This window comes from Salmo trutta, chromosome 33 (assembly GCF_901001165.1).
Source record: "Salmo trutta chromosome 33, fSalTru1.1, whole genome shotgun sequence".
Classification (NCBI taxonomy): domain Eukaryota; kingdom Metazoa; phylum Chordata; class Actinopteri; order Salmoniformes; family Salmonidae; genus Salmo; species Salmo trutta.
In genome coordinates, this window is record NC_042989.1 from 15095079 (window position 1) to 15216992 (window position 121914).

The window sequence follows — 121914 nt, forward strand, 5'->3', positions numbered from 1 at the left end:
AAAGTAAAAACAAGCATGAACAATCTTTATAAAGAACAAAAAGTACAGCTAATGGGATATTTTCCAGATCGGTTTGGGGGAGTAAATTGACTGCGGTCCCCTCCCTGACTGTGCAATGGGTGGTTTTTCTTTTACCTTTATTTAACTAGGCAAGTCAGTTAAGAACAAATTCTTATTTTCAATGACAGCCTAGAAACAGTGGGTTAACTGCCTTGTTCAGAACGACAGATTTGTACCTTGTCAGGTCAGGGATTTGAACTTGCAACCTTTCGGTTACTAGCCTAACACTCTCACCACTAGACTACCCTGCCGCCCCATGGTTCAGCCAGTACCTGTAGGGCTGAATCACCTAGGGTTAGTAATCTCAGATGGATCTAATGGGGCTCAGCGGGGCTAAGCCCGGTCAACGCCTGGGAGTGGACCTCCATTAAAGTCCCACAGCCAGGTGCCCTCAGCCCCATCAGGCCTGCACTGTGGGGAAATCCCACCCCAGCATAGCTCTTATCCTCCAGAGTGGGAGGATCGAGGATCCCTATGGTCATCTGAAGGCCCCTGTGGACCCAGAACATCTAGTCCCTCCACTTCTCTCCACTCTCCCTGCCAACTGAAGGAATGGGGTTACTTTATTTTCTTTTGTTTCCTCTCTCCAAGCATGCTTGTCTGCATTTCATCAGTTTGTGTTATTGTGTGATACACTTGATTGACTCATCAAGCTGAAAGGTTTCGGAGATAGGATTGATCCCAAACAGGTCAAATGTTCTGGAAGAGCCAGTGCATAAGGAGGAAATCATTCACAAATAATTCACGGAGCTGCTCTTCCTGCTGGGGAAGGCCTGCCCGGTCCAAGACCTCTCCATCACGGATGACAACTCCACGGTGTCCCCCTCCCAGAGTTCAAAGAACCTTGACGTGACCCTGGACAACACCCTGTCATTCTTTTCAAACATCAAAGCAGTAACTCGCTCCTGCAGGTTCATGCTCTACAACAGTGGTCACCAACCGGTCAATTGCAATCGACTGGTCGATCTCCAAAGCACTTGTAGTCGATTACCAAACATTTCTGTAAAAAAACAACAACGATAAAGTCTTGCGTTCCTTTTTGATTTTTTTTGGAGCTGTTGGCGGTAGGTGCACTTCATTTAGCAGCCCTAGCGCCGGGAAGGCAAAGTGTTCTCATTTTGAACCATTTCATGTGTCTGAAGGTGGAACTCTTCATATCCGGCAGGCACAGAGAGCAAATCTAGTGCACCTATAGGCCGAACGCTGGCCAATCAGATAGCTCAGATCACTGTGTCTGCACAGTTTCCTCGAGCATTGGCTGTAGAAAGAAGCCTCGAGCAAACAGCAAAGTTGATACTGTGAGATTTCAAAACTTTTAAAACCATGACCAGAGAAACACTCAATCAGTACAGCAAAGAGCTGCTATTTTTATAAATAAGGTCATGTTTAAGTTGCTATTCAGCACTGTCAACACTTTTATGAGCCATAAAATGTGTGTTCTCCCTACTTCCACTCACGGTGCAACCAGCACTGCAGCTACAATGAATGAGTATAGCAAAGTATTTTGATAAACTTGAGTTGTTAATATTGGCAGCTTGTGTTATTTTAAAAGCAAGGAATATTTCACTTTCTCTGGTCATAAGAGTAACAACATGAATTGGCGCATGTGGCAGAAATAATGCAGGGTGACTTGGGTTTCGCCATCAACTGGAAGACTGTGTCCCCTTTTATCAGCGGAGGGAGAGAGAGTGGAGGGTCGGTGAGTCGAGTGAGAGGCAGCCTCACTGCTGCTCTCTCCCTCCCTCCCTCCCCTCAGACTGACCATCAGATGCAGTCCATCAGTCCAGTACAATCAAATCAAAAGCAAATTATTATGTTAAACTGTGCCTCACAAGTAATACAACAAATTATCTATTACCACTGCGATCATATATGTACAATTTGAAATATAATTTCAACATGAATTGGCTGACATAATTTCTAAATGGTCTGAGAAGAACAACATTGGCAGGGCAATTCAAGCATAGCCAATATGCAGTGATAATGTTTTGGGCATCTAGCCTACTGAACAAACCTCATTGCCACAGAACTATTTTTAATAGGTTAATGTTGCATAGGATTATGTTTTTTAAGTCATGTTTTTTTTTTATCTGAGCAGTAGATCTCGGCTTGCTTTTGGACTCAGAAAGTGATCTTGACTCAGAAAAGGTTGGTGACCACTGTTCTACAACATCTGTAAATTACGACCCTTCCTCACACAGGAAGCCGCTCAGGTCCTAATCCAGGCACGTCTCCTCTCCTGTCTGGACTACTGCAACTCTCTGTTGGCTGGGCTCCCTGCTTGTGCCATCAAACCCTGCAATTTATCCAGAACACCGCAGCCCGCCTTGTGTTCAACCTTCCCAAGTTCTACCATGTCACCCCGCTCCTCTGCACACTACACTGGCTTCTAGTCGAAGCTCGCATCCAATACAAGACCATGGTGCTTGCCTACGGAGCAGCAAGGGGATCTGCCCCTCCCTAATTTCAGGCTATGCTCAAACCCTACACCCCAACCCGAGCACTCCTTCTGCCACCTCTGATCTCTTGGCCGTCCCACCTCTACGGGGGTCAGCTCCCGTTCAGCCCAGTCAAAGCTCTTCTCTGTCCTGGCAATGGAGGAACCAGCTTCCCCCTGAAGCTAGGACAGCAGAGTCCCTGCCCATCTTCCGAAAACGTCTGAAACCCTACCTCTTCAAAGAGTATCTTGAGTGAATCCCACAGCCCTCTGAGTATGTCCCAAAAACACAGCTTACTGCACCGATTAGCTGCAGATGTGCATAACCACTTCGCATGGAGATTTATGTCTGAGGCAAGACATTCATTATCTAACAGTGCAATAAACTTTACGTACAAAGCCACAAGACACTGGATGCATACAAGGCAATATGTAATAACTGGGCAAAAGTCAACGGCACGCCAACAGAAACCACTTGGTCGACTAATGTATGACTACAGGGGAAACTAAAGTAAATACAGCGTGAGAAACAACGGCGGCCATTTGCATTAGGTTCTCTCGCCAGCGTATCCTGTTTAGACCACTGTTCAGTCTCAGCCTAATCCCCTCACTAGGAGTACATTTCTCAGGACGCTTACGTGACCCCGGCCAGAGAACCAGAGAGATCCAGAGCAGATTTAAGGCTTTAAGATTAATTATTGCCAATTTCTCTGCCCTGCAGTCTTAAAAATATGTGTCTTAAAGACTTAACTGTTACTGAAGGGCCGTGGGGTAAGGTGTAGCAGCAACGCTTGTTTAACAATTACCCAGTCAACAAGGATTTTTCACCCATGGAGTTTTTAATGTGAGGTAGTCTACATCATTTTATTATTATCACACCACCATCTTAGTCTGAGGGTTTCTTAATATGTGGAATATTTCAGAAGAAGAAGTTGCAAGTAATATTCAGGTGAATATTCAGGTGAAAATGTAGCAAGACACTTCCTATTCCACTGTCCATGGCATGCACATTTTGTCACTCCATATGGTAGTCCTATAATGTAGCCTATTTCAAAACCATTTTAGAAGACCTGTGAAAAAGAAAAGCTGAAAGCTTCCTTGAACCCCAGATGATCGTTTCCATAGGAACACAGTAAACAGATAAGCTGAGGAAAGGAAACAGATAGTTTATCCATTGGCAATGAAAGACATTGAGATTGAGGAGGAAATAGAAAGGCGTAATGGACACGCAATTATGCTGTTATTAGCTATGTGATGGGTCTAATGTGAGGATGAAGTGTATTCATGCAGCTCCGCGCACATCAGTCAAAAAAGACATATTGAATGGCCAATTTAGACTATGTGGTGTGGTGTGTTGACCAGATGCAGTCAAAACAAAATAATGCGCTCATGCTTTAAAAACAGACCGCACTAAAAGGTTTGGCATTAAAAATGTATCTGAATAATTAGTTGCAGGGTAGCAATGTTGTATTACATATTTCAGACAAATTACAGGTCGAAATGCAAATTAAATAATAATGGAAAGTTTCAACTCATTATTATAGTCTGAAACAAATTGCGCACAATGTGTTTCTCTTCGAGAGAGGGGAGGGGGTTTATCTTAGGTGTTTGAAACAGCGGAATGGGGTGGGGGTGGAGGGGGTAGGAGGAGGCATGAAGGCTAAATAGGGCGGACACATAAAAACGGCAAGGGGCAATAGATGCATGATCAGTTGGAGAGTACGCCTGTCCTCGCAGTGTTCCGCCCTCATGAACTTCTGGAGATACGAACCCCGCTGCAAACATACGCTGCTTCATACCGCTTCGGTCTCCGGCCATCGTCTCGCCTCTTGTTTTTTTAGAGGGGTCGTTAAGGAATTAATGATCCGAAAGCACCACCGTACTTCTCCATAAATTAATTCGGCGTTTTCAGTACATGCTTTACACCTGGACTTCCATTGCGTGTGGAGAGCTCGCACTTTCTTTTGTCATATTTACTTTTCTCGAGGATACTACCTGTACCCCTACTGATGGTAAGCCCCGCTCAACTTTTTATCTGTAGCATGTTCGAATGCGATTAAATTGACATAACAATATATCCTAGAACATTTCGGTCAACTCTATCCAAGTACCGTACAGAATTAGGCTACAAAATTGCAGAAGGCTCAGACGGGCTACATTTAAAAACACATTTAAAGCCATTTAAATGATTGAAATAACATAATTGAGAATGTTAGCCTATCAACAAAGTATCATGTTCGTGATACTGAACATTAAATGTATCCCATTGCATTTAATCGGATTACTGAAGCTACTTCATGAAAAGAATTTGATCCGAAGTGAAATACATTGATTAAGGTATACCCTGACGCACGCCAGGACAATGGTGAAAGTGTTTCACAGAAAACAACTAATGAGGTCATTTTCTGTTAAAGAATGTTACGAATACGTACTTTTGGAGTTTTTAACTGTTGGAACTTGCATAAATAGATTATGATGTTATTTCTTGTGGTTGTTGACAAATTGGCTCTGGGTTAGACACCTGCACGAACAGTATTGTGCGCGTATTTCCTATTTGGTAACCGTTTGGTATGGCTACCCGCATGTTTTCATCAAAACATTTATCTCCAGGTTGTTACTGATTTGTCAGATTTTGGACTGAGTCTATATGTAGGCCTATAGTCGAAGCCTACTTTCATTGATTAGACACCCCTGGACAAAGAGACACTGGTCTTCCATGCGTAAATTTAGCTACGCTCCTCAGTTCAATTAGGCTATTTTAGATTTCTCAAATGCCAAAGCTTATTTCAAATAAAACAAATATTATAATCATTTCGATACCCAATAGTTATTTAAGAACAAATGCCTGGATTTAAAACGTAATGGAAACGTGTTATAAGAAGAAATAACGAAGCAATGTAGGACCATTGTTTATCTATACCGCTACTACAAACACATGGCTTACACACACACATTTATCAATGTCTATGTAGCCTATCGAATTTAGACGTTTTTGTAGAAAATCTCATTAATACAATGAGGGACAGTAGGTTTACCGTAAATATTTACAGGACTACAGACTCAAGCTGGCCTCTTCGACGCATGTAACGTACCTTCGCACTGCTCAATCTGCATCCACTTACACTAGCTAATTCCACATTTTTCAATCATTACATTACTCATTTGTTTGAATTAATGAATTGATGACTAATGACTCCACCAGAATTCCACAGTTTACAGCAAGTCATTTTAATTGAGGATTTGGGCATGGAGCTGACAGTAAGAGTAAACGTATCTGTTCTTAATTTTGAGAAGTTGGCCTCCTTGCTAAGTACAAACAGACCGATGCTTAGGCCTATAGCTTAGAAAGAAGAATAACAAACAACAAAAGGGAAAAAAGGGATGAATAAAAAATGTGATCGTTAGCGGTTATAGATTTATCATTCAACGATGAACTATGAACCTGCCTTGGCACAAGCGTCAATAACTTCGCTGACACATCAAACTGTTGCTTGGCTCTAAAGATATGGCCATTCACTTTTATTATAACTTCAATGGAGAGGAACACAAAATAATGTTTAATGAACTGATAAGAATGTTAAAATATAAAATACTAAATTGACAGATAATAGATCAACTGATAATTATTGACTGTGATTGGAGACATAACTGGAAACATCCATTTGTTGTCTTAGAACTGTCTTCAAAACCATGTTGCTGCTGTTCTTGTACACTACTTATTGTCAGAAATGAGTAGAGCTATCATGCTTTACTTTCAGCCAAGTATATGCCTACCCATTGAGTGTACCGTGCTTTTTAAAATGAATTTTAAAAAATCCACTGTACAAAAAAGAAACATGGAATATGAATATGAATGTGAACTTAATGCCCCCATCCCTGTCAAATTCCTCAGGAAACACATCTAAAGGGCCATGTGCATAGTCTGATCACATTATTTCTGGTTAGAGGGAGAGAGAGAAAAAGAGAGAGGGGAGAGGAGTCAAATAAAGGCCTAGGGAGGAGGACTATGCCAGACCAGAGGAAGCAAACTGCCCAGGCCTAATTGCACCCTGGGCTACAATACATTCATTGCAAAATATGGCGCTGTCTCTTGTTCGGTTCAAAACTCGCACTTGGGATTTTACGCTTTCTCCCGAACTGTCCCTCTCCCCTACTTTAGGCCTGCCTCACAGCTGATAAGCTGAATAACCCAACACAATAAAAGTGTTCAAACATATTGTTATTTATCCTTTAGACACCCTCTTATACAGTGGTTATTACAATATAAGAGCAGAACGAGGAAGAAATGTGATGAGCATCATTGTATCATTGCTGGTTACATCCCTACATGCTCTTTAGAACAGCTAGCACAGTCATTTTATTTGACATGTGACTCATTTAGCAGGCGCTCTTACCCAGAGCGACTTACATGAGCAATTAGGGTTAAGTGTCTTGCTCAAGGGCACATCAACAGATGTTTCACTTAGTCGGCTCAGGGATTGGAACCAGCAACCTTTCAGTTACTGGTCCAACGCCTTTAACTGCTAGGCTACCTGCCGTAGGTTGTCAACATACTTGGGGAATACATCGACTTAATAAGTGGCTCTGTAAGAAGTTCTGTAGTCGCTGTTTTGTTTTTAGCGGTCTGAATCGCTGTAATCATGGGAGAGGCCCTCTCGGCACAATGAGCGTTTGTTGTCAGAGATGCACACACACGTTATCCCTCCACCCCATAGGTAATAGAGCTGATCATTTTCAGAACCCTACTGCCTCTTCGCCATGGTTCTCACGGACTGGCAGACACACACACACACACACACGCACGCACGCACGCACGCACGCACGCACGCACACACACACACACACACACACACACACACACACACACCAGTCAGCACTCACACAACACAGGACCTTGTGTCACGACCAAGAACACAAGGTCGCACAAAGGTCAATGTCTAATTTTGTTACAAAAAAAAGTTACAAGATTTCCTTGATTACATGTACAGTGAGCCATGGACGGAAAAAGATAAACACTGAGATATGAACCCAGACACACACACACACAGTGAGTGTGCACATAATGTTATTGTTAATGTGCATCTTTGCTGTTGTAACACTTGGTCCAGTTCCAATGGAATGGGCTCCAAACTGATGACGAAATGCTCACGGAGTCGCTCTCACCCGTTGAGTTGAAGTGTCTGCTCTATGGTACTGTTGTTTGCCCAGGCCCTATTTTACAAACACTCGTTCATTTTAGTAGTGTGATTCAGTAATGTGTGTTTAAGCAAGAGATTTCTTAGGGCCAAGTCCCTCTTGTTGTGATGTCATAGATCCACAGAATGGGCGTAAACCATCTACAGGACAGAACACTGTGTATAGAGGGATTGGAGAGAATTGTCTCAGTTCTAGAACTGCCTCGCCGTGACAATCTGGAGTGAATTGTATTGGAGAACACGATTCTTGTTGTTAATATACTACAGTCGCAAATTGGTGTGAAGTCTGGCTGGTCTGGAAAAACAAGGTTCTATTCAATTCAATAGATCGGTATCATCCCCGAAGGGCTACTCTTGTGCAGCGTAAAAATACATGTACATACCGGTACATAAAAACATTCACACAGCAAATAATGCTTTTGATCAGGTTGGAAAACAAACCGCCAGGTACAACAGACTCATGTCACACAGGTTTGAGACTACAGTATACAAATGCAGTAATCTTCTTCAAGGCACTAAAGATAAAGATAGTGTGTAAGTACGTATAGTATGTCTAACTTACACTATAGCAGGCAGGACAGGAGGACAGCATATAGAAAAGCATTAGTACTTGTCTGAGTCCATAGTGGTTGGCCTTGGGCCTATTGATGCCGGTCTGGTCAAAGAGCAGAGCAGCAGACTTGTCATCAGCGGCTCCACATATCTCAGGACAACTGAGGGAAGGAGGGTGGGAGGACCGAGGGGGGTCTCCTTTTGATGGGTGCTCACACAGGTCAGGGGGGTTGCTCTTTAAGTTTCTTGAAAAAGCGGTTTGGGCCTCCTTTGTTGAGGCCATTGGGATGCAGATTAATTCACAACTAATCAATACAGAGCTATCATGAACCATCTAATAGCTGACCTTAATGAGGAGGGAGGACAAGAGAGGGTCCATCTACTCTGTCTGCCTGTCTGTCTGTTCTGCATAGACATGGCAGTGTTAATGTAAGTGTATGCTCTCTACAATGACTTGGTCCTACTACCTCAAAAAAAAGCAAGACAATATTGTTTTTCAATTGACAGACAAATTGCTTATGAAGTGTAGATGGGTGTTCTGGCTTGATCTCTTTAAAAATATGTCTGCTAAAGTCTGAAGCTTATGGAGTAGAACATTTCAAAATCATATTGTTAAGTGAAATATTTTTGCTGTTTCATTTTCTGTCCCATTTAATGTGTGGTGCCTGAAAAGGCATCAAACTTCTGAGAACTGCTCTTAGTCGGTTTCCCTGCTCTGACTTGCCGGTTACAGAAAAGAGAACATTAGTGTAACCTTTTACCCCATGTGTCTGTGTGAAAATCCTTACAGAGAGACTGGGTTACACACACATACACACACACACACACACACACACACACACACACACACACACACACACACACACACACACACACACACACACACACACACACACACACACACACACACACACACACATACACATACATACACACAAACATGCTAAGTCAAAGCCAGAAGTACTTTCCTCTACACTGGCTAGACTACAATGACTACAATGTCCCTTTTCTCTTCTGCGAATTTCAGGAACAGGGTCACTCCAACGCTCTCAAGCAGCCCCCCAGCACCACGTAACATTTCCTTGAGGAACGCGTCCATTGCTGGCTCCCAACAAACATGGACTGTTTTCCCATGCTTTATTTTCTGTCGGTAAGTGGACCACGCTTATTCAATTCATGCCATGTGACACCATTGCCACAGCTTTCTGCATTTCTCCCTTTCTTTTTCTCAGAACATTGATTTGAGGTTGGTCATATTTTAATATTAAATAACTCGATGGCACCAGTGAAAAGGAAAAGCGTCTAATCTCACTTTTACAGAGAAAATGTTGGTGGAATGTGTGGTACATGGTCCTTTGATTGACTCCTTGGTTGGGTCAGACTTATGAGGGACTCGGCTACTTAACGAGTTAAGACTTTGCTTTGACCCCAGGGCTGTTTCTCCTATGTGTCTAATCATAGTGGAAGAGAGAGAGAGAGAGAGAGAGAGAGAGAGAGAGAGAGAGAGAGAGAGAGAGAGAGAGAGAGAGAGAGAGAGAGAGAGAGAGAGAGAGAGAGAGAGAGAGAGAGAGAGAGAGAGAGTAAAAAGAATGGCCCCCCAGATTCCATTCAAAAAGCTGTGTTTTTAAACCAGCTGTTTACTCTTGGAGGATGTCGCCAGAGATAAACTGCATAGGGAAGATATCTGATCGGAGGCCATTTTACTGTAAACAAGCCAGACAGGACAATTATAACCAATTAGAGGACATTTACAGTGAGAACATTAGTGAAGGGTCCTACAGGGTGGAGGTTATGTTAGAAAAAGAAGGAGATTTAGGAAGGGTAGACAAATGTTGAATGTCATTTTATAACAGTCCATCTCTTTCTTTCTATTCCCTCTCTCTCACACACTCCATGTCCTCTTTTAAACTCCCTCCCTCTACCAACCACTTGTTTATTTTTATTCTGTCTTTGCCTTCCCAGAGACATCATGATTCCTGGTAATCGAATGCTGATGGTCATTTTATTATGCCAAGTCCTGCTGGGAGAGAGCAACCATGCTAGTCTGATACCTGAGGAAGGGAAGAAGAAAGCCCCGGGCCTGCAGAGTCGGACGGCTGGTCAGAGCCATGAACTGCTGCGGGACTTTGAGGCCACGCTGCTGCACATGTTTGGGCTGCAGAGGCGACCGCGGCCCAGCCGCTCGGCCACCGTGCCACGCTACCTACTGGACCTCTACCGACTGCAGTCGGGTGAGGCCGAGGAGGCCGGTGCCCATGACGCCGCCTTTGAGTACCCCGAGAGGTCGGCTAGCCGCGCCAACACCGTGAGGGGCTTCCACCACGAAGGTAAAGAGAGAGCGAGTGGGTACATGTCTGTCTGTCTGTACAGAGGACCACATTGGTAATAACTGTTGCGCAATTCCTTCATGCCTTATCCTCTGGGCCCAGGCCTATGCCCCAAGCCTAATCAATATATTGATCAGAAAGAGAGATATGTATGGATTTTGAGTACATGTAGATATCCAGAGGTGATATAACCTTTCCTCTGATAAGTATGGGAAAGGTGCATATTTCATGGAGTGTACAGTTACAGTGCATGTCTATGACGCATGGCCCATTATAGAATCCATGTACAGAGCTCGGTATAGAACATCTACTGTAAGTCAAGGTAATTGGCCAACCAGCACCTGAAACAGCAAATGGTTTGGAATGAAGCACTGCCTTCCCTAAAAAATAATCTTGAACCATTTTTATTTTCTGGACATCAACAATCCATCCCCATTCAATAACATTCCAATAGTGATGGCAGCAACACATATCTCCCAGAACGTATTTTATTAGCCTGGGTGTGGACCCGTAAGCAAAGAATCCCCATCTCTCATCGGAAAAAAATGATGGGAAAATCCTACATTTTCTACACCACTTAAACATAAATGTAAGACATCCCCTCCCACCTTCAACATAAACTATGAAATCTAAGGATGTGGTCACAAAATGGTGGCCAAAGAGGGGGCAAGAATTCAGTCAGACAAGTTCCCCTATTCCTGAGAGAATCTGCGGTCTGACAAAGCCAGCCGTGTGTTTGATTAGCAGCTCAAGGAAAAGCATACCTTCATATTATTGAGTTACACTTCTCACCCCACCCAGCACAAGGGCTTAAAAAAAGCCTTTGACCAGCAGTAGTGTGCCTCTCTCTCATGTCTCCACCAGTTAAGATGGAGCTAGGGCCCTTTAAGAGGGACCTTCCTCCACATGCAATTATCTTTAATGCTACTCTGTAGCCTTCTAAATAAAGTCCCTCCTGCCAACAATGTGGGCACTGGGAGTAGAGCAGACAGAATGGAGAACTTTGGAGAGCTGGAGTGCAAACTCTAACTTATCGTTAAAACGATAAGCTTAAAATCATAAAATTCCACGTCAATTCACAACACAGAATAATGGTTATATCTACCACAACTATATACCCTTGAAATCGCATCGACTACAGCATGTTTGTTTCTCTGTAAGGGTACACTACTGCTTTTTAAATGCAGACACAAAATCCTCTCTGGAGATAGTTTTGAAGCGCCACTTGTCTGTAAAGGAATGCCGCTTCACTAGGCGACCGGAACTGTCAATCAAATAATCTCGAGCTGCCTGCACGCTGACCACTCTCTCCTAAAAAAGTACTTTAAAGTTGATTAAATACCGTGACTTACCAAGACATTTAGTAGAAAGAGAAAACATCTTGCTAGTAATCGACTCCAGCATTTTTGGAACGGGGAGACTGATTAGTTTCCGTGCTTCCGAGAACAAACACTCACATTTTTCATAGCTAGCTAGCAAAGGACAAAGACAAAGGTGAGGGGCACAATATAGGCAGGTTGGCCACCAGGCAGACAGAGTCAAAACCGTGCGCTAGGTCTATCTATCACCAATAAAAGCTACAGTTGAAGTCGGAAGTTTACATACACCTTAGCCAAATACATTTAAACTCAGTTTTTCACAATTCCTGACATTTAATCGTAGTAAAAAGTCCCTGTCTTAGGTCAGTTAGGATCACCACTTTATTTTAAGAATGTGAAATGTCAGAATAATAGGAGAAAGAATAATTTGTTTCAGCTTTTATTTCGTTCTTCAGATTCCCATTGGGTCAAAAGTTTACATACACTCAATTAGTATTTGGTAGAATTGCCTTTAAATTGTTTAACTTGGGTCAAACGTTTTGGGTAGCCTTCCACAAGCTTCCCACAATAAGATGGGTGAATTGTGGCCCATTCCTCCTGACAGAGCTGGTGTAACTGAGTCAGGTTTGTAGGCCTCTTTGCTCGCACACGCTTTTTCAGTTCTGCCCACACATTTTCTATTGGATTGAGGTCAGGGCTTTGTGATGGCCACTCCAATACCTTGACTTTGTTGTCCTTAAGCCTTTTTGTCACAACTTTGGAAGTATGCTTGGGGTCATTGTCCATTTGGAAGACCCATTTGTGACCAAGCTTTAACTTCCTGACCGATGTCTTGAGATGTTGCTTCAATATATCCATATCATTTTCCTCCCTCATGATGCCACCTATTTTGTGAAGTGCACCAGTCCCTCCTGCAGCAAAGCACCCCCACAACATGATGCTGCCACCCTCGTGCTTCACAGTTGGGATGGTGTTCTTCGGCTTGCAAGCCTCCCACTTTTTCCTCCAAACATAACAATGGTCATTATGGCCAAACAGTTCTATTTTCGTTTCATCAGACCAGAGGACATTTCTCCAAAAAGTACGATCTTTGTCCCCATGTGCAGTTGCAAACCGTAGTCTAGCTTTTTTATGGCGGTTTTGGAGCAGTGGCTTCTTCCTTGCTGAGCGGCCTTTCAGGTTATGTCGATATAGGACTCGTTTTACTGTGGATATAGATGCATTTGTATGTGTTTCCTCCAGCATCTTCACAAGGTCCTTTGCTGTTGTTCTGGGATTGATTTGCACTTTTCGCACCAAAGTACGTTCATCTCTAGGCGACAGAACACGTCTCCTTCCTGAGCAGAATGACGGCTGCGTGGTTCCATGGTGTTTATACTTGCGTACTATTGTTTGTGCAGATGAACGTGGTACCTTCAGGCGTTTGGAAATTGCTCCCAAGGATGAACCAGACTTGTGGAGGTCTACAATTTTTTTCTGAGGTCTTGGCTGATTTCTTTTGATTTCCCCATGATGTCAAGCAAAGACGCACTGAGTTTGAAGGTAGGCCTTGAAATACATCCACAGGTACACCTCCAATTGACTCAAATTATGTCAATTAGCCTATCAGAAGCTTCTAAAGCCACGACATCATTTTCTATAATTTTCCAAGCTGTTTAAAGGCACAGTCAACTTAGTGTATGTAAACTTCTGACCCACTGGAATTGTGATACAGTGAATTCTAAGTCAAATAATCTGTCTGTAAACAATTGTTAGAAAAATGACTTGTGTCATGCACAAAGTAGATGTCCTAACCGACTTGCCAAAACTATAGTTTGTTAACAAGAAATTTGTGGAGTGGTTGAAAAACAAGTTTTAATGACTCCAACCTAAGTGTATGTAAACTTCTGACTTCAACTGTATATCTTGCAGTGAAATACTATATTTTGACATTTCTTGGCTTGCAACTTTAGTAAAGCAGGGCCTATCATCAATGAATAGGCTAGGATATTCTACACACCACAGACTGGAGACTGAACACATTCTCGCATCATTAGCGAAGGGAAAGAGAAGGTGAGCCAGCTGCACTGTGATTGAAATTCTCTTAAAGTTAAAGATCCTAATTTCAATTTAAACGTTTTAACATTTAAACGTTCACAACATTGAAACGTTCACGCTCCTTGGTTATCCATAGTTTGTGTAAGAGAGATATGTTACCATGGGTGCTAAGTGTATACTGACAACTATACAAAATGTAAGCGTAATATGGATAGCCCAGTCAGAAAGAACAGTTTTAAAATAGGCTTCATGTAAAACTGAGGGAAAGAGAGGTAAACATGTAGGCTATTTATGTGCACCAAGGACCTTCCCATAACATATGTGGATAAAGTATGTGCTCTAAATCAGATATTTGTCTTGTGTAATCCAGAGATCAAACACAGTGTGACAGTAGTCTAGTGTAGTGGATGGACGAGCAGGCAGAGCTGAAGGGCTGAAGAAGAACATGTCTGCCCTCAGGGGAGTAGGGATTAGTCAGCCTTAATGGGGCCTGTCTAACAGACTGTCTAACACGGCACAGCACAGCACCAAGGCCACTCAGGCACAAGGAGGCTCAGCCGCCTGTCTATGATGCAATGTGTATGTGTGTGTGTGTGTGTGTGTGTGTGTGTGTGTGCTATCTTGAAGATCTGTTTCTACTGCTCTCTTTGGGTGTTTTGTTTCCCGCTGTCAAACTATGCTAATAACATGCTTGGAGACTTTTTTTGGGCGGGATAAATAAGATGAAACTAAGTTGTTTATTTTAAATTCCATTATGTACCGCTTCAATTTATTCCATTTTTTTATGATCACTACAAGGTAATAAGTTACAGCTGAAGTCGGAAGTTTACATACACCTTAGCCAAATACATTTAAACTCGGTTTTTCACAATTCCTGACATTTAATCCTAGTAAATATTCCCTGTCTTAGGTCAGTTAGGATCACCACTTTATTTTAAGAATGTGAAATGTCAGAATAATAGTAGAGAGAAGGATTTATTTCAGCTTTTATTTCTTTCATCACATTCCCAGTGGGTCAGAAGTTTACATACACTCAATTAGTATTTGGTAGCATTGCCTTTAAATTGTTTAACTTGGGTCAAACGTTTTGGGTAGCCTTCCACAAGCTTCCCACAATAAGTTGGGTGAATTTTGGCCCATTCCTCCAGACAGAGCTTGTATAACGGAGTCAGGTTGGTAGGCCTCCTTGCTCGCACACACTTTTTCAGGTCTGCCCACACATTTTCTATGGGATTGAGGTCAGGGCTTTGTGATGGTCACTCCAATACCTTGACTTTGTTGTCCTTAAGCCATTTTGCCACAACTTTGGAAGTATACTTGGGGTCATTGTCTAATTGGAAGACCCATTTGCGGCCAAGCTTTAACTTCCTGACTGATGTCTTGAGATGTTGCTTCAATATATCCACATAATTCTCCTTCCTCATGATGCCATCTATTTTGTGAAGTGCACCAGTTCCTCCTGCAGCAAAGCACCCCCACAACAGGATGCTGCCGCCCCCGTGCTTCACAGTTGGGATGATGTCCTTGGACTTGCAAGCCTCCCCCTTTTTCCTCCAAACATAACGATGGTCATTATGGCCAAACATTTCTATTTTTATTTAATCAGACCAGAGGGCATTTCTCCAAAAAGTACGATCTTTGTCCCCATGTGCAGATGCAAACCGTAGTCTGGCTTTTTTATGGCGGTTTTTAAGGCGGTTTTTCTAGAATTTTCAAAGCTGTTTAAAGGCACAGTCAACTTAGTGTATGTAAACTTCTGACCCACTGGAATTGTGATACAGTGAATTCTAAGTCAAATAATCTGTCTGTAAACAATTGTTAGAAAAATGACTTGTGTCATGCACAAAGTAGATGTCCTAACCAACTTGCCAAAACTATAGTTTGTTAACAAGAAATTTGTGGAGTGGTTGTAAACGAGTTTTAATGACTCCAACCTAAGTGTATGTAAACTTCCGACTTCAACTGTACTTAGTCAAGGCACCAAGTTCAAGTTTACAATGATAGAGCAATGGAATGAAAACTTGTGAAAAGCGAAACATGTTAGTTACACGTTGGGAGAAACTGTACAGGGAAAAATGCAAAGACACCTCTTGAGGTTAAAGATGCAATTACCCATGGAATACTGCAGGAATTCAAACTATGGTAAAAAAAAGTGTTTTTCAGGCCTCCACTTAGTCTTAGCTGCCCCACCACCAAAGGATTGTCTGTGGGAATCCGTAATGATTATTCATTATGAAAATGATAAATGTCCCCAGTTAACAAACTGCAGAGCCAATCAAAAAACACAGCAGGTTTTAATAATGCAAACCACCTGGGTAAGATTAAGGCCTCGGTGTGAAATAACAGGGCCAGATTGAGCAGAAAAATAGTAGACACAACATTCCTTTCCCAACAATGGTGATCTTGCCAGAAATCTGCAGACTGTGCATGGAATAGCTACCCTCTACTATGTTTATACTGTAGCTGCTGTACGTTAATCACCACCCTCTAAGTAATGCATGTTTCAGGAAAGCGCACAGAGAAAGGCATTGTGGGAAGTCCTGGAAGGTCGTTATGGATAGATAAGGATGTATAGACAATGTATATTTGTACGCTCAGTCCCTGGAGGCTATGCTAAGCGAACATGGACATTATTTTGTGTCAATTAAAGCATGTTACACTGACAATTGACAGAAAGGGAACTGATTTAAACAACCGATGGTGTAATCGTTTTGGAGGGAACAAGTGAATAGTAACAAGAGAGAAGGGAAGGGAAATGCAGTATTTTCATTTTTTACCATATTTGTCATGCAAGGTCCTTCCTTTGAGAGTTCACAGAGGTCAACAGTTTTTTCCTATTGAACTGGATTCTGAAGTGAAGCAATCACTTCACTCAGTTCATCAAGGATGAACTCTTAAATCAAACCTATAGATGCTTTCATCAGAGTCAAGATGGCAGCTCGTACAGACTCCCTTGATAAAAGTGCTGACATTGACTCTGTCCGGTTTTCTTTCTCAGAGCACATGGAGCGGGTTCATCTGGGCGATCTTCAGACGAAGAATGGCGAGGCCGCCCCACTGCGCTTCCTCTTCAATCTCAGCAGCATCCCAGAGGAAGAGCTGCTCTCGTCGGCCGAGCTGCGTCTGTTCCGGCAGGAGATCGACGAGGCCATTTCGGGGAGCGGGGGGGACAAGGAGGGGCTCCACCGGATAAACGTGTACGAGGTTCTGAAGCCCCCACGGGCCGGGCAGCTAATCACGCGGCTCTTGGACACGCGGCTGGTTCGCCATAACGCCTCGCGCTGGGAGAGCTTCGACGTGAGCCCCGCCGTGCTGCGTTGGACACGGGAGCGCTTGCCCAACCTCGGGCTGGCTGTGGAGGTCCAGCACCTCAACCAGACACCGCGCCACCAGGGCCGCCACGTGCGCATCAGCCGCTCACTGCACCAGGGTCCTGGGGAGGACTGGGAGCAGCTACGCCCCCTGCTGGTCACCTTCGGCCACGACGGCAAGGGCCACCCGTTGACGCGCCGGGCCAAGCGCAGCCCAAAGCAGCGGGGGCGTAAGCGCAACCGCAACTGCCGCCGTCATGCGCTGTATGTGGACTTCAGTGATGTGGGCTGGAATGACTGGATAGTGGCGCCCCCAGGGTACCAGGCATACTACTGCCATGGGGAGTGCCCCTTCCCCCTGGCAGACCACCTGAACTCTACCAACCACGCCATCGTGCAGACGTTGGTGAACTCGGTGAACACCAACATTCCCAAGGCCTGCTGCGTGCCCACGGAGCTCAGTGCCATCTCCATGCTCTACCTGGATGAACACGACAAGGTAGTCCTAAAAAACTACCAAGAAATGGTAGTGGAAGGGTGCGGTTGCCGCTAACACTGGGGCAACTATGGGCAACTTTAGGCAGGCAGCACAGACGCTAAGAAAAGACCCCACTTTACTCCCAAAAATGTTCACTTGGACCTTTATTTATAACTTTTATGTTGCGATGTATGTTTGTCTAATTTTTTGGTTTCCTTGACAATATGATCATATATTTTGACAAAATATATATATATATATTTATATCTACATATAAAAAATAAAAGTGAGTCCTTATTTTAAACATAAATAAAAAGCTGTACAACTTTTCATAATGTATATTAGATTGTATAAGGTTTTTTAAAATGAGAAAATAGTATAAAAAAAAATAAAAAATAAAAATAAAGTTTATTTACTGGTAATATTTATTGCTTTTATATTATATACATTTAAAAGAAACAATTCAAACATAAATTGTCTTCCAATATTACATTTGAGCAGATCACAAGAAGCACAAATTGTGTACTTAAACAGAGCACTGTGTGAAATTATCACAGCACTGATTTGTTATGAATCAATCGAAGTAATCAGAAATGTGCATTGATTTTATTTCACCTCTTTACATTGATCTTTAAACCAATGATTTTATTAGTTAAGTCCCTTGAGTAAGAATTAGATTTTTTATGTATAACTGTAAAAATCGATCAGATAATATGGGTTGTGAAAAATGAAAAGTTGACAGCAAAGGTCCATGACTGTTTTATATGAGTTTGTATTTAACACGTTTGGGTCTGATACTTTTGAAAATGTACTCAAGTAATTGTTACAATTCATTATAACAGAGGAAACCTTCTGATGCTCTGTCTCTCCCAAATAAAATAATGTTCGGTTTCATATCTGGCATTATCCAACTTGGATTGATTCACACTTGAGTAAAGGACTGTTTTGTAAGATGAAGATCACCTTTTGCCATTTATAAGCATAAAGAATAATGCAACAATTAGAGACCAAATAGACCTAGGCATGGGATACTTGGGGATAGGCTACACTATGCTCAAATTTCACTTTTATGTCAATTAGTTTAACATGTGGGGTGGTTAGACACTCGCTAATTCAATTGCCATCTGGGCGGATAGTTGAAATTGATTGTTGGAGACAGTTGAGAAGTGATCCAATTGTTTCCGACGGTTTAGCATTGGGGGCACAACTGTGGACGATGCGTCATACACTGACACATGGCGATACCCGTTCTCGGAAGAATCAAAGGTTAGACCGTCTGTCTCCATCCTTTGTCTTCGACGGCTCATGCCGACAGAATAAAGACGCCTGTCTCCAACTTGTGCCCCATTAGACAATGCACTTCTACATCACTTATTTACAATCGGATGACTGCACCAAATTATGTGATAACGTTTGGAGAGGGGAGTCTTTTGAACTTTTCAGGACATTACACTGTACGTAGCATTCCCCCCATGTCCCTGCATGAGCTTAGTATAGGCTAGGTGACATGTCGTAAGATAAATACATTTGGCATTATTGGAAAAAGTATATTTTTTCAGCTTACCTTGGAAATGTTTTAGGCCTGCGTGCTTGGAAAGAGTAGAAGGCATACTTTTCTTCCCCCAATGCACAACAGACTCAGAAAAAGCAATGTCTCCAATCCGCACCAAAATGCATCACCACGGGAGTCACATAAACCCAAACAAGCCTTTTTGCCATGGTTGAGGTCAGCCGGTTGTTTCTGAAGGGTTTGACCTAAAAAATCTATAATGATTTTCAATTAACCTCCCAATTACTAAAGTAACTCAAATTAATGTGCCAATATTTTTGGTTTACTCAATTAGTATTTTAAATCATAGGTTGGCGGGTGGAATTATGTGGTAGACTTGTCTATATTCCAATGGAATGTGTGTGGCATGGTTTTGTAGGTGTTATTTAGTCTTTCCATCTTAGACCATGATTTCTGCTCACATCAGAGAAGTTTACCACAGTCAACCTCAGGCTCTCAGACAGCTGTTGGGCTTGCCTTTGATGCCAGCATATCAGGTGTAGCCTCGTCAAAAAGAGAGGCTGAAAATAAAATAATTTAATTTTGAAGTGGCTGAAGGCAGAGGGGAGTTCTTCATTTTAGCAGCTTGACAGCGCAGTTACACACATTTCAACTGATCTCCTGAGTTTAGATAACATCAGCAACTTATGGTAATTGTCTGCCTGGTCATTATCCCACCTACACTGTTAAAATGAAGTGCTTTGTAACACCAAAACTTGTGGCAACTGAGCTGCCACCAACTTGAAGGAGATGAAACCTGAACTGCTGGAGTATTGAAACACATCATCCTGAGATGTTTCGAAACATTACATGGTGTGTTGTAACACCACAAAATCAAGTGTTGTGTAACACCTTGCTAGGGACTGGGAGCACTAACAGAAAAGATTGAAAACATTATTTCGGTTATTCAAGTCCTGTTTAGTGCAGAATTAGATACCTTCTCTTTTGGTGTTGTTTTTTCTCTATAAAGCTTCGAAACACCATTATGATATTTTGAATCCTGTTTAGTGCAGAATTAGATCCCTTTTTCTTAAGTGTCGTAATGTATAACATTGTTTTATGTATTTTATAAGTGGACATTTTATATCATTTTGCCAGGCATTGTCAGACAGTTTTCAAACCACCAGCACTAACTGGCAGGTGTACTGTAAAAATGTAAGATTCTACCCTTACCTCTTCCATTAACAACCATGACAGTCTGTGGGAATTGTGTGCTGTCCTCATTGAATGTCAATTTGTCTGACGGTTTTGATATCCATTTATCATGATCCATTACACGTCATGGCACAACAAGCTTAATACTAATACATAAATATAATTTCCTGTCTTCAAACATGCATATACTGTGTGAAAAAATCATAAAGTCCAATTTTTGGGAATTACCCACAATCTTCTAAAAACAGAGTCACTTGGAAAGATAGGAAATGAAAGACTTCCAATAAGTTCAATCATTACATTTTCTCTCTTTGGTTATCCTCATGAAAGATACTTACATTTTGAGCAACATATTCAGTTGGATTTATTCTTACATTATTTTGGTCAAATTGAAAATATTTTAAGCAACTTGCATACATTTATTTTAAAGATATTTTGAAACTTTATTGAGACAGTTCTGAAATGACAGAAGGGATAAAGATAGGTGGGAGAAACAGATTGAAGAGTTGGAGAGGGGAATTGAACCCCGGTCTTCGGTGGGGAGAGGGGGGATTAAGCCAGGTGACTTATTGCTAGACCCCAGGCTCTGCACTACTTGCATTCAAGTATATGTTGTTGTTGTTTTGTCAATTTCAATTCAACCCATAATCATTTCATCCAGTGTGGCTGTGTGGTTGAGCGGGTAAAATTCCAACGAAATGTACCATCTTACTGCCCCCTGTTTCCAATCTGTCTAAATAAAGAGTTGAAAAAATGAAGGTGGAATACCACAACAAATATTCTCCATAGTCCCTTATCATCAATCAATATTTAGGCTATAAACCATTTGCATTTATAAACCATTGATTGTATGAGAAACACTGTTTTTGTGTTTTGATGCTGCCTTTTACATGCACTGAAACCCCAAAAAGGGTTTTCACAACACTCTCTTAAAAACACAGATATTCAGGTTGAAGAACCACTTTGGGTGTTTCAGAGTACTTAATTTCTCTTTTAAAACACATTCTGTGTATTAAAACGCTTACATTGGGTTTCACATGAGGTTGGTGTCACCTTAATTGGGGAGGACAGGCTCGTGGTAATGGCTGAAGCGGAATCAGTGGAATGGTATCAAATACATCAAACACATCCATGTGTTAGATTCCATTCCATTTGCTCCATTCCAGCCATTATTATGAGCCTTCCTCCCCTCAGCAATCTCCTGTGTTGGGTTTACATCCATACACCAGAGCTCAGCTTTTCAACGTTTCATGACACCATCATGGTTTTTTAAGACTTTCTATTTCTACAGTGTATAGCCTACCTTCCACAAAGACTACGCATGTTTATTAAAATGCCTGGAAAGCAACGCATTATGTAATGAACCAATAGTCAACAACCTACTATTAACTTCAAGGCCAATGTAGGATCTTCAAAGTCTGAACTGGGGAGGGGCGGCGGTATTCAAACGGCATATTGGGAAACTATTTTAAGATTACTCATCAGTTGTAATGGTTGTGCATACATTCTAATGCAGACAATATATTTCTTTTGACTTTTTCTGGATTTGCTAAATGAATATTTATTTTAGAGAACAGATTCCTTTGGGGTGCTTTGTCATGCATTCTGATGTGATGCAAGAGGCCATTCTCACACAATTGCAGGTGAGTCATTACACGCCGAGTCTGTTGACAAGGGACAACACATTTCCTGGGTGACCTCTTTTTTTTCGGACCTTCTGCAGTAAAAGTTTAGCGTTTATAGACGATAAACTGTCCTTCAAGAACATGGAAAGATGATCTCACTTTGCTTGGCCTTACTGGGTGCTCCATGTCCTTATCATTCCAATCTCTTCCTCAAAGTTCATGTAGATAATTGCGTCTCTATAAATCAGAGATCCGCAGGTTAGACATTGAGACAACACATAGGCCTATCAGTCTTGCTTTCCTAGAAGACACGGTTTATATTGCTGACAAGCCCTCCGCAGTAGCCTCACTTTTTAAATAGCTATAACAGGTAGGCTACTAGGCTAATGGGAATACGTTGTAGTATTCTTAAGGCCCTACACATGACCTAACAAAAAAATATTATCATCACTGAAATGTATCAGGGCAGCAGGCCACCAAGGCAGACATTCCTATTCTGAACCCTGGGCTATAGCTACAGCTTTCTGTTTAGTTTCTATTGCTTTGAGGCAGTAAACACTACATTTAACAGCTGATAAAGAGAAAGGCTAGCCTTTTGTTTGTCGACCGAATACATGTAGGGCCCACCAATGTTCTTATGGACAGAGAGCTTATGGACAAAGCTCTCTCTCTTTCTTTCCTTCTCTCTTCTTCTCTCTCCCCTTAATATTACCAGATTTCAATGGCAGCCCTTGGGCACCTGGCCTCGCTGGACTTAAGTCCTTCGATTGGTTTGAAAGCGGTCGTTTCAGATAAAAGGGGGGTGCGTCCCTACGCTAGAATGAGATCTTAAAAGCCCCTGTTAGAACGGGGCGTTGCCCTGTCGCCCGGCTCCAACCTGTTCCACGGTGCATCTTTGCCCTTCATCACGCCACCCCTCATCTAGGATTGGATGGGGAGGATTGGGTGGGGGAGTGATGAGAGCTGATGTCAGTGCAGATGGAGGTCAGGGCCTCTCGTTTCACTCTCCCACTCATGGAATGGTAAAACACGCACGCACACACACATACACACACACACCGAGCCGAGGGGGTTGAAACACTAGATCGTGACCGTTGCCCATCTGTAGGGGTTATCTGTGTCACACACTACCCCTCACCTCTGCCTGTAACTCATCTCCACTTATCAAACACACCTCTGCTCTGACACATGGTACCAGGACATGCCCTTGTACGTTGAGGGTATGAAACTGTCCTCAAAGGAATAAACTGGCCTCAGGGTCATCTGCAACGCACACACTCTCAGAGGAGTGGAAAAAGTTGACAGTCCTTCACTGGCAACTCTGGTGTCAATGGTTACTGTAACATAAAGAAAAATACAATTCCCATTTTCTTTGTTCTGTAGCGTAAATACTGAGTTATTTTCTTCACTTGTCTATCAGATATTCCACCTTAACAACTGTTCCGAAACACAGCATGGGGGAAAAACACATACAGTGATTAAAGCCCACCAGGTCTTAACGACAGTCTTCTCACTAATACACACTGAGAGGGGGATTGTAGCGGAAATTTCCACTTGGTGAAGAAACAACCGACAGGTTTTTAAATTGAAAGTGCCGGTGTCGCTGTGTGGACGGAATGACTCTTATGTTGGGTGAGTCTGCAGTCTATAGGGATACCCTGCAGGGCAGGGTGTCCCTATGCTAGGCCTTTCTTCCCCGGCCCCGGCCCTATGCATTTTCATTAGATATGCCTAATGAAAAAATGGCCGCTGGACAGCCCAGACCCCCAACTGTCTCCTGGCCTGTAGTTAATAATAATCTGGCCCATCTCCTCTACCCCTTATGGAACAGGTGTGTTTCTACCTTAACTGTCTAAGCCTACTTTACTTCTTCAACTCAAGATCACAGATAGATGACAATATTGCTTTCACCTATAAACTCGCTTGAAAATCTGTGATCATGAAGGAAAGGAGATGAGGGTGGTAGACTCAGGTTTTGCCACCCCTCTTCCTTCAGTATTCCTGTGGCAGGAAGTTTACCAAAAGCTATGTTGCACTATAAGTATCACTCAGCGCAAAGTGAGTCCACCAACGCCCTAGCTAACTGTTGCAAACTGGTCTGTTGTAAACACCCTCCTTTAAAGAGACAAAGCAATTCTCAAAGCTGAAGGGCTCTAACCCATCTGCCACCACCCACTTCAACGGACTAATCCACATTTCAGACATAGGTCAGGTTCATAGTCAGACATGCAACCTCGTCCACTGACATAATAGTGTTTACATCGGAGCAGTTTCCCTTTGTGAATTAGGTTACTAGACCTTTCTCATTCAGATCGCCTAAACATAGGGAAACAGAGCTAGGTTCTGAGATACAACTCGACCGAGGGCGGCCTGCCTGCGTTGGACCTGAGTGTTTATTTGATAACAGACTCCCTCTATGTTGGTACGTAGGGCCTTTGTGTGGGCCCTCAGAGAGGCAGTTGGATTGTGCCCGGGGTTTTTGTGGGCTACAGTTTGAAAGCAACAACGTGAAACCGGAGCTGTAATGCAACCTTGAGGCAATTAGGCTAACAATAGGCCCGTTTTTTCTTCCACCTCTTTTGTGCTGCTAAACACTATTTAAGGGGGGAAATACGAGGAGAAACGTTTGGATTTTTTGGATCAGTAGAGAAAATAAACTCATGTAATGGATGAAATCAGCCATACTTGTAGTTTTTGCAGTGTAATCATGGAGGGGCCCAGCATATGTCAGGCAAAGAGTTTTTGGGCTGTGCCCAAAGATTGTTTTTGAAATTGTCTCACCTTGCTTTTTTAAAAGTGGGTGCAGTTGGAAGTTGAGGGGGGGACATGAGGTAAATGGAAACAATTTTGGCGGAGTGCAGTTGTCCCTTTCCCATGTTTGCAGACTTACATAGAGAGGTAGCTAGAGGGAGGGAGAGGCAGGGAGAGACCGGCACCTCCCCACCTTCCTCCCTCCCTTTCGCTGCCGTATTCTTCCCTGAATGGAGTGTGTCCACCGGATCTGCCTGCTATGAAATGTCATATCTCAGACTGATCTTTATCTCTTAATCGCTTCCTTTGTCTCCCATGATTCCCCAGACCCTCCCTTGCTTCCCTCCACGGACCAAGGCCTTTGATGTGTCAGACACGGTTAGGGACGCTGGGGGTGTGTGTGTGTGTGTGGGGGGGGGGGGGGGGGGGGGGGGGTCTGGTCTGGCTCTTCTCTAAACTGAACTAAACGAGAGCTGCAGGAGTTATCAAGATGCACCAGTGGAGGACACCATTTGAAGAGGGCTGGTGTGTTATCGAGGATGTTGCAGTGTTTCCAGTGTGGTTTTAAAAGTGTGTGTGTGTGTGTGTGTGTGTGTGTGTGTGTGTGTGTGTGTGTGTGTGTGTGTGTGTGTGTGTGTGTGTGTGTGTGTGTGTGTGTGTGTGTGTGTGTGTTTAAAATGAGCAACCAGCCTGGAAACACAGGGTTGAACTCAGATGATGGTGGGTTGGCCTCATTTCCCATCTCTATCGGGCACAAACAGATAGTTGTTGTGGTGTCAGAGCCAGCCAAATATGAATTCTACACAGAGAGAGGGGAAAATTGATTAAAAATACACAATAAGAGAACCAAAAAATTCCTAGGAAGCTTTTGAATCCAGGCTCTGGCTTGGTTTTTTAAATGCAGCTGGACTGAAGATGGGGGGGTACTAAAGAGGTGAGAGTAGAGAGAGGTCAGAGTGTGCAGTTCTGCAGTTGCACAATATGGAAGAAAGAAGGGAGTGAAAGAAAGAAAGGAATAGGTAGAATGGAAAAGGATGAGTGAACAACAAGGAGTGGAGAAGGGACAAGGGACAGTATAGAAATGGCAATGGACAAGGGAGAGAAGAGAGGTGGAGAGAGGAAGGAGTGAAAGGAGGGGTAAAGAGAGAGCATGAGTGAGTGAACCCAGCAAGGCCTTTTGGGTTTCATTCTGAGTGACTGGAGTATGGCTGCTTCAGGATCATAAAAAATGTGCTGCTGCTTTCCATGGGGGAAATTTCTGTATGTGGTTCTCTCTGTACTGAAAAACATCACCACAGCATGATGCTGCCACCCCCATGCTTCACCGTAGGGATGGTGCCAGGTTTCCTCCAGACGTGACGCTTGGCAGTCAGGCCAAAGAGTTCAATCTTGGTTTCATCAGACCAGAGAATCTTGCTGTCATGTGTCTTTTTACTGAGAAGTGGCTTCCGTCTGGCAACTCTACTGTAAAGGCCTAATTGGTGGAGTGTTGCAGAAATGCTTGTCCTTCTGGAAGGTTCTCCCATCTCAACAGAGGAAGTCTGGAGCTCTGTCAGAGTGACCATCGGGTTTTTGATCACCTCCCTGACCAAAATTGACAAAAACCTGTTTTCACTTTGTCATTATGGGTTATTATGTGGAGATTGCTGACGGAAAAATGTATTTAATCAATTTTAGAATAAGGCTTTAATATAACATAATGTGGAAAACGTCAAGGGGTCTTAATACTTTCCGAATGCACTGTAAAAGATACATAAGATGATTCAGGGACAATTGTTCTCATGTTGACTCATGTGATGGTCACAACATTAAATGTAAAGCCAGCATGGGGTACATTATGTGCCCCCTCTGCTGGCGGGATACAACATGACACTATGTGTCTGGCCACACACACACACACACACACACACACACACACACACACACACACACACACACACACACACACACACACACACACACAGTAAGCTAACATAGCAGGCGTAAAAGAAAAGCCTGAGCGGCGTTTCTTTCTTTCTGGTCCTGACGAGAAAAAATAAAGGAGGAGGAGGAGGTTCTCTTCTGCACTGTTCATCCAATCCAGTAAATGTGGAGGAGGAGTTAAGCTGGAAAGTCGCCTTGTTAATTTACAAAAACGGAAGTTGTGTCACAGGCTCTCTTTCCATTTCCCCTGTTTCCACCCCTCTGAAGGTGCACACACAGGAACGGTTTGCAACTTCTGGTGAGGCGGCAGGTAACCTAGCGGTTAGAGCATTGAGCCAGTAACCAAAATGTTGCTAGTTCGTATCTCTGAGCTGACAAGGTGAAAGATCTGTCTATGTGCCCTTGAGCAAGGCACTTAGCCCCAATTGCTCCAGATCCTGGCTGTGACCCCACTCTCTGAGGGTCTCAGGGGGGATTTAAGATATGCTAAAAAACATATTTCCAATTCACATATGTGTATGAATGCACACGCAAAATAGTACAAAAGTAAGCACCCATAATGTGTAAAATGTAAACAATAACATATTTCTCTGTGGTCAGACCACCCAGCAACTGCTTGCATAGCTTGACAAAGATAGGAGACCTGACTCAGAGTAAGAGGTTTGAACTTTGCCAACAGCAACATTGTTCGTTTCTCAGGGAGTGATGCAATGCAAGGGCCTTGCCACCTGGAGATGGAGGTTGAAGGGTGAAGGCTGGAGGGGTGGAAAAAGAATAACAACATTAGCCTCAGAAAAAAATTCACCACAAAAACTGATCCATCAACACCACATAAAACCTAATGGCTGTTATGCTGACTATTATCATCTCCTTTCTGATTATGACATTTATAAACCCTGGATTTTCTAATTGTGCAGAGACATTGTTTCATTCACCAGTGTATCAGTGTGTGTATTTGTACATGTACGACTAGCATAGTGAAAATAAGCTTGCACTTTTCCCCAGATTATTCCTAAACTTGAACAAACGTTGACACTCCCTCCATTGCAAGGTTTTGTCAAGAGGCTGCTTGTTGCTTTTGGCATGGACATACACAACTGTATACATTCAGCCATGAACATTAGGGTGAGATCATGAACATATGGGCCAGCATTGAAGCCTGGGGTACACCCTGGCTATGTTAGTGAATGCGAGTCCTGTATAAATACTATTACTCCTTCCTGTGAGATAAACATGTCCACACAGTGAAGACAAATCAAAACGGGAATGACAATGGAATTAATATGAAATATTACATGGCAGTTCTGTTATAATTCATATGGTTGTTGTCCAGTTCTCATGATCTGGATTCATGTTTAATAGATGAGTATGTTCAGCTTTACGTTTTACAAGTAGTTAGCCATGTCCAGCCAACTCAGCCAACATCCCAGTGAAAGTGAAAGGTATCCCAGTGGAAGTGAAAAGTGCCCGTCTAACTGGTATCAAGCACATTAGAGATTTTGATCTCTATTCTGTATCCCTCACTAATGGCACCATTAGTGATAAGAGTAAGAGTTAGGGAGGTTGTGTTAGTATCGTTGCATTCTTCTCTGTGTTACTCACTTTGTGATGGTTGTTTTTCCTGTGAGTGAATACTTCCTCTGGGGCCAGCAAAAAGTTGAAGAGTGGAAAAAACAGCAACACAAACTTTCAATTAAACCATTCCATCTTGTAATAAAACAAATTACAAAAAATTGAGAGCCAGACCAAACAAACAAGGCCGTTACCGTAGTAACGGAAGAGACCTGCTGAGGTGTTGCCCTCAGGATTTGGGGGATGGGTACGATCCAGGTGTGAGGTTGTGACCTTTTTTACGTGCTACTGGCACTGCCTCGGCACGCAGGATTACAGGCACTATGCCTATGAGTTGGGTAAAGTTTAGGCATAAGACTGGGGAGGTCTAGCACTTTGAGGTTAGAGGGCCTCTTTTGTCTCTTGTTTTGTTCTAATGTGCCTTAACAACATTAGGAGGGAAATGAAAAGAATAGAAACTTAATGAAGACCAGACTGGCTATCCCAACGGATTGGAGCCTTCCATTGGATACACTGAGGGCGTGTCACCTACTGTCATTCGTTTGTCCTGTGGTAAGGATGTGTGCACCTGGGAGCAGTTCTCTCATGTTGCTCCTTTTTGACGAACCATACAAGCCAACTCTCTTACCAGTTCGCTGTCAGGGTTTTAGTGGTGGGAAGATAGAGGAAGAGGACAGGGCAGGTTGGAAAGGGGAGGGGGAGAAGACAACCTTTATAACCGCGTGGTTACAGAGGAAGAGAGAATGATGACAAGTAGAGGAAGAGAGAGAGAGGGGAACATGGCTGGAGAAGAGAAAGGCTTGCTCTCTATGACTGGTCACCATGTGTGTGTGTGTGTGTGTGTGTGTGTGTGTGTGTGTGTGTGTGTGTGTGTGTGTGTGTGTGTGTGTAGGGTGGCTGGAGGCCACAGCCGAGCCCGGAAAGGCTCGGAGCACAACCAGTCATTAGGAAGTCAGGACTGTCTGGAGTGCATTACAGGCAGGGTACTGTAACTCTTACAAGCACAGGCTGGTATCAATTCAACCCAAATACGAAGGAGGGAGGGATGAAGGGAGAGGCTAGAGGGAGGAGAGAAAGAGAGTGTCCTGCATGAGACTGGCAGGAGGCAGTATTGAAATGTTAGCCACTGCTTGCCCAGAAAAAATAGGGAAGGGAGGGAGGGAGGGAGGGAGGGAGGGAAAGGCAAGAAAGTAGAGAAGAGAAGAAGAACGAGGGAGGAAGGGAGGGAGAAACTGAGAGCGCTAAAACGTTTGACACAGCTGCCGTTTTGACTGCAGCCTTCAACAGTTTGACAGTTTTTGGTGTTTCTCGTCAAACCACTGCTTATATTGGCTCTGTCGGAGTTTCATCAAACAGACATGATTCACTCGAGACCAAAAAGAGGGAGAGAGAGAGAGAGAGAGAGAGAGAGAGAGAGAGGGAGGGATGAGGAGAGAAGACAAATCCTACGTTCATCATATATCATGTCCGCTTCTGCTTCTGTGGCCTTCTATCTCCCGAATAGAAAAGCAGGGGAGAAGATGAGTGGATGTGAGGAACGGAGAGCTGAGTGAGACATATCAGGTGACATAAACAGAAGTACACTTATCCTGCATCAGTAGGCCAAAGCCCACATCAGGGTTTAAACTGAGCATGTGCAGTGTTGAACCCAAATAGAACAATTACCCACAATCCTCCACTGCTGCACTCTCAGGCCACACTTTGAGGGGAAATCAGTCAATTCCTTTATGTGTTTTTTGCAGTCATAGTGGATGTGTAAATGAGGATAGGGATGCTGAGTCTCTAGTTTTTTGGGTGATTATAGCACTCAAGCAGGGGTGTTTATGTGTGTATTGATAGGAAAACTTGCTCTTTGGTTTCTCCCTCCAACTCTTTCTTCTTCCGTCTCTCTCTCATCACATTCCTCCCATTCTCCTCCTAATCTAATGCAGAGAAGAGTAGACTCACCTGACAATCACTGCAGCCAGCTCTTTCTCTTTTTTGGCTACTCTGTACTTCAACTATGTGATCAATTGGCGTCAGGCCACATCCTGATTGATTGATACAGATTACCGACCCAATCACCTGGTTCTGCCTTATCAGACATCCATTGTGAATCACATACTGCATATGAAGATGTGTGTGTGTGTGTGTTCTTTCTAGTGTTAGTTTATTTGTTTGATTGTCTGGTCTTGTAATCCTATTAACCTCACACCTGCTCTATGGTCTATAACACGATGTACCAGGTCATTTTATTTCCATGTCCAAGATTATCTTTGAAATCTTGATTTCATCCTGTGCCCTGTTTTCTGAATTAGGGGCAAAAAAGGAAAGGAATTACCTGGCATGGGCTCGTTGAGCATGTTCAAGCAGAGTGTAACATCAGACACCTGGTTTGATTTATTTTGTTTGGGTAGTTGGCAGTGGATGGACCCCCTAACCCAATTTATATGAAACACATGCACACACTCACAAACCAGACGTACGCACACGTTATGTTCTTCTATCCTTGTGGGGACCTAAAATTGATTTCCATTCAAAATCTATTTTACCTAACCCCTTACCTAACCGTAACCCTAATCTTAACCCTAACCCAAACTCCTAACCCTAAACCTAACCATTAACCCCTTACGGTTACCATAACCCTAATTCTAACCCTAACTGTAAACCTAACCCTAAACCTAAACCTAACCCCTCAACTTAAAATAGCCTTTGTCCTCATTGGGGATGTGGGAAATGTCCCCATAAGGGAGAATTTGTTTTGTTCTACTATCCTTGCGGGGACTTTTGGGGATTTTAGGTCCCCACAAGGATAGAAGAACCAACCCACACATACACACACAGACTCCTGAACCACACATGTGTGCACGTACACACACTTGAACACACACTCGGACACACACTCAGACACACACTCGGACACAAACCTACGCACGCACACCATCCATACTCCTTAGCACCAATAAAAAGGATTTTGTTGGAAAATCAATCCTCAGTGCAGCGGCGTTTCTCTTCCAGCCTCTGGAAGTCTAGGTTAATGCCTTTCATTTCTAAATCTCCTTCTGCAGAGTGCAGGTGCACTGGGACAGTGAGAGAGGGAGAGAGAGAGGGGCAGGGAATGAGGGAGAAAGAACAAGAGAAAGAAAGAAGAGAGGAAAAGTAAAGAGGCCGATGGAAAAGGAGTAAAGGAGAGATATATTCTCAGTCAATTCATCTGAGTATTTGGAGGCACCAGTCCAGCTGTATATGTACCTGCCCATATAAAAAATATGACAGTTTACTTTAGAATACTACTGTACATACTATAGTATTCTGTAGTAAACTGTAGAGTACTGTAGAATACTATACTACAACCAGTATAATTCCTCAATCATGTGTAGTACTTACTGTAGAATTTTGTAGTATACTGTAGGAATACACCCTACCCATTCCCCTCCCCATATCTCAATTTGTGCCACCCATAAGTGAGAAACCTACATACCAAGTATATGCCATATATTGTGTTCCATATGGTCACAGAAAAGAGCAGAAGCTCTGAACTATCCATTCAGACCCCAGTCATATCTACCGACCTACTGGTTATGGAAAATGTTGTATTTTAGTTCATCTCTGTCAGGTTTCCTCAAGGAGAAAGCCTCCATTTCTATGTCAAAGATAATAAAACAAAAACACTACAGTAAATACTACAGTATACTACAATATACATAAACACTACATTAATCACAATAGTATACACTACAGTTATTTTACTACAGTATTTATACTATAGTTAACTGTAAATACTACAGTATACTACAGAAAATAAAGTATTCACTTCAGTCCACAAAAACTCTACAGTGAATACTAAAGTAAAGTCTGCAAAAACACTACAGTGAATATTATAGTATTTATACCATATACTACAGTATTTGTTCATGTGGGTGTTGTTCCTTTCTACTGTTTCTCGCTGTACCATGTGTGCCTCTGACACATCCATTTATCTCAACATGGACCCACACCAAGTCAGACCGCTTCTTCTTCTACAGACCATTGATTCTATCCACTTGGACCAGAAAACAAAAGCAGGCACGTGTACTAGTCAAAAGTTTGGACACACCTACTCATTCCAGGGTTTTTCTTTATTTTTACTATTTTCTACATTGTAGAATAATAGTGAAGACATCAAAACTATTAAATAACACATATGGAATCATGTAGTAACCAAAAAAGTGTCAAACAAAACTAAATATATTTTATATTTCAGATTCTTCAAAGTATCCACCCTTTGCCTTGATGACAGCTTTGCTCTCTCTCTCTCTCTCTCTCTCTCACATGATGAATTCAAAAACTTTGTTAGAAAGTGTGTCTGTGTAGTGCCTTCACAATTTGGATTGAACATCCTCTTCCTACTTTAAAATAATGAGATTTAAATCCGTAGCACTGAAGAACCGTGCAATATTTTTGTGTTCGCTGAGACAGTAAACACTGCACATGTATGCTCTTTCTGAAATTACTTTAATATTTCAATTGTGGTGTAGCATGGATCTTCAGCGCTATGGATTGAATAGAGCCCAAAAGAAAAAAGAAACTGAAGCCACATATTTTTTTTCTTCATGGCTGTGTGATATGATCATACCCTCCATCCATCATGCATAAGGGTATGATCATATCAGACTTACATTTAGAAAAAGAAGTATGTGACATCCGTTTTCTTCTTGGCTTGTTGTTCAGGGAGCGCATACTGTGTCTTATTTTCTGGTCTAGTTTCTGGTAGGCAGATTTCTTAGAAAACATGCCATACAAATCAAATATTATATAGTAAGAAATAAACATTATTTTAGTTCAAGTCACTATGAAGTTAGTGTAGCGGCTGGTATCAACTCCGGCCTCCGTGGTCCGCCTGCTGTCGTCACGGTGACGCATGTAAACACAGTCTTAATTAGATGGTTGGGGAGTCCAGACCTTACAGTGTGTGTGTGTGTAAACCAGAGCTGAGTGTGGTGCTTCCTTTAACGTTATGCGTCAGTGTGACATCACAGTCTGGGTGCAAGGACACCCTATCATTGTCATGATGACACAGGAAGTGTTGTGTTTGAAATGTGAGTCAACCTCGGAGTCCGTTTTCAGCAGACAGTCAACCACAGCCAGTCAGTCCCCCAGACAGTCAACGGACCATACCATAGGCCTTTATGAAGAAGCAGTCCAGATGCCATAAAAGCGTGGGCCCTGCCACTTATACCAAGGAATTCTTATCATGTTGACTTTTCAAAAGGAATGCACCGCACTGTGGTCCCTGGTGCAGCTGGGACAACATGATGGATGGAATGGCTAGTAGAAAGGGATGTACCCTCCCCGCATCCACCCTCGTCCAAACCACCAGTACACACACACACACACACGCACACACACACACTCCACCCCTGAGTAAGGTGGCCGGGTGGAGAAATTTGCGAGCGACTGGGCTTTGCACCAGGCGAAGGAGGGAGCCACTTGCCGGGGCCATGGCCATAAAACAAAAGCACTTGTAACATGAAAGAATTCTTGCGCTTTACAAGAGGAAGTGGAACATCTGAGAGACGATGTTGTTTGAATTCTCAGTGTGCTCTTCTGGGCAAAGTGTCAAAGCTGGGGCAGCTGTCGGCTGCTTTTTCCTCCCCCCCTACATCTCCACTCCTCTTTTCTTACCTTCTTCACATCCTAAATGTTCTTCCTGTGCCCCCGTCTCACCCAATGCCTCTGTGACCAGAGGAACCTTGGTAAAGATGTTTCACTCCAAACACAGGCGGAAAGGCAGGCAGAAGGCACCCACCCCGGGCAACCCAGGGGACAACAAGGACCCAGCTTTGCTTTGAACCTGGCAGCTCCAGGGAACATTCCTTTCTTGAAAGGTTTATTTGGTTATTTCTCCAAATGTCCTGAAGTAAAATATACTGTTAAGTAAGCTGATACAAACCAGTTGTAGACAGGCAATAGTAAACACATTGGAACTACTCGTGAGATGGTTGAATCCCTGTGTCGAGTGCACTGCCTGCACCGCCTCCTGAAAGTTGAAAAGAGCAGGTTTTTGATCATTTTTTTGTAGATATGGAGTATCAACTACCTTATTTTCCTTTTTTGTTCAAGTTCATCACATGCAAAGGTGCAGTGAAATGCTTAACTTGCATGCTCTACCCAACAGTGCAGTTATCAATATCAAAATTGTATAACTAATACCACACACACACTACCAGTAAATAGTTTGGACACACCTACTCATTCAAGGGTTTTTCCTTTATTCTACATTGTAGAAAAATAATGAAGAAATCAAAACTATTAAATAACACATATGGAATCATGTAGTAACCAAAAAAGTGTTAAACAAATCATAATATATTTTATATTTCAGATTATTCAAAGTATCCACCCTTTGCCTTGATGACAGCTTTGCACACTCTTGGCATTCTCTCAACCAGCTTCATGACGTAGTCACCTAGAATGCATTTCAATTAACAGGTATGCCATGTTAAAAGTTCATTTGTGGAATTTCTTTCCTTCTTAATGCGTTTGAGCCAATCAGTTGTGTTGTGACAAGGTAGGGGTGGTATACAGAAGATAGCCCTATTTGGTAAAAGACCAATTCCATATTATGGTAAGAACAGCTCAAATAAGCAAAGAGAAACGACAGTCCATCATTACTTTAAGACATGAAGGTCAGTCAATACTGAACATTTCAAGAACTTTGTTTAACACATGATTCCATATGTGTTATTTCGTTGTTTTGATGTCTTCCCTATTATTCTACAACGTAGAAAATAGTAAAAAATGTAAAAACCTTGAATGAGTAGGTGTTCTAAAACGTTTGACCGTGTATGTATGTATGTATGTATGTATGTATGTATGTATGCATGTATGCATGTATGCATGTATGTATGTATGTATGTATGTATGTATGTATGTATGTATAATGAAAACACAAGTAATTAGATAGGAATTTGCCAATACCAAATTCACAGTGTGCAGGGATACTGGAGCATTTGAGATAGATATGTAAATATAAGCAGGAATTAGGAGAAAGTGACTGGTAGTAGGATTTTTTATAATAATAATAAAAATTGCAGTAGCATAAGTGGTGGACGGGTGTGTTGGTTGTGGTGAGTGTGTGTATGTAACTACGTGTGTGGATGATAGTGTGAGAAAGAGTGACAGTGTAGGCCTGAAAGGCAGATATACATGTAAACAGGGCTGGAAAGTGCCTGGAAACAGGAACATAAATACTTATGGTAATATACTAGCGATAATACGAACAATATTGTTTGATGGCTCTGCGGCGGTCGTAGCAGGACTTCTTGTACGGGTTCGTGTCCTCTACCATAGCCTCAGGTTTGGCTGCGATAGCCCTGTGAGCGATATCTCTGTCCTTTAGCTTAGCGCGCACCTCAGAGTTAAATAGAGGGCTTTTGATTGGGGAAGCAGCGAACCTTCACTGTGGGGACGACGGCAGCGATGCATTTCCTGATGAAGCCGGTGACGAAGGAGGTTAGCACGTCGTTGCTATTGGCAGAGCCCCGGCACATATTCCAATTAGCACTAGCAAAGCAGTCCTGTAGCATAGCCTCTGCATTTTTCAACGGAGCGTGTCACGGGTACATCCTGTTTAAGCTTTTGTAAGTAAACAGGAAGCAGGAGTTTAGAGTCGTGATCTGATTTGCCGAAGGGGGGGGGACGGGGACGAGGGAAGGCCTTGTATGCTTGCATGTGGGTTGAGTAACAGTGGTCCAGTACTTTATCGCCCCTAGTGGCGAAGGAGACGTGTTGATATAAGTTGGGCATCACATGTCTTTATGAGTTGCAATTAAAATCACAGGCAATAAGAAAAGCAGCCTCCGGATGCATGGTTTCCTGCTCGTTTATAACCTCGCACAGTTCGTGAAGTCCAGCTTGTTGTTGTCCTGAGGTGGAATGTATACAGCAGTTAAGATAACAGATGAAAACTCTCTCGGGAGGTAGAAGGGTCGGCATTTGACCATCAGGTATTCCAAGACAGGTGAACAATAGGTCGAGACTACCACTGCACTTGAGTCAGCACACCAGTTGTTGTTGATGAATACACATGGGGATATCTTGTCCAAAAGGCATGTTTCAGAAAACGGAGGATTTTGCAGTTACAAGAGTCCCGTTGATCGTAAATCCACGGTCGGAGGTCATCCATCTTATTATCAAGTGGCCAATAGAATGGAGGGAATTGGTGGCCGGTTCTCTCTTTGCATTAGTCTCACTAGGACGCCCACTATCCTGCCTCTTTCGCCGGCTTTTCCTCTTTGGTAGCCTGAAGGCTGAAACAATTTGGCATGGCCCCTATGATCCTTTTACAGCTGCTCCATCGATGTTGACATTTAAGAGGTTCGTGTTGCTATACTGACCATGTAATGTTTTGAAGAAAATACCTGATCGTTCCAGTTTGATTATTCTAACCGTAACTTATCTCCTTGTATTCCTTTATTACATCGATTTATCATGAAAATCACTTTACAGATGGTAACCCTTTGGAAAATGTGGAATGGCTCCCATATTATCTTTCTTATGTAGTCAAGGTTATTGCGTGTACGTATGCGTGAGTGTAGCTGTTCAAAATGTGCTCTCCGTTCATGTGGATAATTATAACTTTATGGAGATTTTTTCCTCCCTTAGTGCAACCACATCTGCAGCAGAGGCAAATAGAAGGGGAAGGGCAGAGGCCAAGGGTTCTGCTCTCTCTCTCGCTATATTTCTCAACCCTTTCTCCTGCTCTTCCTCTTCGCCCTCTCTCTCCCCTCATCCTCTCTCTCTCCAGCTGGGACCACCAACGTCAGGGGCCTTGGGTGGACCCAGAACCAGCGCTATCAGCAACAAGTATACTCAAACGGCTCGTAATGACTTCCACTTAGAGCCAGTCCATAAATACTCTCAGATGCTGTACTACACAGACACTCTACAGAGCGAGAGAGACAGAAAGACAGATGAGAAAGAGACCTGCACTTTGGGAGTTTCTTCTTTTTAGTGGCTTTCTGTTTATTTGTTTTGGTCAGATCCTTGGCTGACTTTATTTATATGATTTCATAAAGTCTTTTTAGTCTGCATTGGAGTTATCCTAACTTTGTATTCACCGTTTATGTCCACGTCTTTGTGTTTAAATGTGCTGGAAGTGGATGTTTTGGTGCTCTGATCATTTTGTGCTGTATGCTAAGCTGTGTCTCCTTTGTGATTCTGAGCTCAGAATGGCCTCAACAGTAGTGGTGATATCATTCTTTATTGTGTAATAATGTTTTACATTATGGTAAATATACTTCCTGTACGCTCCATGGGTGTACTCAGTCCAATTGAACCACATTAAAACATACATTTGTTAAGTGGAGGTTAGGAGTTTGCGATTAATACCCCTCAATTGGGTAAAAGGAACACTATTATTGCTGTACAATACATTGGACTCCAAGGACGCACATAGAATAGAGAACCATTTCTACAAACTGGCTGCTTTTTTCATCATCCCAAACACAACTAAAGGTATAATCATAATGAAACACAAGAAACTCAAAATCACCATCTTTGGTAAAGATGAAGACCTTGAAGGCAGACTCACTTTCCTTTAAAGGAATCCATATTGGAAAGAAAATTGCCTTTATTAATGTGTACACTCCAAATTCATGTATCCTACATTTTTGGATGAACTGAATTTCATCTGATTATTGGGACAGACTTGAATGCCATTTTGGACATGCGAGACAAATCTAACAAGACCAACTACAATCCACACACAACCAAGGCTCTCCAGCATGTACTCTGATTATTAACCCTAAAGCAAAATAGTACACTTTCTACTCAAACAGGCATAAAACATTCTCACAAATTGATTTCATACTATCGACACCTCTATTTTCTTTAATTAAGAAAATAGAAATTCGACATGAGCTTGTCTGACCACCATACTTACTAATGCCAACTTCAAATCTTAGAATCTACTAAAAGAGCCACAAGATGGCATTTCAACACTTTATTGCTACATTGTGATAAATTTGAACTAAATTCATTCATAATGATCAATAAAAATTCAGTCGATGATAGCTGGATTCTATGGGATGCCACCAAAATAATGCAACTGCATCGGAGTTGAATAAATTACAATTAAAGAAGATATCACAATTGGAAAGGTTGTTAACTGCATTACAGCATTCTCAACAAACACTCTTCAGACCAGGTAGCTATTACTCATTCCAAAGTCAAGCCAGAGAGCAGAATTTTCCATTTGTAGAGTTGAACTAAACCATTACTTCCATGGTAATCGTCCTAGTTGTTTGCTGGTCAATAAGCTACGCAGTAATAATCTATTAGCTGATATAACAACTATTGAATCTGAAACAGGAATTACTACTAACCCAAATCAATCAAAGATTCTCCCACTTCTATAAAGAACTGTACACATCTGCTGTGGGAATATTTAACATACTCTTTGAAGAGGTAGGGTTTCAGATGTTTTCTGAAGAACGGCAGGGCCTCTTCTGTTCTACCTGGTTCCACCATTGGGGTGCCAGGACATAGAAGACTGGGCTAAGCGGGAGCTGCCTAGTCCAGACGGGAGATGACAAGTGCCTGGATTAGGACCTGCACCCCTTCCTGTGTGAGGTGGGGTCGTACTCTACGTATGTTGTAGAGCATGAACATGTAGGAGCGAGTAACTGCTTTGATGTTTGCAGAGAACGACAGGGTGTTGTCCAGGTTCTTTGCACTCTGGGAGGGGGAAACCGTGAAGTTATCAACCGTGATGGAGAGGTCTTGGAGTGAGCAGGCCTTCCCCGAGAGAAACTGCAGCTCTGTCTTGTTGATGTGGTGGGCCGGCATTCAAGCTGACATATTTGGAGGTGGGGGGATAGTTGAGTGTCATTGCAATGATAGGAGAGACCATGTGAGGATATGACGGAGCCGAGTGACTTGGTGTATAGAGAGAAGAGGGCCTAGAACCGAGCACTGGGGGACACTAGTAGTGAGAGTACGTGGTGCAGACAGATTCTCTCCACATCACCTGGTAGGAACAGCCTGCCAGGTAGGATGCAATCCAAGTATGTACAGAGCCTGAACCGCCCAGCCATGAGCGGGTGGAGAGGATCTGATGGTTTACGGTGTCAAAGGCAGCGGATAGATCTAGGAGGATGAGAACAGAGGAGAAAGTCAGCTTTTCCCGTGAGGAGAGCTGCCATAACACAGAGGAGAGCAGTCTCGGTTGAGTGACCTGTCATGAAGCCTGACTGGTTAGGGTCAAGAAGATAGTTCTGAGAGAAGAGTTGATCAGAGACAGCACACTCAAGTGTTATGGAAAGAAAATAAAGGGATACTAGTCTGTAGTTTTTGACATCAGGAATTGAATGTTTGAGGAAGGGAGTGACAATGGCCATTTTTAAGTCAGAGGGGATGCAGCCAGTGGTCAGGGATGAGTTGATGTGTGAACTGAGGAATGGGAGAAAGTCTCTAGAGATTGTCTGGAGAAGGGAGGAGGGGATGGGGACGAGCGGGCAGGTTGTCGCGCAGTCGAACCTCAGTTACAAGATTTATTTCGGCGAGAGAGGAGAGAAAGAGGTCAAGGCGTAGGGTAGGGTAGTTCTGTGTGGGACCAGTGGACTCAATAGGCTGAATGAATGAGGAGCGGATGTTGTCAAACTTCTTTTCAAAGTGGTTGACAAAGTTGTCCGCAGAGAGGGAGGTGGTGGAGGATTAAGGAAGGAGGAGAAGGTGGAAAAGAGTTTCCTAGGGTTAGAGGCAGAAGTTTGAAATTAAGAGCCATAGAAAGTGACTTTAGCAGTGGATACAGAGGAAGGTAGAGGAGGGTGAAAGCACGATAGGTCCTCCGGAAGTTTGGTTTTCCTCCATTTTTACTTAGCTGCGCACATCCCTGTTCTGTAAGCTCGCAAGTCACTCAACCACGAGCAGGAGGGCCGAGCCAGGCGGGAGGAAAGGGGACAGTGTGAGTCATCGGATGCGCAAAGGGAGGAGAGTAGGGTCGAGGAGACAGAATCAGGAGACAGGAGGGAGAAGGACCAGGAATTCCATATGGGGTGTGTGCGCAGAGTACACTAAATTAGGAGGGTTGCAGCCAAGGGGTGGGGAGCGTCTGTAAAGCCTATAGGGAGAGGAGAGAACAGATATAGAAAACATACACATTGTTGACAAAGCTACAAAAGAGCAAAATAACAATACTCAAGTGAGAGAGTGATGGTTTGAGAACATTCCAAGATTTGAAAGATACACACACATTACCAGGCAACTTCTTTTTCCTATATTTACAACTTATATTTACAACTGGCCTATGGAGTCCCCTGGGAAACCCAACTACCGAACCATCCAATGATGGGATTTATAAATAAATGATCTGGTCTTCCGAAAGGACTGATCTCTATTATATATAAACAACTTTAGGAAAGCTCATATTCTGAGCTAGCCATAAAAAAGTATGGTCCACAAATCTAATTAAATCTGAACAACCGGAACAGAATATGGAAAAATATGACCTTGACATCCTGTGATCCGAACCATCAATTTATACATTTTAAGTTTGTTCACAGACTGTATTTAACACCAATAACAAGTTTTACGATTAAATTATCCCTGACTCCCAACTGTTCACTGTGTCCTCTAAATCAGATAGGCACATTCCTTTATATGATGTGGGAGTGCCTTGCAGTCAAATGCTTCTGGGGCGAAGTTCCAAAATTAATTTTGAAGTACATGAATTTAAATATTGCATCTGTTATGTTACTTAATGATGATAGCTCCTTGAATCTCTCGATCAATCAGAGACGATTACTGCAATTACCATCACACTACCACCACCATGCTTGACCGTTAATATGAGGTTCTTACTGTGGAATGCAATGTTTGGTTTTCGCCAGACATTATGGCCATCTCGTCCAGAACGTTGATTCAAGTTTGCCAGAAAGCACCTGGAAATACCTGGATGATCATCAATACTCTTTGAAGAATGTTCTATGGACAGATGAATCAAAAGTATAACATTTTGGACAATATGGGTCCCATTTATACCTGTCAAAAACCAAAACTGCATTCCACAGTAAGAACCTCATACCAACGGTCAAGCATGGTGGTGGTAGTGTGATGGTTTGGGGATACTTTGCTGCTTCAGGACCTGGACGACATGCCTTAATAGAAGGAACCATGAATTCTGCTCTGTATCAGAGAATTCTACAGGAGAATGTCAGGTCATCCGTCTGTGAGCAGCAAGACAATGATCCAAAACACACAATCAAGTCTACATGGAAATGGCTAAAAACCAACACATTTGAAGTTTTGGAATGACCTAGTCAAAGTCCAGACCTAATCCCAATTGAGATGTTGTGGCAGGACTTGAAACGAGCAATTGCATGCTTGAAAACCCACAAATGTCGCTGAGTTAAAGCAGCTCTACATGGAAGAGTGGGCCAAAATTCCTCCACAGCGACGTGAGCGACTGATCAACAACTACAGGAAATGTTTGGTTGCAGTCATTACAGCTAAAGGTGGCACAACCAGTGATTGTAAGGGGGAAATTACTTTTTCACACATGGGCATTGGGTGTTGTATAATTTTGTTTATGAAATAAATATGTAATTGTGTTATTTGTTCACTCAGGTTCCCTATCTAACATTAGGTTTTGAGCTGATAACATTCACTATAAAACATATGCAAACAGAGAGACAATTTAAAAGGAGGGAAATACTATACAGCACTATAGTGAGCTCGAAAAGTATTGAGACAGTGACACATTTGTTGTTGTTTTGGCTCTGTGCTCCAGCACTTTGGATTTGAAATGATACAATGACTATGAGGTTAAAGTTCAGACTGTAAGCTTTAATTTGAGGGTATCTTCATCCATATCTTTGCACGTAGGGGATCAAAAGTATATGAACAAATTCACTTCTATGTGTATTAGAGAAGTCAAAATGGATGCATTTGCTTCATGTTTTGGTTGTGTTTCAGATTATTTTGTGCCAAATAGAAATTCAAGGTAAATAATGTATTGTGTCATTTTGGAGTCACTTTTATTGTAAATAAGAATAGAATATGTTTCTTAACACTTCTACATTAAACTGTATACATTTGTTACTTGCAACAAAAAAATGACAAAACAATTAAAAACTTGGTCCCTAACTTTTTTTTGACTCAGTTTGCTCTCTTTAAGATTCTACCATTGGGGTCATTGTTGTTGGTCAGAACAGAACTGTTACTAGCTGTGCGTAGGTTATATATCCACTCACTCAGGGTAGTGTTCATATCATCGTGACAACGGCATGCCAGAGAAGCCCAATCTTCATCACACCACCTGGAGTTTATCTTCAGGGGAGATACATACAAACATTCACACATCAGTCCTTACAAACATACAAAACAGATCCTATTCCGTCTGTGGTTAGAGATTAGATGGCCCAATCTCCCACCCGCCCTGACAGTGGAACTGTTGGAAATGACATTTTTGCCATCAGACTGTGAAGACTTTTGCGTGACAACAGACCATCTCTCCAAAAACAACAGGAGGAGAGGGGGAGAGGAGATCAGATTGAGATTGAGGTTCTCAGGAACTCTCCTCTTCAATGTGTTTTGCCATGAAGGAGAGGTTCCTATCAAGTTAGCAAGTGGTTTGATATTAGAGTGGCCACAGGCCAGGAGTGTAAATATAAACAACAGAATATTGAAATACACACATATACAGTATATAAACATGCAAGTACACACCCTTATAGAAATACTCCAATATGAATACGCACACGCACACACACTCCCACACAGAGATCCAGCACTGAATCAAACACTAGATCAAACACCTTCTTTCATCTCACTTGTGTGTTTATCATGTTTTCCTTCTGGGGAAAACTATGCATCTCGTTTGGATATCTTCCCCTCTTTCTCTCTAATCTAGGTTGGACATTGTCTCTGCTTCCATCTGTACACAGGTGAGCTATCTCATCCTATCACAGCCCTTCATCCTGCCAAGCATGGGGATTCACAGCTCAGGGGCTGCTATCTGGGCGGCGACTGAACTTTATCTGGCCATGGGGGCACCAGGGGCGGAGATGGCTCACGACGCAAGATCAGACAAGTCCATGCCATGCCAACTCTCAGGTGATGTTGCAAAACTCACTCTGGAGATTCAAGATAGCCAGACAGTGGGATAGTTGGGTTTCGTATCAAGCATGTTTTTCCAAATTAGAGATTTGCTTCTATTAGAGCTGAACATTATTTGGGTTTAATATGATCCGTCTGAAGTTTGAGAGGAGTTGAATAGTGTTGCTTGAAGTTGGCCCTATAGGATCTGGTTTAAGGTCAGATTAGCCTTTTTTCTCTCAAGAGTTAACGTTAGGGATTATACTATGCACTGTAAATTGATCTTATATCTGTGTTACTTTATCAGAAAACTCTATATCTTGAGCCAATTACTGTGGGAGGAAACAACATGTCGGCATGCCACAGAACCTTTTCACCCAAAGTCATTTGGAGTTCCTCAGATAGTGTGTCCATTGTGTTTGTGAGTCACTTTGTGAGTCAATGCTGTTTGTGAGTCAGTTTATGACTCGAGTCATTGTATTTCCTGCTACACAGAGACTTCCTAATTTTTCTAGGTACCTGCTGTTTTGAACAAAATGTTTCCCTAATTTGAGGCTAAGAGGGTTGTACATGGAGTATTACTAAGCAGAGGCCCTGACTAAAATTGCCTCGTTACCACAGCTTCACTACATTTCCCCATCTAAAGGTGACACTCTCTCCCACACACACTGTTTTCAAGCATGTTTTTAGTATGTCCTCCAGTTGTGAATGGAAATGTGACATTATGGTGATTTTGTACAACAATAATTACAGTTAGTCCATATACAAGTAAAAGAGTGCAGGTAGAATTGCAGAATTAAATCTGGAAATAAGTTATTTCCTCTCCCCCCCACCCTCCTCCTAATAAACACACACACACACACACACACACACACACACACACACACACACACACACACACACACACACACACACACACACACACACACACACACAATGTTCCCTGATCTTTTTCCATACACTAAGTACCACCTTACAAAAGGGACCCTCCAGGTCAAGCCATACAACCCAACCATAGGAGCAGGGGATGAAAATGAGGAGCAGTGGAGTACTGGGTCAACCTACACACAGCACAGTTGTACCCTCAAATGGCTCCCTGGCTACCAACCTTTCCCCTCTACAGTATCTCTGCAGTGTTGAGTGGAGGGATTTGACTCCTTTCATCGCAGCCCTAGTGCCTGTGGACAGGAAGAGCAGGGATATCTGGAGAATTAGTTATTCTGATGAGAGTATGGTCCAGAGCCTGAGCCATTGAAATACAGTACAGTACAGTACAGTTTGGCCAAATGTCCACCAATTTGGCTTTAAAGGATCCATCTCAGTGAATCTCAAATGCAACATGGAAGGTCCTTGAACTGTAGTTTGTGCCAGTTTATCTAAGGTCAGCGGCCTAGAATATTTCAGTGTAGGCTAGTATAGTCATGTTATATTTTAGTGTAGCCTATATTTCCCAGACACACACACATGCATGCACAGTAGCGCACGCACGCACGCACGCACGCACGCACGCACGCACACACACACACACACACACACACACACACACACACACACGCGCGCGCGCGCGCACACACACACACGCGCGCACACACACACACACACACACACACGCGCACACACACACACACACACACACTTCAAAGGGAGCAGATATTAGAGCCTGTGTAATAACTGGGGCATGGTATCTGTGTGCTCTTGCTGGCCACCTTTCTTCTGAAATGAATACACCCTGACTCAAATACAGAACAGAAAGGCAAATACATATTCACAGAAACACATGGTTTTCTTTCAAGGCTCAATCCTTTTGCTTATTCTCTTGGTTTGAGATTCAATTCTGTGTACTTCCACTGACATAAAAAATACTAATTCCTTGTTTTTACAAAATGGTCTGCACAGATATGCACGCATACTCACACACATGCACACAAACAAACAAACACACACACACACACACACACACACACACACACACACACACACACACACACACACACACACACACACATTAATACCTTGTCAGGATTAAAGCTAAGTTACCCACATGTGCCAATAAGAAGATGTACCTTCGTTTCCCCCCCTCATGTTAACTCAGCAATCCCACGTGATGGAGACAAGATAACAGTCTGGGAGATTTCTGAAGAGGTGTACAGCAGCCTGCCTGTGTTTGTTTCACAGTCTCTCCCCACCATGCTTAGCCACAAACCATACTTATCTCTCTGGCTATTAAAGCCCGATAGCAAGGCGTTGGAGCGGTTTCGGCTCTTTGGGCCTCAGAAATGTAGATAAGAGGCAAATATGGGCATCATATTTCCAGGCATCGTCACAATATATTTCCCCCCGAGGGAACGTCAGACGAAGCCGTTCCTGACATTCCTGGGCTGTGAGCGTTATCTTCTGTTTTGACCAACGTTCTAGAGAGAGCTCATAAGAGACAGGGTTGAACCTGTGAGCATTTAGAGATGAGATCTTACTCTGTGTGCCCTGATTTCAAGCATGTTTTTAGTATGTTGTGAATGGAAATGTGACATTATGGTGATTTTGTACAACAATAATTACAGTTAGTCCATATACAAGTAAAAGAGTGCAGGTAAAATTACAGAATTAAATCTGGAAATAAGTTCTTTCCTCTCCCCCTCCCCCCCTTCCTAATATACACACACACACACACACACACACACACACACACACACACACACACACACACACACACACACACACACACACACACACACACACACACACACACACACACAGCTGGCAGAGGGAGGCCCAACCCACAGCCTGATCTTGTTAGTAGAGCGGCTGTGAGTGCAGCCACACCTCAGAAAGAATGAAAGAGAAGATGGGAAGAGCGAGTGCTCCGCCGTCGACCTCTTTCCTCTCTCACGTTATCCTGAGGCGTGGAGGCTCTGTGGAGGCTCTGGGGCCGGTTAACTGGCCTGCAGCTTGGGGCCTGACAGCATGGCCATCCCCGGGCCCCATCTCCATCTGATCACTGTCACGACTTGCGCACACACACTTCCACGCAAACATGTGCAGTACACACACACTGAGTACACATCAAATTATATCCATACATACACACGATACAGATCATTTACATATCCACGCACGTACAGACACACGGGGGGGGGGGGGGGGGCGGGGGTTGACTAGCACCAAACCAGCTAGGAAGATTAGAGGAAGTGTTTTGCTCATAAGACGGCAGATGTAAAGCACATCCTAAATATACCTGGCCACATATAGGTACCAAACATAACACCTTGAATGAAGGCTAGAAAGCTACCATCAACATAGAGGTGGACAAATGAATACCTTTCATGTAGCCTACACTCTGCATTAATGTGCTGCCACAAGTCCAGAACTATGAGCAGAGCGAATTAAGTGGATTTGAGCAGCACATAGTCTGGGGTCTGGGAGGGAGGCAGCATGGTGGGGAGGGGGGACTGAGCTCACAGCTGGGAGAGTGGTGTGTGTAAACGGTGCCAAAGCCCCAGCACATGACTCCCCTTCACTTGTCAAAATCACCATGTGTGCAATAATGTGATTACAGCCTAGTTACATATTATGATTTAAAACAACTTCAGAGTGTGTGTGTGTGTTTTTGATTTTACTATCTTTGTGAGGACCAGAAGTCCTCACAATGATAGCAAAACAAGTACAATTCGGAGAAGTGAGGACATTTTGCCTGTCACCACAAGGAAAAAGGCTATTTTTGGCTTAGGGGTTAGGTTTATCTCCCCCGACGTCATTAGGGTTAGGGTAAGATTTAGGGTTAGGGGTTCATTTTAAGGTTAGGGTTAGAGGTTTGGGTTTAATGTCAGGGTTATGGTTAGGTTTAGGGTTAGGGTTAAAGGGTTATGGAAAGTAGGATTTTGAATGGGAATCAATTGTTTGGTCTTCACAAGGATAGCAGAACAAACGTGCCTGCGTGTGTACGTGTATGTGTATGTATGTGTGTATGTATGTGTATGTATGTGTACACTACCGTTCAAAAGTTTGGGGTCACTTAGAAATGTCCTTGTTTTTGAAAGAAAAGCTATTTTCTTGTCCATTAAAATAACATCAAATTGATCAGAAATACAGTGTAGACATTGTAGTGTTGTAAATGACTATTGTAGCTGGAAACGGATGATTTTTTATGTAATATCTACATAGGCGTACAGAGGCCCATTATCAGCAACCATCACTCCTGTGTTCCAATGGCACGTTGTGTTAGCTAATCCAAGTTTATCATTTTAAAAGGCAAATTGATCATTAGAAAACACTAATGCAATTATGTTAGAACAGCTGAAAACTGTTGTCCTGATTAAAGAAGCAATAAAACTGGCCTCCTTTAGACTAGTTGAGTATCTGGAGCATCAGCATTTGTCGGTTCGATTACATGCTCAAAATGGCCAGAAACAAAGAACTTTCTTCTGAAACGCATCAGTCTATTCTTGTTCTGAGAAATTAAGGCTATTGCATGCGAGAAATTGCCAAGAAACTGAAGATTTCGTACAACGCTGTGTACTACTCACTTCACAGTACAGCGCAAACTGGCTCTAACCAGAATAGAAAGAGGAGTGGGAGGCTCTGGTGCACAACTGAGCATTTTAGAGTTTGAGAAGCAGACGCCTCACAAGTCCTCAACTGGCAGCTTCATTAAATAGTACCCGCAAAACACCAGTTTCAACATCAACAGTGAAGAGGGGTCTCCGGGATGCTGGCCTTCTAGGCAGAGTTGCAAAGAAAAAGCCATCTCAGACTGGTCAATAAAAAGAAAAGATTAAGATGGGCAAAAGAACACGGACACTGGACAGAGGAACTCTGCCTAGAAGGCCAGCATCCCAGAGTCCCCTCTTCACTGTTGACGTTGAGACTGGTGTTTTGCGGGTACTATTTAATGACGCTGCCAGTTGAGGACTTGTGAGGCGTCTGTTTCTCAAACTAGACACTAATGTACTTGTCCTCTTGCTCAGCTGTGCACCGGGGCCTCCCACTCCTCTTTCTATTCTGGTTAGAGCCGGTTTGCGCTGTAATGTGAAGGGAGTAGTACACAGCATTGTACGAGATCTTCAGTTTCTTGGCAATTTCTCGCATGGAATAGCCTTCATTTCTCAGAACAAGTATAAACTGACGAGTTTCAGAAGAAAGTTATTTGTTTCTGGCCATTTTGAGTCTGTAATCAAACCCAGAAATGCTGATGCTCCAGTGTGCAAAGGACAGATCCCCACAGAGAGGGGATTTCCGGTTAGAGTCATCTAAATGAGGCCAGTTTTAATACTTCTTTAATCAGGACAACAGTTTTCAGCTGTGCTAACATAATTGCAAAAGGGTTTTCTAATGATCAATTAGCCTTTTAAAATGATCAACTTGGATTAGCTAACACAACGTGCCATTGGAACACAGGAGTGATGGTTGCTGATAATGGATAAATAATTGTATGTTATTTTAATGGACCAAAAAATTGCTTTTATTTCAAAAACAAGTACATTTCTAAGTGACCCCAAACTTTTGAACAGTAGTGCACGTATGTGTGTGTGCGTGTGCGTGTGTGTGTGTATGTGTATGCATTTGCGTGCATGTGAGGGGCAGGAAAGGGGCGAGAAGGGTTGGTGAGGGGTGCGTGAACAGGGTGGTAATGGGGAGATGTGGATTTCTGCCCCAGCTTTCCCTCTACTCTCTATCTCCCCCTGTAGTGCATGGGGGGAAGCTGGGTGGGGGTTTCGGGGTGACCGTCTGGGTCTTGTCATGAATACACAGGTTGGGGGAACGCTTGATGTCATTCTCTCCCTCTATGTAGCCCTGCACCACCCCAGCCTCAGCCCCCAATTCAACGATACAAAATCACTACACTGCACACAAGGCGTTGTCATCGCAGGTGCAGCCGAGATTCGCCAGGATAAATGAACGCTTCCAGCTCAAGATGTTTTTTTTCTTCTCTTTCCTTTTTTCTTCCCTCCCTATGTCTCTGAGTTGTTTCCAGGCAGGCAGGGCTTCAGTGCAGAAGGGGAACAGCAGGTCCAGATCAGCCCCACACATCACAGTGAAGCCCAGTCTTCTGGCTTCTTTAAACAGGTTTCTGTCATCCCAAACCACCTCGACCAGGGGTCAATTTTAATACCTAGCTTCTGATGCCTGCTTCTCTGCCTGCCTGCCTGCCTCTCTGCTTGCCTCTCTGCCTGCCTCTCTATCTTGCTGCCTCTCTTCCTGATTCCTTGCCTTGCCTGCCTGTCTCCTTGGCTGTCTGCCTGCCTCTGTGCCTGCATTTCTGCTTCTTTGCCCGCCTGCCTGCCCCTTGGCTCACTCCTATAAACTGTGTAGGGTAGCCAACAGAACAGAACAGAGGAGGGTGTGAGATTGTCTCTCCACGTATGTCCATGACTACACAGGAAGGCCTCTGAGCCCCCATCCTGCGTGGCATGGTTCTCTCCCCGGTCAGGTGGTATTTTTGCTACAGGGCAAGGTGGAGGTGGAGGAGGAAGAAGGAGGTGGTGGTGTTGGGGGAGTGTACTGTAGCTGTAGCTGGTTTTCTCAGCTTGTTATAGGCTGGATCCCTTCCACACAATGCCAGCCAGGCATGAAGACCGCCGCTAACGACTCACTCCTGGGCATCTGGAAGTGAGAGAGCGATGGCCTAGCCCGGAATACCACCCATCTCGGGGCCTGGCTAAGAAAAACAAACACCAGTGGTCACAGAGAGGGGATTTCCGGTTAGAGTCATCTAATACCTCCCAGGAATCCCAGATTTCCCTGAATCCAGAGTGGAAGAGCCCAGGCCGTCATAAGCCGCTCAGGAGCGCTGTAATACCACTATAAGTTCTACCTTTCCGCATTACAGTCTGTCAGCTTAGCACCGTGCCTCCGTCTACCCCACTCTGTGCCTCTTTGGTTACCTCACATGAAGGAAATAAGAGTAGATTTCAATAGACAGGACTGGAAAGATCAAGTCAATTGCCATAAATAACTAAATTGGTCAATTCCCCATTTGCATTTTAGAATTTCTTGGCCATTTATATTTTTCCACCCACAATTGCTTCCATTGTGTTAAGTGGAGACGCGGTTGTCTGTCCCAGTATGTCTAACTAACTCTGGGGCCATGGCCCAGAGATAAGGTTGGGTTTTAAGGAGGGCATTTGGCCTTGTTCCCCCTCTCGGGGTCCTGAGACTGGGACTGTGGTGTGAATTAGGTCGGGCAACAGGATTTAAGCGCTTAAACCCGGAGAGAGCCAGTGACAGCAGTCTGCTTGATGTCTGAGACCCGAGGTGACCGGATGATCATAGGAGAAATGGGTCGGTGACCCAGGTAGCGAGTGGCCATGTTTTAGGCCGGTGCCCTAATTCTTTCACCAAGTCCTTTGCAGTGCACACTCTTAGAAAAAAAGGTGCTATCTAGAACCTGAAAGGGTTCTTCGGCTATCTCCATAGGAGAATCCTTTGAAGAACCCTTTTGGTTCCAGGTAGAACCCTTTCCACAGAGGGTTCTACATGGAACCCAAAAGGGTTCTACCTGGAACCAAAAAGGGTTCTCCTATGGGGACAGCTGAAGAACCCTTTTGGAACCCTTTTTTGGCGTTATTAGGCCCTGTCCGGGGGTATCATCGGATGGGGCCACAGTGTCTTCTGATCCTTCCTGTCTCAGCCTCCAGTATTTATGCTGCAGTAGTTTATGTGTCGGGGGCCTAGGGTCAGTCTGTTACATCTGGAGTATTCTCTTGTCTTATCCGGTGTCCTGTGTGAATGTAAATATGCTCTCTCTAATTCTCTCTTTCTCTCTTTCTTTCTTTCTCTCGGAGGACCTGAGCCCTAGGACCATGCCTCAGGACTACCTGGCATGATGACTCCTTGCTGTCCCCAGTCCACCTGGCCATGCTGCTGCTCCAGTTTCAACTGTTCTGCCTGCGGCTACGGAACCCTGACCTGTTCACCGGACGTGCTTGTTGCACCCTCGACAACTACTATGATTATTATTATTTGACCATGCTGGTCATTTACGAACATTTTAACATCTTGACCATGTTCTGTTATAATATCCACCCGGCACAGCCAGAAGAGGACTGGCCACCCCTCATAGCCTGGTTCCTCTCTAGGTTTCTTCCTAGGTTTTTGGCCTTTCTCAGGAGTTTTTCCTAGGGAGTTTTTCCCAGCCACCGTGCTTCTTTCACATGCATTGCTTGCTGTTTGGGGTTTTAGGCTGGGTTTCTGTACAGCACTTTGAGATTTCAGCTGATGTACGAAGGGCTATATAAATAAATTTGATTTGATTTGATTTGACACAACCCAGACTCCTCCTAAAAATCACTTACGGAACTTTCTATTGGCTGTTTAGAAAGTACAGATTCCTTTGGTGGTGTTTGATGAGCTTCAGTCCAATTGCTTTTATGAGCTCTTTAGGTTTCTGTGATGAGATATCTGTGCGAATTTTCAGACAGACCCATTGCTTTGTTCAGAGCACAGTGTCCATAGCATGTCTCGTGTGCTAGGTGTGGCCCAGGCTGTTTACGTCCTCCTGGTCCTCCTGTTACCAGTAGAACACTATACAGTGAGGGAAAAAAGTATTTGATCCCCTGCTGATTTTGTACGTTTGCCCACGGACAAAGAAATGATCAGTCTATAATTTTAATGGTAGGTTTATTTGAACAATAAGAGACAGAATAACATACAAAAAATCCAGAAAAACGCATGTCAAAAATGTTATAAAATGATTTGCGTTTTAATGTGGGAAATAAGTATTTGACCCCTGTGCAAAACATGACTTAGTACTTGGTGGCAAAACCCTTGTTGGCAATCACAGAGGTCAGACGTTTCTTGTAGTTGGCCACCAGGTTTGCACACATCTCAGGAGGGATTTTGTCCAACTCCTCTTTGCAGATCTTCTCCAAGTCATTAAGGTTTCGAGGCTGACGTTTGGCAACTCGAACCTTCAGCTCCCTCCATAGATTTTCTATGGGATTAAGGTCTGGAGACTGGCTAGGCCACTCCAGGACCTTAATGTGCTTCTCCTTGAGCCACTCCTTTGTTGCCTTGGCCGTGTGTTTTGGGTCATTGTCATGCTGGAATACCCCTCCACGACCCATTTTCAATGCCCTGGCTGAGGGAGGGAGGTTCTCACCCAAGATTTGACGGTACATGGCCCCGTCCATCGTCCCTTTGATGCGGTGAAGTTGTCCTGTCCCCTTAGCAGAAAAACACCCCCAAAGCATAATGTTTCCACCTCAATGTTTGACGGTGGAGATGGTGTCCTAGGCAGCATTCCTCCTCCTCCAAACACGGTGAATTGAGTTGATGCCAAAGAGCTCCATTTTGGTCTCATCTGACCACAACACTTTCACCAGTTGTCCTCTGAGTCATTCAGATGTTCATTGGCAAACTTCAGACGGCCATGTATATGTGCTTTCTTGAGCAGGGGGACCTTGCGGACGCTGCAGGATTTCAGTCCTTCATGGCGTAGTGTGTTACCAATTGTTTTCTTGGTGACTATGGTCCCAGCTGCCTTGAGATCATTGACAAGATCCTCCTGTGTAGTTCTGGGCTGATTCCTCACCGTTCTCATGATCATTGCAACTCCACGAGGTGAGATCTTGCATGGAGCCCCAGGCCGAGGGAGATTGACAGTTCTTTTGTGTTTCTTCCATTTGCAAATAATCGCACCAAATGTTGTCACCTTCTCACCAAGCTGCTTGGCGATGGTCTTGCAGCCCATCCCAGCCTTGTGTAGGTCTACAATCTTGTCCCTGACATCCTTGGAGAGCTCTTTGGTCTTGGCCATGGTGGAGAGTTTGGAATCTGATTGATTGATTGCTTCTGTGGACAGGTGTCTTTTTTACAGGTAACAAACTGAGATTAGGAGCACTCCCTTTAAGAGTGTGCTCCTAATCTCAGCTCGTTACCTGTATATAAGACACCTGGGAAATCTTTCTGACTGAGAGGGGGTCAAATACTTATTTCCCTCATTAAAATGCAAATCAATTTATAACATTTTTGACATGCGTTTTTCTGGATATTTTTGTTGTTATTCTGTCGCTCACTGTTCAAATAAACCTACCATTAAAATGATAGACTGATCCTTTCTTTGTCAGTGGGCAAACGTACAAAATTAGCAGGGGATCAAATACTTTTTTCCCCCACTGTAATATAGTGTAACAGGGGTCAACATCCCACAGCTGGTTGGACTGGAGGATGATACGGTGCTGGTGGAAAGCTATGGCTGGAAACAACACCTGACTCTGTACCACAGATCAAGCAGTACCAGCACTTCAGGTGAAAACAATTTTCATTGCATTGTATGAGGTTATTCTTCTTATATAAACTTGGGAGGTGAATTGATGTTGTGCAAGGTTGAAATGTTTTCTCATTTGTTGTTGTTGTTATTCTATGTTTTACAGCTTCGATGCTCTGGAGCCTGGTGTTGGTGTCGCCATGGAGGGTTCGGACTCAGTCGGGACCAGGTTTAAGCTGCTGCGCAACGCTGACATCCTTCCTCCCATAGATGGTCTGCCTGTACAATCACCACCTGGACTTTACACAGCTAGACAAACTTATCTTTTTGACACGATCAGGAAGTTTTGCGACGAAGAAGCTATGGACGTCACATGACCTGCACCAAAGTCAAGGGCAGGACAGAAACAGGCTCTCCGAATGTAGCTTCCCTTGTTCATGTGTGGTTCGGATGGACCAGTCATCAGCACTATCTGCAGTGCCTCTATTCAAATGACTCTCTCCTAACACACACACCATACGTTGCTGCTACAAAAGAAAAATTATCCTGCTGCTCAGCCACTTTACCCCTGATTGCATGCATATACCTAACTACCTTGTCTATCACTGATATTGATATTGTTCTTGTACATACTGCATATTATTTTATTTATATTGATGCTATTTCTGATATTTCTGATATACAATTAACCATTTGGCTGTACCGTTTACACCTTCTGTAGAGTCCCATCCACTTAGCAAGACTTAGCAAAATATTGATATATAAAATTAATATTGATATGTGTGGTCGTAACATGATTTTGTGACATACCACAACAGTATCATGTGACCGTATCAAGAGTCCACCACATAAATATATGGCGCATACATCTGTTTACGTACTGTTTATGTACTGTATGTACATGTGCACCTCACTCAGGTTTCAACTCAGGTTGCATGGCCTTAACTTATGTATGGAATACTATGTGATAAGTGCATGTGTAACAGTATATAAAATATGCTAATGTACTGTTGTGAAGGCATTTGGGCAGTGGTGTAAAGTACTTCAGTAAAATACTACTTTTGTATTTTTTGGGGGTATCTGTACATTATTTTACTATCTATATTTTTGGCAACTTTTACTTTTACTTCACCACATTCCAGAAAAAAAGTACTTTTTACTCCATACATTTTCCCAAACACCCAAAAGTACTTGTTACATTTTGACTAGAGAATTGTCCAATTCACACACTTATCAAGAGAACATCCCTGGTCATCCACTGCCTCTGATCTGACGGACTCACTAAACAAAAATGCTTTATTTGTAAATTATGTCCGAGTGTTGTAGTCTGCACCTGCCTATCCGTCAATAAAAAATTAAAACAATTAGGCCGTCTGGTTTAATATAAGGAATTTTAAATGATTTACACGTTTACTTTTGATACTTAAGTACATTTTATCAATTCCATTTACTTTTGATACTTAAGTATTTTTAAAACCAACTACTTTTAGACTTGTACTCAAGTACTATTTTACTGGGTGACTTTTACTTCAGTCATTTTCTATTAAGGTATCTTTACTTTTACTCAAGTATGACAATTTTGTACTTTTTCCACCACTGGATGTGGCTGGGGGTTCTAGCATTTTTTTCTCATGACCCATCAATTTAGACAAGTGTGTCTGGGTAAACGTCATCTAATATTTATAAAATATTTTGATATGGACACTTTTTCCTTATTGTAGGCTAACTACCACTTTTAGTCTTAATCTTTACTACACTGCTTACTGTTTAGCACATGACCTCACATGTGAATCCTTAAACAGATGGGTGGGGCTGGCATAAAAGGGTGTGAACAATGCTGAATGGGTGTAGACAAATGAGAGCTCTCCAGTAGGTACCAAAACATTCAAAGGCCCTTTTCTCAAAAGTAAGTTTACAAGTTTATCAACTTTAAAAGCAGAATTTTTTCCCATTGTTCCTCAGAAATGCAGTGTATGATATAACATTTTGTAGCTCTGAGTCTCTACTTTTTACCAATGTAAAAATCTAATTTCAAATTTTGCTACAAAAGACCGAATCCAGGTGGTGAGTCACATATGTCCTGTAGGGTGTCTGCACAGAGTGGGTGAAAACACACTTTGGTGATTAAATTTCACTTCCTTACTTTATCAAATACATTTTACCAAGACAAATATAATTATTCATGTTCTGAATCGTTCAGTGGTGTCTTCTTTAACATATCATTAACATTATATCCAAAAAGTCGGATTTCGTAACCTTATACCCCCGATAATAAGCACTGAGTTCTGTTGACAGAGCGACGCAGCTTTCTCGCAGCCACTTTTGAGGATTTTACATGTTGTGGTACGTGTCTTCAAAGTTGTTTCCGCAAGTCACAAAAAGTCAAATTAGCATGACACGAGCTGAATTAAATTAAAAAGGCTTTGAAGATAATAATCTTGCTATACGCTCAGAGCTTTGTTGACATTTCACAGATACGCTTGTTTTGTGAGAAATCTTCGAAGAAGACCAGGAATTTCTAAAATATGAAAATACTACATCATGTCTCAAAATCGATATATTGAAAGATGATGAGTTCAACAGGAAAGCGAGCCTGTCAGGTAGCCTTAATTCTCGAACAGCATCCAGCCTAGCTTACGTGATGCTATAGACATTTTCCAGATTTTTGACCACTTTTTTTCTCTGGTTAGTCACCCTAGTTTTGTCCTTTTATAAGGATAAAAACTCCAATAACTTTTGAATGGATTATGATAGAGACATGAGGTTTGGACCATTGGCTTTCTTTGAAGAGTATCTACACAATTACACACTTGTACCCATTGGTCAAAAGATGTGTTTTTGATTAGACACCCTACTCTCTGGTGTCTCCAAGGCTAGGCAGTTTTGTCAGACTTGTATGTGGGGTCCCTGTGATGAGGCAGCTGTGCGAGTGTGTGTGTTAGAGTGTTTGCATTTGTGCATGCACATGTGTGTGTGTGCAGACAGATGCCAGGGTGCCGCTGGAGCCCATGTGACCTCTGGCCCTGGCGCTGCAGGATGGTGTGAATGAGCGAGGTCACCGCTTACCATGGCCTGATGGGAGTTGAGGCATCTGTCTCACTCATGATGAATAGAAAGCACCTGCACTGCTCAGGAGAACCTGGGGGAGAGAGAAAGCAAGAGGGAGAGAGAGACGGAGTAGGGAGGGCAAGAGAGAACGTCTAGTTTCAGCAACAAGAGACCTCACCTGCTAAGGAATGGAGCAATAAAACATACATCTAACAACCACACCACTAGCCCGACTCTACCGGCTCCCACCCATCTGCTGTCCTGCTAGCCTAAGAGGTCCAATCCTCCCTTCCATTACCACCCCCTCCCCTCTCTGCCATCTGAGATGTTTGTCTTGCTAATGAGGGAGGACCTCTGGGAGAATCATGCTTAATGCAAGGAGACCGCTCGCTCTGCCGCTTGGGGGTCTTAATAATGGCTAACCGCTCGCCGGGCCGAGGCTGAGGCCGAGCTGGGGTCCGAGGGGAGAGGACGGGAGGGGAGGGGGAATTGGTGAGCGAGGCCAAGAGAGAGAGAGGTTGGGGGATTGTTTGAACAGCTGGCATACTCAAGACAGGCCGTAACGGGATCCCTGCGTGGAAGTACGGATTACAGACACAGATTTTGGCAGACAAATATTAGCTGTCAAGCGCTGCAGCGGCCAGAGTGGTGGAGGAGTAGGGCCCTGCTTCCTGGAGGGAAGAGAGCCAGAGGAGGGGGGTTGCTAACATTGGTCCCCATAGGTCCTAACTTGACAGGGCGGCCTAGGGAGGTGTTGGGGATGACCCCCAAGGCTGGGGTGGGGGTGTGTGGGGACCCCCAGCCTGCACTAGGGGACAGCCCTGGGGCCCAGGGTCAAACCTGGAGTGATCCAACTACTATGAATTCCGAGGAGAGTGAGAGGGCAGTTAAAAAGGGGTTCAGGCACTGACATGGAGCCCTAAGCTCAGAAGACCCCTGTTAGCATTTCTGTACAGGCCTCACATATACAGAGGAAATTTGTTTTTACCTATACCCTTCCTCTCTGTTCCCTCTTACACAGAGCAGCACGTCAGTGGTGCAAGAACATTCCGTAACCACAAAAACAGGTCATTGCTAGGGCTGTTGCCGTGACCGTATTACCGCCACACAGGCAGTCACAAGTCATGAAGGAAGTAAAATTCCACGTGACTGTTTAGTCACTGTAATTAGGCTTCTCCAAGCTCTGATGCTGCTGCTGGTCATTAGTAGACTACCAAACTTACTATCTGCCTGGTACTCAGCACTATATTGTCCCTCTAATCACTCTGACATCAATGCAAATGTAATTGAAAATCTAATCAAACACTTAATGAGAGCCCATGAGATCATGTTGCGCAACATTTCTATAGGCTATGCAATTGCATGAGAAAATGATGGCGTCTACTAAAAAGAGGATCCAATCAACTTTCTATAGGCTAGGCCGACTATATTTATTTCTCAACTTTCCTAATATTAAGCACATCACGACTTCCGCCGAGGTCGGTCCCTCTCCTTGTTCGGGCGGCGTTCGGTGGTCGAAGTCACCGGTCTTCTAGCCATCGCCGATCCACCTTTCATTTTCCATTTGTTTTGTCTTGTTTTCCCGCACACCTGGTTTGCATCCCTCATTACTCATCTTGCATATAACCCTCTGTTTTCTCCCATGTCTGTGTGTGGAATTGTTATGTGTAAATGTACGTGTACTCCAGGCTGGTTTGCGGCGGGTAACCTGTGTGTGTTTAGTTTTCTGAGTGGTGTTTTTTTTTCGCCTCTATAAATGGCTCCGTTTGCTACCCATTTCTGCTCTCCTGTGCCTGACTTCCCTGCAGCCAGTTACACACTCCTTTTCAGCACATTGTTTATATTTACAACAGGAGTATAGCCTACCAGGCCCTCGAAAAGCGGTTAGATGACATGTATTTTTTCCCGCTGCCCCTGTTTCCATACAGGTGCATGATAATGATCTATTCTAAATCAAAACACATATATTATTTAGTATATGTAAAGACAAGATTAAATCAAGAATAGTCTGATGGGTGACAATATTAGCCTATCACTTGTGAATTACTATATTATCACTTGTGAATGATGCCCAGCATAGGAAACAATGCCTTTTTTTTGTGACTTTTTTTAATCATAGTCGCACACCTCATGTAGCGTAGCCCATAGGCCTATATGTTTTGATAAGGTTTGTATCAAATAAATTCTTAAAATTAAGCGCATTAATCCCCTTTACAAGGGGTGTAGATCCTAACTGGCATACATAAACAGCGCGTAAGTTTCAAGTTTCACTATAAAAATGCACCTTTATAATAAAAGCATTACATGGATAATTGCATTTGTGGTAAATTTTTGATAATGGTGTTTTCCTCTAATGGAACATTCCTGCTTATAGCCCACTACCATGTGCACATTGCTGCGCTTATAATGTGAAGAAATAGCCTAATAGTTTATTAACATTTTAAGCTAAACGTTCTGATCTGTTGCTTCAGTCACATTGCGTAAAAACTTTTTTTGATGCTAGTGGTTGTATTAATTTGGGATCTATCGCATCCCACAACAGTCCCAGACTATGTTTGGAATATTTATTTCTCGCACAGAATAGGTCAACTTTTGTACTATGGGGATAGTAGATTGACATAGGCTAGTGCTTTTGATGTTCATTAGGCCTACTCATCTTGATGGATTATGAAAAGTAAATGTGGACAGTTCTTCCAATATCTTCAATATGCACCTCGGAATTGGATAAGGACGCACGTAGTTCCGTCCCCCGATGTGTCTGTCTTCACTTGTAGCCTGTGAGAAAGACCTGATCACATGATAGTGAGTGAGAGGTGATTCGGAGCGCTCAGCACTCAGGAAGAAGGGCACAACAGCCACTGGCCGCAGAAGGCATTGATTTTTTTTAGGGTGCATTACAGCCACACAAAGGGGATGCCGCCATGAAATTGTAGTGTGTACAGCCTGTGCAAAAAACAAAGCAGAGCTCATGCCTTTCAATAATCCTTTTTCAAATCATCATTAGAGTCGCATCATGCAGCCTTACAATGTATTAAAAATCAAAACATATAGTCCAACGTTTGTAGAACAACTAAAGTTACATTAATAACTCTAAATTAAGCATGTAGGAATACCTATTTCTTTGTTAAGCGCTCAACACAGAACAGCCGTATGTGCGCACTCCCTCAAATCGTTTGGAGAAAATATCCTTTCTATTTTATTCAGCTTTATTGAATTGTATTTTTCATACTATAAAATAATGCCATGGAATTCTAAGCTAATATTGTCTGCTAAATGAACTTGTGTAGCCCACAGTCATTTGGCATAGCCAGATCAGGACCTAACATAAGGACAACTCAGAGTATGCTATTCTGTTCTTCTGAAACAGATGACATTTTCTTCATATCATGCTTCTTTATACCTGTCTAAAGTAAATAATGGATTTATTGTGAAGGTGTAGGCTATATTACATGGATTTATTATACTTTTTGAAATGTAGACATTCCAAAGGTCAGCATCAGTGGCTTGTAGGCTATGTTTGGAAGCCAGGAGATGCTAAATGTGTTTATGTTAATTAACGGTTAATTACCGTGAGACTGACAGTTATTTGCTTGACAATCACCGGCTGACAAAATTTTGTGACCGCCACACGCCTAGTAATAGCTCATTCTAGAATTTTAGTGAGCCCGCTGTAACCATACTACCCATATGATCAAGGAAGATGTGAGCTCAAGTACACTCTTCAACAACAACAAAAAGGTTTCTACCTGGAACCAAAATAGGGTTCTCATATGGGAACAGCCATAGAACCCTTTTGGAACCCTTTTTTCTAAGAGTGTAGTTGAGTGAGGGCAACACCATTTGACCTCGAAGCTAAGCAGGCATCAAAACACTCTAAGCCCACATCACATCCTCAACCATTCCAGGGAAACATAGCAGAGTAATTGCGTAAACTCCACCATTCCTCTCGGAGAAGACTTTCTCTGTGGCCCGCTGATGGAATTAATCAGACACTTAATTACTCATTGAGAATGTTGGAGAGCGCTCGCTAGCCAAAGATATTTACAGCATGGCTTTCAAAACCCTCAGTCCCTGTGTTATTCAACGAATGCTCATCCCAGCCACAGTCATGTTAGGCAATGTAGACCACTGGCAGGGTATGGCTGTTTAAGTATTCGATATTCAACCGTAAAACCGATGACTGAAATATACAGTAGAGAAAAGGAGGAGAGGACATACTCACCAAACAATAGTAGGTATAAAAAAAACAAAGACCCTGCCTTGAACATCTGTTGATTTTTCCATTGAGAGCCCCATAAAGTTACTCCACATAGTTTGGGGTGATCGTGGGGGTTTCTGTATGTATCCCTATAGAGCGGCAGTAGTTAGCTCAGTGAACTGTGCTCAGTTCAAAGCAGGGAGAGGAGTGAGCCGAGTGTTGAGGAGGATGATGTATTGGCCTGGAGCTCTTAGCAGACCACCGGGGTCACGGAACATGGCTTTGTTGTGTGTGTGTGTGTGTGTGTGTGTTTCAGGGATGGAGTGAACACACACACACACGTATGCACACTATCTCACACAAATACTGTAAAAACACATATACATACACTGAGCACCCCTCCCAAAAAGTACAAAAACAGACAGTTTCCATGGCTCCAGTGTGCTATAAACCCATAGGACATTACTGATGGTTTTGTTTCTCTTCTGAGAGGAATCCTGGGTTGTGGGCGTTAGGGGTAGTGGGCGGTGGGCGATGGGTAGGGAAGAACAGCCTTGTGGGGCAGCTTGGAAACACAACCAGGATTTCCCAGGATGCAACAGGCCTGCTGTTTTTGTTCTATGTCTGTCTACATTTGTCTGTCTCAGGATGTTCTCATGTCTCACTATCTACAGTAGCATGGAGTGTGTATGGGTGTGTGTCTGTCTGTCTGACTGTCCTTCTTCTCCCCTCTCTCGCTCTCTCTCTGAGCAGTTGTTTATGTGTGCCTGTTCTGACTGAGCACTGCTTCAGAAGTGATAAACAGACTATGAGTGACGACACACGAGAGCGAGAGAGATAGTGAGAGAGAGAGAAAGATAAAGATAGAAAATGACCATCAGAGAGAGGGAGAGAGAGAGAAGAGTGGCTATGTAGTCCCATAGCCTGAGTATCGACTTGAGTCTGCTCCCTGCTCCCACGTCCCTGCTCCCCTCCTCAGCCGACCCTGCTCCCCTCTCCAGCCGACCCTGCTCCCCTCCTCAGCCGACCCTGCTCCCCTCCCCAGCCGACCCTTCTCCCCTCCTCAGTCTGCAGTGGGAGAGAGAGGAAACGGACGAAGGATTTATTGTTGGGTCCTGACTTGTACACATTCCTGGTGTTGTTTTTCTCCCCTTGGCCCCCTCGGCCATACCAAAGGCCTCTAAAACAACAGCCTGTCAGGTTGTGACAGCTGGCTTCAAACAGCTCCTGCAGCACAGCAGCACCCCAAACCCTGGTTCCCATGCATGCAGCAGCCCCACACCGATGCGCCAATGTGTGGGGAGAGGTTGAATGTACGTTTCTGTGTATCATGTGTGTACAAGTGTTTTGTGGCTTGTGCGTTTCTGTCACAGGAGGCTGCTGAGGGGAGGACGGCTCATAATAATGGCGAGAACAGAGCAAACGGAATGGCATCAAACAAATTGAAACCATGCATTTTATACCATTCCCATTTTGTCGCTCCAGCCATGACCATGAGCCTGTCCTCTCCAATTAAGGTGCCAATAACCTCCTGTGTTGTATTCTGTAGGGGTGGGGTGGTGGGAGGATGGGTGGTGTTTGTGTTTCTGTAGATCGGCATGTATGTACAGTATGTGTGTTTGTGCGTCTGTATATATTTATATGATACAGTCCTTATGGTGTTAGTGGTCTAAAACATTGTTTCTCTTGGGTGGTGTGTTTAAGCATACAGTGTGTTTGTGTCTGCTTCCTTGTGTGTGTGTCTGCACGCTTGTGTGTGTGTGTCACATTCATCTCCCCCCTCACCTCCTTCCCCCCACTCCCAGGTGGCAGTGTGGCTTTGAAGCGCGGTTAGCCTCCCTGCCTCCCTGTGATTCCCCTCTACTCTGCCTGTCCAGGTGTGTATGGGCTGCACCCGGCTGTCTGAGAGAAAAAGGCCCTTTTTGTCTGAGCTCTGTCAACCAGCTCTGTCACACCATTGATCTCTCTGCTTCCTCCTCTCCCCTTTAGAGTGCTACCACACCTCTCAAATACTCCCCAGTCTTAGATGTAGGACCTGGGAGAAACCAAAGCCTATTTGGGGGGTAGGGGGGTATAGGTAGGTAGGTAGGGTGAGACTGTCCTTTTGCCACTAATCAGATAATTGTTTGCACTCTACAGGTGCTCGCCTCCTAAATGAGGTCACAGCTCAAGTGCACCTCTTCAGAGGGAGAGTGGGATTAGAATTCCTAGGAGTGCTGGGATAAGATGTGGAGAACACATACACACACACACACACACACACACACACACACACACACACACACACACACACACACACACACACACACACACACACACACACACACACACACACACACACACACACACCTGCTAGAGGAGAGACATGCATATACACACACACTTAGCCTGCCAGTGTAGGAAGGCTACTGAAAAAATATCACAGTCATCATGCGACTTAACAAACATATTCTTGTGTTACCTTTTAGGGGTCATGACTCTTATCCAAAATTCCACATTGCCAGCAGTCACCCGAGTCCTGGTTCAGAGGAAAACACTACTAGCTCCAGAACATGGAGGAATCACCTTGCAAGGTGTATCCTTTTTTATGTGTGCACACGCTGATAAATACTTGTTTTTAGCTTTAGATCTGCTGTTCAACCCTCTACTTTTGGCCCACCTGCAAACAATAGGAGTGAAGAGAACAGAACAGAACATTTTGGGTTTGAGAGATCCCATCTGTCTTAATAGAAGAGAGAGGGAGGGCGTGTGAGAGAGATGGAACGACAGACAAACAGACAGACAGACAGACAGAGTGAAACACAAACACATAAGAGGAAGAGGGAGGGGAGGGACAAAAAGGGGGGGAGCATATGAGAAAGAATTAAAGAAAGAGGAAGAAAATGGGTGAAATTAAAACGATTTTATTGTCTTTGATCACATTGTCAGTTGGATATTTGGGGATTTAGGCTGCACTCTGTTCGACACTCGTAGCGCAGAGGCCTCGGGCTAAACTTTAGCCCAGATGAGAAATGGAGAGAAGATGTCAGACAATTACATGGAGATAAGAAGCCTGGTGAAGAATGGCCATGAACAGCCTGCTCGCCATCAGGCCCACACACAGACACAGACACAGACACAGACACAGACACAAACACAGACACAGACACAGACACAGTCCCATTGTCCTCCTTATTTGTTTGGAGGACATGCAGGTATTTTCATCCTGACATTTCCTGTGCTTTTGACTGGTTCATTGTGTCTCTCTCCACCATTGAGTCTACCGCCTTACACACATCTCCTTGATGTTTTCCCCCTTATATCTACAGGTATTTACATTCACAACTCATTTACTGTTATTTTTCTCAGGAAGCTGTAAAGACATAAAAGAAAATCTCCAGTAAATCCCACCGGGTTTGTAAAAGTATGGATTTGGTTGTTTTTCTGAGGTAACATTTTCAGGAAGGCAAGAGCTGGCGGCCTCTCAGTGAGGAAATGTACATTAGCGGATTAGGTGCAATATGGAAGGCTGAGGAGAGAACTACTTCCTGTTGTATGCTCTTCCGTAGCCAATTAGTGGCTAGCTGAATGAATGGACCGTATTGAGAGAGCTGGACCTATTAAAAGACCAGAGCTGGGGATGTGAATGTTGGAGCCGGACCAGAGAACAGAGGCAACGTCCAGACAGAGGGTATGTCTTATCTGCCGAAGGAGAGTGGAGAGGATGTCCCAGAAGCCAACCCTACTCTCAGGAGCCAAAATGGACACTCTCTACACTAAATGAATGATGCCAACCCCATTCTCAGGAGTCAAAAGGGACACTGCGCAGGTGAATGACGCTCCTAAATAATAGTACATTTGATTGGACAGCCAGCCAGCCTCTTGAATGAAAGAGCCTTATAATTCTGCTATGTAGACCTGAGTAGGATTGAGCGATTGGAAACGTCATAGAGTCATGGCCTGTAAATGTTAGCTTTAGCTACTTTTACATCAACAGTTTACCCATGGCTAATTGGAACATGCCCCTCCACACCCCCTCCCACCACACACACACACAGGCATGCACGCACGCACACACGCACACACGCACACACACACACACACACACACACACACACACACACACACACACACACACACACACACACACACACACACACACACACACACACACACACACACAGTCCACCAGAATTACGACAACATCTGGAGGAACTCACCCAATGCACAGACAAACGTTTCCTGGAGTGCACCGGAGGAACCATCAGAAGGGCTTCAAACGCACATACACACACACAAACACACACACACACACACACACCCCTGGTCACTGAGGACATCAGAGATCAGACGATTGGAACAAGGGGGGAACAAAGAGTGTCTCATAGCACTCCTCACCATAGAGGCACTAAAGGTTAAGTCTCTCAACACAAGGGCTGTCTTTCTTCTCTTCTCTTCTCTTCTCTTCTCTTCTCTTCTCTTCTCTTCTCTTCTCTTCTCTTCTCTCTCTCCCTTCTCTGAACACAGGTCATGTAATATACTGCCCGGCCCGGGACCCACCAGGACACACAAAGAGCCATGGGGCATAGAGAGCTTCTTGTGAATCAATTTCAGAATGTCAGGGTCAGGCCGTCTGGCCCAATGAGAGAGAGGAGGGGGGCAGCTCCGACATATATGCATATAGACTCTACAAGCTCTATAAGAGAGAGAGAGAGAGAGAGCGAGAGAGCGAGAGAGCGAGAGAGAGAGAGAGCGAGAGAGAGAGAGAGAAACAGGGAGAGAAATAGAGAGAGAAACAGAGAGAGAAACAAAGAGAGACAGAGATGGTTGGTATGCCTCTGCTGTTCTGAGAGGAAAGGAAATACAGGGGGGAGAGAACGAGAAAGATAGAGACAGAAACATAGAGAGAGACTTTGAGATGAATGGGTGAGTCTGTGTCAAAGCAGAGCTGGAGAGCGGGAGATCATGTTATTAAGTGGGATTGAATAATCACTGCGTCAGAGTGGGTCTTGAAATCAAATATTCTCATCCAAATTTCTCAGAAATGCATCCTTCCTATGTCATAACTTCCTCAATGTAATCATCAATCATATATTTTTTAGTCACTGTCATCAGTGAGTGGGTCATATCAGGTAACTAGCAGAAATAAAATAGGAGTGAAGGAAGGGAGAAAGGAGGTATCTTACAACACCTCAATGGGGTCAGACACAGAAAAGCAACAGTGTGGTGACATGAGGAGGAGAGAAGAAAACACAAACACACACACACACACACACACACACACACACATACACACGCACACATATGCATACACATGTTCAATACACACTCATGGACATAGGTTTTCGCAGTGCACACACACACTTACACCCTCACACACACACTTGCCCCTCTCTCTTACATATTATCCTGCTTGCAGCACAAAGCTCTGAGGCCTGGGTTATGTAAAAGCAGACATAAACAGAGACAGTTGCAGTGCCTCGAGTGAACCAGCTAAAGTCATGTGCAGGTGAAGGCCCTTTAATGAGGATATTGACAGGTTCCTCCCTAAGGCACAGAGCTGCTACTATAGTAATAGCCCTTCAGCGCTGACAGATCATAATCAAAGTCTGTTTGATGTGGTTCCCCAACTCCGCTCCTACTTTGACTTCTCTTTTGGCAGGGGAACGCGTTCTTCAGAGGAGGGGAAGAATTTCAAAGGACGGCAAACGGCAATTAACGTCTTCTTTCCATGTTTTACAGGCTGCAAATGTTGCACAGTGTTCCTTTAACACTGTCTGGCTGGTATGTGTGCAACTCTTCAGTTGAGGATCACTACGATTAGGCCTTTTGCCACTGTCTTACTCCTTTTACAGAATATTCCCACGAAACTGCAGGCCTATTTGGGTCAAAGAAACCCAAAGTTTTTAGCCATATGTTTTGGCCTGACATTTGAAATACATGCTACCTTGTGTGTGTGTGTCAGGGGTTATATGCGGCTGGGACAAGGGGGTTCAGGAGAGTATACTACAGTATAGGCAGTCTAATTGAGCTAAAGCTGAGGATGTAGAGGTTTGGCTGGGGGTTGTCTTGGGCCTGTCCTCACCACAACACCACCCAGCCCCTGTGTTTGGAGAGGGTTTATTTTCAGCCTCTCTGTGGATGTTTAGCATGAAACCCTACCCTGCAATAACCATGCACTGAGCAAAAGAAGGGACATGTGGCCACCAGACTCCCTCAGCCTCCCTCCCCCCTCATCTCTCCCTCTCTCTACCTCACTCTCATCGCTCCTGCTTTTCCTCTGAAAACATTGCATCCTGCGGCATGAGCAAACATGTTCCTTTGTCTTTCTGTGGAACTGTAGAATGGCGGGACTTCCTTTCTCTTTGAGGTGCACCCATAATACAACACTGCCACCTCTCTGTGTTTCTGAGATCTGGTATGACAACACCTCTGTTAGCTGTCTCTGGTCTTTTTCACACATTCTTATGGCTGTATCCATCCAGGAAAGAGGTGGGTAGCGCTCTGGGGCTGTCAGGACACACCTCATCACATTGGAAGACACTGCCCTCTAGTGGTGAACAGATCAAGCACCCACACGTAGGGACTGGGAGCATCTCAATAGTCTAATGTCAAATCACATTTTATTTGTCACATGCGCCGAATACAACCCTAACCTTACAGTGAAATGCTTACTTACAAGCCCTTAACCAACAATGCAGTTTTAAGAAAATACCTAAAAAAAAGTATGAGATAAGAATAAAAAATGATTAAAGAGCAGCTGTAAATAACAATAGCTGTTATACAGGGGGTACCAGTACAGAGTCAATGTGCGGGGGCACCGTTGTCGAGGTAATTGAGGTAATATGTACATGTAGGCAGAGTTATTAAAGTGACTATGCATAGATAATAACAGAGAGTAGCAGCATAGAGGTGGGGGGGGGGGCAATGCAAATAGTCTGAGTAGCCATTTGATTAGCTGTTCAGGAGTCTTATGGCTTGGGGGTAGAAGCTGTTTAGAAGCCTCTTGGACCTAGACTTGGCGCTCCGGTACTGCTTGCCGTGCGGTAGCAGAGAGAACAGTCTATGACTAGGTTGGCTGGAGTCTTTGACAATTTTTAGGGCCTTCCTCTGACACCGCCTGGTATAGAGGTCCTGGATGGCACAAAGCTTGGCCCCAGTGATGCACTGGGCTGTCCACACCACCCTCGTGGTCTTCCTGTCTGGGTTGGCACCCCCCCTTGGGTTGTGCCGTGGCGGAGATCTTTGTGGGCTATACTCGGCCTTGTCTCAGGATGGTAAGTTGGTGATTGAAGATATCCCTCTAGTGGTGTGGGGGCTGTGCTTTGGCAAAGTGGGTGGGGTTATATCCTGCCTGTTTGGCCCTGTCTGGGAGTATCATCGGATGGGGCCACAGTGTCTCCTGACCCCTCCTGTCTCAGCCTCCAGTATTTATGCTGCAGTAGTTTATGTGTCGGGGGGGATCAGTCTGTTATATCTAGAGTATTTCTCCTGTCTTATCCGGTGTCCTGTGTGAATTTAAGTATGCTCTCTCTAATTCTCTCTTTCTCTCTTTCCTTCTTTCTCTCTCTTGGAGGACCTGAGCCCTAGGACCATGCCTCAGGACTACCTGGCATAATGACTCCTTGCTGTCCCCAGTCCACCTGGCCGTGCTGCTGCTCCAGTTTCAACTGTTCTGCCTGTGGCTATGGAACCCTGACCTGTTTACCGGACATGCTACCTATCCCAGACCTGCTGTTTTCAACTCTCTAGAGACAGCAGGAGCGGTAGAGATACTCTCAATGATTGGCTATGAAAAGCCAACTGACATTTACTCTTGAGGTGCTGACTTGTTGCACCATCGACAACTACTGTGATTATTATTATTTGACCATGCTGGTCATTTATGAACATTTAAACATCTTGGCCATGTTTTGTTATAATCTCCACCCGGCACAGCAAGAAGAGGACTGGCCACTCCTCATAGCTTGGTTCCTCTCTAGGTTTCTTCCTAGGTTTTGGCCTTTCTAGGGAGTTTTTCCTAGCCACCGTGCTTCTACACCTGCATTGCTTGCTGTTTGGGGTTTTAGGCTGGGTTTCTGTACAGCACTTTGAGATATCAGCTGATGTAAGAAGGGCTATATAAATACATTTGATTTGAAATTTGATTTGTATGCAAGGATCCTGGGACTAAACACCTCCCTCTGCAACTGGATCCTGGACTTCCTGACAGGCCGCCCCCAGGTGGTAAGGGTAGGTACATCCGCCACACTGATCCTCAACACGGGGGCCCCTCAGGGGTGTATGCTCAGTCCCCTCCTGTACTCACTGTTCACTCATGACTGCATGGCCAGGCACGACTCCAACACCATCATTAAGTTTGCTGATGACACAACAGTGGTAGGCCTGATCACCGACAACGATGAGAATGCCTATAGTGTTGAACGCTGAGCTGTAGTCAAAGAATAGCATTCTCACGTACGTGTTCTTTTTGTCCAGGTGTGAAAGGGCAGTGTGGAGTGCAATAGAGATTGCATCATCTGTGAATCTGTTTTTGTGGTATGCAAATTGGAAGTGGGTCTAGGGTTTCTGGGATAATGGTGTGAGCATGACCAGCCTTTCAAAACATTTCATGGCTACAGATGTGATGGGTCGGTAGTCATTTAGGCAGGTTGCATTAGTGTTCTTGGGCACAGGGACTATGGTGGTCTGCTTGAAACATGTTGGTATTACAGACTCAGACAGGGAGAGGTTGAAGACACTTGCCAGTTGGTCAGCGCATGCTCGGAGTACACGTCCTGGTAATCCGTCTGGCCCTACAGCCTTGTGAATGTTGACCTGTTTAAAAGTCTTACTGATATCAGCTGCGGAGAGCGTGATCACACAGTTGTCTGGAACAGCTGATGCTCTCATGCATGTTTCAGTGTTACTTGCCTCGAAGCGAGCATAGTGGGATTTCTTATAAGCTTCCGGGTTAGAGTCCCGCTCCTTGAAAGCGGCAGCTCTACCCTTTAGCTCAGTGCGAACGTTGCCTGTAATCTATGGCTTCTGGTTGGGGTATGTATGTACAGTCACTGTGGGGACGACGTCCTCGATGCACTTATTGATAAAGCCAGTGATTGATCTGGTGTACTCCTCAATGCCATCGGAAGAATCTCGGAACTTATCCCAGTCTGTGCTAGCAAAACAGTCCTATAGTTTAGCATCTGCTTCATCTGGCCACTTTTTTATAAACTGAGTCACTGGTGCTTCCTGCTTTCATTTTTGCTTGTAAGCAGGAATCAGCAGGATAGAATTATGGACAGATTTGCCAAATGGAGGGCGAGGGAGAGCTTTGTACGCGTCTCCGTGTGTGGAGTAAAGGTAGTCTAGAATTTTTTCCCCTCTGGTTGCACATTAAACATGCTGATAGAAATGAGGTAAAACTGATTTAAGTTTCCCTGCATTAAAGTCCCCGGCCCCTGGATGAGCGTTTTCCTGTTTGCTTATGGCGGTATACAGCTCATTGAGTGTGGTTTTAGTGTCTGCATCGGTCTGTGGTGGTATGTAGACAGCTACAAAAAATACAGATGAAAACTCTCTAGATAGGTAGTGCGGCCTACAGCTTATTATGAGATACTCTGCAACAGGCGAGCAAAACCTCAAAACTTCCTTAGATACCATGCACCAGCTGTTGTTTACATATATGCATAGGCCCTGCCCAGTGTCTTACCAGAGGCTGCTGTTCTATCCTTCCAATAGAGTGTATAACCCGCTAGCTGTATGTTCTTAATGTCGTCGTTCAGCCACGACTCGGTGAAGCATAAGATATTAGTTTTAATGTCCCGTTTGGTAGGATATACGTGCTTTCAGTTCGTCCAATTTATTTTCCAGTGATTGAACGTTAGCTAGCAGGACAGAAGGCAAAGGCAGATTAGCCACTCTTCACCTGATCCTCACAAGGCACCCTGATCTTTTTCCGCAAAATCTCAGATTCCTTCTCCAGCAAATGACGGGGATCTGGGCCTGGTCGGGTGTCTGTAGTATATCCTTCCCGTCCGACTCATTGAAGAAAAACTATTCATCCAATTTGAGGTGAGTAATCGCAGTTCTGATGTCCAGAAGCTCTTTTCGGTCATAAGAGACGGTAGCAGAAACATTATGTACAAAACAACTTACAAACAACTCGAAAAAACAAACAAAATAGCATGGCTGGTTAAGAGCGGATTAGACGGCAGCCCTCCCCTCCGGGGCCATCACACTCCTTGTCTCCTTTCCGTCCTTGAAATAGCTGGGGTCAGTTTCCCATACACATAAAGATAATCTTTAGCATTAAAATCATTATTTGTCCATTTCCTACTAAGATGTTCTTAGTGCTAAAAATTATGTTTGTGTTTTTCAGTTTCAATCAATCCCTAGACACTAAAGCCTTCCACATGCTTCGAATCAGCTAGCGTCTTGCTGAATTCAGCTATCCAAACCGAACGAGTGTGCTCGGATACTCCCTTAAAAGACCTTTGCTTAAAAAACAAGAAGAAAGCGGCAATAGTACTGTTTGTCCATCTTGAGATGCCAAAGCCAGTATACACTTCCTCATAATAGTCAAAAATAATCTAAGATAACTCAAGAAATCTGTCAAAAATATTAACGTTTTTGCCGAGGAAATCATAGTCGCGCAATTTTACATCTATCTAAGATGTTTGGTGCAGTATTTCTCAAATGAAAACATTTGCATGAAAAGTTTTTTCTTGTTGAATGACAACAAACACTTAATTGAAGAATACCTACTGTTGACAAATCACCGACGTAGGGGCATAGACTTGTTTGTATGTGAACGATCAGCCGAGAAAATGACTTCCCGAAGATCAAAATAAAAAAAACAACGTCACAAAATGTTGTCATAATAAACAGTATGCACAAACTGTTCCGGATGGGAAGCCTTAAGGCCTCCACCATGTTCCTTTCACCTGTCATGTCTTTATGGATAAGTGCAGAAGAGGGGAGTGAAGAAGAACACTGCCGACTGAGATACTTCCCAGAGACTAGGAGCTGACCTGTAATCCACCTCACAGGTGCTTGCCTGGCTCAAGGTTTGTATTTTCTTTCATCCTGTGACTGTATACAACTCTGTATGCAGGATGATTGCTTTCCAAACACACCCCATTGAAGAAATCCAAGATGCCTGCCTTCAAGGACTGAGAGGCCATTGTCAGACAGGATTGTTTTTAGAGCTCGACCCCCTCCCCTTCCCTGTGCCTCTGTGTTGGTACGGAGCAGAGGTGCAGAGGTCTTTGTGATGTGGTCATTAACTCCAGGGGTCAGGGGTCATAGAGAACATCAACATACAGTGGAGAGAGAAAAGAGAATAAGAGAGATGGACTGACAGAGAGAACTATCGAATGAGTGTGTAGAAGAGAAAGAACAACAGAAATACAGGGTTAGTTAGGACTAGCATGCACAGCTGCAAGCCCCACCAGCCCTGGTGCAAGTCCCACCAGGCCAGAGGCGCGTGTTGCCAGAGCTGGGATCACTCCCTCTAACTAATAAAGCACATCTAAAATGGGCAGTGATCCCTAGCAGGGGGACCAAAGTGCTGCTGAATCAGCAAACACCTGCTTCTTATGGTCCTTATGGTCCTCCGTTGGAGTGAGTAAGCAGAGCGGAGGACTTACACAACTTCACAGCATGCAGCCCAGGGACCAGGCAGGCCCCCTGTTAATGAGAAACACTCCCAGAACGCTGCTGCCCAGTTCTACTTTAGCTGTGAATTAAGTCAGGAGAATGTTCCGGAGACAGGCAGGTTGGGTAGAAGGGGGAAGGAGGTGCGTGTGTCTGTGTGTGTGTGTTAACCCTGTCTGTTGTCTCCTCTATAACATGAGGTCATTGACATGTGAACGACACGGGGGAACAGCCCACACAGCCCCACAGTAACAAGGCCTTGTGTTTGCTTTGGTCACTCTCCCATGAATGGGAATGATTGTGTCATACATACAGTATGCTGCTTCATGCCTTAGACCTCGACAGTAGCCGAACCCTGACCTGGTTGGGTTATGGTCAATGCACTGGGTGGACAACAGGACCATAAGGTCGGGGTTTGGTCAAGAACTGTGCATAACCTTTCACCTGTCATTTTCTTGCACAATGACCATAATCCGGCCAGCATTACAACTGTTAGTATAGTTTTGAGTTTGGTGGTGAGATTTTGAGTTGAGAACATACTTGTGAAATGTTTGGCTCAATCATCTAGAGAAGTACAGTAAATACTAGTTCCACATTTACAGTGTATTCCCATGACTGAAATTATAACATAACATACAACGCACAAGATGAATCCTGAGGAACCCATAGTCCTCAGTGAACTCCCACAACATGGACAAGCTGTCGAGCACAAGGCTGATATGGTTAGTGTTTGAGAATTGTTGTTCGCTCCTCTGGTCTTGTTTAGTCGGGGGGCGGTGTGTATGTGTTGTGTGTGTGTGTGTGTGCATGGGACTGCTCAGTGGAAAGGCTGAGGCAGGGGGGCTGTGAGTGTGTATATGCACTACATGACCAAAAGTATGGGGATACCTGCTCGTCGAACATCTCATTCCAAAATCTTGGGCATTAATATAGAGTTGGTCCCCCCTTTGCTGCTATAACAGCCTCCACTCTTCTGGGAAGGCTCTCCACTAGATGTTGGAACATTGCTGCGGGGACTTGCTTCCATTCAGCCACACGAGCATTAGTTAGGTCAGGCACTGATGTTGGGCGAGTAGGCCTGGCTCGCAGTCGGCGTTCCGATTCATCCCAAAGGTGTTCAATGGAGTTGGGGTCAAGGCTCTGTGCATGCCAGTCAAGTTCTTCCACACCGATCTCGACAAACAATTTCTGTATGGACCTCACTTTGTGCACTGGGGCATTGTCATGCTGAAACAGGAAAGGGCATTCCCGAAACTGTTGCCACAAAGTTGGAAGCACAGTATTGTTTAGAATGTCATTGTATGCTGTAGCATTAAGATTTCCCTTCATGGGAACTAAGGGGCCTAGCCCGAAACATGAAAAATAGTCCCAAAGCGTTAAATCATCCTCCACCAAACGTTACAGTTGGCACTATGCATTGGGGCAGGTAGCGTTCTCCTGGCATCCGCCAAATTCATCCGTCTCCAGAGAATGCATGTCCACTGCTCCAGAGTCCAATGGCCACTAGCGGTTCTGGAGGGGGGGGGGGGGGGGGGAATCAGGGGGTGCCAGTGCCCCTGTGACAACAATTTTGGACCCCCTTGTGGCCCCCCTAAATGTGGAGTATGAAATCATTTTTACATAACACATTTTTGCTATCGTTCTTTTTTTACATCAGTGGCAACGATGATGATTATGAACTTACTACTTACTTCCAAACTGCCTCTGGAAGCAATGTTAGCACAAGAACTGTTCGTCTGGAGCTTCTTGAAACAGGTTTCCATGGACAAGCAGCCGCACACACACCTAAGATCACCATGCGCAATGCCAAGTGTCGGCTGAAGTGGTGTAAAGCCCCTCTAACAGTACAACTGTTAGAGGGGCCAGTTACATTAGATGTTATTGTGCACTGATGTAAAAAAAGAACGATAGCAAAAATGAGTTATGTAAAAATGATTTCATACTCCACATTTAGGGGGGCCACAAGGGGGTCCAAAATTGTTGTCACAGGGGCACTGGCACCCCCTGGGGCACTGGCACTCCCCCCCCCCCCCAGTTGAAATGGTCTAGAACCACCACTGCCAATGGCAGCGAGCTTTACACCACTTCAGCCGACACTTGGCATTGCGCATGGTGATCTTAGGTGTGTGTGCGGCTGCTTGTCCACCCAGTGACAACAATTTTGGACCCCCTTGTGGCCCCCCTAAATCTGAAGTATGAAATAATTTTTACATAACTCATTTTTGCTATCGTTCTTTTTTTACATCCGTTATTAGACAGTGGCAACGATGATGATTATGAACATGGTCTTTTGCCTGCTAATGCCTGCAATGCAGTGAAGAAAATGATATGACAACAATAACGTCTAATGTAACTGGCCCCTCTAACAGTACAACTGGCCCCAGCTTGGCCCCCCCAGTTGAAATGGTCTAGAACCACCACTGCCAGTGGCATCGAGCTTTACACCACTTCAGCCGACACTTGGCATTGCGCATGGTGATCTTAGGTGTGTGTGCGGCTGCTTGTCCATGGAAACCTGTTTCAAGAAGCTCCAGACGAACCGTTCTTCTGCTAACGTTGCTTCCAGAGGCAGTTTGGAAGTAAGTAATAAGTGTTGCACCCGAGAACAGACAATTTTTACCCGCTTCAGCACTCGGCAGTCCCGTTCTGTGAGCTTGTGTGGCCTACCACTTTGCGGCTGAGCCGTTGTTGCTTCAAGACATTTCCACTTCACAATAACAGCACTCACTGTGGACCGGGGCAACTCAAACTGACTTATTGGAAAGGTGGCATCCTATGACGGTGCAACATTGAAAGTCACTAAGCTCTTCTGTAAGGCCATTCTACTGCCAATGTTTGTCTATGGAGATTGCATGGCTGTATGCTTGATTTTATACACCTGTCAGCAACGGGTGTGACTGAAATAGCCGAATCCACAAATTTTAAGGGGTGTCCACATACTTTTGTATATATGTGTGTGTTTGAATATGTGTGTGTGTGTGTGTGTGTGTGGGTGGGTGTGTGGGGGTGGGGGGGGGGGGGGGTAGTAGTGGGGGTTGTAAAGGAGCTTGACTAAACTGTGTGTTTGTACATAAATTGACATGCAATTATGGAGATGTACACAGTCCCCCTGGTCTGTTTAAGAGATCTGGAATAGTTTCCTAACAGTTTCAAGATGCCCTACTCTGGCTTGGTTTCCAAATTTAAAATTGGGTTTGTTGTTTCAAGTTTCAGTGTCCCGTGCACAAGTTCAGTTAAAATGGTTTTCTTGTTTGCTATTTCCCAACAATAGTGTTTCAATATCATTAGTACTATAAAACATTTATAAAAAAGTAAAGTAGGACAAAAACACAAGAGAAACTGAAATAAGAAGAACACGAGAATGTAAGTAAGCTACTGTGTGTGTGTGTGTGTGTGTGTGTGTGTAGAGTCAGTATGAATGTGTGTGAGTGTTATGTGTGTGTGTGTTGGGAGTGTCAGTGAGTGTGTAGAGTGTGCATAGAGTCAGTGCAAAAATACAAATAGAACGGTCAACGCAGATAGTCCATGTAGCCATTTTGTTAGCTATTTAGCAGTCTTATGGCTTGGGGATGGAAGCTGTTCAGGAGCCTGTTGGTGTCAGACTTGTTGCTTCGGTACCATTGCAGTGCGGAAGGAGAGAGAACAGTCTATGACTTGGGTGGCTGGCATCTTAAAACGATTTTCTGGGCCTTCCTTTCACACCCTCTGATATAGAGGTCCTGGATGGCAGGGAGCTTGGCCCCAGTGATGTACTGGGCTGTCCACACCACCCTCTGTATGCAATCGAGGGCAGTGCAGTTGCCATCCCAAGCAGTGAGGCAGTCAAGATGCTCTCAATGATGCAAGTGTAGAACTTTTTGAGGATTTGAAGGCTTATGCCAAATCTTTTCAAATTTCTGAGGGGGAAGAGGCCCTGTTGTGCCTTCATCATGACTGTGTGAACCATTCTAGTGATTTGGACACCAATGAACTTGAAGGTCTCGACCCGCTCCACTGCAGCCCCGTCTAATTTTAAGTTTTGTATATATAGGTGGTTAGTCTTTTTGAGTGCTTAAAGCTTAATTACTCTTCTCAGTCTTGCAATGTTTTAAGTGACAAACTAGCCATTTAATTTGGTGTCACTTTTTAATAAGTTTATACTCCGGACTCTGACATTACACGTCCTAATATTTATATATTTCTTAATTCTATTCATTTACTTTTAGATTTGTGTGTATTGTTGTGAATTGTTAGATATTACTGCACTGTTGGAGCTAAAAACACAAGCATTTTGCTACAACCGCAATAACATCTGCTTAATATGTGTATGCGACCAATTACATGTGATTTGATTTGATCTAGGTGTGTGAGGGCCGTGTGGAGTGCAATTTAGATTGTGTCATCTATGGCTCTGTTGGGGCTGTATGCAAATTGGAGTGGGTCTAGGGTGTCTGTGATGATGGAGTTGATGTGTGCCATAACCAGTCTTTCAAAGTACTTCATGATTACAGATGTAAGTGCTACTCTGTGGTAGTCATTGTGGCAGGTATCCTAAGAGTTCTTGGGAACAGGAATGATGGTGGTCAGTTTGAGATGTGGGGATTACAGACTGAGACAAGGAGAGCTTAAAAATGACTGTGAATATGCCTGCCAGCTGTTCTCTGCATGCTCTGAGAACGCACCCTGGAATACAGTCCGGCCCCGCGGCCTTATGAGTGTTGACCTGATTAAAAACCTTACTCACATCGGTCTCGGAGAGCGAGATAAGTCCCCTGGATCAGCGGGGGCCCTCATGCATGGCTCAGTGTTGTTTTTGTCGAAGCGTGCATAAAATGCATTGAGTTCATCTGGTAGAGAGGCATCATTCAGCAGATCATGGCTGGGTCTTCCTTTGTAATGTGTAATGGACTGTAGCCCCTGCCACATGCGGCGGGTGTCGGAGGCTATGTAATAGGATTTCCCCTTGTTCCTATATTGTCATTTTGCTTGCTTGATGACTCTGCGGGGGCCGTAAGCAGGACTTCTTGTACTTGTTCCTGTCCTCAGCTGTAGCCTCAGGGTTGGATGCGATAGCCTTGTGTGCGGTAGCCCTGACCTTTAGCTTGGCGCCAACCTCAGTGTTAATTCAGGACTTTTGATTGAGGAAGCAGTGAACCTTCACTGTGGGGACAACGTCAGTGATGCATTTCCTAATGAAGCGGGTGACGGAGGTGGTTAGCTGGTCGATACTATTGGCGGAGTCACGGAGCATATTCCAGTCAGTGCTAACAAAGCAGTCCTGTAGCATAGCCTCCAATTCGGGGGACCATTTCTCAATGGAGCGCATCATGGGTACTTCCTGTTTAAACTTCTGCTTGTAGACAGGAAGCAGGTGATCTGATTTGCCAAAGGGAGAACAAGGGAAAGCCTTGTTTGACTGCTTGTGGGTAGAGCAACAGTGGTCTAGGACTTTATCGTCCCCAGTGGCGAAGGAGACGTGTTGATGGAAGTTGGGCATTACGTTTCTTAGTGATGCAGAATTGAAATCACCGGCAACAAGGAAAGCAGCCTCTGGGTGCATGGTGTCCTCTTTGTTTATAGCCTCGTACAGTGCATTATGTGCCAGCTTATTGTTTTTCATGTCCTATATATAGTTTTTCTTGTTCTGAGGTGGAATATATACAGCAGTCACAAAAACAGCTGAAAACCTTCTCGGAAGGTAGAAAGGTTGGCATTTGACCATCAGGTATTCCGAGACGGGTGAACAATGGGTCGAGGCTTCCACTGCGCTAGAGTCAGCACACCATTTGCTATTGATGTAAAGGCATAGCCCTCCCCCTCTCAATTTCCCTGAATCCAATGTCCTGCCTGCTCGGTGAATGGATAATCCATCGAGTTAGATAGCCATGGGGGGTATCTTGACCAAAAGCCATGTTTCAGAAAAGCAGAAAATATTGCAGTTACGAGAGTCCAGTTGATAGCAAATTCACGATCAGGGGTCCTCCATCTTATTACATCGGTTTTCCCTTCGCCTTAATCTTGCCAGGGCTCCCCTTTTCCTGCCTCTTTTTGGATGAACCGAAAATTGGGTCGGAATTACACAAAGGGCACAGGGTCGAAGTTGAAGTCGGAATTGAGGTTAGTAACTGCCGATCTGATGTTCAAAAGTTATTGTCAATCTTAAGAAATGATAGCAGATACATTTAGTGCAAAAAAAGATAAACGCAAAAATAATCACAAAATAGCAAAGTTGGGTCGGAGATCCCAAGACGGCAGTCATACAGTACGGTGCCATCTTGTATTGCTCTCTTGGGTTGCGAGCCAACCTGAACTCACTGCCAATTTGCAAGTTTCTTAGTTAAAACAAACTCTGAAAAAAAGAGCTGACATCCTTTTACAAGGTAGATGTACTGAGCCCCTTGAACCAGTGGCGTGTCCAGGGGGTGGCCCAGGGTGGCCACGGCCCACTCTGATATATGATTGGCCACCCCAGTGCCCACCCCAGAAATTCTGAGATCTGATAGGTCGTCTCTGAAAATATTGATACATTTGACCAAGACGCGAGAAAGCATCCCAACAAAAGCATCCGGAGAAAGCACTTTGTAGGCTGAATGTCATTACACTTACGGGGTTTGTAATAGATGTCCCTATCCATTCAAATGGCAGTTCTGTTCGGATGCTGCACTTATTTTGGAGTACAGTAGACGAACGTGTGCAGGTAACCTACTTAACCTACTTTTTGAAGTGATTTGTTTGACAATCAGATGAAAACATCATTGTTGTGTTCATGACACATTAAAAGGTAATGCATTTTTATATTTATATTACATCTTTACTATAAAGCACATAAAAAAATATTTGTTCACGCGCAAGCGTGTGCACACATTGAAGGTCCCGTGAGAAAAAGAACCCCCCCACCGAATGTCATGGGTATAATTCGCATTCTGGATGGCAGTTTCAAGTGAATGTACTGCTGTATGCTAATACCCTTATATAAAATCCTGACCTTGAATGCAAATACTGTAACAATACTTTTTGGAATTGATTTATCAAATCAAATCAAGCTTTATTTATACAGTAAATTTCAAACATGGAATGCAACGCATTGTGCTTCACAGGAAACATGAATAAAAACAATGAAAATAAAAACCTATAAATATTTTCTACACAACATGAGGATAAAAAACTAAAGAATAAAAAAAAGCAGAATGACTAAAAAGACCCTAATGAAAATGCTAAAAAGGTGTGTTTTAAGATCTCTTTTACATATTCAGGATTTATTTGAACAGGGAAACGTACCAAACCTAAGCTGAAGCATTTAATGCATTGAACCATCATAATTATATTGAAAAAACCCACCTTGCATCTATTAAGGTTCAAAATGTTATGCCCCCCCCCCTAAACTGGGTCTGTGCCCCACCTCCACCTTGTCTCAGGGCATTTCGTATTATTCTATATGTAAATCGGAGACACTCCATATAAGGGAAGATACCTAGTCAGTTGTCCAATAATGTATTCAACTGAAATGTGTCTTCCGCATTTAACCCAACCCCTCTGAATCAGAGAGGTGCAGGGGGCTGCTTTAATTGACATCCACAGCAAACAGTGGGTTAACTGCCTTGCTCAGAACAACAGATTTTTACCTTGTCAGTTCAGGGATTCAATCCAACAACCTTTCAGTTACTGACCCAATGCTCTAACCACTAGGCTACTATACAGTATGCTAAGTTTTGTATGGTATGTATTAATTTGTGGATGTCCATCGGCCATTTCGTATGATATGTTACAAATTACAATTTGGGTATGTTATGAATTTTTAAAAAGTGCAGTATGGTACGAATTTGCTGAACGTATGATATGTTACGAATTGAAGCTAGTTGGCTAACATTAATGAGGCTATGGGTTAGAAGTTAGGGTTAAGTTAGGAGTTAGGTTAAAGGGTTGAGGTTAGGATTAGGGAAGGGTTAGCTAAAAGGGTTAGGAGAAGGGTTAGCTTACACGCTAAGTAGTTGTAAAGTAGCTCAAAAGTAGTAAGTAGTTGAAAAGTTGCTAGTTAGCTAAAATGCTCAAGTTGTCCTTGGTCAGATTCGAACTCACAACCTTTGGGTTGCTAGACATTCATGTTACCAACCACCCTACTTTTCTTTTTGCCTTATTTAACCATCTGTCTTATGTAACCATACCAAACGTAACATATCACACTAATTTGAGTGTCCCGAATTTACTTTTACTATGTTACGTCTAGTCTATGAGACCAGGCTGCCCAACTTGGCCACCCTATTCAAAAATATTCTGGACACGCCACTGCCTTAAAGTTGTTGAATGGAATACTTAGCTGAACTTCAGCTCTGAACAACAGATTTTGCAATTGTTTCATAAACATGTTTGGTTTATGCTTCCTGTTTATATAGTCTGTGGAAGTGGAGAGGACATTAAAATAGGATGGCTGGAGCTGAACCATCTCCGCCTGCTGGTGATCCTCAGTCTCAAGCGCTGTAGGCAATGGCATCTCTCCCAGCTCGCTTTTCTCTTTCCCTCTCGCTCAGTTTCCCTGTATCTCCCGCCACCACTCTCTAACAGACATACACAGGCCGTCATTGTAAATAAGAATTTGTTCTAAGCTGACTTGCCTAGTTAGATTAAGGTTAAATTAAAATACATTTAAATAAAAAAAGCAATACTTAGAAATCAAACTTAATGTACAAAGTTCTCCAGACCAAAGCTCCTCTATAGATAGATGTCCTTTCTCCTTCTGTGTGACTCCTTCATTCACATCCCCATAGCAATTTCAACTATTCACTAAAGAACCCACAGAGGTCATTAAAACAGAGGGCTCCAATATGGCATCCAAGGGGTTAAAGACAGCTCCCAACATTTGTAGCTGGCTTGTAATTGTGAGGCCCAGCAAGCGAGCAGGCTGGAACGGGGGGCTGGCTAAGCACATATTTCAGCCAAGTGTTCACAGAGTGCCTTTCCGGCCTGCCATGTGGACTCAATGATGGCGTCCAGGGGAGTGCTGCGTTCCTATGAAATCTGCTGCCAGCCCCGAGCAGGGACAGACCACCTGCAAGCAAGCGTAGCATGCGGCGAACGAGGGGATCGATGTCCCCCAGCAGACACACACACACACAAACAGTTGCACACTCACAGAAATGATCTACAAATTTCCCAAGCACAGATGCATGAATAGACACACTAAACTTGAAAAGCATGTAGGGCGTACCAGTTATGCACATATTCACTGCTACTGCATGCATTCTAAATACCAACATGAAGTCACAAAGAACACTCCGTTACTGTTGAATATATAGCTTTGTATTACCCTTCTCTAACTGCTGATAGTGTGACCAATCTCAGCAATACACAGCTGTGTCACATATGTCAGAGAGGTGACAGGACACACACAATCTGGATGAGCTGAACTGACCCTTCACACCCCTTACAGGGTTTCTGACACTCTGGCTTTAGGAGTACAAGTACATTGTGGCATGCAATGTGCAAGGACCCTTCACCTCACAAACTCAAAGGTGTGTATACACAAAACGACCAGCAGCTGAAAACAACGACCAAGAAGAAAAGAAGAAGAAAAAGAACAGCACACGGAATGTCCAGATCTCCGTGGAAGGAATTTAAGCCTTCTTGGAAACGTGGCCAAGAAGATGACGGGTGCTTGGCGAAGACGGTCCGTTTACACATTGTGCGGGCGGCCTCCCGCCTCGCCCGCCCAGATGTGCCTTTGTTTATGTGGAGCAGCGGTCCTGACAGCCGGCCTGAGAATGCTCCCAGCAAACAGTGGAGGGCGCCGCCGTGGCCGCCACTCCGCTGAGAGAAACCAACCACTCTGGTTTTATCCTATTGTTTGCGGTTAACTACAGGTTCAAGCTCAGTTAGAAGTATTAGAACCATTAGAAGTAAAACAAAACAAACTAATTATCCCTATGACGATTGTTTTGGGCGGTTGATAGGCCTAGTTCACTCCAAAACCAAGGTGTCTTACCAAGTTCTCCAACCTAAAGTTTAAACCCTGACTGTCACAACCCTTTAGTAACCCCCTGTATCAAATAACTTATCTGTTCAACTCCATCACCCCACTGACTGACCATCCCTGCCCTCTGTGACTCAAGCCAGATTGATGTTGGACCGCTGAGACTGTGCCCATTGAGTTCAAATGAATCCTTTATGGCATGGTACATTGCTTTTGTAACTTTAAATACTAGGAAACTCGAAAACGTCAGACAAACTAACCGGTTATAGTAGTTATACACGTTCCGGGTTCAACCAGTTAGTAAGTCGGACATTACTGAGTTCCTGAGTTCCGACTAGCACTTGAACGTGAAATTAGTCATTGAGGGTAAACGGTAAATTGAATTAATTTGTTAAAGCTCCACAAAATACTACTCATATGTTGTTTTGAATTAATGTCTTCACAAAAATGTCACATGTTCTCAATGCAAAGTTAAATCAACGCACAATTAAATCCACTTAAAATTAATTACGACGTTCCTGTGACAACTAATTCCACGACTGGTCTATCGATGTCACCGCACGAAGAGGCAAAAACAGACTTACCCCCATCGCGACGTCCCCCAAAGGCTAACTTGCTAGCACCGGTCTGTTAACTGCTAGCTTGCTTGCCTTGGTCTGCCAACTGCTTGCTTGCTAACCCAGTCTGCTAACTGCTAGCTTGCCAGCCCCGGTCTGCTAACTGCTAGCTTGTTTAGCCCCGGCCTACTAACTGTTAGCTTGTTAGCATCGGCCTGCTAACTGTCTGAATCGCCGTGTCCCCAGTCAGCCCAACCACTCACTGGACCCATATGTTCACTTGGCTACGCATGCCTCTCTCTAATATCAATATGCCTCGTCCATTACTGTCCTGGTTAGTGATTACTGTCTTATTTCACTGTAGAGCCTCTAGCCCTGCTCAATATGCCTTAACCAACCATGTTGTTCCACCTCCAACATATGCAATGACATCACCTGGTTTAAACGTCTCTAGAGACTATATCTCTCTCATCATTACTCAATGCCTAGGTTTACCTCCAATGTACTCACATCCTACCTTACCTTTGTCTGTACACTATGCCTTGAATCTATGCTATCGTGCCCAGAAACCTGCTCCTTTTACTCTCCGTTCCGAACGTGCTAGACGGCCAGTTCGTATAGCCTTTAGCCATACCCTTATCCTAATCCTCCTCTGTTCCTCTGGAGATGTGGAGGTTAATCCAGGTCCTGCAGTGCCTAGCTCCACTCCCACTCCCCAGGTGCTCTCATTTGTTGACTTCTGTAACCGTAAAAGCCTTGGTTTCATGCATGTTAACATTAGAAGCCTACTTCCTATGTTTGTTTTACTCACTGCTTTAGCACACTCTGCCAACCCCGATGTCTTAGCCGTGTCTGAATCCTGGTTTAGGAAAACCATCAAAAACCCTGAAATCTCCATCGCTAACTATAATATTTTCCGCCAAGATAGAACTGTCAAAGGGGGCGGTGTTGCAATCTACTGCAAAGATAGCCTCTGTATTACTATCCAAGTCTGTACATAAACAATTCGAGCTTCTACTTCAAAAATGTACCTTTGCCGCTTGCTATAGACCTCCCTCTGCCCCCAGCTGTGCCCTCAATACCATATGTGAATTGATTGCCCCCCATCTATCTTCTGAGCTCGTGCTACTAGGTGACCTAAACTGGGACATGCTTAACACCCCGGCCATCCTACAATCTAAGCTTGATGCCCTCAATCTCACACAAATGATCAATGAACCTACCAGGTACAACCCCAAATCTGTAAACACGGGCACCCTCATAGATGTCATCCTAACTAACTCGCCCTCCAAATACACCTCTGCTGTTTTCAATCAAGATCTCAGCAATCACTGCCTCATTGCCTGCATCCGTAATGGGTCTGCGACCAAACGACCACCCCTCATCACTGTCAAACGCTCCCTAAAACACTTTTGCGAGCAGGCCTTTCTAATCGACCTGGCCGGGGTATCCTGGAATGACATTGACCTCATCCTGTCAGTAGATGATGCCTGGCTATTCTTTAAAAGGGCCTTCCTCACCATCTTAAATAAGCATGCCCCACTGCATTAGCATCGAATAGCCCCTGTGATATGCAACTTTTCAGGGAAGTTAGGAACAAATATACACAGGCAGTTAGGAAAGCTAAGGCTAGCTTTTTCAAACAGAAATGTGCATTCTGTAGTACTAACTCAAAAAAGTTCTGGGACACTGTAAAGTCCATGGAGAATAAGAGCACCTCCTCCCAGCTGCCCACTGCTCTGAGGCTAGGAAACACTGTTACCACCGATAAATCCACTATAATTGAGAATTTCAATAAGCATTTCTCTACGGCTGGCCATGCTTTCCACCTGGCTACCCCTACCCCGGTCATCTGCCCGGCACCCTCCACAGTAACCCACCAATGCCCCCACCATTTCTCCTTCACCCAAATCCAGATAGCTGATGTTCTGAAAGAGCTGCAAAATCTGGACCCATACAAATCAGCCGACCCTCTCTTTCTAAAATTACCTGTCGAAATTGTTGCAACCCCTATTACTAGCCTGTTCAACCTCTCTTTTGTATCGTCTGAGATTCCCAAAGATTGGAAAGCTGCTGCGGTCAACCCCCTCTTCAAAGGGGCTGACACTCTGGATCCAAACTGCTACAGACCTATATCTATCCTACCTTGTCTTTCTAAGGTCTTCGAAAGCCAAGTTAACAAACAGATCACCGACCATTTCGAATCCCACCATACCTTATCCGCTATGCAATCTTGTTTCCGAGCTGGTCATGGGTGCACCTCAGCCACGCTCAAGATCCTAAACGACATCATAACCGCCATCGATAAGAGACATTATTGTGCCATATTCATCGACCTGGCCAAGGCTTTCGACTCTGTCAATCCCAACATTCTTAGTGGCAGACTCAACAGCCTTGGTTTTTCAAATGATTGCCTCGCCTGGTTTACCAACTACTTCTCTGATAGAGTTCAGTGTGTCAAATCGGAGGGCCTGTTGTCCGGACCTCTGGCAGTCTCTATGGGTGTGTCACAGGGTTCAATTCTCGGGCCGACTCTCTTCTCTGTATACATCAATGATGTTGCTCTTGCTGCTGGTGATTCTCTGATCCACCTCTACGCAGACGACACCATTCTGTATACTTCTGGCCCCTCTTTGGACACTGTGTTAACTAACCTCCAGACGAGCTTCAATGCCATTCAACTCTCCTTCCGTGGCCTCCAATTGCTCTTAAACGCAAGTAAAACTAAATGCATGCTATTCAATCGATCACTGCTCGCACCTGCTCGCCCGTCCAGCATCACTACTCTGGACGGCTCTGACTTAGAATACGTGGACAACTACAAATACCTGGGTGTCTGGTTAGACTGTAAACTCTCCTTACAGACTCACATGAAGCATCTCCAATCCAAAATGAATTCTAGAATCAGCTTCCTATATCGCAACAAAGCATCCTTCACTCATGCTGCCAAACATACCCTCGTAAAACTGACCATCCTACCAATCCTCGACTTCGGTGATGTCATCTATAAAATAGCCTCCAACACTCTACTCAACAAACTGGATGCAGTCTATCACAGTGCCATCCGTTTTGTCACCAAAGCCCCATACACTACCCACCATTGCGACCTGTACACTGTCGTTGGTTGGCCCTCGCTTCATACTCGTCGCCAAACCCACTGGCTACAGGTTATCTACAAGTCTCTGCTAGGTAAAGCCTCGCCTTATCTCAGCTCACTGGTCACCATAGCAGCACCCACTCGTAGCACACGCTCCAGCAGGTATATCTCACTGGTCATCCCCAAAGCCAATTCCTCCTTTGGTCGTCTTTCCTTCCAGTTCTCTGCTGCCAATGACTGGAACTAACTGCAAAAATCTTTGAAGCTGGAGACTCATATCTCCCTTACTAGCTTTAAGCACCAGCTGTCAGAGCAGCTCACAGATCACTGCACCTGTACATAGCCCATCTGTAAACAGCCCATCTATCTACCTACCTCATCCCCATACTGTATTTATTTATCTTGCTCCTTTGCCCCCAGTATCTCTACTTACACATTCATCTTCTGTACATCTACCATTCCAGTGTTTAATTGCTATATTGTAATTACTTCGCCACCATGGCCTATTTATTGCCTTAACTTACCTCATTTGCACTCACTGCATATAGACTTTTTGTTTTCTTTTGTTCTACTGTATTATTGACTGTATGTTTGGTTTATTCCATGTATAACTCTGTGTTGTATGTGTCGAATTGCTATGCTTTATCTTGGCCAGGTCGCAGTTGCAAATGAGAACTAGCCTACCTGGTTAAATAAAGGTGAAATAATAAATAAATAAAAAACATACTGTAAACATGGCAAAAACATTTCCTCTGATGTCACAACTTTCAATCCCACAATTCTGCGTGGCAGAGCCGTTTTTTTCAAGGCATCGTGGCGGATCCCAGAGACAAGGGACTTCAAGATTACAGAAAGAAATTGCTTGAGCACAAAGAAATTGATGGACGCTTGAAATAATGTATGTATTGTTTCTGTCCATAGCCAGGCTTTTACAGCCACAAGAACTGTCCATGTAGCTTTGTCATCATAATGTAACCTCTTCAGTTACCTAGCTAGCTAGACTAATATAGCTATAGTAGCCTTGAAAATGAGTTCAACACCAGGTTATTTATACTAAACTATCTAGTGTGTAACTGTTCATGTACCTTTTATTTATGCACAATGTTTAGGACGCACCCGAACGAGCAAGCTAGTTTTATAACATTAGTTAGCTAGCCAACTAGCTAGTGTTAGCTGGGTCGCTGACTTGGTCGACCAGATGATGATGCTGACAGCCTGAGTGATTATACACATGTAGTCAGTGTCAATCATTTTATTTGTTTTTGTTTGTCTTTACAGTGCATGAACAACTGAGAGAACAGACAAAACAGTATGAAAAATCAGAAAATGATCTGAAAGCTCTACAAAGTGTTGGACAGGTGACTGCAAGTTTAATCCCAAGTCATCAGAAGCCTTGATATACTGTTTTTTAATTTACAACGGCCTCTCTTGACTCCTCTCTAGATTGTTGGTGAGGTCCTGAAGCAGCTAACAGAGGAGAAATGTAAGTCCTTTGCTGTATATGATGTTGTTTTGTTGAATCTACCGCTAGGCCTACATGGATGAAAAAGTTGAAATGTTCCTACTAGCTTGCATTGACTATATTGGGTGTAACGTGGGGTTTTCTTCTATCCTTTCGTGGAATTCAGTCATTGTCAAAGCAACCAATGGCCCACGAATGTGGTTGGATGCAGACGGCAGGTAGGTCAAAACCCATAGCCACAACAAAATATTTACAAGTAACATTGCAACTTGCATTTCACTTCCCATTTCATATTGATTATGCTTGAGGTGCCAACCTTATATTTTGTCACCCAGCTGGACAAGGCTATGCTCAAACCTGGTACTAGAGTTGCATTGGATATGATCACTCTGACTAACATGAGGTGAGTTGGTGTACTCTCCCAGGTCTATGATGCCTCTTACTATTTCATATGTTTACCAAGCAAAACACCATTGTATTGTGTTAGCCTGCATCCGACTTTCTGCAACAGTCTCCCTATTGAAAGCATTTTTAGTAAAACAAATTATATTTATTCTGCTTATAAGACATCTCCATGACCTATATAATCAGTAAGAACAAAGGCACACTGTGATGACATATCGGTGTGCTGTTCCCCCATGCAGGTACCTTCCCAGAGAGGTGGACCCCCTTGTGTACAACACGTCTCATGAAGACCCTGGCAGCGCCTCCTACTCTGAGATCGGAGGCTTGGCTGAGCAGATCAGAGAGGTCAGTGAGGCATAGACACACACTTTATCCATACAGGACAGAGTTAGCTTTTTCTGGAGGCTTTTTCTCATTTGGGAAAAGTCCGCCATCTCTCCTCCGTGACCCGGAACCCGAGTGGTCGAGGAGAGTGTCAATTCGTTAGTAGGAAAATGGTCCTCACCTCCTCGATAGACTCCTTTTGGCGAGGAAGCACAAGTCCTTCGCGGAAGAGTTTTGAAATCTGATACACTGCCTTTTTAATCGGCTATTGTTTTCTCGAAGGAAAAAAGCATGCAAACATTTAAAAAGGATATGCTACTTATCCTTTTATCTGTCAAATGTTTTGCACAACTAGCTAAATGTTTTTTTTTATCACTTTATACATTTCTTGGGGGATTCCACCCTGTAAACTTAATTTGCCTGATGACGCACAATTGGAGAAGGAGTCTCACTTCATACAAGTGTATTTTTGTCCACATTCCCTCTACTTGCCACCTCTCCTCATTTTAAATGGAGGCCAGAGAGGAGGGAGGATACAGGAGTTGAGCAAATAAAATTGAGAGTGCGGAAGATATTTATGGTCCAATTGTGAGAGGGATGGATGTTGATGCATTTCGCTACACCCACAATAACATATGCTAAACATGTTTGTGACAAATAAAATTTGATTTGAAAATGTTGTTTCAGGTGATTGAGCTGCCTCTTACCAACCCTGAGCTCTTCCTGAGGGTGGGCATCATCCCCCTAAAGGCTCTACTGACCCCCAGGTGAGGAGATCAACTGGCCTGGTTTTCTGATAACACTACATGTTAGCCTGAGGCCTGCTTTCCAGAAGCCAGTATTATGTGCTTTATAATTTACTGTATTTTCTTTTCATGGTTTTCAGGAACTGGAAAGACACTTTTGGCCAGAGCAGTTGCTAGCCAGCTTGATTGCAATTTTCTAAAGGTGGTGTCCAGCTCCATAGTGGACAAGTACATTGGTGAGAGCGCTAGGCTGATCCGAGAGATGTTCAACTATTCCAGGGACCACCAGCCCTGCATCATGTTCATGGATGAGATTGATGCCATCGGTACATGAACTAGAGCTACAGACTATTGTTCAATCCGTTTGTTGATTTCTATAGAGTTCCAGACACACACGAGTCTTTGTCTGTTTAACAGGTGGTCGTCGTTTCTCTGAGGGGACGTCTGCAGACAGAGAAATCCAGAGGACACTGATGGAGGTGAGTCTCTCAACAGAGAACAACCATAAGCTTAACTGCACACAAAGTACTACCGAAGATGGTTTAGTATGAAGATACACTACCATTCAAAAGTTTGGCGTCACTTAGAAATATCCTTGTTTTTTAAAGAAAAGCACATTTTTTGTCCATTAAAAGAACATCAAATTGATCAGAAATACAGTGTAGACATTGTTAATGTTGCTGTAAAAGACAATTGTAGCTGGAAACGGCTGATAAAAAAAAAAACATTTTATTTTTATGGAATATTTACAGAGGCCCTAGAAGGCCAGTATCCAGGAGTCGCCTCTTCACTGTTGACGTTGAGACTGGTGTTTTGGGGGTACTATTTAATGAAGCTGCCAGTTGAGGACTTGTGAGGCGTCTGGTTCTCAAACTAGACACTAATGTACTTGTCCTCTTGCTCAATTGTGCACCGGGGTCTCCCACTCCTCTTATATTCTGGTTAGAGCCAGTTTGCGGTGTACTGTGAAGTGAGTAGTACACAGTGTTGTACGAGATCTTCAGTTTCTTGGCAATTTCTCGCATGCAATAGCCTTCATTTCTCAGAACAAGAATAGACTGACGAGTTTCAGAAGAAAGTTCTTTGTTTCGAGCCATTTTGAGCCTGTAATCGAACCCACAAATGCTGATGCTCCAGATACTCAACTAGTCTAAAGGAGGCCAGTTTTATTGCTTTTTTAATTAGGACAACAGTTTTCAGCTGTGCTAACATAATTGCAAAAGGGTTTTCTAATGATCAATTAGCCTTTTAAAATGATGAACTTGGATTAGCTAACACAACGTGCCATTGGAACACAGGAGTGATGGTTGCTAATAATGGGCCTCTGTACGCCCATGTAGATATTCCATTAAAAATCAGCCGTCTCCAGCTACAATGGTCCTTTACAACAACATTGTCTACACTGTATTTCTGATCAATTTGATGTTATTTTAATGGACAGAAAATGTGCTTTTCTTTCAAAAACAAGGACATTTAAGTGACCCTGTCACGGTTGTCGTCGGGAATGGAGGACCAAAATGCAGCAGGAATGTGGATGCTCATCTTGATATTTATTTGAACCAAGAAAACACCAAAATAACAAAAGAAGAACGAACGATCAACAACACAGTCTTGTAAGGCTCACACTTGCAAAACAAGAAACAATCTCCCACAAACACTTAACCAAACAATTACCCATATATAGGACTCTCAATCAGAGGCAACGAGAAACACCTGCCTCCAATTGAGAGTCCAGCACCCAAACCTAAACATAGAAAACCTAAACTAGACAACATGCAGAAATACAACCTAGAACAACTAACCTAGAACATACACCCTAAACCCAGGAACACATAAATCAAACACCCCTCTAACACACACAAAACCCCCACCATACAAAACAAACATCCCTCTGCCACGTCCTGACCAAAATACTAAACAACTACTCCCTCTGCTGGTCAGGACGTGACAGTACCCCCCCCCCCCCCTAAAGGTGCAGACCCCAGATGCACCTCATAACTAAACAAAAAACCCAAAACAACAACAAAAAAATCCCCCTAAACTAAAGGGAGGGAAGGGAGGGTGGCTGCCGTCACTTGTGCTACACCCCCCCTCCCCAACCCACCTATACAGGTGGTGGTTCAGGCTCCGGCCTACTGTCATCCAGAATGCAGACAGACTTGATCAGTTTCGGTCCGTAGGCAGACTCCCCTCGTTCCGGATCGTAGGCAGACCTCTTCCATTCCACACTGTAGGCAGACTCATTTGAAACACAGTTACTTATATTTAGTTCTGGATCGTCAATAGACTTACTCAGTTCCGGGTTGCTGATAGACTCCCTTGGTTCCGGGTCATAGGCAGACCCCTTCGGTTCCGGGTCGCAGGCAGACCCCCTCGGTCCCGGGTCGCAGGCAGACCCCCTCGGTCCCGGGTCGCAGGCAGACCCCCTCGGTTCCGGACTAGACACTGGTGCCGGATACTCTGGACCGCACACTGGTGCCGGATACTCTGGACCGCACACTGGTGCCGGATACTCTGGACCGCACACTGGTGCCGAACTCTCGAGGCTGGGCTGACGCACTGGAAGCCTGATGCGTGGTGCTGGTACTGGAGGTATCAGCCTGGGGACACGCACCTCAGGGCTAGTGCGGGGAGCGGGAACAGGCCGAGTCGGACTGGGCTGACGCACTGGAAGCCTGATGCGTGGTGCTGGTACTGGAGGTATCAGCCTGGGAACACGCACCTCAGGGCTAGTGCGGGGAGCGGGAACAGGCCGAGTCGGACTGGGTTGCGCACTGGAAGCCTGGTGCTGGTACTGGACGTGCCAGACTGGGGTTTCGCACTTCCGGGTCAGCACGAGAGACAGGAACTGGAAACACCGGGCCATGGAGGCGCACAGGCAGTCTTGATCTCACCTCCTGCACAACCCGTCCTGGCTGGATGGAACTAGTAGCTCTGTACGAGCGGGGTGCTAGCACAGGGCGAACTGGGCTGTGCAGGGGCCTGCTGGTTGCCGTGCGTAGAGCGGGCGTAGGGTAGCCTGGTCCTTGGAGGCGCACCAGTGACCAGACGCGCTGCGCAGGCATCCTCCTACCAGGCTGGATGCCTACTCTAGCACGGCATCTGCGAGGGGCTGGAATAACTCGCACTGGACTGTGCGTGCGTATGGGCGAGATTGTGCGCACTTCAGCAAAACACGGCGCCCTCCACTCCATACGGTCCTCCATATAAACACGGGTAGCTGGCTTATGGCTCATCCTTGGCCCAGCCAAACTACCCGTGTGCCCCCCCCAAAAAAAATTATTGGGGGTGCCTCTCGTGCTTCTCCCTCAGCGCGTACAAGGCCTCGTACCTCCGCCTCTCCGCCTTGGCTGCCTCGATTTCCTCCTTTGGGCGACTATATTCCCCAGCTTGGTGCCAAGGTCCAGCCCTGTCCAGAATTTCCTCCCAGGTCCATTTCTCCCGCCAGTCCATCTCGAAATCCCTTTGCTCCTTACTCTGCTGCTTGGTCCGTTTGTGGTGGGAGATTCTGTCACGGTTGTCGTCCGGAATGGAGGACCAAAATGCAGCAGGAATGTGGATGCTCATCTTGATATTTATTTGAACCAAGGAAACACCAAAAATAACAAAAGAAGAACGAACGATCAACAATACAGTCTTGTAATGCTCACACACGCAAAACAAGAAACAATCTCCCACAAACACTAAACCAAACAATTACCCATATATAGGACTCTCAATGAGAGGCAACGAGAAACACCTGCCTCCAATTGAGAGTCCAGCACCCAAACCTAAACATAGAAAACCTAAACTAGACAACATGCAGAAATACAACCTAGAACAACTAACCTAGAACATACACCCTAAACCCAGGAACACATATATCAAACACCCCTCTCTAACACACACAAAACCCCCACCATACAAAAGAAACATCCCTCTGCCACGTCCTGACCAAAATACTAAACAACTACTCCCTCTGCTGGTCAGGACGTGACAGACCCCAAACTTTTGAACGGTAGTGTATGTAGAAACTGCTTCCCTGATAGAAATCCCAGATCATGCTTGTAGGCGATGTCATGGCAACGTTGGCTAGCTAAGCTCACGCGCAGAAACACATCATCGGCTCTAACGGTCGTCTCGCGCCGGACTGCGCATGTGGAGGCCGTCAAATCAAAGGCACTCCTTTGATGTAAAGTTGTTTTTGACTAAAATGAAAACGTGTCAGTTTGTCACTTTCACGAGGTTGGAGTAAAAACACATTCAGCTACTTAAAGAGTAACTTTCATGAAAAAACATGTTTTTCATCAAAGACCAGATGTCTTAGTTATAGTGAAACTAGTGATTTCTGGTTTTCAATTTCACAGTTTGTTGCAAAGGTAATATTTTAGTAGTAGTAAATCTAGTCTTTTTGCTCCTAGTGGTTCAACTCTATCATTTAAATTGTGGTGTAGAGGAACTCCATTCTGGATGTGCTGGGTGGTACCACCTCAAGGCTCACTATAAAAGCAGGTGACATCGCACCTTATTTGGCAGTGGTCTAGGTAAGTGGAGTGTGCCAATATATTTGGCATGATGCTATGAGGATTAGCCGTTTATATTCATAGCTATATCTATCGTAACAAGAAATAGATGCCAATAGTCATGTCAACGTGTTGTACAGTATTTTTGTTTCCCAACAGCGGACTGATTTGTGGCGCAGTCCGCTGAGAAAGTTTGCTTAGTAGTTCTGTGGTTGTGAGTTCTAATCCCACATGGGGCAGATAGTGTCTTGTATTATCATAATTTTTTTATCCTTTATTTACAATATTCATCCCATGCCCACACACTTCTAATTTTGAAAAGTGAAAGCATACTTGTGAGAGGGGTCACCCTGGCACTAGTGGAAGTTTTATTTTTTTTTAAATACAGTACCCAAGACTGATCTGAGTTTCACCATTTCACCATTGGAAAAAGAGCTACTGTGTAAATACTGCAATGCGCTTTCAATTGAATTGAGCCCCAAATCTTCATTTTTAAGGTGGTGATTGCACTTTTCTTTCCAACACAATACCGCAATAAATGTGAGTCCACAGTTCAAAGATTGTTTTTGCACCTGATGGGAGATTCAAACTTAACACCGCAAGTGGCAATAGATGTCAGGAACTCTGTGCCTTACCAGTGTGAGAACTGTCCGGAGCCATAATTGCTCACAATGCACATACTTTTTTTTATCAGCGCATGCCAGCAGATTTCTGGTAAGTAAGCTTTAATGTGAAAGTGTTGGGATCAGTTACAACTACATTTACCCACCCCAAAATTCCTATTTTTGAGCAATTCCCCCTACCCACAACTTCTTACCTGAATGCATTTTTTTGCTTTTGTTTTAAGGGGTTGTGCCAAGGCTGAAATTGGGGTTGAGAGGTACCCTGTAAGTCATTTGCTCGAATATAGGTTGTGCCTTTTATAGATTGAGAATTTTTTTAGAACCTAGGAAGAATTATTCTCTTCTCTCATTGACTTCTGCTTTGCAATCGTTCCCGGAAGTGTTGGGCTTCTGGGTTAGAAACTATGTGGTACTACTCATATTATTGAGCCTCAAAGTGTTAAAGGCTGAACCTGTTGGTTTTATCAGGCAATTAAGACTGAAGATGCTAACTTTTTTGTCTGTCCTGTCTAGCTGCTGAACCAAATGGATGGCTTTGACACCCTGCACAGAGTGAAGATGATCATGGCTACCAACCGTCCGGACACACTGGACCCTGCCCTTCTAAGGCCAGGGAGACTGGACCGCAAGATCCGTATGTTTCCTCGCGAGACTTTTAACTATCCTCGTTTGAGAAGCATAGATAATCATGTTGCAAAAAACCTTTGGTCCTGGTTCCATTTCAGCACCTAGTCACTTCCCCAAAGGGCCAGGGCAAGTGGCTGAAAAGTAACTAGGACTTGGTAAATGACAAGGAACAGCAGGACTCTTAACTTCTGGCTTTGTCTTTACAGATATCGAGCTGCTCAATGAGCAGGCTCGGATGGACATTCTGAAGATACACTCTGGACCAATCACTAAGCATGGAGAGATGGGTGAGTTTAGGGACTGGAAATGTGCTGTGGATGTGACATTATTTTGTGATGAAATGAAGTTGCATGTTGTGAATTTCATTGTGGGCTGTAACTTGAATTTCTTTGCAGATTACGAGGCCATTGTAAAGTTGTCTGATGGATTTAATGGAGCTGATTTAAGGAACGTGTGCACTGAAGCAGGTTAATAACCTATCCAATACACTCTATAACTGTATATTTTGCATCTTAAAAACAAGCCATTCACTCAGTCTGTTCCTATATTAGGGTTTGCACAAGGTGCTTAAAGTACTTGAATTTGGCACTCTGGAATTCAAGTATTAGAATACCTTGAAAATCTGTCATTTTCTCAAGTTGCTACTTGAAAAGTACTTGAATTAAAATGAGAACAGAGAACTATCAAATATGTTAATATGAAAAATATTAGAAAAATGTACCTGTACTGATTAGGCGCTGCCAAATGTCACATCGATAGCCAGGCAAATGTCGATTCATACTTGCCTGCAGGATATTGATGTTCCTGAATGGGTTTTGCCAGACCTAACCAGGGATGTAGTGGAGGGTGAATGGCGTTTACACCTTCTTTATTTGGGAAATAGTGTTTACTCACCTTTTTGTTAATTATCATTTACCCACTTATTGCGTTCCCAGCGTTGATCACCGCTCTGAAGGCTTCTTGATCTGAGTTTTAATCGTCCCTACCTCTGCGAACGAGGGGAATCCTAAATTATTCATGTATGCTTATGTTCGTCTGCTCCCCCGGATTTGCCTTGTTAGCAGCGCATTCATTCACCACTCTGTCCAGCGGGAAACTCTGCCCACGACATAGGCCGAGAGGTGAAACAAACTACCTCAGCCCAGACCTACAGTGGCAAGTAGGAGAGAGACGTCACTGACAGTGGGAATTATTTTAACAACCCTTGACTTCAACAGACATCCCCCAAACAAACCAACCCCTGACTTAGCGAATGAGTGTACAACTGGTAAATTGTCGCTGATATTTCAGTCAGATGTCTAGCTAGGTAGCTCAAGGGCTCCGGCTATTAGCCAGGTAGCTAACTATAACTACCTGGCTGGAAGGATGAAGTTAGAAGCTAACGTTGAACGGAGCCTGACCGCAGCATGAGCAGTTGACTGAAATTAAGGTAGCTATAATCGAAAGATGGGCTACTATAAGTTCTAACAAAATTATATTTCTTTATTGAGAGTAGTGAGACATACAGTGGTGTGTCAGGCTGTAATGAAGGAGGTAAAGGAGATGCACAGAGAGAGGAAGCATTGACGCAAGCAGGGAGAGAGGTTACGCCTTGATCACACCGACAGCGTCATTGCATTTTGGTACACCAGAAGTACTGTACATTCATTTCCAATGGAACACTGCGTTTGACTTTCAGCGTTGCAGAGGCAGTTGCAGTGCGTTCTGTGTGGTGCATACCTTGGATTTATCGAACGTATGCGTAAACGGCTTGACAGAAATGGTAGCAGAAGGTGAAGGTTGAACTTTTGTTGCACATACATCCAGATGATGCTGCGTACCAATTGTACAATGACTCTGTAGGAGTGATTGAGGTGTTAGTAGTACAGTAGTTCCCAAACTAGGGGGTCCATGACCCATGTGTGGTCCGGGACCCATGTGGGGTCCCCTAAAATGTAAATAGGGTCCTGAGAGTCTTTAATCTTATCAAACACATTCATAACTTCTTTCTCTTCAAATGGGTATAAAATACAAACTTTTAGAATCAACTAAGGTCTTTTACACTGTCAGAATTCATTTTCATGTCTGTGTTGGGACAGCCTGTGGGACCTAACATTTTGTGAATTATAAAGACAATTTTAAATATAAAGACAATATATTATGTACACTGAACAAAAATATAAATGCAACAATTTCAAAGATTTTACTGAGTTACAGTTCATATGAGGAAATCAGTCAACATCGTCAGTCCTGACTTACCACTCGTGTATGTTGTGAAACACGTATTATTGAGTAGAACTTTTTAAGGTAGTAATGAATAGTCCATTTTATTTATTTATTTTTTCATGAGGTTGTGGCGATATACTGCCATCTGTTGGTGACTAGAAACAATTTCATAATATGACCTATTACAAATATATACAGTTGAAGTCAGATGTTTATATACACCTTAGCCAAATACATTTATACTCAGTTTTTCACAATTCCTGACATTTAATCCATGTAAAAATTCCCTGTCTTAGGTCAGTTAGGATCACCACTTTAATTTAAAAATTTGAAATGTCAGAATAATAGTAGAGAGAGAATGATTTATTTCAGCTTTTATTTCTTTCATCACATTCCCAGTGGGTCAGAAGTTTACATACACTCAATTAGTATTTGGTAGCATTGCCTTTAAATTGTTCAACTTGGGTCAAACGTTTCAGGTAGCCTTCCACAAGCTTCCTACAATACGTTGGGTGAATTTTGGCCCGTACCTCCTGACAGAGCTGGTGTAACTGAGTCAGGTTTGTAGGCCTCCTTGCTCGCACACGCTTTTTCAGTTCTGCCCACAGATTTTCTATGGGATTGAAGTCAGGACTTTGTGATGGCCACTCTAATACCTCGACTTTGTAGTCCTTAAGCCATTTTGTCAGAACTTTGGAAGTATGCTTGGGGTCATTGTCCATTTGGAAGACCCATTTACGACCAAGCTTTAACTTCCTGACTGATGTCTTGAGATGTTGCTACAATATATCCACATAATTTTCTTTCCTCATGATGCCATCTATTTTGTGAAGTGCACCAGTCCCTCCTGCAGCAAAGCACCCCCACAACATGATGCTGCCACCCCCGTGCTTCACGGTTGGGATAGTGTTCTTCGGCTTGCAAGCCTCACCCTTTTTCCTCCAAACATAACGATGGTCATTATGGCCAAACAGTTCTATTTTTGTTTCATCAAACCAGAGGACATTTCTCCAAAAGTATGATCTTTGTCCCCATGTGCAGTTGCAAACCGTAGTCTGGCTTTTTTATGGTGGGTTTGGAGCAGTGGCTTCTTCTTTGCTGAGCGACCTTTCGGGTTATGTCGATATAGGACTCTTTTTACTGTGGATATAGATACATTTGTACCTGTTTCCTCCAGCATCTTCACAAGGTCCTTTGCTGTTGTTCTGGAATTGATTTGCACTTTTCGCACAAAAGTACGTTCATCTGTTGGAGACGGAACACGTCTCCTTCCTGAGCGGTATGACGGCTACGTGGTCCCATGGTGTTTATACTTGCGTACTATTGTTTGTACAGATGAACGTGGTACCTTCAGGCGTTTGGAAATTGCTCCCAAGGATGAACCAGACTTGTGGAGGTCTACAATTGTTTTTCTGAGGTCTTGGCTGATTTCTTTTGATTTTCCCATAATGTCAAGCAAAGAGGCACTGAGTTGGAAGGTAGGCCTTGAAATACATCCACAGGTACACCTCCAATTGACTCAAATTATGTCAATTAGCCTATCGGAAGCTTCTAAAGCCATGACATCATTTTCTGGCATTTTTCCGAGCTGTTTAAAGACACAGTCAACTTAGTGTATGTAAACTTCTGACCTACTGGAATTGTGATAGTGAATTATAAATTAATCTGTCTGTAAACAACTGTTGGAAAAATTACTTGTGTCATGCACAAAGTAGATGTCTTAACCCACTTGCCAAAACTATAGTTTGTTAACAAGAAATTTGTGGAGTGGTTGAGAAACGAGTTTTAATGACTCCAACCCAAGTGTATGTAAACTTCCGACTTCAACTGTATTAGTGCTCCAAGAAGTACTTGAAAGTCCTTGAGTTTGACTTGCCACAGTCTGTATGAACCCTGCTATGTGTGTTTCCCAGGTATGTTTGCAATCCGTGCTGGCCATGAGTATGTGACCCAGGAAGATTTCATGAAGGCCGTTCGCAAGGTTGCAGATTCTAAGAAACTTGAATCCAAGCTGGACTACAAGCCTTTATGATAGTACCACCAACCAACCTATTGGGAAATATATGGTAATTTGAGTCTGGAAAGAGTAAAGGAACAGACGACAAAAGCAAACATATTTGTGGTTTTACTGTATTGCAAATGTATATTTCAAAGACATCGTTTTAGACATTTAGCTAATACAGACTTATGTGGTGAAATATATGGTTTGGTTTTTATTTTTGTATTTTGCATCAGAATACATATTTAATTAAACTGTCAACCATCTGATGTCCAATCATATGATTCTCTTAATGCCCATTCAGAGGTTATTGATTAATACACCAGTCAGTGTAAAATATCCTTATGGATTTTTGGAATTCAGAGTCAAAACCACAGATAACATGTACTTTTCATTTTTGCAATTGGCAGTTTCACTAGTCTGATTCAAGAAAAGGTTGAGATTTATGGCTGACTTATGTACCATATTAAAGTTGTCGTCATGACTCCACTAAATGGTGGAGAAGCCAAAATGGAAATTTCTGACTTAAAGGGGCAAATTGCAGTTGCCGCATACATTTTTAGACTTAGAAATGAATCATATGTACCCATTGATTCTTGAAGAATATAACTTATAAATGCCTCATGAGCTTAGTTCAACTGTCATACCCCATCAGAACCCAAGATATAAGCTTGTTTTACTCATGTTTGTAAACAAGGTAAATGTAAACAAACACTATACAGCCTCAACATGGTTACAACTATAATTTTGATATCATGGAAGGTCAGTCCTTGCATCCATAGCTTTGTCTATGAATTTGAGCGGTTACATTTCTGCAGCCCCATCCCTCAGCTTTTTACAGAAATAGCTGCGAGACACTCTTTGTTATTGTTTCAATTGCTGATTGCTGCTTTAAAATTAATCGTTTGACTATGGGTTAACGTGCCTTGTCGTTAACTGTAAATGTCTTTACTGGCAAGCACAAAAATGTTCCTTCTGTCTTTGATATTGAATTTCAGAAAAGATGCTCCTCTAAAACTACTGCTGCAATAAAAATGTCACCCAATCAATATATATGCTGTCCTATTTCTTGATCCCAAGAAGGTGTCGCATGATGGAAAATAATAGCTCCAACATGCTTTCAATCAACTTCTTTTAGGTTATGGAAAACAGAATCTAATGTGGGAACGCCATAAAGAGCTGTTTTGTGCCGCTCCCGGTGAGGCAGCCACAGTGTTTGGTCGCAGTTTGTGTGTTTACTGTTCAAATTACTTTTGGATGTATGTAAATTGTCTTCTGTCTCTAAATGTTGTTTATCACTAGCTGCACCATATCACCAAGTAACATTCTGAGTATGTGTAAAAGTACAGTGCCTTCAGATAGTATTCATACCTCTTCACTTATTACACATTTTGTGTTACAGCCTGAATTCAAAATGGATTAAATATTTTTTTTCTCACCAATCTACATGCAATACCCCATAATGACAAAGTGAAAACATGTTTTTGGAAATGTTTGGTAAATTATTGAAAATGAAATGCTTAAGTATCTCATTTAAATAACTATCCACACCCCTGAGTAAATACTTTGTAGAAGCACCTTTTGCATTGATTACAGCTGTGAGTCTCTAAGAGCTTTGCACACCTGGATTGTGCAACATTTGCCCATTTTTATTATTTTCCAAATTCTTTTGATCATTGCTAGACAACCATTTTTAGGTCTTGCCATAGAGTTTCATGTAGATTTAAGTCAAAACCGTAACTCGGCCACTCAGGAACAATCACTGTCTTCTTGGTAAGCAACTTCAGTGTAGATTTGGCCTTGTGTTTTAGGTTATTGTTCTGCTGAAAGGTGAATTCATCTCCCAGTGTCCGTTGGAAAGCACTGAACCAGGTTTTCCTCTAGGATTTTGCTTGTGCTTGGCTCCGTTACATTTCTTTTTTTATCCTGAAAAACTTACCAGTCCTTAACGATTACAAGCATACCCATAACTTGATGCAGCCACCACTATGCTTGAAAATATGGAGAATGGTATTCAGTAATGTGTTCCTTTAGTGCCCCCTTGTTGCAAACAGGATGCATGTTTTGGAATATTTTTTTTATCCTGTACAGGCTTCGTTCTTTTCACTATGTCAGTTAGATTAGTATTGTGGAGTAACTACAATGTTGCTGATCCATCCTCCATTTTCTATCACAGCCATTAAACTTTGTAACTGTTTTAAAGCCACCATTGGCCTCATGGTTAAATCCTTTCCTTCCTCTCCAACAACTGAGTTAGGAAGGACGCCTGTATCTTTGTAGTGACTGGGTGCATTTATACACCATCCAGTGTAATAATTACTTCACCATGCTCAAAGAGATATTCAATGTCTGCTTTTTTTAAATGTATTTTTACACACCTACCAATAGGTGCCCTTTGCGAGGCATTGGAAATCCTCCCTGGTCTTTGTGGTTGAATCTGTGTTTGAAATTCAGTGCTCGATTTAGGGACCTTACAAATAATTGTATGTGTGGGATACAGAGATGGGGTAGTCATTTAAAAATCATGTTAAACCCTATTGCACACAGAGTGAGTACATGCAACTTATTATGTGACCTGTTTTAAGCACAGTTTTATTCCTGAATATATTTAGGCTTGCCATAAGAAAGGTGTTGTGTACTTGACTCAAGACATTTCAGCCTTTCATTCTGAATGAATTTGTAAACATTTAGAAAAATATAATTCCACTTTGACAATATGGGTTATTGTGTGTAGGCCAGTGAATTACATTCAGGCTGTAACACAACAAAATGTGGAAAAGGCACTACGTGGTGTATAAAGGTCTAAAATCTAGTAGAAGTATTGCCACAAGGTGGTGCTACAATACTAGTTTGAAGCCAGGTCATTTGTATTCTGTTCAGCAGAGGACAGTGAAGTTGTAATAAAATGCGTTATAGACCTCGTCTGCCAAATGGTTGCTGTGTCCCAGAGCTTGAGACAGCATCCTGTATTTGACACTAGGAAGCTCCAGCTTTAACCTTTTTACATGGCCTTGTAAATATTGTATAGGGCTACTTTAGATGTGACCTTCACATTTTCAATATTGTTCTGGATTCTTGCTCTTAACCAGTCACATTTGTATCTCAATGTATTCAGAAAAAGTGCCTTGTAGCTTACTCTGGTATCATCATCCCCTCCTATTATGCAAATATAATTGCAATATTTGGAAATCAAATCAAATCTTTGGACTTGTGTTAGTGAATTAACACTGGATATTCTGACCTGAGTTTCATAACATAAATCATTACATAAAGGATAAATAAGCAGAGAATGGTGTGACTTTTTTGTTTATTCACGTTTAATTTTGGAGCTGGTGGCCCGCTCCCAAATTTTCTGAGCAAAAAATAAGCAAAAAACTAGCAAATCAGCTCCAAGTGATTTTAATTTTGGAAATCTTTTCCAAAGTATTCCCATGCATAACAGAGCGATATATGTGACCGTATACAAATGTAAGCAAGGTTTGAAATGATGTTCTAGTCAAATATATCTGAGCTTCTTGCGGTCAATTTGCAGTCTACAAATGATTTGTAATTATGTTCCAGGCCCCCTGACCATCCGCTCAAGAAAAAATTGTCGATCCAAGTCATATCACCATAGCGACTAGGAATAGCTATGTTTCCATTAACTTGTCCAGTGATTTTATTGTTGTTAACATTTAGAAAGTTTGTATAGAAAATAGATGTGACAATTGCCTGCTATGGTGTCTTTCCATTTAACTATCTTGTGTCGATAAAAACAGATGGAAGTAATGACGTCACACCTGCAAAACCCAGCATGGATGGAATGCAATCGCGGATTGACCATCTGCCAATTCTGGCAAATGCCAGATGGGCTGGACAATTATTATTATTATTTTTTGTGATGAGCGAGCCACCCTCCTCTCCCCCATGTGTTTGAGAGTAAAAATTGTTCTGATAGCATAACGATTCAAAATGCAATTGTGGGAAAAACACTGCTTTGGAAGCTTCGTCCCCTTGTCCTTGTCAAAGAGAGGAGGGTCTCAGCTTTCTGTAGGTATAATACGTATTTCTCAACTCTCAATATTCAGCTGAATAGCAACTATTTTACAGCCATGAGATATGGAGTGGTGTGTGTGAAATGCATACCGGCCATTGCGAGAGCATATGCCTATAGGTCTTGTGTAGTAGGCTTCAACTGCAACGTTATTTTAGGATATTGCATTTACTGTTGTATGAATGCATGACTACTAGCAGTGGGTATTATATTTAGAGTTAGCAATCTAGTTAATGTGTTTTGAGTTTCCATTTTCCCCAAATCAATTAGTCTGATATTAGTTGGTGCACATAAATATGTATGTAATTCATCTCTATTGAACAAAAAAATCTGGAGTCCTATTTGGACAGTAGAATATAGCAACTATAGTCTAATTGTCAACCCAAAATTCATGACAATCACTGGATTAGGTTGCACATCAAAATACTGTATCTTCAATCAGGCATTCCTGCTTGGACGCGTTAGATAACTGAATTATTTAATACCTCAGTAGTCTTTATTATACTTCTTAATAAAGAATTAATTACTTTATAAGATGAAGACTTATGATTTGGGTCTGACTAAATCATGGGCTGTTGCCACCAACTGTACAAGGTAGTGGCACCAGTGACACCAAAATGTTAGTCTGGAGCCCTGTAATACACTCTTTAGGGGAAAAAAGGGTTCTAAAAGGGTTCTTCGGCTGTCCCCATATGAGATCCATTTTTGGTTCCAGGTAGAACCCGTTTGGGTTCTATGTAGAACCCCCTGTGGAAAGGGTCTTACCTGGAACCAAAAAGGGTTCTCTTATGGGGACAGCCGAAGAACGATTTTAGGTTCTATATAGCACCTTTTTTTCTAAGAGTGTAGTAATTAACACTTAGGGTAGGTGTTGATTCAGGGTGGACACATATGACAGGGACTAATTTGCAATATAGCCAAGGTCGTTAGCTTGGCTTTTATTAGGTATTAGGCGTAAAGCTGCATTATGTAACTTTTTGGGCAACCCGACCAAATAAAGATTGCTTTCTCATTGAAAGCAAGTCTAAGAAGCGGTAGATTTGTTCTATGCACACTATTTCTATGCTTCCTGTTCTTATGTTTAGTTTTTGCGTCTTTTACTTTCTTTTGTACACCAGCTTCAAACAGCTGAAAATACAATTTTGGTTTTGGAAAATATATTTCACAGCAGTTTAAATGGTAGAATGATTCCCTACACTGTACTTGCTTGTTTTATCACATAAACTGAAATTAGGTGAACTATTATCTATTTTAGCAACCAGGAAATGACAGAGTGGTTTTTGCAGTGCAGTTTTAGACAGACAGACAGACAGACAGACAGACAGACAGACAGACAGACAAGAAGAAGCATAGGGTGACAGCAACAACAAAAAGATGCTGAAACAAACAGCACAACAGGGAGGCAAACAAAATGGCTAGATCAGAGGCGCACAGTGATGTGGGCTGGTGTGGATAAAATGCCAGGGCAAAATTCGTGTCCCAGTCTGCCCCTGAATGCATTAATTGACTAATATTTGCCCCATATTCTAATAATTCTCATGTGCCAACATATCACCACATGGTGAAACTTGCACTCATGTAGATCTGAAATAATTGGATGGTGAAATTTGCCAGCCAACCAGAAATACAAGGCGAAGCAATTCAGGCGTTCTTGAAAGTCATGACTAGCCTTGTCCTGCAAAGAAACGTGTTGGATTTGGCAAGCAGTGTAGAGTGGAGCTTTATAGTTACGTGCCTTATTCAATTTGTCTCAATAAGGAAAGTTCGACAAAACAATCCACGCTTGTCGAACGATAAAAATGTTGTCGATCTTTAGAAAATGTATCCTATATCCGACGTTTCCATTACACATGTCGCAATGATTTCGTTTTTTTGCGACATTTCTTTTGTCGAATTAACCTGGGTCAATGGAAACCTGCCTAATGAAGAGCGTGATGCAGTATCTTTTCTATTTCCAATCAAATTGTTCATCCCTTGCTATCGTCAGCGCGGGTACGAGGCACCTGTCATTTGATTGGTCCGTAGTGATGCTCCTTCCGTTTAATAATTTGGACCCCGTGTGAAGGAGGTGTGTCTTCAGCGACAGTACACGCCTCTTACATAAAAGTCATTTCAACTAGTCGGGATATCAGATGGGCAAAAATACTTCAGGGTTGTTTGTTTCACTAAGGTCACCGCTCCGATTTCTACTTCTATCTAAAAAAACGCTTACGTTTAATCTTCTTGTGACAGGCGTTCCACTGTGGGGGAAATATACCATCAATATCAGATTAATTCCTTGATCATCAGAATCAACTGCAGGTGTGAATTCATGTCTGTATATTCTACCCAAATATACTGGTAAGTATTTTTGTAATGTATTTTTTTTTTAAAGAAAAAAATTACACCTGCGATTTAATGACTTCTATGTTGCTGAAACAATTATATATCTTTTTTTTACAGAATTTCATTATGTGATTTTTTTTAGCATTGTTTTTATATTTGCTAATGGGTATAATCAAGAGAACTACGATTTTCCATTTTTTTTATGTCAATCGTCAAAAGAAGCTAGGCTATTTACTCATTCAAACAATCACACATGCACTCTTGAATGTGTCAAAGTGCAGTTAGTGGATAATTTTTTTCACAACGTGTAATCCACTTGAAAGAGATCAGATCGCAAATAAAGCACTGCTCTGTTTTTCACATGGTGACAGGTGTCAGGTGGCCCACCAAGACTGTTATCCAGGTGTGTCTGAGGATCACCTTTTTCCTTTCAGAAGGGGACATAGATGGGCAACCCAATGCTTCACGTTGCTATTGGAGCATTGAGATGCAATAGCTTTTAGTCAGACTACTTACAATTGCAGAAGTAAGAACATAACATGAGCTTACCTTGGTTTCTCGACAAGCAAATATACAACAATATGAGTGTTAAACCATATGTAAGACTGTTTCACATCATTTGACCTTTAGTGGTTGGACTACTGACCTTTATTGGCAGGCTATTGTGGTAGGGTGCAATAGAGGGAGATGGAATGATCCTCTTACCCATTCACGGTCGGTCCATCACCTAGAGGAGGCTTGTGGCTCAATCTCTCCATTTTACTGTGTACTCCTACCTCTATATAGGCTAGTAACATTGCATTTAGGTTAAGAAGACTTTGTCCAAAAACTTCATGCAAGACTTTGTTTTGCTTCTGTTTTTTTTACCTCTGCAAGTCTCGGTTTGCCTGCACCAGGAAGTGAAGACCCGACCCTGTTACTTACTGTAACCACAAAGCTTCTCGTCTGAGCTTTCAGTGTGCTTCTCTGTTCTTCAGAGAATGTGCTACATGGGGGATCCTTTTGCTTAGATCTCTTGATTATTGTTTCCTCATGCATTGCTTCCTAATGTAGCACTTCTCTGTTCCTTTTTCAAAATGTTTAGTTATTGTGTTTCAGGTTGATAAAATCATGAATTATATAACTGCAGTCCAATGGGAGGCATTTGATAGCTTTCCATGTTTTGCCATGGGCAGTTGTTGCATTTGTAGGTGTAAGAACATGTCATTCTCCTATAAATTGATCAGGTCATCATGGACCAAATGCCTCTATTGTGGCATCCTTTAAGAAAAACATGTGGCATGGCAATATGTCATCAAGTTGAGTTGGAAGTAAACATGAGATAAACATGAGCTTCTTCTGCCCAGCCAGTAACACAGTAAGTGTTTCCTGTATTCTGAGATGGCTGAGCTCCATAAAGCAGCCTATGGACTAAAGCAGTGATCAGGACATGGCCCATTCATTCCAACATGTTTCAGAGAGAGTGACGCGGGCCCCCTCCCACCCCCTACACACCTACAGGTTGTGACTTGGCCACCAGGCAGTCCAGCGATGGCATGGAATGTCAGCAGCCGCTTCGTGTTGTCGCCCCTGCACCTCAGATTTATGATGCGCGTAGCATTGGGAAGAGTAGAGGGGGAAACCATGTCAATTATGCAACATGTAATATCCCATCCTGTGCACCGAGTCGCATTGCTATGAGGATATATGTTTGGTCTCCATCAGCACCTTGGGCGAGCATGGGCCTCTGGTAGAGAGGGCGAGGAGACTGGTAGACGACTTGGGAGGAACTATGTACCCACAGACAGACCTTCACAAATGTGCCATAATGATTCCCAAAAGCCCATCTAGATTGAAATAACCCCTTCACTTGGCCTATATCTTTTAAAAATGCAGCAGGTGACCTCTGCTCCTTAATTTTATTTGTTTAGCCTGGACACGTGTCAGTCTGAGATGCGTCTCATGCCCATGCCAGACCTCTGACTGGAATGTGTCTAGGACTGGCATTAGCCCATATAGGACTGGCATTAGCCCATATAGGACTGGCATTAGCCCATATAGGACTGGCATTAGCCCATATAGGACTGGCATTAGCTCATATAGGACTGGCATTAGCCCATATGAGCATGTGACTATGTACAGTATGTAGGCCTAGATGTTCCTGTGGACAGTGCTAAAGAGGGTCACTGAAGTGCCAAGCACTGAGTGCCTGATCATGTCACATGCCCATTGAAGATGGGATGGCAAGTCCAGCCAAAAGTTCTACTTGGCAATACTACTACAGACTTTAACCTTGTGAAATTATCTGAATGGGCCTGGTCAGTCAGAAAGGAGCCATTCCAGGTCAACCCTGGTGAATGATTTCAGATCCTAGGTCAAATCTGGACTGCACGTTTTGAGTAAATTTGGAGTGCCGTGACTGATCTTTGGCAGTGGGCGTTTTAGACAGAGGGTTTGAGTTGCCCTTATAGAATAAATGTGTACTTGGATGGGTCACATTGCGTAACCTCGAGCAGACACATTTAGATTTTATGTATTTGAGTGGTATCTTCTCTCCCCGAGTCGAATTGTTACGCGTGCTCCTCCACTTCCTTGTCATTGTGCCCCTTTATATTTTATTAGGCTGACGTTCTGTTATTCTTAGCTGAGCAGGATGTTTGTACGATCCCAGAGCAGAAATATGACTGGCAAAGCAGTGTTTATCTTTCTCCCCTCTCTTCTGCACAGGTCTGTACTGTCACCGCTCTCTGTGTCCATGCGTCTCTAGCTTACCCTCTGTCACTCTCTCCCCTCTCAAGAATGAAATAGGTTCAAGAGCATATCTTTGCTGACAATTTTATTTTTTTTGACACTCAACCTTGCATATCCTTTGGACTAGTTTTTATTTTTAGATTTCCAGCTATTGTTGTCACCGACTTGATTGACTTGTAAAAGTACAAGAATATTCCAGAAACCTATTCTGCCCTTTGGTCTTGGCTTGTGTTTCCCCTGTGGCTCCCACCTGCACCAAATTATTTTTGCTTCTCCCAATTTGTATGTGACACATGGTATGCAAACTTGGGAATGGAAATATTGATTGATTAACAGCAGTAGCCATTGCTTCGGGGCATGGCAATGCACATGTTGCTCTGTAAATAGATTTTTTTGCGCCCATTTCTCCTTTTCAGTTTGAACCCATTGATTCTTTCTGACAGATTCAGAATAGATGAACATTTTATTGTATATGGGATATGTTCCTTATCCTAAACAACGTATACATCTGCCTCGGTCCTGTATTATGGTACCAAAAGGCTAAGACTTTCTACATGAAAGTGATGTTGGCAAATGTGGCTGGCCTAGGGCCTTTATTTGCAATTATTGGATTGACAGAAGTTTAAAGATTTTTATCTGGAACTTAATCCCTGTACAATGAAATACTGGTTGTTGAGCTCCACTTGTTTTTTGCCAGTCAGAGTATGAGAGAACTTTTTATTTTGGTGCTTTCTAAACTGACGTGTTCTTTTGATGGAAAGTCTTGATTCCCATTGGAGACTGTCTTAACGTTACTGTGCAGGGATTAATAGGTTATTGAATGATAAACGTGGACGTCTTGGAAAGAAGAACTCAACAAGCAGTGAAGTAACATGAGAGAGTGGCAAACTATGAGTCATAGGAAACATCTCTATTTTTGCCCACAACCTCTTATGGTGAAAACATTTCATGCTCCGATCACAGAATGTTCACAAATCGAAAGGTGCCACTCTTAATTTCTCCATAAAGGTAGTCTAGAAGTCCGGGGTTCACAGCTCAGGGTATTATCTGACATTGTACACACGAATACTGTCAAATTACCTCTGGGGAAACTTGACAAGTATTGGGAAAATATATATTTTAATTTGAGATGATAAAGATTTTAGGCTCCTTTTTTTTAAGTGCACTTCATAGGTTTACCTAAAATGTTTTACTGGTCATGTCTAGAGTATGTCGAAATGGCTAACCACTTAACTTTCCATCGTCTCTAAAATAAACATTTTTTTATATATTCAGGGTTAAAAGTAGGTTAATGGCACCCAATGTTCTACTTTTCCGTGGAAACAAATGACTGACTTGTTATATTTGGACCAAGTATGTGCTTGTGCTGCTCATCTGATGCAGGTGGTCATCTAGAGTATGTTCTGTTTCCTGTCCCAGTTGTAGTTGTCCTACAGTGGGTTGACCACCCTGACCATAGTCCTGTGGATGCTGACCACTGTGCCACCAGGCTTTAAATAGAAAGCGTGAGAAGAACGCTCTGCTCGGCTGACATCTTGGTTCTCAAACATCCCAAGAATAACTTTTCCTCCCACAAAGTGCCTCAGTTCAATCCCCCTGTTCAGTCATTTCTTACAGTGCTTCAGCATGTACAGTGCACTGAAGTGGATAAACAACATCTTGTTGCTTCAACTAAAATGGAAAGTTCTGTGAACCTTTTGATGTAACCGAGGGTATTGGGTCCGTCCCGTGTTATGGGTTCCAGTCAAATTGCACTGCACGCCCACAATGCATTCTTGCTATGACTGTCGCCTCACTGCTAGTTAAATCATACCTCATCTTGTATGAAGACATGGCTACTCAATGCAAACCACATCTTGGTGGTGGTGTAGCTTTGCTGTGCACTACATTTATGCTGCATAGTCTGTCAGTGGTCAGACTAAATATAAACAACTGCATGCATGCATACAGACCAAACAAAAGACTGAACAAGGCTTATGCGTAGCTTTTTCATTGCAAACACAATACCAAAGGGCCATATCTCATGCAGATCAACTACATGAAAGTCATACTCGGTCGTCTCACTAAATGGACTGGAGGAATTTGCGTATTACTTCCCAAGGTAATAGCTACACGTAAATTATATTACACCAATCTATCAGTTCTTCATTGTGCAGCCTCTTGTACAACACCATTATTGGGACACATGTACCTGCTCTGTGTAATGCTCCTCAGTGTGAAAGTTTGGGACTAACAGTAGATCCTGAATGGTGGAATAACCCAGTCCTTTCCCCCATGTCTCTCTCCAGCCCAGTGTTTGTGCCTAGTGGAGACGACATGACTGAGGTGATGATCAGTAACACCCCCATGGAGGACATGAGGCTCAGCCCCAGCAAGGACCGGCTCTCCTTCCAGGTAACACGCACACACAAGTTCAAGTTTCCACTTTGTTGTCCCAGAGGGAAATTGGTTTGCTGCTAGATCATGATCCAGAAAGGGAGGGGGGGGGTCAGCAGAGGGTGTAGTAGTTTTTAATTGGTTTATGTCACTGTTCAAAAGTCCCCACCACTATTAGTAACCCTCTGAACAAAAGGTTGGATTAGGGACAGCCAAGGCTGTATGTTCCATTATAGCTCTTACTGTAAGCAGCTCACCCAGGGGACTATGAGTAAGGAGTGGTTTGTTTTCCAATCAGGAGGTCTAATCATCAGCGTTATTGTTGCAAGTTATGTAAACAAAACATTTTTTAGGAATTTAGTGGGGCTGTTTAAGGAAAGGGTAGTTGTGGGGTGGAAAAATGTGTACTTGCCTTGTGGTGGGGAGGAGTGCAGCTTTGCACGGAGTTAGAGATGATTGCAAAGACTTTTAAAAACATGCAAAGGAAATGAATAGGAGTTTGTAGAATCGCAATGTCACAACCCACAGAGAGGCAACTTTCTGAATATCAAGCCATCAGGTGGCCTTGACAAGTTTGATTTGTTTCCGCTGTTTGTGTTTATTACTGCTGGGTCAATGGCTCATCTCTGGAAACAAACGATCAGGGCCATATTAAGGCCAACCCACTCCTTTATGATTGTCTGACTGTATGTGTCAGAGTTGACTCAGAGGATGCAGACTGACCCTGTAGAAAGGTGGGCTGCCTGCCCCTCACTATTTACACACCAGCTGCGTGTCTGTCCTGTGAGGATAAGGAAGGAGGTGGTGACGGTCTCTTCTCTGCCCATGAGGATGGACAGACAGCTGGGTGATTTAACAGTTAACTGCTTCCTCCTCCAAATTCGTTGGCTTTGGTCCAATTTGTCCATCACCTGAATGCCAGCTGTGTTTCTGCAAGGCAACATGGCATTTATCGCTGAAAGAGTGATGTAAGGAATGCAGTTTTACAGAGCAGAGGAACTGGAGGTTGATTGTTACGGAGGTGAGAGCTTCTCTGTGGCAGCTTCAATTGGTGTTCGAGTCAGCGCTGGAGTGATTCCTGATCTACCCCCCACCGCTACAACCCAAAATAGCTGTCATTGTGCCTCGCTGGCGACGCGTTGCCGTTTCCTGTCGCTGGAAGTAAAACAAGCTGTGACGTGTTTGCTGGTGGTCTTATAGCAAGGTTAATCTCTGCCCAATTCCCCTCGGTGCTGACGCATAGACATTAGCAACGCAAGCAGGAGATACTAAACCTCCCTGCGCACACATTCACTAACACACACACACATATACTCACCATCTCTCAGACCTGCACTAACATACACGTACTCACACATGCACTGACTAACACACATGCTCACACTCTCACATACCCACACACCATAGAAGGCTGAGGGGAGGATGGCTTATGATAAAGGCTAGAATGGAGTGAATGTGACGGTATCAACCACATGGAAACCACGTGTTTGATACCGTTCCATGTATTCCGTTCCAGCCATTACTATAAGCCCATCTAAACATACTGAAACACAGCCGTTTTTCAGAACATGTTGTTCCTCCCTTTCTCTCATCATCCCCCTCTCATTGTATTCAGGAAGACTTGGACACAGCTGGACCCTCTTTCTCTCCCAGCCACTCTCTCCCCCTCCCTCTCTTCCTCCCCCTTACACTCTCTCCGTCTATCATTCTCAGCCTCATCTAATGCTTTCTTTCCACTGTGCTTTTTGCCCAGACAGCGACATCGCTTTCCCCTTCCAATGTCTCCCACTGAAATATGCAGATCTAAAAATATTCTTCCACTTTATCCAAACATAAAAAATGCTGTTCTTGGACCAGGAAAGGCTCTTTTTTTTCTTTTTTTTTATGTTGTTGCCATTTCTCTTGTCTTGAGAACAAAAGGAAGCCAGGAAATGCATGTAATCTCTCATGCCCTTCATTTTAGATCCCAAAAAAGATCCCAAGTCTGGCATTGCACTCCCACAATGCATTTGGGTCTAGGTTTCACTGCTTTTTTTATGATTTTGTCAACCCATTGCTTAGCTTTCAGTATCATCAGGGTATTCGTTGTTATTTAGTCATTCTGTCACTAAGTATTTAATTGTACTGTGTATCCTGTGCATATATGACACATTTATTTGACAATATCTATCACCTTGTTTTCTTTTGGTTAAGTTATTAGTAAGGTCTACTTCCTTAAAGTGTGCTTGGTTTTTGGTTTCTTGATGATAACAGACTTGCTGTAGGTTTTCAATGCTATGACTTGCTCTCTTAATCTCCCCATTTGTCAGTCACACGGTGTTGGATAACAAGTTGTAAGCACTTAAAAGTAGCTTTGGCACCATGCCTTCCAAAGCTGTAAAATGTAGCACGATGCAACATGAAAAACTGTGACCAGACCCAAGGACACCCAGGACTTTAAGTGTGTTTTTGTGCTTTCCTCAGATCTTTCCGGACCCCTCAGACTTCGAGCGCTGCTGTAAGCTGAAAGACCGCCTGCCCTCCATCGTAGTGGAGCCCACGGAGGGGGAAGTGGAGAGCGGCGAGCTGCGTTGGCCTCCTGAGGAATTCATTGTCAGTGAAGAAGAGGAGAAGGAGAACCATGGTAAAAGCCAAACTGGACAGCCAACGCAGAACAACCAGGACTAGAGGCCAAACGACAGACCATACTGCCACCTACATCCCACTCGCACTTAACCACTCACTGACTGACTAGGGGCACACATGTCAGTGACGCTCACTTTCCTTCCATTGACACCAAAGCGTCACTCTCAAGAGAAGCAATATGCATGCTTTACCTTATCTACTTTCTGGATTTCACCTCTGTTGCTTAACCACACACACACCATATGTATGAAAATACACACACACCAAGCACCCCTGTGTCTCACCCTAAAATGGAGGTCCAGTGGAACAGTGGCAGCTCAGTGCTCCATGGACAGATCTAGTACTGCAGGAGACAACAATTCCCACGCCATTTGCCAAATCTGCTGGCCACATGACTCCAGAGACTCCTTATACCCAGAGACTACTGCTTTGGTACGCAAGCGGATTTCTGTTTTTCATACCTTCCTTCGATACATGGATTGAAATGTACATGACTTCGATTGCCATTGCCGTCTCTGGATCTCATAGTCTGTCTTTTAAAAGTCTTGTGCGTACGTTGGTGGGGTTTGTTTTGTTCGTTTCGGTGGATTGTGATGACTGACAGGAAGTAGGGGTTACTGTGAAAAACACAAAGAGACCGTTAGTCTCTGTTGGGCAAAGGAGTAACTTTTACACTGAGGTGGAAAGAGAGGGAACTCTTCCCTACTTCTATAACAGTTCATAATATGAACAGTATAATATGAATGCTGGTTGTGCACTGAAACACTCATGTGCTTTGTTTTTTTCCCCTTGTCTGGTCCCCCCTGATGACATTTGATAGGTATTGTAGGTATATGAATCAATATATTTTTTTAGATGTAGTGATTAAAATCAACAGTGTCACTAAAATAGACACTCAGTGAAGGACATTTTTGCCCTCGGAGCCAATACCTGAGGTTATTGTTGATTGGTTTATTTTGTTATTGTCATGAAACATTCATGAGACTGAAATGAGTTCTAAGTGATTCTCACCAGAGCTCCGAGTTCACTGATCTCATCTTCACTGATCAGCCATTATGTCACCCTTAACCAGTAAGGTATATCACGATGCAGGGACAGGGACTTGGCCAGCTACCTCTTGTACATTTCTGTACAACTCCCAATTTTCCAGTTCATAAAACAGGCATTGGTTCATGGCAGTGGAGGCTGCTGAGGGGAGGACAGCTCATAATGGCTGGAATGGAGTCAATGGAACTTGTTCTCAACTGGCCTACCTGGTTAAATAAAGGTGAAATAATAAATAAATGGAATGGTATAAACTACATGGAAATCACGTTTGTTTGATACCATTCCATTGACTCCATTCCAGCCATTATTATGAGCCGTCCTCCCCTCAGCAGCCTCCACTGGTTCATGGACTCTGTTCTCTTACTAACAAGTCCTCCACAGTAGCTTCCTTTTATAATCTTAAAAACAGTTACTGGTATCTGTCTGTGTTTTGTTAAAGCCAGTTAGTTGACCCTGACTCATAAATTGCCACCTGGTTTGTATGCAATTTGTTAAACTAATGATGTTTTGCCATCTATTTCTTTATTCTACATCACCAGCTGTTCAGCCTTCTTGGAAAGATGTTAAAGGCATGATGTTTGCTGAAAAAAAGAAGATACCTTTATGTAATGTTTTGTGTTTGTCTCTCCCTCTGTAAATGGCATTAAGGGTCTGTACAGAACATCTCCTTTTCTCTCTGCTGTCACCCACAAGTACTGTGCTTTGTTTTTGTAAAGCTCAGGGAGGATAGCTGCCATTTTGCTATTTTTTTGTTGTATTTAGATCACTTTACTCTGACGAACAGAGGTTGTAAATAAACATTTGAATTTGCTTCCAACTGTCTGACTGATTCCTTGTGCTATGTCAGAGGTTGCAGATCCAGTGCTATGGGGCAAAATACACTTTCTGGGGTAACCCTATAGTTCATCATTTTCAGCAAATGCACATACTTTAACAAAAGAAAAAAAGTATTTTTATTCCCCTCACCTGTATTGTTTACAGAATCTGGTGCCTTTTGTTTTACTTCCTGCACATCATTGCGTCTCCATCTTCCTGATGCATGTATGTGTGTATATCTATCTATCTCAGTTGAAGTCAGACGTTTACATACACCTTAGCCAAATACTTTTAAACTCAGTTTTTCACAATTCCTGACATTTAATCGTAGTAAAAATTCCCTGTCTTAGGTCAGGATCACCACTTTATTTTAAGAATGTGAAATAGTAGTGATTTATTTCAGCTTTAATTTCTTTCATCACATTCCCAGTGGGTCAGAAGTTTACATACACTCAATTACTATTTGGTAGCATTGCCTTTAAATTGTTTAACTTGGGTCAAATGTTTAGGGTAGCCTTCCACAAGCTTCCCACAATAAGTTGGGTGAATTTTGGCCCATTCCTCCTGACAGAGCTGGTTTAACTGAGTCAGGTTTGTAGGGCTCCTTGCTCGCACACGCTTTTTCAGTTCTGCCCACAGATTTTCTATAGGATTGAGGTCAGGGCTTTGTGATGGCCACTCCAATACCTTGACTTTGTTGTCCTTAAGCCATTTTGCCACAACTTTGGAAGTATGCTTGGGGTCATTGTCCATTTGGAAGACCCATTTGCGACCAAGCTTTAACTTCCTGACTGATGTCTTGAGATGTTGCTTTAATATATCCACATAATTTTCCTCTCTCATGATGCCATCTATTTTTTGAAGTGCACCAGTCCCTCCTGCATCAAAGCACCCCAACAACATGATGCTGCCACCCCCATGCTTCACGGTTGGGATGGTGTTCTTCGGCTTGCAAGCCTCACCCTTTTTCCTCCAAACATAACGATGGTCATTATGGCCAAACAGTTCTATTTTTGTTTCATCAGACCAGAGGACATTTCTCCAGAAAGTATGATCTTTGTCCCCATGTGCAGTTGCAAACCATAGTCTGGATTTTTTTATGGAGGTTTGGAGCAGTGGCTTCTTCCTTGCTGAGCGACCTTTCAGGTTATGTCGATTATAGGACTTGTTTTACTGTGGATAAAGATACTTTTGTACCCGTTTCCTCCAGCATCTTCTCAGGGTCCTTTGCTGTTGTTCTGGGATTGATTTGCACTTTTCGCACCAAAGTACGTTCACCTCTAGGAGACAGAACGTGTCTCCTTCCTGAGTGGTATGACGGCTGCATGGTCCCATGGTGTTTATACTTGCGTACTATTGTTTGTGCAGATGAACGTGGTACCTTCAGGCATTTGGAAATTGCTCCCAAGGATGAACCAGACTTGTGGAGGTCTACAATTGTTTTTCTGAGGTCTTGGCTGATTTCTTTTGATTTTCTCATGATGTCAAACAGAGAGGCACTGAGTTTGAAGGTAGGCCTTCAAATACATTCACAGGTACACCTCCAATTGACTCAAAGTATGTCAATTAGCCTGTCAGAAGCTTCTAAAGCCATGACATCATTTTCTGGAATTGTCCAAGTTGTTTAAAGCACAGTCAATTTAGTGTATGTGAACTTCTGACCCACTGGAATTGTGATACAGTGAATTATAAGTTAAATAATCTGTCTGTAAACAATTGTTGGAAAAATGACTTGTGTCATGCACAAAGTAGATGTCCTAACCGACTTGCCAAAACTATAGTTAACAAGAAATTTGTGGAGTGGTTAAAAAATGAGTTTTAATGACTCCAACCTAAGTGTATGTAAACTTCTGACTTCAACTGTGTGTGTATATATATATATATATATATATATATATATATATATATATATATATATATATATATATATATATATATATATATATATATATATATATATATAGCAGCATAGACCACACTTCCTGTTTTCTAACCTCCCTCTTCTCAGACACTGAAATTATTTTTGCAACCTACTGAAATGCATTGCTGATTCTGAAGTCAAGATTTGTGAAGAGTGCTATGAACAGTGACATTATAGTACAATGAGGGAAAACACACATGCCGATACTTTACAGCAGGGGTACTCAACTCTTACCCTACGAGGTCCAAAGCCTGCTGGTTTTCTGTTCTACCTGACAATGAATTGCTCACACCTGGTGTCACAGACGGGCCTAAATCAGTCCCTGACTAGAGGGGAACAATGAAAAAAGTGCAGTGAAACTGGCTTTTAGGTCCAGAGTTGAGTTTGAGGGCTTTACAGGAACAAGTCAAGTCTGTGAAAACACACTTTACAGATGACTCACTGCTTTGTACTGATAAACATGGTCTGGTCAAGTTTGTTTGACTTGTACCTGGAAATGTCCATCAAAGGTGAAGAGGGCGTGACCTGAGGGGGACAAGGGCCTCTTACATTGGCCAGGGGGCACTCCCAATGTCCTCATACCACTTTCTGGAAAGTGAACAATGAGCTGACATAGAGAAGGATAGTGGCCTCTAGTGGCCAAGGCTGTATTAGCATGGGCAGTGCCATTGAGGGTTTCCACCATATTAATGTAGTCAACTGGGTGGGACTTCCAACTTCACTGGCTGGTGACCCTGTTGGAGTCATGTCCAACCAGGTCATCAGGAGGGATTAGCCAATTGCAAATATGAACATTTATTACTTCAAATTGGAGATTGCCTCAATGGTGCTGCCCATGCTGATACAGGTGCTATAATGGCACATATACAAAGATGAGTCCTCTATGTATCTCTATGGCTGACATTCTCCCTTGCTTCCTTCTTCCTGGAAAAAGTGGTGCTTAAAAAGTTATTAATACATGATCAGCTCATAACAGCAAGGGACGTGGGACCACAGGGAGAAGGTCGGGCCCAGCCAATCAGTAATTATGACTTGCTTAGTCCTGCCACCACTGCTATATTGGGGGAATTTGTTTTGCATATGGCACAGTGCGCCGGGGGAGGGCGGGGTTTGCACATTTTAGATCATTCCATTGGTGAACTCTCCACCCACCTGGGGCACCGGGCCAAGCAATATGAACTGGCCCATTGTCAGGACCACTTTGTTGATAAGACTGCTCAAATATATAGGATACCATACACTACACATACCAAAAAGTGTAGCAGGATTTGACTGTTTACACAGTTGAAGTTGGAAGTTTACATACACCTTAGCCAAATACATTTAAATTCAGTTTTTCACAATTCCTGACATTTAATCCATGTAAAAATGCCCTGTCTTAGGTCAGTTAGGATCACCACTTTATTCTAAGAATGTGAAATGTCAGAATTATAGTAGAGAGAATGATTTATTCAGCTTTTACTTCTTTCATCACATTCCCAGTGGGTCAGAAGTTTACATACAGGTGTGAGCAATTTGGTAGCATTTCCTTTAAAATTGTTTAACTTGAGTCAAACATTTCAGGTAGCCTTCCACAAGCTTCCCACAATAAGTTGGGTGAATTTTGGCCCATTCCTCCAGACAGAGCTGGTGTAACTGAGTCAGGTTTGTAGGGCTCCTTGCTCGCACACGCTTTTTCAGTTCTGCCCACAGATTTTCTATAGGATTGAGGTCAGGGCTTTGTGATGGCCACTCCAATACCTTGACTTTGTTGTCCTTAAGCCATTTTGCCACAACTTTGGAAGTATGCTTGGGGTCATTGTCCATTTGGAAGACCCATTTGCGACCAAGCTTTAACTTCCTGACTGATGTCTTGAGATGTTGCTTTAATATATCCACATAATTTTCCTCTCTCATGATGCCATCTATTTTTTGAAGTGCACCAGTCCCTCCTGCATCAAAGCACCCCAACAACATGATGCTGCCACCCCCATGCTTCACGGTTGGGATGGTGTTCTTCGGCTTGCAAGCCTCACCCTTTTTCCTCCAAACATAACGATGGTCATTATGGCCAAACAGTTCTATTTTTGTTTCATCAGACCAGAGGACATTTCTCCAGAAAGTATGATCTTTGTCCCCATGTGCAGTCTCGCTTTTTTATGGCGGTTTTGGAGCAGTGGCTTCTTCCTTGCTGAGCTGCCGTTCAGGTTATGTCGATATAGGACTCGTTTTACTGTTGATATAGATACTTTTGTACCTGTTTCCTCCAGCATCTTCACAAGGTCCTTTGCTGTTGTTCTGGGATTGATTTGCACTTTTTGCACCAAAGTACGTTCATCTCTAGGAGACAGAACGTGTCTCCTTTCTGAGTGGTGTGACGGTTGCGTGGTCCCATGGTGTTTATACTTTCGTACTATTGTTTGTACAGATGAACGTGGTACCTTCAGGCATTTGGAAATTGCTCCCAAGGATGAACCAGATTTGTGGAGGTCTACAATCTTTTTTCTGAGGTCTTGGCTGATTTATTTAGATTTTCCCATGATGTCAAGCAAAGAGGTGCTGAGTTGGAAGGTAGGCCTTGAAATACATCCACAGGTACACCTCCAATTTACTCAAATGATGTCAATTAGCCTATCAGAAGCTTCTAAAGCCATGACATCCTTTTCTGGAATTGTCCAAGCTGTTTAAAGGCACAGTCAACTTAGTGTATGTAAACTTCTGACCAACTGGAATTGTGATACAGTGAATTCTAAGTGAAATAATCTGTCTGTAAACAATTGTTGGAAAAATGACTTGTGTCATGCACAAAGTAGATGTCCTAACTGACTTGCCAAAACTATAGTTTGTTAACAAGAAATTTGTGGAGAGGTTGAAAAATGAGTTTTAATGACTCCAACCTAAGTGTATGTAAACTTCTGACTTCAACTGTAACTGGGTTAGTGAGGTTTTTGTTCTTATCAGTTATCTGGCATCAGTATTGTAACAGTAACATTCAATCCACTCAGCTCAAGTTCCAACACTCCATCTCTCAATCAAGTTGGAGTAAATCTAAAGCTAATCATGTAGTAGTTACATAACTCAACCCCTTAGGGAATTGACATCTGATTTTAATAAATGTGTTTCTCTTTCCCTCCTGCTGGTCTATAAATGTCATTGCTTTCCCAATTTCCTTGTGTGAACAACCATGTAAGTGCATGGGGGCTGCAAGGGCAACAGCCTTCATTTGGCCAGCGATAACATCAGAGCACCAAATTGACACTGGGGACAGATTGCGTATCCTATACTGTTGTTGGCTTGTAGCACTGGGTGTGTGAGAATGTGTATTAGGGAGTATGTGAGTGGGGGCTTGGCTGTGTATTAAACTTTGGTCAGACAGTCACTGATAGCTCTTCTAGCCCATTCTTGGAATTCTTTCCGATGGAAACAATCCGCCACTGATTCCAGTGTGTCAGCACAGTCTGTCCCTCCACCCCCTAACTTCTCAATGACTCTTGAAGTCAACCACACCAACACACACACTCTCTCGCTTCGCTGTCTCATTCTCTCACTCTCCCTTCTACTCCCAGCACCATTCCCCACATTCACACACTCACATCCGGACCCGACCACTCACACACCCACCACACACCCCCTCTATCTCGCTCAAGCATAGTAGTGTATCTTGGTTGACACAGTGGCTTATGCGACAGTATGACATCTTTAACCCCCTTCACCATACTGATCTGTTGTTCTAGTAAGTTTCCCATAATTGACTGCAGTTACATTCACTGCCTCACGTTACATGTTATGTAATGTTTCATGACATTACAACAATTCTTATAACCTTGTTATCTGTTTTGTGCCCAACCATGGTATGCTTGCTGAGTGTGCAGTGTGTGTGTGTGTGTGTGTGTGTGTGTGTGTGTGTGTGTGTGTGTGTGTGTGTGTGTGTGTGTGTGTGTGTGTGTGTGTGTGTGTGTGTGTGTGTGTGTGTGGTGTGTGTGTGTGCGAGCACAAATTTGCAAGTACGTTTGTGTGAGAGTTTGTGCGTTTAAGACTGCTTTTTTGTGTGTGCCATGTGCGTAAGGGAAAGATTATTTTCCCATGGTTCCTCAAGTGTGAGAAGCAAGTAGAGCTCTCAGGGCATGAAGCAAAAAATCTGCTAGTTATTTATACCCTGTCTGGAGACTGGACACCAAGAGTACACATAGCTGGCACAACCAACCAGGGGAGAGATACGCACATAGGGGCATAACGAGAGAAGAGACAGAAGAGATGAAGAGACAAATGGGTAGACATAAAGGAGGGGTGGGGGAGATCAGAGCAAGGCTGGGCCAAGAGAGAGCATAGCAAGAGGTACATTGGGCCAAGGGATCGAGCATAGCTAGGAAGTACATTGGGTTCATCAACAATCACATGAATGATTTGGTGACTTACAAAGTAGGCCAACAAAGGTAGGATAAGGATAGGGAAAGTGAAGATTTGAAAGCAGAAATTAGTTAAGGGCACAACAAAGGAGCTTTGTCTCTGATCGTATTATGTCAATTTAATCAATCTATGCTTGCACATTGTTACACATAATGGTGTGATTTTTTTCAACAAACCATTCCAGAGATATGATGTATAGTCAGGCAGTAAAGGGTATGTATCTTTGAGGTCAGGGAGGTTCTTGGGTTGTGTGGGCATGTGTCTTTACCCCACACAAGTGAAAGTACCAAATTCATTATCAATACACCCAGTGTGGCAAAGAGACTGACTCATTGACTGGTGTTCAAAACAAAGCCTCAATGATTTGTAAATTAATCAAAGTCAAACACAATCAATACTTGGAAAAGGTACCTTCAACTGAAGCAGTCCCAGCAGACAGTAATACATAGCCTATATAGCCTACACAAATGTGCAATACTGCATGCATAATAGGACAGATGATTCTAATCATTCCATATCAGAGGGATTAATCTGCTATTTAATATGGTGATGTTAGGGTACACTGCCATCTTGTCCCAGAGTTTTATGAGCTTTGATCAATTACGGATGTACTTTTGTGTGTTAATGTGCTAATCTGCAGCTAATCTGTCTATTCATATCAATGACAGGTTATGCTCTTCCATAACCTGTCATTGATATAAATAGACACCTTATGCCCCCCCTGATCTGTAATGCCTGAAGACCAGAGTGGAAA

The 121914-nt window shown here is 43.3% G+C and overlaps 2 protein-coding genes, 1 long non-coding RNA gene and 1 pseudogene across 3 annotated transcripts; all 4 read left to right on the forward strand.

The window, feature by feature from the left end:
- Positions 1 to 4187: 4187 nt before the first annotated feature.
- On the forward strand, positions 4188 to 21197 carry bmp4 (bone morphogenetic protein 4). The gene is made up of 4 exons (XM_029729893.1): positions 4188 to 4509; positions 9272 to 9394; positions 10207 to 10571; positions 16926 to 21197. Exons 3-4 carry the CDS (start codon positions 10214 to 10216, stop codon positions 17789 to 17791), a joined length of 1224 nt encoding a protein of 407 aa, XP_029585753.1. The 5' UTR covers positions 4188 to 4509; positions 9272 to 9394; positions 10207 to 10213; the 3' UTR covers positions 17792 to 21197.
- A 32352-nt stretch (positions 21198 to 53549) lies between these two features.
- Positions 53550 to 54617, forward strand: LOC115172118 (uncharacterized). The gene is made up of 2 exons (XR_003871380.1): positions 53550 to 53590; positions 53716 to 54617. It is a non-coding gene; the product is annotated as an uncharacterized LOC115172118 (long non-coding RNA).
- Positions 54618 to 57357: 2740 nt separating this feature from the next.
- On the forward strand, positions 57358 to 98934 carry LOC115172070 (26S proteasome regulatory subunit 10B-like; annotated as a pseudogene).
- Positions 98935 to 105044: 6110 nt separating this feature from the next.
- LOC115172446 (protein LBH) lies at positions 105045 to 114854 on the forward strand. The gene is made up of 3 exons (XM_029729894.1): positions 105045 to 105274; positions 110278 to 110383; positions 112829 to 114854. Exons 1-3 carry the CDS (start codon positions 105246 to 105248, stop codon positions 113030 to 113032), a joined length of 339 nt encoding a protein of 112 aa, XP_029585754.1. The 5' UTR covers positions 105045 to 105245; the 3' UTR covers positions 113033 to 114854.
- Positions 114855 to 121914: the final 7060 nt, after the last annotated feature.

Excerpts from the sequence above, each read along its gene's own strand:
- bmp4 (XM_029729893.1), top strand. The coding sequence starts at position 10,214 with ATGATTCCTGGTAATCGAATGCTGATGGTCATTTTATTATGCCAAGTC. Across the intron at positions 10,572-16,925 it reads GAGGGGCTTCCACCACGAAG|AGCACATGGAGCGGGTTCAT; the intron begins GTAAAGAGAGAG and ends TTTCTTTCTCAG.
- LOC115172446 (XM_029729894.1), top strand. The coding sequence starts at position 105,246 with ATGTCTGTATATTCTACCCAAATATACTG. Across the intron at positions 105,275-110,277 it reads TATTCTACCCAAATATACTG|CCCAGTGTTTGTGCCTAGTG; the intron begins GTAAGTATTTTT and ends GTCTCTCTCCAG. Across the intron at positions 110,384-112,828 it reads AGGACCGGCTCTCCTTCCAG|ATCTTTCCGGACCCCTCAGA; the intron begins GTAACACGCACA and ends TGCTTTCCTCAG.